The 144179-nt window shown below is 43.3% G+C and overlaps 1 protein-coding gene across 2 annotated transcripts; it reads left to right on the top strand.

Annotated features, from left to right (window-relative positions):
- Positions 1 to 40349: 40349 nt before the first annotated feature.
- On the top strand, positions 40350 to 129880 carry fgfr3 (fibroblast growth factor receptor 3). Of its 2 annotated transcripts, XM_061744474.1 has the most exons (18): positions 40350 to 40716; positions 46628 to 46851; positions 70112 to 70375; positions 73961 to 74026; positions 87807 to 87976; positions 101157 to 101280; positions 102329 to 102519; positions 109650 to 109794; positions 111086 to 111261; positions 115353 to 115498; positions 115601 to 115722; positions 116851 to 116961; positions 117063 to 117253; positions 120156 to 120278; positions 122439 to 122509; positions 125181 to 125318; positions 126439 to 126544; positions 129287 to 129880. In XM_061744474.1, the coding sequence occupies exons 2-18, from the start codon at positions 46704 to 46706 to the stop codon at positions 129449 to 129451; spliced, it is 2457 nt and encodes an 818-aa protein (XP_061600458.1). In that variant the 5' UTR covers positions 40350 to 40716; positions 46628 to 46703; the 3' UTR covers positions 129452 to 129880. The 2 variants fall into 2 exon arrangements, with proteins under 2 accessions (XP_061600458.1, XP_061600457.1); XM_061744473.1 differs by lacking the exons at positions 40350 to 40716; positions 46628 to 46851; positions 70112 to 70375; positions 73961 to 74026 and having other exon boundaries at positions 87810 to 87976; positions 111089 to 111261; positions 115350 to 115498.
- The last annotated feature ends 14299 nt before the right edge of the window (positions 129881 to 144179 follow it).

Genomic DNA, 144179 nt, shown 5'->3' with positions numbered 1-144179 from the left:
AATGGGACTCTTTAATACATGTAATGTTTTGTTTTCCAGGCAGGTCTGGAGCTTTAGGTCCAATAAAGGAGTACTTTTATTTTTAAAATAGATGAACATACATGAGTACCAGTTCTATAGGAACCTTTGCAAGATGTCGATTGTGGTTATGTTTCCAGGGAAATAAAACAGGCAAAATATAGTTTCTTCCATAAGCTGTGAGGTTGCCTCATGTGCTCTCACATGTACAAAACTTTCTTTGTATTTGTTGTGACTCTAGTTCAGACTTAGTAGGTGTTGTGAAGACACCAGCCTGTCCCCAGAGGGACAAAGACAGGTATTCAACAAGAATCTAAAGACGTGCATATCCAGTTCAAGTGCTGACTCTTTTATCCACCTCCACTTCCACAGTTGAATTTATATCTATACGCTGCTGTTTTTGAGGTCGGAGATTTGTGTGTGTGTGTGTGTGTGTGTGTGTGTGTGTGTGTGTGTGTGTGTGTGTGTGTGTGTGTGTGTGTGTGTGTGTGTGTGTGTGTGTGTGTGTGTGTGTGTGTGTGTGTGTGTATACATGCATGTGTGTATACAGGACTGTCTCAGAAAATTAGAATATTGTGATAAAGTCCTTTAATTTCTGTAATGCAAAAATGTCATACATTCTGGATTCATTACAAATCAACTGAAATATTGCAAGCCTTTTATTATTTTAATATTGCTGATTATGGTTTACAGTTTAAGATTAAGATTCCCAGAATATTCTAATTTTTTGAGATAGGATATTTGAGTTTTCTTAAGCTGTAAGCCATGATCAGCAATATTAAAATAATAAAAGGCTTGCAATATTTCTGTTGATTTGTAGTGAATCCAGAATGTATGACATTTTTGCATTACAGAAATTAAAGGACTTTATCACAATATTTTCTGAGATAGTCCTGTATATATAAAATCATCCTGAAATATTGTAAATTTTAAATGTATCAATACAAAGAGTACAACAAAACTACTGCCACATGAGGAATTAAGCATCCTTCCTGTGTTTTTCAGCTCCTCCGGTCCCTTCCCTGATGTCCCTCCCTAACCTGAATCAGGTTGACCAACACAGCAAATTTAATCCGGTGATTATTGATCTGAGCAGCAGGGTTCATCATAGCGAGGAGAGGAACACGTTTCCATTGTCTCTCCCAGCAGGTGTAACCCTCTGCAGTGGTCCTCACTCCTGGTCCTCCAGAGCCGCTGTCCTGCATGTTTCTGATGTTTCCCTGCTCCAGTAAACCCTGATACAGATGACTGTGTCACCAACAGAACTGTGCAGACCTGGAGGAAAGACTGGTGATGACCACTAATTAGAATCAGGTGTGTTGATGCAGGGAAACATCAACAACATGCAGGACAGCGGCTCTCGAGGACCAGGAGTGAGGACCACTGCCCTATGGCCATTTTAGAGGGGTGGTAGTCCAGCGGCTACAGAGGTGGGCTTAGGTCTGGAGGACCCAGGTTCAGGCCCTGGAATGGCAACCAAGATGAACCACCTTGGGCCCCTGAGCAAGGCATTAACCCTAATTGCTCCCTGGTGTGTGTCTCAGATGTAAGTCGCTTTGGATAAAAGCGTCTGCTTAATGACAGTCGTAGTAGTAGTAGTAGTAGTAGTAGTAGTAGTAGTAGTAGTAGTAGTAGTAGTAGTAGTAGTAGTAGTAGTAGTAGTAGTATTATAAAAGATACGATGCAGGTCTTAAATTGTTTCAGAGGGGTAGTACTGTATGTCAGAAAGCAACTTCTGGAGCATTCGCTGTGGTAATGCTGTGGTACATTGGCAATGTAAACACAAGGCGTGTTATTTGTCACCTTGGGCTTGAAGGTGAGTTGATGAGAGGGGGGAGTCTGGAGTCGTTATCCATGAAACAAAATGTCACCTGTGTGTCTGGAGTAGAATGACATATTATCTTCAGCACTCCACTCCCAGCCAGTCACTGCCAGACTGTTCTTGTCTCATGCCTGACTTTCCAGCGTTTTCCCCCGGACTGTTGCTGACCCTGCATGTCCCCAACCTGTTGGCCTGTCTCTGTCCTGGTAATCACCTCAGTCTTCTGTCTCTGTCCTGGTAATCACCTCAGTCTTCTGTCTCTGTCCTGGTAATCACCTCAGTCTTCTGTCCTTGTCCTGGTAAACACCTCAGTCTTCTGTCCTTGTCCTGGTAATCACCTCAGTCTTCTGTCTCCGTCCTGCTAATCACCTCAGTCTTCTGTCCCCGACCACGAGTTCTGCCTGAGCGTCTCTGGTTTCTGTTTGCCTCCCTGAGCTGCCAGGCGATTCCTCTGACTGACCAGTGTTTCAGTTCCTGTGTTCCAGCTTCCAGATCGACTCAGCAATCACACCAGCTGTTTCTGGTATTCACTCTCCTGCCAGTCTGAACCAGGACTCTTTATTGAACACTCCATGCAGTTGTGCTGCATTTGGGTCCCCCACACACCCTTGTCAGTAGTATTCCCCCTCAGAAGTATTACGCTGGATTTACACAGCAGCGTTGAATGGGGTGAGGTCATCCATTGCAGAAATTAACCGTGGGTGGTGTGCGTTGCCTCTGTCAAAAGTTGGGATTTTCAGCTTTTCCCGCCTGCACAGGTGGAGTTTAGCCAATGAATTGGTACATGGAAGCTGGTAAAAAGCGATCGTTGCTGGCCCTGAAATTCCCCTCTCTGCCTGTCTTCCTGAATGCATCCAGGAACGAGAGCTGGCAGAGCCTGTGGGCAGCATAAATCCCATGCCGTGACGACAGCATTGGCTTGAAGCATGGGACACACCCTCCGTCGAATCTAGGGTTACTGCATTCATGGCTGGCCTCCAGTTTTGTTCAGCTGGAGTTGGCCATATGACCACTGGGACCAGCGTCTGCTGCTCTGGTCCATTTTGGGATACAACATGCCCCACAGCCTTGCCACTTGTTTTTCTGGAAGTAGTCCACAATCCAGGTAGATTTATGCATTCTGCAGATTCTGCATTTGTTTGCAGACTGCCTACTACATTTTTGCAAAACCAGTACATTACTATTATCTGATTTTGAAAAAGGCTTTCTCAACTTTGTTGAGATGAGTTTTTGCAAATCTCCACTTTGGCCAGAGTTTTCAGAAATGATCACTTTTGGTGACTTTGAGCTTCGTTTTCGTGTAAACGAACAGCCAGCATGAAAACAACACGGTTTTTGCTCCGTGTAAACGGGGCCTTAGATGTTTCTCTGCTTTAACACACCTGATTCTAATTAATGGTTGTCATCAGCATGTCATCAAGGTCTGCACAAGTCTGATAATGACAGTCATTTGTATCCCGGTGTGCACACGAGGACCGGAATTGAAGACTAAGGCTTTTACTGTACCACTCGCACCATTTGATTGGCGTGTGTATAAAGCACAACACCAGCAGAGGGATTAGCTCTTAGCAACAAAGATGGAGACAGAGAACAAACAGGAGTGAGCCACAAGTGTCATTTGGGATTGATTGGGAGGAAGAAAACACATGTGGTTGTGTCCAGTACTCGAGTTGTAAAAAAAAATCAGGGGGGATGGTGGATTTTATCATATGGGGACAGATAATTTGTGCTGAATACAAATAATATAATATATTACAAATAATAGCACTGACCAAAACACCTGCAGAAATACTGCAGGAATGACATAGCAGCAGTTAAATGCAGCCTTCTGTAAGCTTTAAATATCCACTGGGCTTACATCAAATACATCAAAACACAACAATAAAAAACACTTTTCTGAACTTATCAATATGACTCTGTCCTTCACAGGATAAGTAACATGGATCACTGCAAAAACTCTAAATCTTAACAAGAATATTTGTCTTATTTCTAGTTAAAATGTCTCATTTTAGTAAAAAAAATCTTATTACACTTAAAACAAGACTCATCACTGGAAAAAACAACAATTTTCACCTGTTTCAAGTAGATTTTCACTTAAAATAAGTAGAAAAAAGGGGGATGGCAGTTTTACAGGGGGATGATTTGGACCGTTTTTATTTCAGGGGGGATTCCACACCCCCTCAACTCCAGTACTGGGTGTGTCATAACAACAGTGTAAGTAAGTAAAGTAGCCACTCTAAGTGTATTCATACATGTTTCTTTGCATGCAATCCCAGTGCAAAGCCTTTAAAAACCAGCACTGTTTTTACTATATGTTACTTCATTAATCCTGTTCTGACAATGAAATAGCCACTTTTTTTGCAGACAGGTTACAATAAAAACTTCATCTGATCCTTATTTGAGCTGGATCGTCTCCAAGCAATACTAGTAGCCCTCCACTAAGCACACTTTACTTTCCCACAAGCCAGCCCATAAAGCTGAGAATGTGCTTAATCCCAGCCAGAGTTATGACATATGGTCAGTGGCTTAAGTGATCTGGAGCCATCTTAAGATGTTAGTGGAATGTTATTCCCAAAGGGGAGCGAGGAGGTAAATAAGGGAGACAATGTTCAGCAGATATGGGAAAATATTGACACGGCTGACCCGACCCCTTTACCAGATTAAGGCCAGTAACATCTCACAGGTGTTAACCTAACAACTATTAGTTTGACTTTTAAAAAGGCAGGCAGGTTTGAGCATACATTTGAAGAAAAGTCACAACGTCTGACCATCTCAATTCAAGACATATGTAACTAACAGATGTGTTTACCTTCTATAGTTGGCAAATCATTTTTTTTGTAATCAACTGTTTTTTATTATACCGAAGAATATTAGGGCCATGCAGGAGAAAAAATATTTGAGAGGGGAAGATTTTTTTTTATTGTGCACTTCGAGAAAAAAGTTGAAATGTCGAGAAAAAAGTTGAAATGTCAAAAATAATGTTGAAATACAATTTCGAGAAAAAAGTCGAAATTTGATGAATGAAGTCGAAATTTCGCCTTTTTTCTCAACATTTCAACTTTATTCACGAAATTTTGACTTTTTTCTCAACATTTCGACTTTTTTCTCGAAATTGTACTTCAACATTAATCTCAACATTTTGACTTTTTTCTCGAAGTGCATAATGAAAAAAAAATCTTCCTCCTCTAAAATATTATTTTTATTTTTCTCCTGCCTGGCCCTAATACTCTTCCGTATTATTATTTTGTTGATGCATACAATTAAATACAACATTTATGGACGCAATTGTATAGCACCTTTTAATCACCCGTCCCCCCACCCACCCTGTAGCGATGTTCAGTCAATATTCAGTTCTTTCAGGTTTTCAATGGCATGTGTCCATATTTTTAATGTCCTGGTCCCGCACCAGGAATTCTTGCCACTGAAAGTTCCATATGTAGAATGTCCATAAACAGATCAAACCAGTGACATGTTGGTAGATCGTGTGGTGGTTTCCATCCAAGAGTTATTTTTTTAGCATTTTTTTAGCGGCTGTTACTGTAATCCTGCCAGGTACACAACTATTCTTTCTAATGTAAATTTAACTGAGAGTCATCATTAATCAGGAGAAACCCTGGGAGAACATGGGATTGCCTTTCCAGTGATATTGGATATATACAGGACTGTCTCAGAAAATTAGAATATTGTGATAAAGTCCTTTATTTTCTGTAATGCAAAAATGTCATACATTCTGGATTCATTACAAATCAAGAAATATAAGAAATAAATTAAGTAATATATAAAAATATAATAAGAAAACTCAAATATCCTATCTCAAAAAATTAGAATATTCTGGGAATCTTAATCTTAAACTGTAAGCCATAATCAACAATATTAATATAATAAAAGGCTTGCGATATTTCAGTTGAGATGTAATGAATCCAGAATGTATGACATTTTTGTTTTTTTAATTGCATTACAGAAAATAAAGAACTTTTTTATCACAATATTCTAATTTTCTGAGACAGTCCTGTATACTGACGTTTTGCCAGAATGATGATACAGGCGAACGTTGCCAAAACATGTGAAGGAATGATCCTGTGGTGTTACTTGAACAAAAACTGCAAAGAGGAGAATTGATTTTGTTCATTGCATTTTGTTTTTTTGGTGTTAAATAAGAGTGGGTAAATAAATTGATATTGTCTGCGGCAAGTTTCCTGCTTCATATACAGCAATCCTCTCTCTTTTCCTGACCAGAACTGACTTGAGAATGAAGGATTTCAGAGTCGGGCTAATTATTACCACAACATTCTTGTACAAAGTTAATCCGCCGCTCTTCCACGTGTCTCTCTGCTGACCCCACAGTTCACATGATTACTGGGGTCGTGGGTTGATCAGTAAAAATCAATATTCAGTAACTCCTCTGCTTGTTTAAGTCTTATGAGAGAAGTCTGAAGGGCAGAACTATAAATGGCCTCCAGAAATGGAGGAGCAAATGCTAACGAACCAGAAGGGGATGGAACAGAAAGATCACAAAGAAACAATTTTGCCAAATGTTTTTAGTCTGGACTGTGGTTCAAGACCAAGACCCAGACTTAGTCCAGGTTAAACTTTTAACGGAGTGACTATTTGCACCAGGGTACAAATATCAGCCCCCACCAGCTGAGCTATTCACACCCTGTTGACATACAGCGCATGCGTTGCCCATGCGCATGTGCACCTAAAATTGGAACCATGTCAAACAATAGAGCCAGGCAAACGTCTGCTCTCTTACCTTTGTATGAACAATTTTGCTCTTATGTCATTGTAAGATAGTTTGAAGAGATTAAATGAAGTTTATCAAAAGTGGTGTGGATACCTGTCAATCTCTGTTGAGTTGATGGGTTTGGGGTTTTTTTTATAAATATTTTTTTTACATTTTTTTTTCTAATAATACATGTATCAATGTATACAAATAGTATACATTGATATTGGTAGCAGGGTGTAAATAGCCTACGCATCGGTACTTGCACCCGGGTGTAAATAGCCTAGGGGGCGTGGCGAGGTTGGAAGGTAGATTCATTTAAAGGAGCCGTCTGTAAGAAATGTCCAAAACTGGTACTGCAGTCACTTTCAAAATATTGTTGAGCGGCGTGTACCCTCCCCCTCCTCCCCCCGACCAGAGGTTGCCAGGTAGGCTGCAGAATGCAGCAGGAACGTAGGCTGCCATGGCTGCCATAATTAGAGCCGAGCTGGCAACCCGGATGCAGAAACAATACTGACTTGGTGATTGGGAGATAGGTGGAGGGTGGAGCTTCAGAAACAATACTGACTTGGTGATTGGGAGATAGGTGGAGGGTAGAGCTTCAGAAACAATACTGACTTGGTGATTGGGAGATAGGTGGAGGGTGGAGCTTCAGAAACAATACTGACTTGGTGATTGGGAGATAGGTGGAGGGTGGAGCTTCAGAAACAATACTGACTTGGTGATTGGGAGATAGGTGGAGGGTGGAGCTTCAGAAACAATACTGACTTGGTGATTGGGAGATAGGTGGAGGGTGGAGCTTCAGAAACAATACTGACTTGGTGATTGGGAGATAGGTGGAGGGTGGAGCTTCAGAAACAATACTGACTTGGTGATTGGGAGATAGGTGGCGGGTGGAGCTTCAGAAACAATACTGACTTGGTGATTGGGAGATAGGTGGAGGGTGGAGCTTCAGAAACAATACTGACTTGGTGATTGGGAGATAGGGGGCGGGTGGAGCTTCAGAAACAATACTGACTTGGTGATTGGGAGATAGGTGGAGGGTGGAGCTTCAGAAACAATACTGACTTGGTGATTGGGAGATAGGTGGCGGGTGGAGCTTCAGAAACAATACTGACTTGGTGATTGGGAGATAGGTGGAGGGTGGAGCTTCAGAAACAATACTGACTTGGTGATTGGGAGATAGGTGGAGGGTGGAGCTTCAGAAACAATACTGACTTGGTGATTGGGAGATAGGTGGAGGGTGGAGCTTCAGGCCAAAACAAAAAATGACAACATAAACATCAGTTGAGGGCTGCAACTCCTCTTTTTAAACTGGAATATCCTGGCTTGAGTGCTGTTGTCAGTGACATAAGTATTTGAAATTAACATGATTTTTAAATGTCTGTTGACATATCGGGGTCATTTTATGATTCGTTTTATTATTGCACTTACATACAGCTCCTTTAAAAAAATATATATATATATTTTTTTTTTCAAGATTTTTTATTTCTTTAAGATTTTGGGGAAGAGAGAAGGGGAATGACATGAAGTAATGGTCTGGCTGGCGGTAATCTAACCGGGGACTTGCTGCTTCAAGTCCAACAACTACCCGGTGCTACTGGAAGGAAGATGCATGTGGTAATCTCTCCCTTGCAACCAATTTGAGAGGATCTGTAACATGAACAAGCCCACCCAGTCACTGAAAAGGTGTGGGGATTAAAGCTGACAATTTTGCAGAGCAATTGTTGAGATTTTGATTATTTGTTTAGCTGTTGCTGCTGGGTTTTTTTTCCTCAGGGAGCTGGTTATTTTGGGAAAAAAATATGTTGAAAGTAATGCATACTGTATTGTACAGTAAAAAGGAAAATAAAAGAAATGTGTTGCACACATGAAGAAAGCCCACTCACATCACTGAAAAGATGTGGGGATTAAAGGTGTCATTTTTGTAGAGCAAATGTTCAGATTTTGGCTCCTGTTTGTATTGTTGTTGTTTCAATCTCTGTGAGCTGGTCAGGTTGAAAATCTATTTTTACAGAGATGGACAGTTTTTTTTTCGCACATAAAATTAAATAAATTGCAGTCGCATTTGAATGCAAAAAAAATTCTGTTACGTAAAAAAGGGGGCCTGGCAAAAAAAAGTTTGGGAACCACTGGCCAAAGCCAACTTTTAAACTTTTGGTCCAGCAAAGTCATTCAGATTCTTCTGCTCTTCTTTGAACGTTAAAGCTTCAGCCTGCATTGTTGGATGACACAACAAGACTCTTGGACAGGGATTTCCACGAGTGCTCCTGCGTCCAGGCAGTGATTTCCATCACAGAATGACGTCAGCGCCATCTGACATACCACCCAAAGATCATCTGGATCCAAAACTGATTATTCAGCCTTGTGTTTCACTCCCAGAATTGTCTAGATTTTCCAGAATATTCTCTATTATGGACTGTAGATAATGAGAAATTCAACATCTTTACAAGTTTGGAGGTTCCTCCACCATCTTCAGACCTGGCTTCATCGTAAATCCTGTCACAATCCAATCACAGGTGGCCGGTGCTAATGCAAGGTCTTGATTTAGCTCTCCAGTTACTCAGGCATAGTGTTTTTCTTGTTTTTTTTTCTCTCTTTTTCCGCAAATTACACATAGTTATTTCCAGCTGCTGCCTGTCTGTTAAGACCAATAATGCATCAGGCAGAAATGGCATGTCTTTGTTTGCAAACAGAGCGGATAGGTCGGATCCTGTAACCCACAATGCATTGGGATACACATTTCAAAGCCAGGTGTGAGCCCCCGTGAGTGCCAGATTTTCCTGGGACACCTAATGCCGAATGTAAATGAGGCCACATCATCCCATTGTCCCAATACCAATGAACCTAATTAGTTGCAAAATGCTCCTCCAGGTGTTTCTTTTTAGCACCCTTTATCTTTTCCAGCCTTGTGTCCAACAAGTCTCAGCGTTTTTGAGCCATCAACTTGAGAATGGTTCTAATATTTATCGTGAATGGTAAAATGTCTTACATTTCACACTTTATCTATGTTTTGTTATGACTAAAATACAGGACTGTCTCAGAAAATTAGAATATTGTGATATAGTCCTTTATTTTCTGTAATGCAAAAATGTCATACATTCTGGATTCATTACAAATCAACTGAAATATTGCAAGCCTTTTATTATTTTCATATTGCTGATCATGGCTTACAGTTTAAGAAAACTCAAATATCCTATCTCAAAAAATTAGAATATTCTAGGAATTTTAATCTTAAACTGTAAACCATAATCAGCAATATTAAAATAATAAAAGGCTTGCAATATTTCAGTTGATTTGTAATGAATCCAGAATTTATGACATTTTTGCATTACAGAAAATAAAGAACTTTATCACAATATTCTAATTTTCTGAGACAGTCCTGTATAGCTTTATTAGACTGACAGATCATTGCGTTCTCATTTCTCTAATTTACACCACACACATGTTCGTACTTTGAGTGTCAAATAATAAGCATTTATTTTTCAAATGTTTCACATTTTTATGTTGTCCTTGTACTTGTACCTTGTGCTGAAAAACGGTTTTGAATGAACTTTAGAAAATGTAACACTTTCCTGAGGGTGTGCAAAGTGTTTTGTTGGAATTTGTCATATTTTTATTAAAGACAAATGACAAAGTGGGGACTAAACCTTCTCCAGGTTTTGTCCATGACCTCCCTCTGATCCTCATCATGTATAAGATGCAGATTTCTCTCCACTGTGACTGAAGAGAACCACGTGGGGGATATTTGGGGGTTTGAACTTGAACGAAAACGACGCTGCAGTTTAAAAAGAGACGTCTCTAATTGACAACTTGCTCCTCCTCGGGGTTCCAGACGGCATCTTGCCCAAGCTTCTTCTCCGTTACGCTTGTTGTCTCTGCTTGCTCAGGATTGAAAACTACCCCCCCCCCCCACACACACACACACACACAAGCACACACACACCAACCCCCTCTTAAAAATACTACACACCCCCACATATAAACACACACACATTCATACACTTGGTTTCGCTTGTCTGCACACAGCACGACACACAAGTACTAAAACACCCACATGCACACCAGTGCGCGCAAGTATGTATCACTTCACACTGACCAAAACGCAGGAGAACACACATCAAAACATAAACACACACACACACACACACACACACACACACACACACACACACACACACACACACACACACACACACACACACACACACACACACACACTCCTGCAGGGAGGGAGGAGCTGCACTAAAAGACTTGTAATTTGTGTTTTGCCAACAAAGGCTGTCTAATCCTGCAGTAGGCTTTGTTGCAGCTGCTATTGTGTGTGTGTGTGTGTGTGTGTGTGTGGGGGGGGGGGGGGGGGGGGGGGGGGGGGGGGGGGGGGGGTAACTGAGAGATGGGATGTGTATGTGTGCGTTAAAGAAAGTAGAGAGGGGAAGAAAAAAGAGAAAACTCAAGGAAAGAGTGTGAAGAAAAAAGGTCTCTATGTGTGTGTGTGTGTGTGTGTGTGTGTGTGTGTGTGTGTGTGTGTGTGTGTGTGTGTGTGTGTGTGTGTGTGTGTGTGTGTGTGTCCCAGCTGTGTATGCATGTCTGAGGGTGGGGGGGGTTAGAGTGTGTTTGTCGCCTCCCCCTCCTGCAGTTTGTGCATGACAGAGCTGATTTGGACCCATCTCCTCCTCTTCCCATGGCAGCTCCCCGTGGCCTGGGCCCGGACCCCTGGGCCCGGACCTCTGCTCCAGGCAGCCCGTGGTGCCCGGAGGTCACGGGGGCCAGAGGGGGGGGCGGCAACGCTTGTTGGAGTTGCTCAGCTTAAGATGGAGATGATCTCTGTGATATCTGCACGGAGGCCTCGGCCGAGGCCAAACAAAGTCACCACAGTGTGACAGGTGGAAAGTGAGTGAGCTAATAGCCCTGGAGGAGCCAGGCTTCCCTCTCCATCCACCCCCTCCTAACTATCACTGAGTGTTTACATGGGTTTAAGTTTAATTCCTCTTTAATTCAGAATTAAAATTAAATCCAATTTAAAATGAGTAAAAATTACCATGTAAATACGTAATTCCGAATGAAAATGTCCATTCCGAATTAAACTTATTTTTTTTATATACATATGTTTATTGGACTGGATGTCGTAGGGCTGTCTTGGTTGACACGCCTCTGCGACATTGCATGGAGGAAGGGGACAGTACAGCTGGAGTGGCAAACCGGGGTGGTGGTCCCTCTGTTTAAAAAGGGGGACCGGAGAGTGTGTTCCAACTATAGGGGGATCACACTTCTCAGCCTCCCAGGGAAAGTCTATTCCAGGGTACTGGAGAGGAGATTACGGCCGATAGTTGAACCTCGGATTCAGGAGGAACAATGCGGTTTTCGTCCCGGTCGTGGAACACTGGACCAGCTCTATACCCTCCGCAGGGTGCTCGAGGGTTCATGGGAATTTGCCCAACCAGTCTACATGTGTTTTGTGGATCTGGAGAAGGCATTTGACCGTGTCCCTCGTGCCATTCTGTGGGGGGTGCTCGGTGAGTATGGAGTCCGGCGCCCTCTGTTAAAGGCTCTCCGGTCTCTGTATGATCGAAGCAGGAGTCTGGTTCGCGTTGCCGGCAGTAAGTCAGACTTGTTCCCGGTGCATGTCGGACTCCGGCAGGGCTGCCCTTTGTCACCGGTCCTGTTCATCATTTTTATGGACAGGATTTCTAGGTGCAGCCAGGGGCCGGAGGGGATCCAGTTTGGGAACCTCAGGATTTCATCTCTGCTTTTTGCAGATGATGTTGTCCTGTTGGCTTCATCAGACCGGGACCTTCAGCATGTGCTGGGGCGGTTTGAGGCTGAGTGCAACGCGGCAGGGATGAGAATCAGCACCTCCAAAACCGAGGCCATGGTTCTCCATCGGGAAAGGGTGGCGTGCCTTCTCCGGGAGGATGGAGAAGTCCTGCCTCAGGTGGAGGAGTTCAAGTATCTCGGGGTCCTGTTCACGAGTGAGGGAACGATGGAGCGTGAGATTGACAGACGGATCGGTGCAGCGTCCGCAGTAATGCGGTCGATGTACTGGACCGTCGTGGTGAAGAAGGAGCTGAGTCGAAAGGCACCTACCCTCACCTATGGTCACGAACTTTGGGTAGTGACCGAAAGGACGAGATCGCCGATACAAGCGGCCGAGATGAGTTTCCTCTGCAGGGTGGCTGGACGCTCCCTTAGAGATGAGTTTCCTCTGCAGGGTGGCTGGACGCTCCCTTAGAGATGAGTTTCCTCTGCAGGGTGGCTGGACGCTCCCTTAGAGATAGGGTGAGGAGTTCGGTCACCCGCGGCCACCAGCTTTTCACCTCACAATAGCTATAGAAAGAAATACAAAATAAGAGATTTCAGACCAATATACATCTCAGTCCATATTACATAGTGCAATTCCATGCAAACACAATAGAGATAAAAAAAAATAGTAAAAATAAAAAATAAAAACAGCAAGTGTACAGACATCAGAGCATTATTAACCACAGTATCAAGTCAGATTTTATAAAATTCACCAGGCCTACGCCTAAGACTATAAATCAGCTTCTCTAATGTCAGACAGGACGATAATTCTTTAAGCCAATGACTGATGTGTCAGTCCAATGACTCATGTTTTAAGAGAAGATTTGCAGGGTAGAGGCCTAAGATGCAAATTTTGGGAGAGGAATGGATTTAGAGGTTATTTGGAAAATTATGTTTATAACTTCTTTTTCAAAACGTTTGCATTTTCTCACATTCCCAAATACAATGGAAGAGGGTGCATTTGTGTGTCTGACATTTAACAAGTGTCTGGAACATTTGGATTAAATGTATTCACCTTCACTGGGGTAATATATGTTTGCATGATCCAGTTGTACTGTATTCATTTGAGTCTAGCATTCATCGAAATATTATGGGCCTCAGCACAGATCTGACTGCATTCACCATCGAGCACAAGCACTAAGTCTTCACTCCAGGACTTCCTTTATGAGTCAGATGACTCTTTAGAATTTGATGAGAATATATTGTAAAGTGAAGAGATCTGGCCTTTGCTAGACTGATGTTGGGTTACAAACCGTTCTGACTCTGTTAAGGGGGGGCAGTTAGGTGGCTTTTTTTAATTTAGAGTTAAAGGGGACCTATTATGGTATCTAATCCCCATTTTAAACAGGCCTTGAATGTCTTAAAAACAAGCTTTTGATTGTTTTTGCTAAATAAATTAGAAATTCAGTCTCTGAGCCATGTCTTTAACATCGCATTCTCTAACCTCATTATCTATGCAGGATTCTGAGTGGGCGGGGCTATGATAATGAGGCTCTGTGCTGATTGGCTGCCTGAATGACGTGATACACCGCTACGAAAAAATGGCGGAAGCTCCAGCTGGCGGAGTTACACCGTGTCCTAACTGCATGCGATGTGAGCGAACGTCAGCGACAAAATTAATTCCATTGCTTTATTTTCTATTGGACAGTCCTAACTGTCCTTAATTGTGAGAAATTGTGAATTGTAGCTGCTAAGCGGCTAAGTTTGTTTTTCTTCCGGTAGACGTAACTTCCGGTCCCCCCCCTATCCAATCAGAACCTTCCCAACCCCCAGACCTGTAGAGGAATTGGGGAAAGCCGATCAAACGTGTTTTCCTTGTAAACCTCAATTCAGAATTACTATTTCCATGTAAACTCGAAGGAAAATAGTTTATTTCGGAATTATTTAATTCGGGATAATGAATTCCGAATTAAAAAACATCATGTAACCGTGGCCACTGAAACAAACTTTCTTCCAAGAGGCGAAAATAAAACAAATTCATCATCTGTCCCGTTGTCTCCACATTAGAAAGGCCTGAATCATCGGGTTGGTTTGCTGTTTCTCCTCAGTTTCAGGCATTTTCATGGTGTCTGATCTGTTTGGAAGAATTTGCTGACAGGCCTCTGCGTTCCATCCAGTGGCCTCAGGCAAGTAACTGACGAGCCGTCTGCACATTTAGTTGTTTTCACCAAGCCCTGCAGCTGAGAGTCACTGAGCCGCTTTAACAACCACACCCCTCCAAACAGAGAGCACAGATCAGGATCTGAGAGGAGCACTTGCTGTTACACTACTGGAACAAAGTAACATACAGGTGAAAGCTGTGATTCCAGACCTCACAGACGGGGTAGAGGTGAGCTGTTATCACTGGCAGACAGCCGGCTCCACAAAGGGAGATGGCTAGACGGCAAACAATCAATCAAGACCCTGTTGACTGGCTGATCATTCTCCATTCATGTAAAGGAGTTGAAACTGTATCAAATCAAATCAATCTTTATTTATATAGTGCTTTTCATGCATATATAAAAATGCAACACAAAGTGCTTTACATAAAATGTTAAACAAACATAAAACTTATGAATGCCCCCCCACACACACAAGTTACACACACAGACACACACGCATCTCTATAAATATGGGTGTGATATGGCTGAGCACTGAGGATCCAGGTGAGGAAACGGTATCCTAAAAGTAGGTCTAATAAGCAAGACCTGAACTGAAAAAAATAAACTAAGCGCATGTAAATATAACATATTTAAATCTGTGATATTAAAAATTAAAAATGAAGTTTGTTGCTTTACATGAATACGTCTAGTTTTCAACTGAATCTGCATTTGTTCAAAAAACAAGACATTTTTTCCTTAACGAGCAGTATTTATGTAATCCCACGCAATCTTTTCATTTACACACAAACAACAAGCAATGATCTTGTTGTATTTACTTTTCCTTTAACAATTTTAATCTATTGGGCAGATTGACCAACGTTTAGATGAAACATGCTTTATTTGTTTAAGTAGAACACCACGGTAAAAAATATCTTACTTGATCTACTTTTAAAAATTAAGGCAACTTTTTCACATGAGATTTTTATGTAGATCAAGAAAGACTAGTCTTTGTATAAACTACTTAATTTTTAGTATGCACAAAGTTCATTTGCAAGTAAAGTTACAATTAAGTTGACTGTACTTGCAAAATGTATTATTTACATACCAAAAATTGAATAGTTTAAACAAAGACTAGTCTTTCTTGATCTACATAAAAATCTCATGCAAAAAGTTGACTTATTTTTTAAAGTAGATCAAGCAAAATATTTGTAACAGTGTGCTAAAACAAGCATAAGAACAACTTAAAACTACAAAACCATAAAACCTGGGTTAAAACAACAAGAACAGCTAGTTAAAAACAAGACTAAAAGGAATCAGCTTAAAGCCAAATTAAAAAGGCGCCTGCTTTTAAAAGCATCAAAAGTCTCATGCGGCCCTGAGGTATCATAGGTTTCTCTTGTTTGCTTGTTTTTGGTTGGACCTTTGCACTATTTTTCTGTATATGTGGTATTTGTCCCTTCATCTGTTTGTGATAGGAGAGACATGGATATTATGACTGTTTTCAAAAGTTAGCACTATTTCGTGTGGTCCTAAAGAACTTTTCTGTGACACACTTTGGTCAGAATAGCACATGTGCCACCAGCGTCAGAGGTGCAGCAGAGTCAGGATTATGTGAAGCTGAGTGAAGGTAGAGACAAGGAGGGAAGATCCTTTCACACTGATCCATAGATCCATAGATCTGTGTCAGATCTGAATGGCTCATTGAGTCACTTATTTTCTGACCGATGCTCAGTTTTCTTTACGCACACAAAGAACAAAATGTGTGTTGCAGCAAAAGATCAATGGTTCATGGCCTCTACTTCAATAGAATGGATCAGCACTTGTTTATGACAAAATAGGCAACTGTTTGGAGTCCATGAACTCTCCTCTTAAATTTATTGACAGTAGTTTGCTACATCAGCAGGCTCACTTAAATGGAATAACATTTTTGCATCTTGCCAGAGACTTAAAACGCTTATTTATTTTGAAGTGGCTTGATTTCCCCAAGCAGTAACATTTCTTGCCATTTTGTGGCAAACACATATTCTGCAAATAATTATATAAAGCACTTTATTTCTATATAAATGTCTTTATAAAACCAATAATTAAATAAATGCAATAAATATAACTTATCTTCATAAACAAACACACTTATGAGGGTGTGCAGCATCTGTTTTGCCAAATTAAACATTTATTCTGATAAGTTATGATTGCTTCTTGCAGTTCAATGAGAATATTGTCAACATATAACCACAACTGAAAGAAGCTTTGAATGAAAAACCTTGAAACTAAATGAAAATGCTGATGCTTTTACGACAAAAGCATTAAAAGAAAAATACACTAAACACTTGGAAAACCTCACTTATTTGAGAGTTCACGATAGGGGCAGTAAACTTACACCCTCACTGTCAACATGCATTCAAATCATGTCAGGAATTTGTCTGCAATAATGCAACAGATCAGGACAAGCAGAAGAGCGGCGATGACTGATCCAGCTGTTAAATACCTGGTGTCAGGCTGACAACTCTTCCTACCCGGTAAAAGCTCCTACGGGAGACTCAAAGTTTTGTGCATGCAGAAGTCTCCATGCAGCTTTCATGGAGTCCTTTATTCCATATCCCAGATTTTGATAAAATATTTGAAACTCTAAAAATCTGGTTATGTCCGGAGAAAAGAAAAAGCGATTCATGCTCGAAAACCCTCCAATGTGGCTGAATTAAAACAATGTCATTGTTATCGTCGTCTCTAGTTGATTCTTTGTTTTTGCTTCTGGCTTTTCCGGTCACAGTGAACAATGGCGACGGAGAGAACCGGAACCAAAAATGCGTTACCACCAAGCAAACCAATCACAGCCCTCTCGGTCTGCGTTGAGTCTGCGTCGCCTCGACGCGTAGTTACATTTTTTGGGAGGTGCACGTCAGGCTACGGCGAGACACCCGCGTAGCCGCGTACCCTACGGCGTTGGCTCTGCGTTGATTTAACGCAGAACCTTAATTCAGCCTTAAGCAGGAAAGCCATTTGGCCATTTCATCCAACTCATCTGGGGGGATCCTATTCCCAGGCCAGCCAAAAGACATAGTCCCTCTAGCCTTTCCTAGGTCTTCCCCAGGATCCCTCCCCTACCAGGGTGGCATGCCCGGAAAACCTCACATCCTCCGATTTTCGTGCATGTACGTCAAACTGTATTGTGGGGCTTGAGGCACAAAGTTTTCTAGGGGGCTGTTGAGCTATTTTGCCACGCCCATTAATGCAAACCATTAAATATCAAATTTATAGCCAGGCCTGGCTTGCGTGCAAAATTTGGTGACTTTTGGGACACGTTTAGGGGGGGAAAAAGGCCCTCATTTTGTTGGAAAAATAAGAAAGAAAGAAAGAAAGAAAGAAAGAAAGAAAGAAAGAAAGAAAGAAAGAAAGAAAGAAAGAAAGAAAGAAAGAAAGAAAGAAAGAAAGAAAGAAAGAAAGAAAGAAAGAAAGAAAGAAAGAAAGAAAGAAAGAAAGAAAGAAAGAAAGAAAATTCCTACAGATACAATAGGGCCTTCGCACTGTCAGTGCTCGGGCCCTAAATAATAAACACGTAAATAACAGTTGCTACTTGCATTTTTTTTTAAAAACATACACAGCATTCACAGCGATTGATATTAAAAGAAATACCCCGACTGGACCTCTATATTGGTGTAATATGACAACTAGACCAGAACTGACTCATTGGTCCATCCAGAATTTTTTCATGTAATCTCCAACCTCATTAAATGTACTGGTAGCAAAATGTCTCTGGCCCAAATTCTTAAAGGGTTTGTGGTCACATGATTTATGTCTAAGTGAGAGTGCTGAATGTAATTTATGAATCCCGATCAGCAGAGAGTATCTGTCCTACTACAGGAATGTTTTTGACCCTGTAAGGTTCCTGAAGGCCACTTTTACAGGGCAGTTCCTGGAAATAGAGACACACACAAACAGCATGGCCCCGAAAAATCTACCCAAAAACTCCCGCTAGTGGAAATGCGCCTCATGTGAGCATTAAGATCCCCATTGCAAAACGAGGGAGTCCCCCAGCAGGGGCACTCTCCAGCACCTCACCCAAGGAATCCAAAAAGTGTAGGTATTCTGAACTGCTGCCCTGTCATTTACAATGTACAGACACTGTGATGGGGTAATAATTATACCCACCCCTGCACGGCACCTCTCACCTTGGGCAACTCCAGAGTGGAACGGAGTCTAACCCCTCTGGAGGAGACTGGTTCCAGAGCCTGAGCCATGTGTCCAATTGAGTCCTACTAAATCTAGCTGTCACACTCTGCCTTGTTGTGGTGAGTGAGTTCACTCACCTCCCTGCCACAACATCTCATCTGCTTCATGTCCACAACCTGTTATTTTGAAGCTGCAGTCCTCCCTCTGGGCCATATTGTCTTTGCAGCGTGCACTAGTTTCCATCACTTAGTTTCAGATTAACGTCATGGTTTCGGCCCCGGATTGCCCCGATCACATCTTCTTGTCTCTGTCCCGACCTTCTGCCCATCCACGACAAGTCTTTAGTCTGCTCTCTCTGGGTGTAGTTTGCCCCACTGATGGTCTCCCTGGTTCTGATACTGCTTCTGCCATGATCGTGATTCCAGCTTGCCCCTACATGGAGTTGTCGCCATCATCGAACACTCACAGGAATAGTGTGGCTGGAAAACGGTCATCCCTATTTCTATTCATCGTATGGGGTTTTTTGTGCCTTGCTTTTTCTGGCTCCTCAAGTTACTAGCCCGACTGTTTTGTCTCATGTTGTAGGAACAATCACTTTTTCTTTAATATGAACGACATGACAAGATTTAGCCTTTTAAGGGAACTAAAAATAATCTGAACACTATGTCCATCTTGGTGGGACAGGTGGAAAACAAATGTCTACCTGGACAACAGGATTGATTAAAGGTAGAAGGTAACACTGGCCTTCTTGAGGAAGCTAAAGCCCTTCATTGTTTGTAACATAATATGGGAGCTCTTCAGATTTGTGGTATAGGGTGCAGCCTTTTTTTAGCTTTCTGTTAAGATTCATCATCAGAGTTGATTTAACCCTTGTACTGTCTTCGGGTCAAAATGACCTAATTCTCCTGATCCTTCTTTCTTCCTGCTCTCTCCTTCCTTCCTTCTCCCTTCCTCTTTTCTCCCTTCCTTCCTTCTTTACTCCCTTCCTTCTTTACTCCTTTCCTTCTTTCTTTTCTCCCTTCCTTCCTTCTTTTCTCCCCTCGTACATTCTTTCCTTGTTTTCTCCTTTCCTCCCTTCATTATTTTTCCCTTCCTTCTTTCCTTCCTTCCTTCTTTTCTCCCTTCCTTCCTTCTTTTCTCCCTTCCTTCCTTCTTTCCTTCTTTTCTTCCTTCTTTCTTCTTTCCTTCCTTCCTTCCTTCTTTCCTTCCTTCCTTCCTTCCTTCCTTCTTTTTCCCTTCCTTCCTTCCTTCCTTCCTTCCTTCCTTCCTTCCTTCCTCCCTTCCTCCCTTCTTTCCTTCCTTCCTTCTTTTCTCCCTTCCTTCTTGCTTTCCTCCCTTCCTCCCTTCTTTCCTTCCTTCCTTCTTTTCTCCCTTCCTTCTTGCTTTCCTCCCTTCCTTCCTTCCCCCCTTCCTTCTTTTTCCCTTCCTTCCTTCCTTCCTTCCTTCCTTCCTTCCTTCCTTCCTTCCTTCCTTCCTTCCTTCCTTCCTTCCTTCCTTCCTTCCTTCCTTCCTTCCTTCATTCCTTCCTTCCTTCCTTCTTTCCTCCCTTCTTTCCTTCTTTCCTTCTTTTCTTCTTTCTTCTTTCCTTCCTTCCTTCCTTCTTTCCTTCCTTCCTTCCTTCCTTCCTTCCTTCCTTCTTTTTCCCTTCCTTCCTTCCTTCCTTCCTTCCTTCCTTCCTTCCTTCCTTCTTTCCTCCCTTCTTTCCTTCCTTCCTTCTTTTCTTCCTTCTTTTCTCCCTTCCTTCCTTCTTTCCTCCCTTCTTCCCTTCCTCCTCCCTTGACCCGAAGACAGCACAAGGGTTAAAGAAGATGAACAAGCTGATGGAGGGCTGGGTTTGTGTCTGGGAACTACCTGGAGACTCCAGAGTTGATAGTAAAGAGAAAAGCTGAACAAGCTGTTAAACAAAATAAAAATAACTGAACACCTTCAACAAAACGTCCAACACATAAACACAAACATTGTTCTTTTTTACTTTTTTTTTCTTTGGGTAAAAAACCGATTCATATTTTTAAATTTATTAATAAAGTACCAAACTGGATTTTTTTTCTTCTTTTTTTTAAAAATTGAAATCAGTTCAGTTAAATTTAGTGTTCATGTGATGTGGATAAACTTTTTTTTTCAAAAATTATTTCAAGTAGGTTTAAAAACCTTTTCATTAAATGTGTTTTTCTACTCATATTTTTCCATGTGCAACTTCAAACTATGTATCAAAAGATGCTGGTATCATCATATATAATGCAGTAAAAGGAAAAAACTGAGAAAGGAAAGGAAAAGCTGAGAACTGCAAGATAATGGCCCTCGACCCCTGACCTAGTGGAGAGAAATGTGATTTGTTGTTTGGTACAGGCGTCAGAAAGCAGCAGACTTGCTGCAACACTCCCGTGTGAGTGCACAGTCATGCATATCTGCATTAGAAGCATGTGTTCTCGTGCAGCAGGATTAGCCCTGTTGTTTGTCACCATTGTTCAGCTGCTCCGGCAAGTCAATATGGACTTAAATTGATCTCTTTTTGACTACCATGATAGCCACTATATAGCCTTAAATATATCCCTTTTACTGCAGCTTAATACAGCTGAAAGCTCTAGAAAAACAGGAGCATTGTAGACAGCAATTAAATGATGGACGTAGTCACTCACACCTAACAGTGAAGCCATTAGCCATTAGTGATTTGAAGTACACTAATGGAAAATAGGTACAAAAAGAAATAAAACGGTGGTTTCAATTTACTTCCATTCAAAAAATTAGACAAATGAGTGTTTCCTGAGTCATAAGTGTTTTTCTATTTAATTGACCATCCTTTGTGTACTTGTTAGCCTTTTAGAAAACCTAAAAAGCATTTGAATGAATCAGCTCTCAGGTACTGCCCCCTCTAGGTCCTTCTGTCCAAATATGCTAATTTCTGTCTCTTAAATTACCTAAATGTGGCAGCCAACTGAAAAAGATGTGGAAAGCAGCAAGACACAGTTGATAAAGTTTTCATGAAGACGCAACTGAAATAGTCCCTGAGCTTAAATGGCAATTGAAGAAGCTATTGTCAGCTGTCATGAACACTTTGGACACCATTGAGGAAACAATGGCATGACTTACTTTATGGCACATGAGATAAGAGCTAGTTTGACAGGCAGACTGTAAATCCAGTCAGGCTTTGTCACTCATCGCGCTGCTGTGTTTGCTGCTTTAGTGCAGGCTTTATGAACAGGTCTGACTGGCATTGTGAGTCTCTTGCTGCGCCTCTCCTCCTACGCTGCTGCTCTCGCAATTCTGCAATCCACTGGCCAAACCCTGTGGTTCTGTGCGGAAAAATGAGTTCAGAGTTATGCCTCGCTGCCCTCCCACACAGTCATTAAAACAGCCTCATGCAGCCGACGGAACGAGAGAAAAAAAATATCACCCTCTTGTCAGATGAAGGCAACGTATCCTCTGATGTTTTTCGTGTGAGTAGAACTGCCTGTAGTTGAGAGGGCACCACTCGGCAGCACGGCAAACCAGTAGCACTTTACAGCGAGCATCGTTTCTGTTAACCTTTTCTCGTGTCGCTACACGGACGCTGGCTCAAACACACAGACCTCCAACCGACAGGACCATTGGTTTGGCTCTGTGGTACCACGGCTACACCGGTGCTGGTCGTGCTCACGGACCCACCGGCATACACACCCAAATAAATGCTCAGATCTCTGAAACCCATAAATATACCAGCCTCAAACGCTCAGCTGTAGCAGAAGTTTTTGATGTTGGTAACTGAGGGAGTGGTCACGAAAAAAAAACATATCGTGCTAAAAATAGCCTTTGGATGAAGAACCGGGCAGAAAATAGCTTTTCATCTGGCTCTGCACCATTGCCTTTTTTCTTTCCTACTCACTCTACTGATGGACAAAGGAAAGGAAATCCTGACAACCTGCTTGACGGTCAATTTAAAGCAAGGCATGGCAAGTTTATTTATATAGCACAATTCAACACAAGGTGATTCAAAGTGCTTTACATCGACATTAAAAGCAGCAAGACATAATTGTACAGTAAATAGCAAATAAAATGAAATAAAATTATGAGAAAAGAAGGTAAAATAATAATAATAAAAGCACAGGTTGCTAATTTAAGAGTACGCTTAAATAACGAATAAATGAAATAAAATGATAAAAAACGAAGTGAAATAAGCACAAGCTGTTAAAAATAAGGGCAGTATAGTACAGCAGGTAAGTATGTAATTTAAAGCAGCACAATGTAACTTTTCCACCTTAATATCATATTTCCAGAGTCATTGTGATGGTACATCAACTTCCAACAGGTTTAATGACACCTCTGTCATGGTCTGAGGGGTCTGTATCGCCTTCACTGGCACTATGTAACTTTGAGGAGCATGGTAGAAACCCTGCCACACTAAAAAACTACACATTTTTACGGCTTTGACTGCTTTACGGCATACGTCACTTCCCCCTCCTTCCCGATTTGTAGTCCAGACGAAAGCTGGGCGGGGCGTGGAGCGCAGAGCTCAGCAGAAGCTGGTATCATGGCCGAAACAGCGAAAAAACCAAAGAAAATACAATTTTTATCGGAGGAGGTGAAAAAAAGAAAGCAGGAGAGTAACAAGCTAAATGCCCGGACAAAAAAAAAAAAAAACATGCCCGGACAAGTATTCCGTTATTACGCCTCTTCAGCATAATATAGCGGTCTAAAAAAAAAGAAAAGAAAAGTAAGAGTAATACAAAACATGTACTGTATGTTGTACTATTATACTAAATTATTGAAACACATGGCGAGTCAAACATTTACCAAAGCAGCTGCCAAACACTCCTAAACAAGGTAGTAAGACGTGGGTTGTGCAGAACTGTGGCAGTAAATCCTTATAAAGAGTGCAGCTCCGACCAGGAGCTCCATTCTTTAGAAGGGATTTCATATGGATCCAGACCGTTAATAATCATTATTTTCTCCATATACCGCTCCCTGGCTTCCTTGTTTAAGGTATCCCGGTAAATTCCAGTTCCTTTCCAGCAGTTTAACATATTTCTTTTTTGCGTTCCGTCTGTTCACTTGGTGAAACAGAAAAGTAGTTTTAAAAGTCTGTCCCGTCTTCTCTCAAAACAAATGCAGCGACGGGGACAGGATCTTTCCGGCAGTAACGCACTGGTGCTCATGGGAAATGTAGTGTTCTTTCTGGTAAAGCACTACCGCTTTTGTCCAAAGGAGCCGCCAAACTCAACAAAAGCTGAAAGTTGCATTGTGCTGCTTTAAGAATATGCTTCAGTAAACAGTAATGTTTTTATCCTGATTTAAAGGATCTACAGTTGGAGCAGACCTCAGGTCTACAGGAAGTTTGTTCTACCGGTGAGGAGCAGAATAACTGAACGCTGCCTCACCTTGCTTGGTTCTGGTTCTGGAACCACAACAAACCAGATCCAGATGAAGCTCAGGGGTCTGGGAGCTTCATAGGAACTAACAGATCCAGATGAACCTCAGGGGTCTGGGAGCTTCATAGGAACTAACAGATCCAGATGAACCTCAGGGGTCTGGGAGCTTCATAGGAACTAACAGATCCAGATGAAGCTCAGGGGTCTGGGAGCTTCATAGGAACTAACAGATCCAGCATGTATTTTGGTCCAAGACCATTCAGGTTTTTGTAGACCAGCAGGAAGATTTTAAACTCTATCTTTTGACTCACTGGAAGCCAGTGTAGTGATTTCATGACCGGTGTAATGTGGTCCAGTTTCCTGGTGTTTGTAAGGACTCTGGATCAGCGTTCTGGATCAGCTGCAGCTGCCTGATAGATTTCTTGTTAAGGCCTGTAAAGATGCCATTGCAATAATCCAACCTACTGAAAATGCATGAATAAGTTTTTCCATGTCTTGTTTAGAGAATTTAAAAAGGCTAAAATAGCAAAAACAGTTTATAGTAGGTTTTAACCTTTCCAAACTCGTTGGCCCACCTCTGACACTCTCACGTTTGATAGAAGATGGTAAGCAGGACATTTTTGTGCTTTTTTAAAAATTATTATTGAAAAAGAAAATCATAAATAAATAAGTAATTCTGGTCAAAAATTGTACTAAAAAGTTGTCTTCTATTAGTACGTTTTAGGCTCAGTGTGCCGCTCAAACATCTGCTTCGCTACACCTGAAATAATGAAATATAAAGCCGTGACCTTATTCAGTCACGTCTTGATGATACACTGGAAACTTCTCACAATGAGACTTGCCTAACCGTTTGAGACTAATTGTTTAATAATGTTCCTGTACAGGTTTCTAGTATATTTTGTCAGCAATTTCAACTCTAACAATGTTTTTCCACCAGCGATCCCTCCTCCTGACATTGCATAATGTGAGCACATAAGCTGCTGCTTATTCTCTGGGACTCTGGGGAAATGAAAAACAATTCTAACTCTACTGCTGAAATATCAAATTAGTGAAATATTTTCATTTGATGGGTTCGGTTGGAGCCGTGTCCGAGTTATGCCACCAAACATTGACACTGTGCGGGAGTGATATTTCCATTTGCCGCTGATGCAAATGCCTAGTTTGGAAAGAAAAACACAGAAAAATGTACATACAAACATAACGCAATGATTTGCAAATCGTACAAGCCCATATTTTATTCATAGTAGAACATCGAAAACATAATGAAAAGTCTGAAGTGGTAAAATGTCTTATCTGAAGGAAATAAATTGAGTCGTTTTGAATTTGGTGGCAGCTAATAGACTCAAAAGAGTCCTAAACAAAACAGGCGGATGTTTACCGGGGTTATATGAAGCACTCTTCTTCTTTTAAGGACACTCTGTGAACGCCTGGGAAGTGAGGACCCGAGTTGCCGGAGTTCTGGGAGAGGAATGTTGTCCCATTCTTGTCTGATGGGGTTTGAGCTGCTCAGCAATCTTTGACTTCGTGATGCGCCAAATGTTTTCAGCTGGTGAAAGGTCTGGCCTACAGGAGGCCGCTGGTTGCAGCATGTGTCTTGCTGAAACATGCGAGAAAAAAAAAACATTGCCTTGCTAAAAAACCTGCATTTACTTTTCAGCACTGATGTTTTCCTTCCAGATATGCAAACCTTCACTCTAGGCACTAATGCACCCCCGATTATTGGACCCCGGTCCATTTTAGATGAGCTTTGGCCCAGAGAAGATGGTGGACTTTCAGTATCATTTTTTTTGTCAGCATATTAATGGTTAATACCATGTTGGTAAAAACCTAAGGGATATATATATTTTTTTTTTATAAATGTGAAGGGGTGAAGTGCGACATCCGCTGCAAGTCTGAAACAAGAAAAACACAGGGATACGCACAACGGGCTAGGGATGGGAATCGAGAACCGGTTCTTGTTTAGAAACGGTTCCCAGTGTTTCAATTCCTTGGAATCGTTTGCCTTTTTTGCAAACGATTCCCTTATCAATTCCAGTGGGGGCGAATGACGTCACCACGCACGTTGCGTTGCATTCGCACCCAGCAGGAAAACATGGGGACAAAGCGGCATAAAATTGTTTGCAGGCCGGAGCTTCGGGAGCTGCGTGCTGGCCTGCGCCCCCCACCCCCCCTCTGATCATCCCGCTGCTGCTTCCACCTGCCTGCTGTGTATTTTACCTGTTTTATATTCTAAAGTCACACTTAAAATTGTGACTTGAATTATGGTCCCACGTTAAATCGACGCAGACTGTACGCCGTAGGCTCTGCATTGGTGTAACGCGGAACCATAAATCAGCCTTAACTGGAAGTTACACGTGTCATTTGTTGATGTTTTTTTCCAGGATTCTGATTGGCTAGCATGACTTTATCTTCTCGTTACACTGACGCCTGCAGGTTTGGCTGCCCATAATGCAATAGCCTACAGTGGAAGCCACACTGTACCATAGTCTCTTTTACGGTGGAGGCTACATTGCGTGTGTAACTAGCTGTTTGTTTTTAAAACAGTCCCTGCCTCCCTCCACTGCTCTTTGCATTCCCTGGCATGGCACTGACTTGTAGCCTGTCAAGCTAATCAATTGCAAGATGCTGCTTTACATGTTTCTTTTAGTACCACTTACTTTTCCAGCCTTTGTTGCAGAAGTCCCAGGTTTTTTGTTAGAAACATATTCTTGCCGTCAACTTCAAAACGAGCTAATATTTTTCATGAAACTGTGAAACTGTCAGCACTTGATGTAGTCTCTATGTTCTATTATGAATCAAATCTGGGATTATTAGATTTGCGACGCATTGCATTCGGTTTTCATTTACGTGTTACACAGCTTTCCGTGTTTGGAGCTGGGCTTTCCTGTCGACTCTTACTGATTCAAATTTTATTTTCATACCGTCACTGTTCAACATCATTTTGTCTTTATGGTATCATTTTTCCTTTGTTTATGGTCCTATCTGCAGGGCATCCACGTCTCCGTTGCACTTCTCAGTGTGCGTGTCAGCTGCAGCCGCAGGTGAACACACTACCCAGATGCCTCTGTGTCATCATCAATGTAGCGGCAGTGCAGCGTGATCACAGCAGCACCGAGATAAAAGTCAGAGGCTGTGATAGTATGAGACAGTGGCACTGATCGGGGAGACAGCTGAGTTTGTATAACCCCACTAGAAGGGCTTGTGTACCATTTGGCTCTGTGCCTACTCACCACTGTCTTCTGTGTGTGTTTGGATAGTGAAACGTATAGTCTGCCGACTGCTGTGTATGCTTGACGTCCTCTTATACTAACAGCAGAGACGACAGGAAAGTCATCGTATTCACAACATTCTCAGCCTGGGAAAATCTGGACACACATCCGTAAAAGATGAGGAAAAACTATGAGCAAAAGTCAAATTCTGACAAAGTAAAACTGATCTGGTCTCAGATAGGGATGGGAATGGAGAACCGGTTCTTGTTCAGAACCGGTTCCCAGTGTTTCAATTCCTTGGAATCGTTTGCAAATTTTATAAAAGATTCCCTTTTCGATTCCAGTGGGCATGAATGACGTCATCAGGCACGTTGCATAGCTGTCGCCCAAGTGATACTAATGCTCGAAAGTCTTGTTACATTTCAGTAAAAAAAAGACAGCAGGGCAACTTTCAATACTTGCCAAATGAATATTTCATCAAAGGGAGGAATTTTCTACCAAAATGCGAAAACATTTGGGCACACAGCAGCAATAATCAATGAATGTTGCATTTTCGATCGGCTCCGGACTAACGTCAGTAATTCTCAACCCAGCAGCAGCAACGTTAGCATGTCCTTGGCTAATAATACTGCAGGTAACTAATTAAAGGGGACCTATTATGAAAAACAGGTTTTCTCTTGCTTTAACATATATAAAGAGGTCTCCCCTCAGCCTGCCAACTCAGAGAAGGAGGAAAGCAACCAATTTCTGCAGTGTCTGTACAGCCGCCCGGATGAGCCGTCCAGTGTGATGTGGATCTACAAGACAATAAGATTCTGCTCCCTTTCGTTACGTAACCAAAATGCAATTTGCATCGGTTGTCCTCCGATGTGTGAAACCACGCCCACAACTAACTCCGCCGGCCGGAGCTTCCGACATTTTTTCATAGCGGTGTATCGCGTCATTCAGGCAGCCAATCAGCACAGTGCCTCATTATCATAGCCCCGCCCACTCAGAATCCCGCATAGATAATGAGGTTAGAGAATAGGAAGATAAAGACATGGCTCAGAGGCTGAATTTCTAATTTATTTAGCAAAAACAATCAAAAGCTTGTTTTTAAGACATTCAAGGCCTGTTTAAAATAGGTATTAGATGCCATAATAGGTCCCCTTTAAGTTGCGCTACACACGGAAAAAGCTCTGCAAGGCTGTTCTTCTCGAAGTTATTGCAGGTTTATAACTGTTAACAGATATACAGTGTTTGTGTGTGTGTGTGTATGTGTGTGTGTGTGTGTGTGTGTGTGTGTGTGTGTGTGTGTGTGTGTGTGTGTGTGTGTGTGTGTGTGTGTGTGTGTGTGTGTGTATATTTGTACATTTTTTGTAAATATTATCCATTTTTTTGGTGTTTACTATTTTTTTTTTCTCTTGTACATACTCTTTTTCTACTTTTTTTATTGCTCTTTTTATTATTTAACTATTTATTGGTTATTTCTATTTCAAATTTTTGTATAAAGCGTGTGTGTGTTTTGGCTGCTGCACGACTGAATTTCTCCTCTAGGAGATAAATAAAGTCTTCTATTCTATTCTAAAAAAAACCCTGTATAGACTTAATGATTATTATTATACATTATAGTACAAGATCCACAGCAACGGTACATTACATTAGTGAGAAAAAGAAAAAATACTGGGGTTTAATGAATTAATATTAATGACTGTGAGAGAGAGAGAGAGACAGAGAGAGAGTAATGATGGTAAACTGAATAAATTAACACTGACATTATCAGTGTGTAAAGAAATTAAAAGAACAACAATCAAGTAATAATAATGATAATAAATCAATAAAATCAATTACTGTATGTTCGATACCACCGATTTCCTTTCCAATCCGATATTGAGTAAAATTCAGACTGGCATCGGCGATACCGATTCTATACCGATATATTGTGCAAATACACCAAATGTGTCTGGTAAATCTAAAAAAATTGTGTATTTTAGATGGCTTAAGAATACAAGACACCAGAATCACTTATTTAGCTATTTATTTTAAAGTCAGAAGTATACTGAGGTACAGCCGAGCTGTTACAACAACAGAAGTACCAGAGTGTTTGAAAAAGGAGTTTCCATCTCTAAAAAGGTAAAGTAAGTCAAATGATGAACAAAACTAGGAACTACTATAAAAATGAAAATGAAAAAAAGTAGTCCCTACCAGGAGCGTGTCATTTAGACAAAAACTCAATAGTTTGGTTATTTTCCACCATATTCCTGTTAATGATATACACTAACACAAATGACTGAAGTATCAAAAGTATCGATATTTTTATTTGAGAATTGATTTTAGAGCAAACAGATTTGGTATCGAAAGTATCTATACTTCAGTATTGATCTGCACTTGACGCCAGATTGGATGGTTTTAAGTTCAGTTTGGCAGTGGCAGACATTCATGACAGTCAGTGGAAAATTGGCCGGTGTTCGGGAATCGGCTCATGCTGCTGGCAAGCTGTTGCTGATGTCTGACGGATATTAAACGATCCAAATATCTGGAGCAGCCTGGGAAATACCTACTGTATTTGACACGGTCACTGAGAAAGCCAGGCATCATGGGAGATCACCGAAGGGAATCCTGAAGGGGAAATCTGCATAGCAAAGACCACAAAGAAACTGGCAGCTACTTTTTCATTACAATCTCTGCTATCCACTGTGCTAATGCATCCCCTTTCCTTTACTTTTCCTTTTTGTTTGCATTGCACTTTCCTTCCTCAAACCATTTTCTAATAATTACCTGTTTTGCATGTGGTTAGGCCATGTGTGTTTTGCTGATTAAAATGTGGTTTGAGGGACCAGTTAGTGACTGAATCACCATCAGCATGTAATGTGAATCTGGAAATGACTTTCAGATTTCCAACTAGATTCATGTAATCTGAACAGACCAGCGACTGACTGACTCTGAAAACCGCCATAAGTCTGAAACCTGTCAGGTTGAGACTCAAAGCAGGACTCATATGCAGAGATATAAGATAACAAAAGGCTTTTATTGAACTCACCGGAGACCTCGGACCGAGTGACAAACAAATGGCTATAAACAAAACTAGACCCTATAATCTGACTATAGATAGAACAATAAACACTCCAAGAGGAGGGAATAATAACTAATAAAAAGAAAAAAACAAAACGCTCCGTATGGAGGAAAACCCTGCTTATATAAAATAATTTGGCTACAAACACAAATCCCTCTTAAAGAGGAAAAAAACAAGAACTATGACTCTAAGCTTTACGGAAGAGTATTAGGGCCAGGCAGGAGAAAAAATATTTGAGATGGGAAGATTTTTTTTTATTGTGCACTTCGAGAAAAAAGTTGAAATGTCGAGAAAAAAAAGTTGAAATGTCAAGAATAATGTTGAAATACAATTTCAAGAATAAAGTCAAAATTTTACCTTTTTTCTCAACATTTCGACTTTATTCACAAAATTGTATTTCAACATTATTCTCGACATTTCAACTTTTTTCTCGACATTTCGACTTTTTTCATGAAGTGCACAATAAAAAAAAATCTTCCCCTCTCAAATATTTTTTCTCCTGCATGGCCCTAATACTCTTCCGTAAAGCTTGGATATAAGTTAACAAACAAAAAATCACTCTTTAACGAGGAATAAACAAAGGGCTATGAATCTAAGCTATGGTAGAAAATATACAAACAAAAAATCATGCAGGAAGTGTTGAACAGGGGCCGCATGATGATTCATCAAGAATGAAACGACACTGATGTTGAAACATAACAAGCCTATAAAGTGTCATTCTGATGAGACTTGGCTGTAACCAAACGTTTCATGACCGTGTGAAGTAAGTGAGGTGTTGATTCTGGCTCCAAATGTGTCAACTTATCTCACCGATCAAGGTAGGCCTTAATTGAACTTGCAAAAGGCCTGAAGGACTTTCTCAAGACAAATGGCTCTGGTCCGTTCAAAGGGGGAACCTCTCGGAACAAAATAACAACTGGGTCATTACAAAACCGTCCAGAAAGTTGTTTAACGTCTTGAAATCAGCGAGAAAAACAAATCATTAAACAGTTTATTCCACTTGTGAACAGCTCTAATGGGAACGATAATGTTAAACGTTCAGATCTCACCAGTTTCAAAACAGTATTTACAATCCTTTCCAGCGTTGGCTCCAAACCGGACTCTTTCATCTCAGCACCTGTGACAGTAAAACTGCGTGTGCTCGTCACCCCGTGTCATCGGCTACTTACTTTCAGTTACTTGATTTTGAATCGATTGTGTGGTTCCTCTTTTGTGGCAGTGGAGGTTTCTAATGGGGTTTTCCACTAGTACCTACACAGCTCTACTCATCTCAGCTCGGCTCAACTCAACTCGGCCTGGTTTCTTTTCCATAACAATCCACCTGGATCAGAAGTAGGAGGTTGGAGTGAAGCTGCTGTGACGTATTTGATTGTGTGATCTAAATGAAGAAGACAACAACACTAAAGATGTAGAACCTGGAGGAGATGATAGATGTGCTGCTGGATCTGTGGCTTGTGTTCGATATCAAGTTAAAAAATAAGAGTGAGAGAAGCTTCAAGCGGCAACGCTTTTTTTTTTGTTATTTGTCTCGGTGCTGCTGAAAAGTCAGCTGGAGCCGTGAGCAGCTATGAAGAGACAGAGTTCCTGGTAGATCTGGTCGTTCCTTATCGCCCGTCTAGATCCCTTTTTAATTTTCTCGTCAGCCACCAGGTTTATGAACATCTGCACCTCAGAGTTGGATCACCAAACAGACGTTTGCGCTGTATAATAAAATTGCCGCGAGTCGTTCTCGCGCTGATTCCCGCTTCCTGATTCAAACATCTGACGGCCTCGCCCCCCGATCAATCGTTGCCTGTAGTGTGATGACATCAGATCCAGGGCCGACTCAGCCACTTAGAACCTCGACAGCCTCGGTACAGAAAAAGTATCTGCTTGGCACGGCTCCACCCGCCTCGGCCCCTAGTGGAAAAGCGCAAGACGGGGCCGTGGCGGGTAGAAGCGCGCTGAGTAGGTACTAGTGGAAAAGGGCCGTTAGACCCCTAGTGGAAAAGAACCAAACCGAAGCGAGTGGAGTTGGGCTGAGTAGGTACTAGTGGAAAAGCTCCATAACTTCCCTGCAGGGAATGTACAGTATGTTTGTGAGGCAGCACCAGACACGCTGGCTGTTGTGTACGAGGGTCAGAGAGCAGCATCTACTCGAGTGTGAAGGCTCAGTGCCCCCCCCCCCCATCCTTTTGTACCGCATCTTTGTCTGTCCAGAATGTGCCCTGCTAATAATTAGCCCTGCTGCTTTTGTCCACCTCGGTTCGAGTCAATCGGCAGTCGTCCACACAAACGGCGTCCCGAAAGAAAAAGCAGTCCATGCTCCCAGCCCTCGGGGTTATCAGTGGAAATATGCGCTGCGATAACACCAGTCAAACAGTCTGCTGAGCCAGGATTTATTGGGGGGTTTCAAATGTTTCTGGATGTTTCAATCCGGCATTATCAGACTGAACTCTGAGGCTTCTTCGTTGTTTAATTTTTAACTCCATTTTAAATTAAAAAGGATTCACCTTCCATCTCCTGCTGATCTCTTCCCTCGGGGGCAGGGAGAGGAAGAATGTGTGTGTGTGTGTGTGTGTGTGTGTGTGTGTGTGTGTGTGTGTGTGTGTGTGTGTGTGTGTGTGTGTGTGTGTGTGTGTGTGTGTGTGTGTGTGTGTGTGTGTGTGTGTGTGTGTGTGTGTGTGTGTGTGTGTGTGTGTGTGTGTTGTGAGAGTTCATTAGAAGTTTGGGTGTTGTCGCGGTGTTGGGAGGAGTTTTGTTTTTCCTGAGCAGTTGTGGTGAGCTGAGGAGTGTGGTGTGTGTGTGGTGTGTGTGGTGTATGTGTGTGTATGTGTGTTTGTGTGTATCTGTGTGTGTGTTTGTGTGTCCCAAGGGGTCATTTGGTCAGTTTGCCCATCAGTACTGGAGCTGTCTGAGTGAGCATTCTCACCATCTGTATGACCTCTCCTCCTGACCGACGGGCTTTTGTTCCCGGGCTCTGGTCTCCTCCCACCAACATCTCACCCTCTCTCACCCGGCTCTGCCGTCCAGCCGCTCACTTAACCCGGCCTTCATCATCACGCTGCCCTCCTCTTGCCCTCGTTGGGATCCACAGCTTGCTGCTTCACTGTTGGACTTTCCCAGGACGTTGGGCTCTCATACAACATCTTTTATCAATTACATGATATTTTTGTGTACTATAATAAAAACAGATCAATACTACATTCCCACTGCAGGCAAAAGAAACCCAAATGTGATTTTTGTTTGGATTTTTTCACATCTGATTTGTTTTTGGACGTCTAAACAGCTCAAATGAGTTGGAATCCACTGTTTTCACATCAGCTGTCCGATACATTTTCCAAGGAAACTTCAGTCTGAAGTGTCGGCATCTCATCCGTCTTTGTTGTCATATCTCCCTGATATCAGATTAATGTCACCGTTCTGGGCTGTGGTTTGATCAGGTTTCTGTCCAGATGTTGAAGCCACGGCTCCACACAGGTGTCTGTCCAGATGTTGAGGCCATGGTTCCACACAGGTGTCTGTCCAGATGTTGAGGCCACGGCTCCACACAGGTTTCTGTCCAGATGTTGAAGCGTTGGCTCCACACAGTTCTCTGTCCAGATGTTGAGGCGTTGGCTCCACACAGATGTCTGTCCAGATGTTGAGGCCATGGCTCCACACAGGTCTCTGTCCAGATGTTGAGGCGTTGGCTCCACACAGGTGTCTGTCCAGATGTTGAGGCCACGGCTCCACACAGGTCTCTGTCCAGATGTTGAAGCCATGGCTCCACACAGATGTCTGTCCAGATGTTGAAGTGTTGGCTCCACACAGGTGTCTGTCCAGATGTTGAGGCCATGGCTCCACACAGATTTCTGTCCAGATGTTGAAGTGTTGGGTCCACACAGGTGTCTGTCCAGATGTTGAGGCCACGGCTCCACACAGGTCTCTGTCCAGATGTTGAGGCGTTGGCTCCACACAGATGTCTGTCCAGATGTTGAGGCGTTGGCTCCACACAGGTGTCTGTCCAGATGTTGAGGCCACGGCTCCACACAGGTGTCTGTCCAGATGTTGAGGCCACGGCTCTACACAGGTGTCTGTCCAGATGTTGAAGCCACGGCTCCACACAGATGTCTGTCCAGATGTTGAGGCGTTGGCTCCACACAGGTGTCTGTCCAGATGTTGAGGCCACGGCTCCACACAGGTCTCTGTCCAGATGTTGAAGCATTGGCTCCACACAGGTCTCTGTCCAGATGTTGAAGCCATGGCTCCACACAGGTCTCTGTCCAGATGTTGAGGCCACAGCTCCACACAGGTCTCTGTCCAGATGTTGAGGCCACGGCTCCACACAGGTCTCTGTCCAGATGTTGAGGCGTTGGCTCCATGCAGGTGTCTGTCCAGATGTTGAAGCCACGGCTCCACACAGGTGTCTGTCCAGATGTTGAGGCCATGGCTCCACACAGATTTCTGTCCAGATGTTGAAGTGTTGGCTCCACACAGGTGTCTGTCCAGATGTTGAGGCCACGGCTCCACACAGGTGTCTGTCCAGATGTTGAAGCCACGGCTCCACACAGATGTCTGTCCAGATGTTGAGGCGTTGGCTCCACACAGGTGTCTGTCCAGATGTTGAAGTGTTGGCTCCACACAGGTGTCTGTCCAGATGTTGAGGCCACGGCTCCACACAGGTCTCTGTCCAGATGTTGAAGCATTGGCTCCACACAGGTGTCTGTCCAGATGTTGAAGCATTGGCTCCACACAGGTCTCTGTCCAGATGTTGAGGCCACGGCTCCACACAGGTGTCTGTCCAGATGTTGAGGCCACGGCTCCACACAGGTCTCTGTCCAGATGTTGAGGCCACGGCTCCACACAGGTCTCCGTCCAGATGTTGAGGCGTTGGCTCCATGCAGGTGTCTGTCCAGATGTTGAGGCCACGGCTCCACACAGGTGTCTGTCCAGATGTTGAAGTGTTGGCTCCACACAGGTGTCTGTCCAGATGTTGAAGTGTTGGCTCTACACAGGTGTCTGTCCAGATGTTGAGGCCACGGCTCCACACAGGTGTCTGTCCAGATGTTGAAGTGTTGGCTCCACACAGGTGTCTGTCCAGATGTTGAGGCCACGGCTCCACACAGGTGTCTGTCCAGATGTTGAAGTGTTGGCTCCACACAAGTCTGTCCAGATGTTGAAGTGTTGGCTCCACACAGGTGTCTGTCCAGATGTTGAATCGTTGGTCAGTTTCACCGTGCCAGCTTTTTTACAAAAAAAAAAAAAATATATATATATATATATATATATATATATATATATATATATATATATATATATACCCATCCTTGTAAATGTGTCATCTCAGAAACAGCTACGTCAATTTCGAAGAATTCTGTTGCAATAGTTCAACAACTACTGTGATTTGATAGAACACAGCACATGAACTGTGGAGTTTTAGTGATCTACAATCTTTGTGATTATCTTATGACCTGTTCTCATCCTTTGCTGATGTGCTGACAGAGTCACAAATTACAAGGAAGAGTCCACCTGACCCTCCGGACGACAGCGGCACACTCCGCGAGCCTCGTCACGGCCGTTTAGCAGACGGCCTCACAGCTTTATGGTGTCATAAAGTTGCCTTCTCCAAACACCCTTGATGAGATGACGGTAATCAGCGTGTTGTTTAAAGTGGGGGCTGTCCTGACAGCAGCAATTAGCCCCAAGGCTGCAGTACAGGGCAGATTAAGCGGGTGTTGATGGCCGTTGATGGCCGTTGATGACCACCTGGAACGCTCAGACACTGCTGGAACCAGCTTTCCGCTGAGTGAAAGATCAATTCTGGCTGAGATTACACATTTATCAAAAGCTGACGAGTCAGGGAAAGAGCACTCAAGAAAGAAAGGGAAGACAAATAAGGACCTAAGACATAATTAGATGTGTTTAATTAATTAGACATATATCATTTAATAAATGTATTAAACTTTGAGATCTCATATGTGTAAAAGCATCTTCTCTTCCATCGTCTATCATTTCCTTCACATCCCAGCAGAAGCCAGATCATTTCAGATGTCCCTGCACTGTTAACTGATCGGCTCAGTGTTTCATTCCCTCATGGCATCCAGGAGATAAGACAATGGCATGTGGACGATGTTGTCAGAATGATTGTACAGAGGGAATGCATTGACATCACTTTCCCACTGGACCAGCCCCCTTACTCGTACTGAGGGGTAAAAAATCAGCAAAAACAACCGCAACTAGTGGAGAATACGGGATAACAGCCGATTATGGGCTTAAATTAAAGGCAGTTGGACTTGACAGTGACCCGTACAGTTACCCCAAGAACCAGTGGTCCATGGACATTAATATTTGGTACAGTTACCCCAAGAACCAGTGGTCCATGGACATTAATATTTGGTACAGTTACCAAGAACCAGTGGTCCATGGACATTAATATTTGGTACAGTTACCAAGAACCAGTGGTCCATGGACATTAATATTTGGTACAGTTATCAAAAGCACCAGTGGTCCATGGACATTAATATTTGGCCACAAATCAAGTTTTCTGATATTTATATGTACTTAATTTCTATGCCAGGGAAATACACGAAGCAAAGCTTGGTCCTACTTCAGGGCAGGATTTGTTGTAGAAATTAAAGTGGTGAGGACACTGAACTTTATGATTTGACCGTTTAACGTTAGCTACCCAAAAATCCAACATTACCTGATACAAAATGGGAACCACAAATCCACGTTTCGGTGCCTGGAATCCAGTTGTTTCTGTGAATTGCAGCGATCAATTTGTCTCTCTTAAGCTTTTTTTTCGGCAGTCTGTAAAATGATAACTCCGATTTCTTGCTAAATCTATGAGTACAGTCGATCGCACAACAGCTCTTTTCCGTTTTAGATGTTTTGAAGTGGCTCAAACTGAAAGTTTACGCTGACACTCAGTCTTTTTGACACTCAGTCTTTCTGCCAGTGGGCGAAACCCGCTGTGAAGTCGCATCTGTGACATCATGCGCATTCCCTCTATAGATTATGATTATTGATTTAAACCCACACCATCAAGCATCTCTCAAAAGAGCCCCCACCCGAGCCCTGCGTGGCACCTGAAGCCAAATGAAGCCATTCAGACTGAATTTTAGTCCATGTAGGAGCTCTGGATTCTGAGCCTTTAGATCAGTGGTCCTCACTCCTGGTCCTCTAGAGCTGCTGTCCTGCATGTTTTTGATGTTTCCCTGCATCAACACACCTGATTCTAATTAGTGGTCATCACCAGTCTTTCCTCCAGGTCTGCACATTTCTGTTGGTGACACAGTCATCTGTATCAGGGTTTACTGGAGCAGGGAAACATCTAAGATATGCAGCACAGCGACTCTCGAGGACCTGGAATGAAGACCACTGCTTTATGGGGGGTGAGTGGGAGGCCTGGACCGTCACCTGCACCCCGGCAGTCCCCGGGGGGGGGAGTGGGTGGTGACCGGGGAGCCCGAGGCAGGGCCCCGCAGCGTGGCCCGTGGAGGGAATGTGGGGAGGAGAGCGAGAGCGAGAGCGAGAGCCGCGTCACTGTGGCGACACTCACACCGACACAAAGGTGACGCTTCCGCCTTCACAATAAAAGCCTGGCCGTTTCAGCCTTTCAGTTTACACCGCATTCCATGGAATTTACAATGACGTCACAGACAAGTTGACGACTTTCCACTTTCCACAGGAGGAGAAAAAAAAACACGAGTACACTCGCAGGAAAGTTGAAACTGTTCATCTAAACCTTGAACCTTTCCACAAACTGCTCCTGGCACTGCTAGACATGAATAGATAATAATAATAATAATAATAATAATAATAATAATAATAATAATAATAATAATAATAATAATAATAATAATAATAATAATAATAATTTGAGCTACACTGAATCTGGCACATACACCTTACAAACTCACACAAAGATACATTGACCTTATAAAGAGCACAAAAACATGCAGATGAGAAGTAAACAGTTTGTGTGTCAGGATTTGACATTTCCCCTGTTTTGCCAATTTCTGCTTCTTTGCCAAAAATGCTCCCTAATGGTTTTCTACCTTTTCAGAGCTACAATTGTATTGTGTTTTACCCCCATAAACCACTTCCTTTTCCCCCAAGTGGTCCTTGTCGCTTTGCAGGCCGTTATTGTAAATAAGAATGTTATTAATGACCTGCCTGGTTAAATAAAGACGAATGACTGAATGAATATCAAATAAAGCGCTAGAATTTTTTTTTCTCTCTTTATCGTATAATGTTCACAAAGTGTAATGAAATTCATGTCATGGGTAGTGTATTTTGAAGGATGAAATACTCAACATCCCATATTATCAATTTTACATCCTGCAAGAAATGATGGACGTGCCAATCAAACTTTGAAAATCGACTGTGTGCATGCGCAGAACCACAAAGTAGCATTTCTCTGCAGATAGCAAGGATTGGCAGAACACCCCCAGTTTCAGTTCTGTCTTAGACCTCCTGTTTCCATCTGCCCTGATTGTCTGCCCCTGTGTCTCGTTATCCTCTGTGTTTATCTAGTCTTGTCTTTCCCCTGCTCCTCGCTGATCCGTACTGTTTGCTCCCTCCATGTTTTCCCCGTCAGTTCTACCCAGTTTTCTTGTTTATGTTCCTGTTTGGTTTTTTTGATCCTGCTCAGCAGCGTTTTTGGTTTTGCTGAATAAATCCTGTTTTTTGCGAACTCCTGCCTCCCGCTCTCCTGCGTTTGGGTCCTCAACAAACCACTCCGTGACATCATGTCTGTCTAACTTAATGTGATAAAATGGCAGAACAGTGTTACGAACAGTGCTATTAGCTGAGGATTTACTTAACTGATGCAAATCAATGAAGCCTTGTTGGATTGTGAAGTTGGTGTGGGGGAGATTTCTCCAACTTTCACGGAGGGAATTCCAACCTCGACCTCTGACTAGGAGCTTGAACATTCCAGCTTCCTAATACAAATGGGCCACAGTGACCAAGATCAACCTAACCTGGACTCCCTTAAACTCATTTAACAATAGTTTATGATCTGTTAGCGTACCATAATGGTTTATGAGTTTTACCATCGCTTTCCAGTTTTCAACGCCTGTGAGCAAATAATTAATCTATTCATGCTTCAGCAACTGAATTTAAAAGAAACAAACATAAGTGTTAAAGTAAAGAATTTCTAAAAGCAGTTGTGCTAATCCAGAAAATGTCTATAACTTTCTCTGCTATAAATTATTTCTAAATTATATGACTCTTTTAGTAGCAGTAGTTTATTCTACGTGGTAAAAAAATCTGCTTTCAAATAAAGTTATAAATGCAAAAACACTATAAACTCTATAAATAGACCATTTCAAGCTGACTGATCATTTTTATGAGAATTTGATTTTTAGCATTTTATGCAAATTGACGGTATATAAAGCAAAAAATATAAACAATTTACGCAATTATAACTGATAACTTTAATGTTTTCGTACCTTAAAACATATTTAAAGGCAAAAATGTCAAGAAAATGTCTATAACTTCCTCTGCTATAAATGATTTACTGTCATTTCTAAATGATATGACTCCTACAGTAGCAGTAGTTTATTCTAGGTGGAAAAAAATCCGCTTTCAAATAAAGTTATGAATGCAAAAACACTATAAACACTATAAATAGACCATTTCAAGCTGACTGATCATTTTTATGAGAATTTGGTTTTTAGCATTTTATGAAAATGTAACCCCAAGATGGTATATAAAGCAAAGAAATATAGACAATGTATGCAATTATAACTGATAACTTTAACGTTTTCATACCTTTAAACATATTTAAAGGAAAAAAATGTCAAACAAATGTCTATAACTTCCTCTGCTATAAATGATATGACTCCTACAGTAGCAGTAGTTTATTCTAGGTGGAAAAAAAATCTGCTTTCAAATAAAGTTATGAATGCAAAAACACTATAAACACTATAAATAGACCATTTCAAGCTGAATGATCATTTTTGGAAGCGAAAATGTGTGAGCAGATTTAGTTGCGCTTCCGGGAAGAGGACTGCGCCGCGTCGCTGGGTCCTGCTCCAGACCTTTATTCTGAAAGGCCAGCCCGGAAGCGCTCGGCCCGTGCGTCGGGCGGCTTCACGGCGGCACCTTGCGGCTCCTACTAGACGGGCGGCAGCAGAGCAGGAGCCGCCAGTCCGCGGAGGCTCCTCCGGAACGTACAAGCGCAGCTGGCACAGCAGACACGGAGCTCTGGTCCCCGGAGGTCTGGTACCCGGAGCCCCGTCCCCAAAGCCGCTCCGCGCCGCAGGACACCAGGATGAGCGCCCTGGGGAGACCCGGACCCTTTGGACTTGGTGGAGAGCAGCGCACGGAGAACAGCGGGATTTAGTGAAGTTCACAGCGGATTCAGGATTTCTCACTGATTCCCCAGTCAGTCGCTCTGCGAGCGCTCACACTTCAGGATTCTAGCAGTTTGGTGGATTTGTGTGAAGTTGTCTGGAAAATAAAGGCTGGCTGGTTTTTAATGAAAGCTGGAATCTGAAAGGTCGTTTTCTGTCAAAACAGGATATTTGGGTAAGCATTGTTTTATTATTATTATTATTATTATTATTATTATTATTATTATTATTATTATTATTATTATTATTACTTCTTGTCCACCCAAAAGTATTTCCCACTTGGAGACTTTGGGGTGATTTTACGCGCTGGAGGTGATTTTTACGCGTGATTTTACGCATTAATGGGTCTCGCCGTGGTTGCGTCTGGAACTCGGGACTGCGGGATTTTGCGCCACAGCTGTGCAAAACCCCCGGGGGCGCGCAGGCACCGGTCCGTGCGCGCAGGCACCGGTCTGTGCGCGCAGACACCGGTCCGTGCGTGCAGGCACCGGTCCGTGCGTACCCGGCCGGTGGCGCGCAGGTAAATGCGCGATTCGAGCCGAGCCGTGCATGCATGCGGGCAGGTTCCCATCGCTCCTGGAAATGACCAAATTACACATTCTGCCGGGAAAACAATCCTGTTTTTGTCTTTTTTTTTGCGGTTGAGTGGATCCTTTTTATTTGAAATTAAAAATGAACCCAATTGAAAGGCGATTTCTGAATTAAAAGTATTTGGCCATGCCTGAGTAAAAGATTGTGACACCTTGGTTCCCAGAAATGATTCGCATGAAGGACACAAATGAGGCAAATGAGACTGAAAACGTTTCACCACGCACGTTAACCCCCTTACTACTGTAATTACATTCAGGCCCCCTGGATTTATTTTGATTTTATGGCTGTAGAATTGTCAAATGTGCAAAGAATCAGTTCTCCTGCCCATTTTCCCCCCAAGATAACTTCAACTTTCAATATCTGGCATCTATTCAATATTGCTGTTTGTTCTGACTGTGTAATAACTGTTTAATCCCCCAAAAAAGGAAGAAAAAAAAGATGTGCATTTAAAAATAGTTCAGTTCTTATGTTGAGAAGGGACCTGGTTTTATTGTCTCACTAGTATAATGGTGTTGCGCTGCTGCGTCGGTGACGTCTTCAGGTTCCGAGCTGGAATTGCGCATCAGCCGCCGTGGTTCCCTCCCGGTTCCCTCATGGTTCCTTCAGGGTTCCCTGTGAAGTTTGTCCCGGAGCAGCGTCCTCCCTCTCCGCCTGGAGGAGAGAGGGAGGACTCTGCTCCGGCTGGTTCTCCCTTCACCAGCCGATCACTCTCTGCTCTTCAAACGCGTTTCGATGGGATTCAGATGGGGATTTTTGGCCGCTGCGCTGCAGCTCCGCAGCCCCATCCAGATACAATTACCGGAGTCTAGGCTTCCTATAGGCTGAAATTACATTTTGGACTGTTATTACATTAATCTGTTAAAATCTGTAGGCGTGAAACCATTTTTAAAGATATTTTGACAAATGCTGCAAATTAATTGTATTAACTGGCTGAAAGGATCATCTCTGTTCCACAGACCAGCTCTCTCTTCTCTTTTTCTCCCTATCAGATTCAGATTCAGACTTTTATTGTCATTATACAGGGCGCAACGAAATTAAAGGCAGTACGGTTTGGTGTTTTCCTTCAAAAACAAAGAGCATTTAGTGGTTTCAGCCTCTCTTAATCCAGAGAAAAGGCTTATCTCTGATCATAAACGTTGCTTTACCTGAAACCCAAACCATCAAATCATAATGTTGCTACAGTGGCCTCATAACTCAAAGTGTGTGTGTGTAACTAATCATCCTTCCAGGACCTCATATTACAGATAAAATGTGTCTGAATGAGTTCACATAAATGTTGAACTTGGTGTAATGTTCTCATTCAAATCTGCATTAAATCCACTAAACATCGGGTCAGGTTTGTGGAGTTGTGGCTCCATGTTTTTCCCTATACAATCCTCAGTTGGATTGGGGTGGAGATTCCTGTGCGTTTTTTCCTCCTGATGAGGACTTTTGCACTGTGGACGGATGATAAACCGTGGTTCCCATGTGGGCCTGAGCGGAGCTGCATCCAGCACTGCTGACAGCTTTAAGCACAAAGCTCTCGGCACCATCAGCTGATCAATATCTGCTGTCACCTGAGGGTGAGTGTGAGTGAGAGCTCTGAGGAGAGGGTATCCGTGTGATAACAGCAGGGGGTGGAGGGTAAAAGAAAGAAGGAGCTATGAAAACCACCCTCTCCTCTCCGCCTGCCTGCCTGCCGTTTGCACTCTCCGGAAAAACCTTTAATCTCCTTTTTCCCAAAAATGACAAAGTGAATCCCGGCCCGGCTGCCGATCCTCCAGCGTAATTATTGCAGCTTAGCGACACTGCAGAGGTGTGACTAGCATGTGACTCCCGTGCATTGATCCCCACTCGGGGGCAGAGGGATTGCAGGGATCTGAACTCTTGCTTGAAGCCCCTTCTCAACTTCAGAGCTTTTACAATGTGAAAACAGCTCTGCATGATTAATGCTCATGTATTATTCACTGATCTGCTTGTGTTTGCCTTTAATGCGTTAAGGAAATATGAGCATAAAAACACTTTTTTTGCCTCTGAACTCCTCGCCGAAGCTCAGTTCCTGAGCTTTTTCTGGAGTGGTGGAGGTTGTGCGTTACACCGGGAGTTACATTTCATTCAGCGTGTCCATCTTGGCTGAACTGCTTCAGCTTACATTATCACTCAATATAAAAGAGGATGGAGTTACCGTTCTGCACGGATTGGGTCTGAAATGAGTAACATTCGTTTCTCTTTTTAGTGTCATCAGTCATATTGCTGATATTCTTGGCTCCTCCTGTAATCCCGGGTTCGCCTGGTCTCTCCTGATCATGAAATACAAACCTGTGGTTGTTTTTTCTCCCGCTTCGTTCCCACCAGGTTTAAGAGGCTTGTCTTCACCGCGGGTCTAAATCAGATCGAGACTTTTATGAGAAGCAACTTTGAGGCCTCGTTAGGGTTAGTGTCGTGCCACAATAAAAAGCTGCACTTGCTTTTTTCCACACTTCTCTGTCGCTGCGATCTACCAGTGAAAAGTGAAGGCGAGCGACACCTGAGACCAGGACTGAGAATCCATTCCATTCCGATTCTTAAGATTCAGAATCGATTATCAAGCTTTGATTTGATTTGATTCCGATATTGATTTGGGTTAGTGTTATTAAAACTGTTTTCTTGAGCTGTTGCATGAATTATATGACGTATTAATACTAGTATTATATTGATATTAAACAGCAAGTATTGCAGCTAATGATGCTGTAAGGACCAATCAGCTCCCAGAATGCTGATAGAACTGCTTTCAGAAACATGGTGGGGCAGAATTATCAAACAGATCCAGGACAGCAAATAGGCCAAATTAAATCACTTTTAGTTTTTCCCATTTATGAGAATTTGGTTTTTAGCATTTTATCCAAATGTAACCCCCAGCCGGTATATAAAGCAAAGAAATATAGACAATTTATGCAATTATAACTGATAACTTTAATGTTTTCATACCTTTTAATCATATTTAAAGGCAAAAACATGGCACTAGTTATGCTCGTGTTCAACAAAACATTCCTTTTTTGGATTTGGATAAACAAAAAAATACCAAAAGTTGTAATAATGAGAAAAAAATCAATCTTTAGACATATGAATCATCGATTTAGAATGGGAAAATGGATCTTTCCAACACAGGCCCACCTGAGAGCGAAGGCTTGTGGCGTCCGGCCCAGCCGGCAGCAGGATGCTGCAGATCCCTGCAGATCCCTGCGGTACGCACAGAGCAGATCCCTGCCGTACGCACACAGACGTGCAGAGGCTGCAGTGTGCCGGGCTATGAAAGGTGCTCTGTTGAGATTAGGAACAGCTCGTGTCTCTGTCTCGTTAGGTCGCCTTAGCGGCTGTTTTCTGCGCTGAAAACTGATAAGGTGCAAATAAAGCCTCCCAGTTTGTGCTGAGCAAGGAGCGGGTCGTCCCGGGAAAGAAAAACAGCACTGTGAGGACGAAACACAACACAACCTTTCTGTGGACAGTGTGAGAGTGTGTGCATGTGAGTGTGTGCGTGTGCGCTAAACACTTCCTGCTTTTCTGAAACGGGAATCTGTGAGTGCAAGGCAAGTTTATTTATATAGCACAATTCAACACAAGGTAATTCAAAGTGCTTTACATCAACATTAAAAGTGGCAAGACACAATTAAACAGTAAAAAACAAATAAAATGAAATAAAATGGTAAGAAAAGAAGTAAAATAATAAAAAGCACAAGTTGTTAAAAAGTAAGGGCAGTAGATCCAGCAGGTACATCTCATTCTTACAATGGCAAGAATTACGTTTCTATACGGTCAAAATGTACAAAGACCGGGTCAAATACAGAATTACAAAAGTAATCTGTAACAAATCGTACGGTGAATTAAACCAATTTGACAATTCTATGCCACAATGCCTGTTTCCAGGTCTTATTTCACAAATCTGACGAGAATTACGTTTCTATACGGTCAAAACATACAAAGACCGGGTCAAATACAGTATTACAAAAGTAATCTGTAACAATTTGTGTAGTGAATCAAACCATTTTGACGATTCTACGTCACATTCAGGGCTTATCCAAGTATTTAATTTAAGAGTATGCTTAAATTACAAAATGAAAATCAAATGATAAGTGTATTTTACTCCCTGTGGACTCCTCCCAGTGGAGGCGGCTGGTGTTTAGGTCCGCTGGTGTGTTTTTTGTGTGTTTTTTGGGCACCTTGCTCCCAGCGTTCTCTGCGAAGCTCGATAAATGCATTCCAGCATGTCCCTGCCATCATCCCTCTCCAAAAGTGACGTGCCTCTTCCTCCTTCCTGCGATCCGCTGGACGCGTTGGCGAGCTCGTACTCCTCCTCCTCGTACTGGACCTCGGCATTTCCCGTCCCCGTGGAAGACTAGTGCGTTTGTGTCAGTCAGTTGCGAAACCATGCAGAAGAATTTCTCAAGCAGAAACAAGTCCTGTGGAAAGAATGACAGGTTGTTAAGCTCAGAAATAGCTCTCTCCTTAATGGCCGTTTGTCCCACACGTGTTTGTGCGGGGGCTGAGCCGCTACAGGAGCCTCTACCAGAGCCTCTACCAGAGCCTTTACCGGAGCCTCTACCAGAGCCAACGCTCCGGCCAGCTCAACCCTCAGGTGCTCCCAGACAGTTGGGGAGGAAAAGTACATGTTGAGATTTAATCCCTGAATCTGGTGGTGTGTCAGGGCTGGGGATCCATTCAAATGTCAAGAATCGATTCCATTCCAATTCTTAAGATTCAGAATCGATTATCACGTTTGGATTGGTTATTGATTTGGGTTAGTGTTATTGAACATGTTTTTTGAGCTGTTGCATGAATTATATGACTGTAGTTCTGGAACATATTAATACTAGTTTTATACTGAGATTAAACAGCAAGTATTGCAGCTAATGATGCTGTAAGGACCAATCAGCTCCCAGAATGCTGATAGAACTGCTTTCAGAAACATCGTGGGTCAGAATTATCAAACAGATCCAGGGAGGAAACAGAGACGGATGAAATCAGTTTTATTTTTTCCCACATTCCATTTACATTTTTTCCATTTTCGGTCTTTTTAGGTTTTTAATTTTTGAGAATTTGCTTTTTAGCATTTTATGCAAATGTAACTCCAAGAAATGATATAAAGTAATGAAATATAGACAATTTATGCAATTATAACTGAAAACGTGAATGTTTTCATACCTTTAAACATATTTAAAGGCAAAAATATGGCACCAGTTATTCTCGTGTCCAACAAAATATTCTTTTTTGGATTTTGGATTTCAAAAAAATAACAAAAGTTGTAATGTAATGATCTTTAGACATACGAATCGATTGTTAGAAATGAATATGAGAATCGATTTAGAATCGGAAAATCGATTTTTTTCAACACGTGCCTAGTGTGTGCACAACCCAAGCACTTTGTTTTATGATTGACTTCAGCTCAGCATTGATTTTCTTTTCATCTCTGTTACATAGAGACACGTGTCTTTGTTTTCCAACCCTAATTAACCCCCCCCCCCACATGTCTTGCGTCTCAGGCCAGCGTCCAGGAGTTGGTGGACGGTTTCTCGGGCGTCTGCGGCCGCCGTTCTGCGGGCAGCATGCAGGTGGAGGATGCTGTCTGAGGTGGAGTCGGGCCTCCCTGCTCTGCGTCGGACCTCTCCGTCCAGAGGAATGACGGCTCTGTGGCGCTCGCTCTGGCTGTCTCTCCTCCTGCCGCTCTGCGTCGCTGCAGCCCGGCTGCCCACCGCTCAGCCCACAGGTAGGACGCAACACTCGCCGCCATGTTTGGACCGCTGGATATCTTTGGAGCTTTTTTAAACTCTGGGTCCAGCAGCAAGTATCAACTGTCAGCTGTTATCTGGATCACACCGGAGCTGTTAAACTAGCTAACAGTTTATTAGGGCTGGGACGATACGGGTAACTCACCATTCAATACTGTGGCGATATGTGGCCAACGCTAATGATAATATCACGATACACGATATCTACGATATTCAATATATTGTAAGACATTTCATCAACGATATATGTGACTGAAAAAGAAAAATACCCATAAAAAGGAAAACGTCTGTAATTATGCATTTATTCAATGCCAAAACTTCATAAAATGTACAAAGAAAGTGCATTTGTATATTAGCCTCACTGCCTGCTAGTCTTGTAAATGTAAACTCTGTACAGCTGGACAAATTAAAGTGCATGAACAATAGTGTGGAGACAACCGCTTAAATCCATTATGTGTGTTGTAATAAAATATCGATATTTGCCGTCAGTTTATCGATTATTTATTGCGACAGAGAGCGTAACAATATATTGCAATATTGATTTTTTTCCCCACCACTACAGTTTATGTTGGACCGTAGAATAGAAATGGGCTACATGAAATTATAAAATATACCCATAAATTCTTGTAGTCCAGGAGCTTTTTTCAAAATGGTGACGTGACCGCAGTGACTGGCTTCTGTTCACTGTCAAAAAAAGCTCAAAATAAGCCTAATATTTCTAAATCTAGTCAAAATTGTTTTATTTTAAGCGAAAAGAAAACCTTTGCCAATGGGGTAAGAAAAACTTCTGGACTAGAATCCTTAAAACTAGCAAAATTGAAACGAGGTGTTAGAAGTGAGTTTTTGGAGAGCCGTAGTGGTGCATGTTGGGATGTCGTAAATGAGTCCAGTGAGGCTGGTTGGTTGCAGACTGGCCTTTTTCCCAGCAGTAGCAAATCCTCCTGGTATTTCTAGCAAACTGCGTCCCGCATTCTACGTTTGGGAGGAATCTTTATGAAGGTTACTCGTAGTGCTGGGTGTGGCTTTAAAAGAATGGCCCCCCGGTGTCGTCTGCAGGGTTGTGGAACCCGTCTGTGCTAAATGCCCATGCTAAAACCTCCCTGAATTTGCTTTAGATACTAGTTTTACACAAAAAGACTTTTTCAACTAAATTTAGGTTCCTCGTTAAAGCTAATCTGCAATTTCTCCCATTATTTCCCAAGTATTGCAGTTGTTCCCGTGGAATGTTTCCATCCATGCGTGTTGCAACCCTGGCGCTATGCTACCGCGGCTAAAACATTAGTGGCGCATGTCTGCATTCTTTTCCTTCCACCGTTGTTGCAAAACTTTGAGAGAGGCAGCGCACGCGTGCAGAAACTTGAGTTTCCAGACACGTGAGACGAGTCGCTGCTGGAGGTGAAGCGATGAGGTTATTAACCGAGGAATCAATTGTGGTGATACTAAACACTCAGTGGCTCCAGCTGTTTTCAGTAATTGTGAAATGAGCATCTTCTGGTTTGGGCCGGCTGTGCGGCGGAGCGGCAGCTGGCTCCACATCCACGATGAACCATGTTCACTTCATCCTTTGTTTTTCATTCGTATGACATTTGCTTAGAACTCCTCTCTGTGTTCATCCCTTTCAATAAAAAGCTTCAAACGTTTAATGTTTATGTAAATGTGGTCTTTTAGTACATTTTTTTTTTTTTTTCTACAAGGAAGATTTAATTGGACTCTCATTGCTTCGCTGAGCTCGGCACGATTTCTCCCCTTTGTTGTGGGGGTGAAGACCCCCCCCCCCCCATCAGTCCAAAGTAAACATCAACTGTTTGCTTTAATCTCTCCATATTGCGCAAAAAAGAGAAAAAAAAAGACTGCAGAGTAATGTTTTTCTGAGGCGTTGTTCTTTTTTCTTTCCCCCCTTTTTCTTCTCTTCATGTGAGTTATTTTAAGCGGGTCTTTGTAGGCGCTGCAGAAGCCTCGTGCCTGGTGGGGAGGGCCCACATGTCCTCTACGAGCGGAGAGTCCTCTCACTCTGTTCCAGAAGCTTGTACGTGTTCATGTGTGGATATATTGGGGCTCCCTTTCAAATAAGCTGGATGCAGATGCAGGGATGTGGATATCCATCCCAGGGTCACCGGCCTGATTAACAACAACCCGCTGGGCGAGGAGCTCGCTCAAGTACCAGCTCAGGGATTCATCAGTCTGGCGGTTTCACATCATTTTGCCCCAAATGACGGAGAGACAAACCTGAGTAGGGCTGGGGATCCATTCAAATGTCAAGAATCGATTCGATTCCGATTCTTAAGATTCAGAATCGATTATCACGATTTGATTTGATTCCGATATTGATTTGGGTTAGTGTTATTAAAACTGTTTTTTGAGCTGTTGCATGAATTATATGACGTTATGCAACATATTGATACTAGCATTATATTGAGATTCAACAGTAAGTATTGCAGCTAATGATGCTGTAAGGACCAATCAGCTCCCAGAATGCTGATAGAACTGCTTTCAGAAACATCGAGGGTCAGAATTACCAAACAGATTCAGGACAGATGGCAGAAAGACTGAGTGGCAGACAGACTGCCGAAAAATAAGCTTACGAGAGACAAATGGATTGCTGCAATTCGCAGAAACAACTGGATTCCAGGCACTGAAATGTGGATTTGCGGTTCCCATTTTGTATCAGGTAATGTTGGATTTCTGGGTAGCTAACGTTAAACAATTAAATCATAAAGTTCGGTGTCCTCATCACTTTAATTTCTACAACAAATCCTGTCTTGAAGTCGGACCAAGCGTCAAGACTTTTGTAAGCCGTCAAGCTTTGCTTCGTGTATTTACCCGGCATAGAAATTAAGTACATATAAATATCAGGAAACTGGATTGGTGGCCAAATATTAATGTCCATGGACCACTGGTTCTTGGTAACTGTACCAAATATTAATGTCCATGGACCACTGGTTCTTGGTAACTGTACCAAATATTAATGTCCATGGACCACTGGTTTTTGGGGTAATTGTACGGGTCACTGTCAAGTCCAACTGCCTTTAATTTAAGCTGATAATCGGCTGGTATCCCATCTTCTCCACTAGTTGCAGCTGTTTTTGGCACTCAGTGTGAGTAAGAGGACATGGTCCAGTGGGGAAGTGACATCAATGCAGACCCTCTATTGGATGTGGACGGTTGTGACCTGGATCATGTTTCCTGCTGAGACGGAGTGTTTAGCTTTTAGCTCACTACAGTTTGTGTGTGTTTTTCTCTCTAAAAGACACAACTGCATAAGCCAAAGTAGCAGTTTATGTAACATTCGTTTAAAAGGCTGCAGTTTGCAGTTTTGTGAGATTATCTAGGAACTGATTTCACCCTCAGAGCACACCAAGGGTCACAAACACGGGGCTTAAAAAGCTCTTCTATGTACATTTTAGTTAAGAGGTCATAAACATGCAGTTTTGTCATGGAAATGTAAACACTGAAAAATCAAAAGATGATGACAAAACTCAATAAAATAACCCAAATACAGTCTGTCTTTAACGGTTGTGATCGCTGAAGTCTACGTGGATGATGTTCATCATCCAGGTCTCGGACAGGAAGAATCAGATGATATGAAGAGGGACAGCGCTGTGGTTTACTCGTGTAGAGGTCTCTGGGCCTGCTGGGCATCTCCGGCCTGCGTGCCGTCTGGCCTCCAGCAGAGTTCCCCACGTCCACAGATGGATGAGCAGTGGGGGTAAAGTGACTGTCGTTTACTGGCAGATGGCACGATTTCCCCTCAGCCGCCACAGGACCGCGCTGCAAAGTTGTCACTCTGGTCTGTGTTGTCTGTCTGGGACACAAAGTGTGTGTTACTGTGTACTTACCGTGTACTCGTGAGCCAGTTTGGGAGAGAAGAATGTGTAAACCTGCGTTTGGGTCAGTGTTGGGGCTGAAATGTCCTTGAAGGTTTACACGGGCCAGGAAATGATCATTCAAACTGATCGTTTGCACATTGGACTCACTGTGTTTATTAATTACCAACGGTGCATTTGCTTTGGTTGAGCTGTTCCATTATGCATGTGTAGCCTGACCAGTGACCCCTGTGGGCTACCTGCGTGCAGTTTGGGCTCTGGAAGAGGAGAGCCAGCCACTGCTGGTGTCAGAGCTGTTCTGTCAGCTTCCACTGATGGAGGAGTTTCCATCTAAAACTTGTGTCGTTTGAGTGTTTAATTACTAAAATACAACACTAACGTCATTTCACAGGGAGAAAAGCCCCCAAAAGATCAATACTGCCCTTTTGAAAGAATATTTTGATAAGCTTGAAAGATATGATATGTGTGTGTGTCTGAAGGGGTCCAGGTAGTACTAATTACAGATATGATGCAGACGTGTCTTCCATGCTCCCGGGTTAGCCTGAAGGGTTAGGACTGTGGAAGTGTTAGATTTGAGTGAATGTTGGCGTCCAGAGGACGAATGGAAGTCGGTGTTATGTCCTTTTGACTCGTGGACACACAATCAAAGACCTCCCTCCTAATTCAAGGACTGTAAATGTCAGCATTACTGTTCACTGGCACGGACACACGTGCCGTCTCTCCCCTCCCTCTCATTGTTTCTCTCTCCTTATCTGTTATTCTCTTCAAATTTCACTTTTTCTCTCTTTCTCCAACACATATGCACATACTTGCCTTTTGAAAACCTCTCTTGTGCACTCGGAGTCTTTGATCACAGTCTTGTCTTGAAGGTATTGCGTGTGTGTGTGTGTGTGTGTGTGTGTGTGTGTGTGTGTGTGTGTGTGTGTGTGTGTGTGTGTGTGTGTGTGTGTGTGTGTGTGTGTGTGTGTGTGTGTGTGTGTGTGTGTGTGTGAGAACAGCATATAGCAGCACATAATGTGTTCAGCCAGCAGTTTTGCTGCAACTCTTCGGTGAAAGTGCATGTGTTCTTCATCTCACCCCTGGAGAAATATTTTAGTAGTTGCATTGGCATCAACTTATTTTGACATGCCTTTTGAAGTTTCACATTGAAATAAGGTTGAAAGAAACCGTTACCTTTAAAAAAAAAACAACCCCTCTTTCAGAAAACCTCCCGTTTCTTCCTGGCCTGGTGGCTTTCCTGGAGGGCCTTCTCCTGTGGTCATGTCTCGCATTAACATGCAGGACACCATCAGTTCCTGAGGTGGAATTCATTAGAAGACACTTGAAGAACAGCAACCTTCTCGTAGTGGTTCTAACGCTTGGATGAATGGGAGAGGCGTGGCGAACCCTGGACAGGTTGTCAGTCCATCACGGAGAGATGAACCAAACCTTCATGCGTGCTTTTCAGCTGGAGGTGGCCAGAGTTCCCACGCAGAGTCTGAGGAGGACAGAACTGAAGACCTTAATGTACCGAAATGGGGAAACGAGTGCTTACCAGGAGCAATAACGTCTTCACCATTACTTCCAGGCCATGAGAGGGATTTATCAGGGTTTGCCTGAGGACTTCTGGTCTGACGATTACCCTCAGCCCACTCCTATGAGGTGGTGTCTAGGGCTGGGTATTGTTAAGAAACTCACGATTCGATTTGATTTACATTTTTTAGGTTTTGATTCGATTTGATTTCGATTCGATATTGATTTAAATGCTTCGATATCGATTCAGTAAGACGTAGAAAATACACAAATACCTGTTGGCAATTTTTCATTATTTTTATTTTCAAGCCTATAACACGTGGCATGTTACTTCACATAGAAATGAACTTAGCAGCACCATTTGTACAAAAGTTAAATAAAAAAAAACACATGACAGTCCTGTGTCAACATGATGGCGTATCGTGGTTCAAGTGTGTGTACCATCTTCTCAAAACCTTGATTTTCCACAACCCTGTACGGTCGAAGGTCCTTACAAATGAAGACGGCCACGGACTCCGTTATCTTCTGTGCGCGGACAGATCTTGGCGCTAGTTTGCAGACAAAGGCTTTGTGGAGTTGCATCTGTTTTGGGTCCACAGTTTTAGCCGTAGGTTGTTGCATCCACATGGTGTCGGCTTAAGTGTTTCCCCAGGTTTGTTGTGTTGCTGTTGTATTTTAGTTCTGCCTGGCACAACTTACACACCACCCTACTTTTGTCCATCGGATCTGAAAGATTTTCCGCTTGCCATCGTTGCCATTTTATTGTTGTTTGGTCGCGTGCAGCCACCGTCCACAAAGCCCGAATAATAAGAAAATGTTGCGCACAGCGCCCCCACTGGCCAGGAGGTGAATCGATTCAGAGGCTTTGCTTAATAGATATTGAATTAGGGCGGGGAAAATTGCGATGCATGGATTTTTCGATATTTTTACCCACCCCTAGTGGTGTCAAGGTGTCAGGGTTTAATGTGGATTGAAGTAAGGCAAACCCAACATTTCTTTTGGCTATAATGCAGTTTAGAAAACACAGCAATGGACGAGATGAACTGGTCGTCTTCGGTACTGGATCCCAAATCTGAGAGGTTGAGCCAATCACATTTGGGGCTTCTCATTGGCCCCAAACGTGATTGGTGTGAACATCCTTCTAGCCAGTCAAGTCTTAGTCTAAGTTGGGTGTGGATCAGAGGCTGGAGTTGGTCATACTTGATACCTAATCCTGTCATGTGTGAAAAGGAGGTTTAAGACACTGGACCCTGTCTGAGCCACCCAATGTGCTCGTTGGGGGTGGGGGGGGTATGAAAACACACAACGTCCTTTGTAGTGTTGTAGTAGGGTTAAAAAACAACAACAACTTTTTCTGGTTTGACTTCTTTAATCACACATTACGAAGCTCCTGACTATTGGCTAAAAGTAAAATCATGTAAAGGACAGGATATTCTTGCAGGAATCTGGCCTTAAAAAAGACATACTGTATTTATGTTACCATGCGGATGTTTCTTTTCTCATAGAGAAAATCTGTCTTGGACAATAAAAAGGGCATTCATATAGTGCTTTTTTGACTGTTTATCCCATCGTGTATGAAAGCCAGAGAAGAATCTTTGAATCATTTTAGCATTCATGTCAGGGGTCTGCTTTTATGTGCACCTCGGCGAGCCTTCACTCCCAAAAATTAGCAGACATTTGCAGATCAGCAGGTCACTGTCAGCCTGCGGCCTTCATGTGGACCTTGTCTACAGGCTTCAACTATGCATGTATCTGTACAGCTCATTAATGCCCTTTGAAATCCTCCCTGTGTGCCATTCGATGAATTATGGATGAAAAGATAGACCTGTCTGTGTGCTCGGCTCACGTCTAACCCCTGCCACCTTTTATGGCAGTGAGGTTTTTTTTTTTTTATCCCGTATGTGTCTTTCTTTTCATTTTCTACTTCTTTTCAGTGCAAATACCCGTAGACAACTGGGCAAACACATTTAATATTAAATCCTCTTCTCAATTTTTCCCCCTCTTTTGAATATTTCCAGATCTTTCACACCTCTGATAGCTGCATGTATGACCGGTTTCAGCCTAATGATGGCTTGGAGGCATGTCCACACACTTGTCTGTGTCGTACACACCTGTTCTTGTCCTCTGCTTTACCTCTGGCAGTGGTTCAGGGCCGTTCTAAGCCTGTTGGCTGACGGCACCGGTGACATGGGGGCGGTTTAATTACAAAGGCCCCCTTCAGGAAATCATTACGATACTTAACAGATAGTGCCTACATGGAGAGGATCAAAAAGTCTTGTTATATCGAGAAGGCTGCTTTAGGAGAAGGTCCCCTTTAAGAGGGGGTTTTCAAACCGAGTCCATAGTTAAATCTGACAACATTATTTTATGCTGTCCATTGACTAATATAAATAATGATTACTTTGTAAAGATTAAAAAGAACCCAAGAGCTAATCGTGTGAAAAAGAAATCTCCTTTACGGTATTTCTAAGGCTTCCTGGATCATTAAAATTGGTTGAAAAGATACTCTCGGGCTTTGCTGCTCTAAAAAAAATGATAATGATTATTTTGGTCAATACTGAAATCAAGATGATTTAAACATTAATTCAGTTCAGTTAAATTCGGTTCAACATTACAACATTAGTCCCTGAGGGGAAAGCCTATTAAATGGTTAACCATTGACTTTTGAAGCATATTGCATTTATTTATTGCATTTATTGAGTGTAACATAGAATAGTTCAAATTTCCACTGTAAACTTAAATTGTACACTAAATAAAATTCAAGACAAAATAGAAATGATTCAGGCCGACGTAGCAAATGCTGGTTGTTCCGCTTAAATAATCCCCTCAACGTTTTTGGTCACCAGCATGATGTCAGTAACTGTTATTTCTCGCTTACGTTGCTTGTGTGATCGTCGGGGGAAAAAATGTCATTCATGGTTCAAATTCAATCAATTGCACAGCCCACACAAGATATTTTAAATATTTTCATTATTTATTTTACAAATAGTAAGCTAAAATTCAAAAACAGTGTTTAAAAAAAAAACCAACTAGAAACACCTTTACTGCTGATATGGGAATACAGAGGAAGTAATTAGACCTCACAATATTACTATTATATTCATCCATTTTTTTTATTCAAATTCCCCCCCTTACTCTGTTTTTACTTACTGACCTTTTTAATGTGTGTGTGTGTGTGTGTGTGTGTGTGTGTGTGTGTGTGTGTGTGTGTGTGTGTGTGTGTGTGTGTGTGTGTGTGTGTGTGTGTGTGTGTGTGTGCGTCCTTGTCTATGTTACCTGACGAAGACGTCTCGTGTATTACGAGTGTTTTGGGACGTACAGTCTTGTGGGGACCAAAGCCCAGTAACGGGGCAGGATGTAATTTATGGCATCCTGTGTAGGGTTAGCGCTGGTGTGAATTAGAGTAAGATAAAGGTTCATATATAATTAAATATTTTATATAATGGTTAAGTTCTTGGTTAAACTGTACACAATGAAGTAAATGTTGTAGTAAGGATGAAGGATGGAGGCAGATACTGTGTTGCTGCGAGGGATGTGTGCTTCCCTTTGTGCCTTTTAAGTGTGAGTCTATTTCACTTTCTTCTTTCTCCTGTCTTCCATATCTTTCTACCTCTATTCTTTGTTTCCCCCCTCTGTTTTTGTCTTTTCACACGCCTGTCGATGGCCCCTTCATCTTTCTCTTCTTCCATCTACAATATAAGTAATGGCATGTCAAAGCCAGTTATGAAGCTTTCTCTTTTTTCTCTCCTTCCTTCATTCCTTCTCTCCTTTTCTTTCTTTCTTTTTACTGATCCATCATCAATCTTTGCTCTCCGATGCTTTTGCCCAGATACGTGCTTCTGTTTTAAAGCCGCCCCCCTCACCCAGGGCAGCTGACACATCTAATATTAAAACCAAACCCACAAGCTCACCCCCTCGTCTCCACGTCTGATATTTGGCCAGGAGACCTATCATAAAAAAACCCTTGTACCTTCGGCGGTTTGTAATGTTAGCCTCTGTCTCCCTGGAAAGATGAGAGTGGGAGACGTGGTGGTGTGCAGCCGGTTGCCTCTCCTCACAGCTCTACTGTCAATGCACTGTTTTGGTTTCTTAAACTAACCCACATTTTAAGCTCCTTTTAACTCCTGAAATGCTAAATTTGAGCTGGCTGTATTTGGTAGCGTTTTTCCTCACATGTGACAGTTTTCTCTCCTTCACTGCAGCATATATCAGAGAACAGGAGATTATTTTAACGCTGCACAAGCCTGACCTTTTTTTTTTTTTTACATTTCGTTCGCACAAACTTTGTTTTCAGCTAGGAGTCCTCTACTTCAACATGAACCTCCTTCAGACTCCTTAAGGGGTCAAGATGTCAGCAGTGACCCTTATCCTGGAGGAGCTGCTTCAACAATGCTGACACAACTGTTTGAGTGTTTGAAGTGGCCTCTGACATAAACCATGAAGTCTGGCTTTCACAACAGAGAAGGGCACTAATGCCACTGATAGGGATACAGTTGTACCTTGTCAATACAAAGCAAATCAGTTATTTATGAATTATTATTATTATAAATGAAATGTAGGACTTTTTTATGCTGTTTAATGTTAATTCCAGTCACTTTGGTTGAAGGCCTACCATATAAAGTTCAGGATGAGTTAGTTTAGATGTTTGTGGACACCTGTCCCTCGTGTTGTTTTCGCTTCTGAACAAAGGCTCATCTTCCCATTTGATGGTCAGTTTGCACAGTGAGTGGAGGCCAAACCTGGAGGGAACCAGGAGGGAGGGTTTGCCGGATTAAAGGCCTATCCCTCTCCTCTGCAGCTCTCATAACCAAACATACTTCACTGCTTCAGTTTTGAGTTTTTACCACGTTGAGTTCAAGATCCATAGGGGACCAAAAATATTGACCCTTGCCTTGTAACGCATTCCTGTTTTTATTTTTGTAGTTGGATATGTTTCATTGAAATAGTAGCATGGGCAGAAGCTTAAAAGAAGTGGGACGGTTGTCCAACAGCAGGACAACAGTATGGCAAGCAGGCTAGGGAGTCTCTGCCAGTGCTGCAGGTGATCAGAAGCACATGGCAGCTGAGGCCAACAGGACGTTTCTAGTAGAGGTTACAAGCTGGCGGAGAAGCAGACCCATGCAGCCCTACTGCATTAATGAACAGCATCGTAAACGGAGCAGTAATTGCCTTTTCATCCTGTTGATACAAGCCCAAGGACAGACAGCCATGTGCTCTGGGAAAGACATTTTCTAAAGTCTTGCGCAAAGTTCAGAATTGACTTCATGTTACTCTAAGCAACTTAAACTTACCCACTGAGATTTGCTGTGTTAGTGCCCACTGCCAACGCTGCCATATCTCAACCACAAGGATGTGATGCCGTTCAAAATGCTTGTGTAAGTTAATACTTGTGTAAAACTGAAGCAAAAAGCCGTGAATTTTAAAACTGATATAGTAATATTGACAAGAGCTTTCTTTAGCTCATTTAATGTAGTCATTTGTTGTTTTTTTTTTTAGCTTTTTAAGTCAGGTCTAAGCTTTATTATAGATATTTTATTTATTACATTTTTTGGTAGCAGGTTGTATGAAGTATTTATGAATAATTAATGCCTCATCTCAGATAACACACCAACAATATGGATAATCAGATCCTTCATGGCAGGCAAGCTACCTGGTTTTCAAAAGGGAATTTTTCACCATCACAAACAACTGTCTCAAAGATTTCAGTGCTTAATTATGCTTTTTAACATGCCATTTGTTTTGAATCCCTTTTGGCCAGGTTTTATTAACCTAAGAATATTTTTGTTGCAGTGGACTCTGGACTAAGTCACAACACATTGTCTATGACATCCAGACTTATGCTGTTGTCAACATTTTTCCGGGCCTGGTAATGTAATGTAAAGTGGCGGGAAAAAAACCAACGTAAAACAGATTGGCAAAAAAGCCATTCTTGACAGATTAATTAGATTCAGAGGAGCTTTAAACTCAACTCAAATAGATTTGTGCAACAATAGTTGAAACCGAGTGCTGAACACAAAACATAAACCATCTTTTAACAACTATAACTATGAAACACGCTAAAACTTCTATCAAATTGTACTTCTGACATGTAGCTGGCTTAGTCAGTGGATCCCAGCGGGTTCGTCACTGTAACGGAGACATGTAGGACCAAGCCGGATGTTGGCCCCGTTACAAATCCAGCCCCCTAGGTTTTACCCTGGACACCTGCTAATTGAAACCTGCCTTTTGGCAAGTGGGTTTACAGCTTTGCGGTGGTAGAGGCTGGACAAAGAATAATTCAGGCTTCACACGGTTTGTTTATATGTGTGTGTGTCCTCAGGAAAAGTGTGCCGTTTATATTGACGACACGCCCTAACACAAAGTCATCTCGCACATACACATCACAGTCCTGTCAGAAGAGGCATTACCTTTGGTGGGTGTGGGTGTGGAGGGGATGTCGATGGGGGGTTCACACCCCACACTCTGAAAGGTCAGGACAGGGATCTAGTCGAGGTCAGTAGAGGTCAAAGTTTAATGTTTCAATCAGGCATCTCCTTATTCTGTGTCAGTGTCTTTGGATGGTTTCCATCAGCTGTTTCTTGTCTCTGGGGTTCAGGATGGGACCCCGCCAAAAATCACTTCAAACTTGAAAATCAGCTCTGTTTAAAATCCTGGATGGTCCCAGTAAAAGTGCACATCATAACGTTATTATAAATAGGTCCAGCAAACATTTGGAGATATGTGTGCATGAACTTCTCATTTGTCCCTCCAATTTATCTGACATTACCATTTATGACGGTGTCGGCCAATAATGCCAATAAGTATCGTTTTTTCCACTTAGATCAAAAATCATAAGTCATTTTGTGATTTTGCAGTATGCTGCAGATTTTAATCAGTATTAGGGTTAAATGACCAGTGGTTTCTAAGAGAACAGTGACTGAACAGGTCACCTATATTGGAAGCGCCAACATTTAAATTCAGAGTTTGAAAAGCTGCCTTGTAATCAGATTGGTTCCTCTGTGCTTTTTAGGGAAGTGTGATTATGTCGTATAGTAACCCCACACTCAGCTCGCAGACATCTTGGCTTTTGTGGACCAAGCTTCGTACGCTTGTCTTCTGAATTGAAACTAGGCCAGTTCGTCTTCAGAATGACAATTACCATGGACCAAACCCAGGCCCCATTCTGAGGCTGGAGGCATTGGGAGGAGTTCAGGGGTGATGATGAGGGTGTGAAAGGAGCAAAGACGATTGGTCGCTGCCAAGATGCTCTGGACGTACAGTAGCTTCCGATGCTCGTTAGCGCAGCCGAGCACAGGGCCAGGCGCTGGTGGGAAGGGGAGTTGGAGGAGATGGAAGAGGAAGGGAGGGTGAGGGAGGGGGATGCTGGCACAGGCAGGGGCGGGATGTTTAGAGGCAAAGTCTATCTTTAACTTGATTGAGTGCTCCTTTGATAAAGCTCAGCTCAGTGGAGAAAAAGAGGCAACAAGCTGGGCAAAAGGAAACCCTCCCTCACCTCCTCTATTCTCTTCTTTCCTCACATCATTGATCTACACCGAGCCATCCCTCATTTCTCCCCGTCTCCCCCTGGCAGGTTTCTGCCCAACAGTGTGAGGTTGTGGGTCTGGCCCAGATTAAGGGCATTGTCCAAAGGTATTTACATCCGGCCAAACCATATTAAACAGAGATTAGGGGTTTTCACTGCACGTTTTCAGGGAAAAAAGAAAGGAGTGAAAAGAAGAGGGTTCCTTTCCAGAATGAACTGGATTTACATTTGGCATCGCTGTGAAATGGAGGAAGAGAAATGTGCACTCTATTTCGGGGGGGGGGGGGTTGCCGGTTGTTGTAGGTGTGTGTGTGTTGGTGGGGGGAGGGGGGGCTCTATGGATCCTGTCTGAAGGTCATGTGATGCTGGCGTGTCTGCTGGGGTGCTGAGTTTGCCAAAAGGTTGGCAGCTGGTCCAGAATATTAACATAGGAAATAAAAGTAAAATATCGACTGGAGGGACGCAGCAAGCTGTTGGAGGACATCGTCAGAGGCAGGCGAGTGTCTGTGCTTCTAGCTGCTCTGGGAGCTTTATTTTGTTTTTTTTTGAGGGAGAGAAAAGTTTTATAACAAACTATTATATTGATGCATTTCCATTTTCATGAACCTCTACAAATGCAAATCTATGGAGCCCCTCTGGTGACATTTGAAAAAAATTAAATAATGTGTGGCCACGCATTAATAACTCGTGGCCATGAGTTAATATCTCCTGGCCACGCATTGATTATCTCGTGGCCACGAGTTATTAATGCATGGCCACGAGTTATTAACTAATGACCACGAGTTATCAATGTGTGACCACGAGATATTAACTCATGGCCACGAGTTATTAATGCATGGCCAGGTGTTATTAATGCGTGGCCACAAGTTATTAATGCATGGCCACGAGTTATTAACTCATGGCCATGAGTTATTAAAGCGTGGCCGCAAGTTATTAATGCGTGGCCACGAGTTATTAACTCATGGTCGCGAGTTATTAACTAATGACCACGAGTTATTAATGCGTGGCCACGAGATATTAACTCATGGCCACTAGTTATGAATGCGTGGCCACGAGTTATTAATGCATGGCCACGAGTTATTAACTCATGGCCATGAGTTATTAATGCATGGCCACGAGTTATTAACTCATGGCCATGAGTTATTAATGCGTGGCCACGAGTTATTAACTCATGGCCATGAGTTATTAATGCGTGGCCACAAGTTATTAACTCAAGGTCACGAGTTATTAACTAATGACCACGAGTTATTAATGCGTGGCCACGAGTTATTAATGCGTGGCCACGAGTTATTAACTCATGGCTATGAGTTATTAATGCGTAGCCACGAGTTATTAATGCGTGGCCATGCATTATTTTATTTTTTTCAAAATAATGCGTGGCCACGAGTTAATATCTCGTGGCCACGCATTGATTATTTCGTGGCCACGAGTTATTAATCCGTGGCCACGCATTATTTTATTTTTTTCAAATGTCACCAAAGGGGGCTCCGTATGCTTCGTACATGAAAATATCGTAGAAACCCCTGCTCAGATGTTGACTTCATTTTTTTTTTTTTAATTAAATCAAAACAGCATTGCCATCAGTACAAAAGGAGAATTTCAGACAATTAAGAAAAACATACAGATCACAGATAAGTGCAGCTCTATGAGCATACTGCACACATCTAAATGCTCCCACTGAAGCTGATTCTGCACACATGCTCCCCAACGGGCCATGAGTGATCACCGGATAACTGGCTTTGCTCACAGAGAAGGAGTCCGCTCCGTTACAACAGTAGGAGCAAACAACTAATTACATGCAACAGGCCGTTTGTATCTGAATGGTTTCGGGAGCGACGGCCTGCTCCGCACATGTTGAAAATCACCGTCTTGTTGTTTTATTGACTGAAAGTAGTAAGGAAGAGGGGAAAAGCGAGTTTGATAAAGATGAATGTTTCCCATGGCCATCTGGAATCCATCACTCTCAAAGCAGCTTAAACACAGATATGGTTTAAAAAGGCATGTGCTGCTGCTTTTCTACCAGACTCAATAAAAGTACCTGTTGAGAACGGAGTCCTGTAATGTTTTACTGTTTGTCGATGCCGCTGTCTGCCTGTTTGAACATGTGTGGATACGACTTCATGCAAAACAGCTTGGCTGAACCAGAAGTTGTCACTGAAACAGCTCCATAAATCAGCTCGCAGAACAAGCTGGACTGAAAAGTTGCTTAATTGACAGTTTAAACAGATCAAGGTTGAGTTTATTAGCTGCAATGTCTCCTCCAGAGCAACGTTTTCCTCAGTATAGTTTGCGGATAGGTATCTGCTTCATTTCTAATACAAAAAGCTTTTATTTTTAATGAAATATACATGTTTCTGTGCTTGACAGCATATATTTTGGCATCTGAAGTGAAAAACAAAAAATTCCCAACATGACGTTTTAGTTTCACAGATCCACTTCAGAGTTCCATTATTAAACCTCCCTGTCTTTATCTCCACCTAGCTTCTAATTCGATTCATTCATTGTATCTCGGGTTGGCACAAAGCTGTAAAACTGATTTCAAAAGAAGAACACCAGCTGCGGTGAACAGAGGTGGATGCCGTGCTTGACAACGGTGCTTTTTGGTGCTGTATCTACCATCTTTAGGGAAGAACTGTTGGAAAATTGTGCAACGGAGCACTTTGGCTGCGTGGTGAAAGATGACTGGCTTGGTTTAAAACACATCGATCTCAGTCAAACAATAGAAAAGTCCATTAACATGACGTAGTGTAACTATTGACGCCCAACTGTGTTGTAAAGCAGTAAAACCCCTAACACCCAACGTTGTTGTCAGTGGGCTTAAAGTGGGTGTAGTGTGGTAAATGTCATCAGTGTTCACTGATACAAGTGCAGGCCTGGAGACGGGACCTCAGTCCAGTCCTCACTCCCTCCTGGTCCTCCAGGCACCTTCAGTGCGTCCGTGTGTTAGAGACGTAGCAGGGTTAGCTGGGAAAGGCTGCCCATATAAAGAGGGCTTTTTATCCCTGGGGCCACAGCCTGCCCGCTGGCCCCTGGAGAAGTTTGTAGAGGATAAATAAACCTCTTCAGACACACCGAAAAAGATGGAGTTTTTAAAGCGGCACTCTTAACAGGCAACGCCGCACAGCGTCCTAAGACAGACGTTATATTATTCTGAAGGGCTATTTGTTATGATATTGAGCTGAAAGGGTGAGAGGGCCTCGGAGGGCAGGGGCCTCTTGATTTATGGGGTGATTGTCCAGCCTGCACTGCACACACACACACACAATCACTCACACACACACACACACAACCACACTTGCATACATATCTGTATCCACACTGACACACACGTTCAAAAAGTTCATATCACACATTGCTTCCAGCTGGCCCCCGGTTCCGGCAAGAGTGCTAGAGCCCACATACACAAGGACACACATACACACATACACAAGGACACACACACACACACACACACACACACACACACACACACACACACACACACACACACACACACACACACACACACACACACACACACACACACACACAGGCAAGGCAGCTGATAGCTCACACATGCTGCGCCGGACGAGAAAGCAGCGGGAATGTCTAGATGTTGATAATAGACGAGATGCCAACAGAAAGCCGGAGCGGGGCTTTTGTGTGTATCTGCTCCGTCCGACTCGGCCCTCTGATTTACTCCCGCCACCCCGTCAGCAGTCTCAGAGCCTTCAGCACCATTTCTGTTCACGTATCTGGCGCGTTTGTTAAACTTGACAAATCGCCGTTGGGCTCACATTGCTGGATCTTGTTTGGAGATCAAAGTCGTAGACGAACCGACCCAGTTCCAATCTCTGTCTTCACGTTTTTAAGCATTCGCACGCATTAAAAACGTAGGGTGTCGGAGGGAAACCCTCCTTCACTAATTTCTACAAGTTCCCACCTGGGAGCTGCTCAGCGCAGACACATTTCTGCACAGCTGGGCGCACAGCTGTTCGGGTTTTTTTTTCCTCTATAGGGCCTGAAAGTGGCCAGTTGCTGAACAGGAATTCCTCTCCGTGTATTTCTCTTTGACTCAATTACACAAGCACATTTTTATTGTTGCTCCGAGACTTTTGTCTTTTCCTCATGCTCAGACCTCTGACCTCATTTTTCTGGATTCTCACTTAAACCCGGACCGCAGCAGGGCATCCTGGCGTTGTGCGGCAACGAAATTTGATTAAGAAAAACTTCGTATCTGCATTTCAAAGTGCAGCATTTGGAGCAGGAGCAGATATTTACTCACTGATGAGGAAAAGGTTGCTCTTTTGTGTCTTTTTATTCTTTGTCTTTCTAGACGCTGCTTTTTGCTCAACATCCAAGCGCATTGAACACCAATGTACCTCATATATTGTCCCTAGGTCAAAGCAAAGGATCCAACAAATGCTTTGCCATGCCTCGCTAATAACAAACACTAATTAAAAATGTTCCAGTCACAAAAGGTTTTGCGGGCTTATAAATGGCTACAGATGATAATTCTTTGCAGTTTGGGTCAAGCAGCCCCCTAGCAAGGAAGTGTGTGTTTGAATCCGTGGTGCTGCTCGTTCAGAGCTGCCCGTGGAGGTTGTGGTTGGGACGCTGATGTCCGTAAAGCCCGTGTGAGCTACGAGCCTCTGGAGGACATTATATCTGCCCCATAAAGCGCAGCTCCCCATGTTTAAGACCTGAAGATATTCTGCAGTTCATTTTCCCTCCGTTTCTTTCACAGTCACAGACAAAAGGTGGAGAGAAAATCACGCTGGGCTTGAATTTATGCACTGCGTGCTTAGTGCCTGGGTGTTGTAAATTTTGTGGCAGCCAGCAGCCGACTGCATGGCCATGTGAAGCTGTCCAGTTTATTTCATACAGAAGAACAAACCTGTATGTGAATGTATTTAGTTACATTTACAATCAAGATACCTGGGGGTTTGATGGATGGGATGATGTGAGGGAGGACTGTATGGAGTTCCTCTTTATTAAATCCTGCTCATTCTCTATCCATAGATACTTGCTCTTCTACCTGTCAATGTTACTGTTATTATTTTTAACCCTTGTACTGTCTTCGGGTCAAAATGACCTAATTCTCCTTCTTTCCTCCTGCTCTCCTTCCTTCTTCCCTTCCTTCTTTTCTTCCTTCCTTCCTTCCTTCCTTCCTTCCTTCCTTCCTTCCTTCCTTCCTTCCTTCCTTCTTTCCTCCTGCTCTCTCCTTCCTTCTTCCCTTCCTCTTTTCTCCCTTCCTTCCTTCTTTCCTTGTTTTCTCCCATCCTTCCTTCTTTTGTTCCTTCTTTCCTTCCTTCCTCCCTCACTCCTTGCTTCCTCCTTCCTTCCTTCCTTCCTTCCTTCCTTCCTTCCTTCTTTCCTCCTGCTCTCTTCTTCCTTCGTTCCTCCCATCCTTCTTTTCTCCCTTCTTTCCTTCCTTCCTTCCTTCCTTCCTTCCTTCCTTCCTTCCTTCCTTCCTTCCTTCCTTCCTTCCTTCCTTCCTTCCTTCCTTCCTTCCTTCCTTCTTTTCTTTCTTCTTTCCTCCCATCCTTCTTTTCTCCCTTCTTTCCTTCCTTCCTTCCTTCCTTCCTTCTTTTCTTTCTTCTTTCCTTCCTTCCTTCCTTCCTTCTTTTCTTTCTTCTTTCCTTCCTTCCTTCCTTCCTTCCCTTCCTCCTTCCTTGACCAGAAGACAGCACAAGGGTTAATATTGCAATTATGTGGATCTTTATTTACCTTGCTTTTGGCAGATTCATTTCTGATCTGCTCTATATTCACTTACTATGTTTGATACATTGTCTTTATACATGAGCTATACTGTATATACCTCCATCTTAACTTGAGAATACAGTATGTGTGTGTATGTATGTGTATGAGTGAGGAGGCTGAAGTTTAGATGTGTGTTTAGTTGCCTGTTTTTACTTTTGTTTATTCATTTACTTAGTTATTTGTGTAGGTTATACTCATATTACATGGCCTGTCATTCATTTGTGAAGTCATATGTCAGGATATGTTCAGGATATGACACTACAGATGTCACATCCTCTGGACTAGCAAGGAGAGGGACCATGTGACGTGTTATTAGCATGCCGTTCAAAAGCTTTGATCTCTGATGGTGATGGGATGCACTAACATCCATGGGATGGGCAGCTTGGACACTTAGAAAAGGAACATCAATGCTGAGAAGTGTTGGAAAAGTCTGTACGAATTTTAGAGCAACATATGCATCTTTTGTTCAAGGAAGGTGTTTCACCATGCATGCATTAAAAATGCACAGCTAGTTGTATTGGATGGCTTGCCAATAGTGCACAGCTAAAAATATTTGGCATGTCGTAAAAAGAAATACCAGTTGAGTAGCTGGAATCCATCTCAGACGCAACACAGTGGTCAGTATTGCTGCCTTCCAAACTGTTAAATGCATGTTGCTGAATCTTTCTCTTTCCTTAAAAATGGTACATTTCCTCATTTTCAACATTTGCTATATTTTCTTTGCTTGGTTGTGAAAAAAATAAAGGTTTGCAAATCATTGCATTGTTTGTAGTTTCAGGTTTTATGTCAAGACAAAGGAGCTTGGATGTATTACTTACAGCCAAATTATTTATTATATTTATTTATTTAACATGATACCATTTTGGTTTTGTAGCTTTATTTCAAAATACAAGAATACAACCTCACATTAAACTGCCTCATTAATAATGCAAGGCTACTATTATGTATTCCTCGTGCACATTTTGTTGTCTGGGCCACTCTTGATTTCAACCTTGACTCTCAGCTCCAGTTTCTTAATCTCAGATAGAGCTTGTCTTTCAGAGGGCTGTGTTTCCTTCACATTCACTGCTCGGTAACACTGTAGCGCTTTATGCAGTCAATAGTGGGTGTATTTGCCGCCATAAATCACCCTCTTAACACACCTCATTCACTGCTTCCCAGGGGTGGGTGTCCGTACGTTTGTGTGTGCAAACAAATGGCTGTTGCGTAATTTATTGCCTAAGCCGTTCATTCAAAGACTTCCAGGATGGCTGCACTCTCGCACATGCCAAAGAATGGATGCATTAGTGGGCTCATAAGTGGGATTGTGTACATCCGCACATTCACCTGAATGGCAGCGTGAGCCCCTCTGTCTTGTCACTCCCTGGCAGGGTTATTGTGTATCTGAGGTCTGAATGAGTAGAAAAACCAATGATTAATGGACAAGAAGAGGAACAAGAGTCTTCTTGTGTTATTTTATCCAAATGTGTGTCTCCCCGTCCTCAGCGGAGGTCAGCATCCTTAGTGAACTTGGTAAACATGTTGGTTTTTCCCTGGCTCGGACCGAGCTGGCACTCAGAGCAGCCGGAGTCAATGAACTTGTGTTTGAAGGCTGGGGAGGAGGGCGGTGCGTTTCCACTCAGCCCAGCTCTGCCTTCTGCAAAAAGCTGCACTTTTGTGACTTCCAGAAGTATACCAGCCGATAGTTCACCAGAAAGATTATTGGTCACTAGGGATTAGGGCTGTGCGATTAATCGATTTTAAATCTAAATCGGATTTATTAATCACAATCGATGTTAAAAAAAGGAAAATCGATTTTCCTTTTTTGCAGCTGGCTGCATTAGACAGAGCTCGTCTAATCGTCTTTGTTTGGTGAAGAAAATTGTAAATGTTGTCACTTTACTAAACTCAAGGAGGATTTACAGTATCTTTCAATTGCACTTCATTCCCAATAGGGAAATTTGTTTGCTATTTTTCTTTAAAAATAAAGATAAAATATTTGAAACAATGTATTCCATTGTCTTTTGTAGTTTTGACAAAAAAATCGAAATCGAAATCGAAAATCGGGTTTTCAGAGAACAAAATCGGGATTTTATTTTTGTCCAAAATCGACCAGCCCTACTAGGGATGGGCGATATGGACTAAAACATTTATCACGATAATTTCTGGCATTTATCCTGATAACGATAAAAATGACGATAAAAAAAATACCAATTCAACTCCACCTTTGTAACTATAAATCTATCACCACATTCAGTCTTTGGAGCCCCCGAAACACTGCTCTAAAAGATACTAAATGCTACTAAACTACACCAATTAAATTGAATTGATAAAAACCAATTAAATTAGTTACACCTGTACTGCAAAACTGTAATGACTCAAATGAAACAAGTTTGAAATGTAAGAACAGATTCAACATTTATTCAACTGTATGGCTTAAACAGTGGGATAACAGTGCAAACAGCAAAAGTACCATCGTCCTTCAAGTTTTCTTAGCTTATAGAATCACAAAGTAGAAAAAAATACAACCTGATAAATAAAGAAACAGGACAAATAAATAAAAGCCATCCTTTGCACTCACTAGCCCCTTTCACACAGAGATTCCGCAATATTGGTGTAAAGAAGTCCTGCCAATACGCCGCCTTTGTTGGTTCACACAGAACCATACAACGCCGGCATAACGCCGCTCCCGTCTGTAAATTCACACAGCATGCCGGCGTTCCGCAATCAGAGGCGTGACGACAGCGTCAGCGTCTAGTGGCATGCCGGCATGCCGGCTGTGTCATTCACACAGACCCCGTTTCGTCTCTGTGACTACCTCCGCTGCCGGCTTATTGGTGGGGCCACTTGGCCCCCCCATTCCGCCTCCGTGACTTTCACACAGAACAGCGAGGCGGCTTAAAGTCGCAACGTTCCCGCCTCGAACTGGCTGTGTGAAAGGGGCTACTGTTTTTTTTGCAGACTATGCATATAATAGATGATGTTTGCTCCTCGTCCTCGTTTTTAAATCCAAACCAGTTCCAGATAACGGAGCTGGAGCCTCGTTTAACAACGAGCTCCTCGCTCTCAGATCCGCCTTCCGCCATGTTTGTTAAGGCTGATTTATGGTTCTGCGTTAAATCGCTGCGTACCTTACACCGTAGGCTCTGCGTCGATTTAACGCAGAACCATAATTCAGGCTTCACACAAAAACGTCATCAACGGGAATTTATTGTTTTTACCGCCAGGTGACAAATTCTTACCGTGGTGAATTTTTTTGACGGTATATCGTGAACGGTAAAATATCACCCATTCCTATTGGTCGTGCTCATATGACGAGAAAACAGTAACTGGGTTGCCTCGTGATTAAACTGTTGAAAAAGGAATCAAGGACTTTTGCAATGTTTAAAACCTTTACTTATTAGATTTCCACCGTACTATAGCTTCTGGGAAAGAGAGTTTATTGGGATCTTAATCTCCTACTTTGTTGCTAGATATTGCTGGCGTCTGTGAGGCGTTCACATCCCTTCTTCTGTCTAAAGCAGTAATATAACAGAAGAGTACAGTCACATTTCACATTTATACATCATGAACGTTGACCAGGATTTCATAAAACGACTTCTAATAAGTCAGGGTTTCTTAAACTTTTCCTTCCACCACCAGATAGCTGAAAACTCTGCTGGGTTGACGGGTTATTGGATGGATTATTATGCTTTGGAGAGAGGAACGACATTGTAGATTTATTTCATTAGTTTGGACTCAATTCACTGCAGTATTAAGTGGCCGTGGCTTGTCTTCCAACTTCAGTCCAGTCGGGTTCACTCCCAGTCCCGTCATGTGTCGCCGTCCTTCGGCCGAACATTGAACTACAGTAATAGATGTGGTCAAAGCTTCTGTAGAGTGAGAGCAGTTTCTCAAAATTATGGCATTTACAATTTCGGGCTTCACAGCCAACTTAGACACATTTTTGTCAAGGCCTTAAATGTATTTGGATATAGTGACACAATTGTAAATGCGGCCATAGTTTTTAATGTTTCAACAAAGAGACCCTTTGCAGTCAACGCCTGCCTGAAGACTGGAGCCTCTGGACATCTCCAGAGTTTCCTCCGCCAGGCCTTCACTGAACTCCGTTGGGCTCACACCAAGAGAAGAATGATTAAATCTCTCTCTGCTTTTACAGTATGTTTAAAGGTCGTTATCCATCTGCACTGTGAAGCACCGTCCTAACAGCTTTACAGCATTTGGCTGAATGTGAGCGGAGAGTATAGTCCCACACACCTCGGGGGGTAATCTGACTACTTCTGTCAGCAGTAACATCATGGGTAAACACCGGTGAGCCGAGCCCATTGGCAGCCACACCAGCCCATACCATAACACTCCTGAATTTGCGCCTCCAGCGTGTTTGACACATGGTGTGACGGGCTTTGGATCGCTGACCGTTCACTTCTTTGGCCAGAATTTTCTCTTCCAATCGTTCTGATTCAGGTTCATCTCAGTTTCATCGGAGTTGTCCAACGTTGAAACATTAGTGTGACCTGACACATTTTTGGGCTAAGAATGAGGACAGGAATTTGGATTGAGTGTGCTATATGGGACCCAGTACTATCCCCAGGTATTACAACCATGTCCTGGCTTTGGGATATATTTATAACAACCTCTTTGCCTCTTTTCTGTTGGCAGAGTCCGTGTCCAGCGAGACAGCCTTCCTGGAGGACTTTGTCCTGGGCATGGGGGACACCCTGGACCTGTCCTGTGACCCAGAGGACCCCTCGGAGCCCGTGGTCTGGTTCAGAGACGGGGCTGGACTCGTACCCGGCGAACGGACGCGGCTGAGCCAGAGGATGCTACGGATCATCAACGTGTCGTACGAGGACTCTGCGGTCTACTCGTGCCGGCTAGCCCGGAGCAACGCGCTGGTCAGCAACTACACCATCAGGGTGACAGGTGAGCACTCGGGGGGGAGACTTTCCACTCTGTAACTTGGTCTAAATCCCAGTTATGGCCTGGCGAAGCGAAGGTGAATTCAGTGAGACATTAAAGCCGTTAAACACGATTGTTTTGGATACTCGGGTTACCAGCAGAGCTCCAGCAGAAACAGGCACTCTGGCCGCGCCACGCAGAGCTCTTTGAAACCCGACCTGTCTTGGTTTTTCTGCCCGTCTGAAAGACAAACTGAGACTCAGAGTAAACATACTCCGATGGTTACGGTAGTGATGTCTCAACGTGACAGCTTCTCATAACAGCTCGTAGAAAAACACCCAAGACTTTGCTCAGCAGAGAGGGGCTTTATTATTTTCTCCTCTTGCTCTCTTTCAGCTACACTTTCGCTCCCTGCCAAGCTAATCACACGCACACACACACACACACACACACACACACACACACACACACACACACACACACACACACACACACACACACAGTGGCAAAGCCTTTTGCCAGCTTACACCCAGCCAAGTTTCACACAGATCGCCCCTCCTGATGTGCAGTCAAAGGTGAAATTAATCATCGTGTGATGGGATGAGAAGCACTTTGTGCGAGTGTGTGATGCAAGCGTCGGTCTTCTACGTCTGCTCCGAGGGATCGGCGGCGGGGGTGGGGGGGAGGGTCAGGACGAAGTGAACAGGAGCTCAGGAGTCAGGCGGCATTTCCCCGTGAACCTCACAGACACCAGCTGAGTCTATTATTGACAACTAATTAGAAAGCAATTAGCTCGCAACATTCCGGCACTGAAGACAGATGGGAAAGCAATAAATGCACGAGTTGCTCCCCCGGTTTACACACACACACATAGGCCTGTGTTGAAAAAATTTCCCAATTCTAAATCGATTCTCATATTAATTCCTAAAAATCGATTCATATGTCTAAAGATCGATTTTTTTTTTCTTCTGGGGGGTGGGGGGGGGGGGGGGGGGATTATTTTCTTTTATTTATTTATGTTTTTTTTTTCATCATTACATTACAACTTTTGGTAATTTTTTTGTTTATCCCCAAAAAAGGAATGTTTTGTTGGAAACGAGAATAACTGGTGCCATGTTTTTGCCTTTACATATGTTTAAAGGTATGAAAACATTAAAGTGTTCAGTTATAATTGCATAAATTGTCTATATTTCATTACTTTATATACTGTCTTGGGGTTACATTTGCATAAAATGCTAACAACCAAATTCTCAAAAATTAAAAACCAAAATAGACCGAAAATGGAACAAATAAAAATGGAATGTGGGAAAAAATAAAACCGATTTCATCCGTCTCTGTTTCCTCCCTGGATCTGTTTGGTAATTCTGACCCACATGATGTTTCTGAAAGCAGTTCTATCAGCATTCTGGGAGCTGATTGGTCCTTACAGCATCATTAGCTGCAATACTTGCTGTTGAAACTCAATATAATACTAGTATTAATATGTTGCATAACTACAGTCATATAATTCATGCAACAACTCAAAAAACAGTTTTACTAACACTAACCCAAATCAATATCGTAATCGAATCAAATCTTGATAATCGATTCTGAACCTTAAGAATCGGAATCGAATCGATTCTTGACATTTGAATCGATCCCCAGCCCTACACACACACACACAAACGTAGGCACGTTGGGCTGCAAGCTTGAGTAAAAAAAGGCCTTTACAGCACTGATGAGAGGCGGCCAGCTTCTTCTCTCGGACACTCGCATCCACTGCAGGATGCACACGAGAACCCTCTCCCCATCACTGAATATTTAACCTCTTTTAAATAGATAAATGTAATTTGCTGCCAGCTCTGCTCGGGATGTCTCAGCGTTTAAAACCACTCAGGACACAAATTCACTTCAAACGATTGCGAAACAAATCATCGTAGTAGCGCTCGGTGCCTGTTTGAATATCTTGACAATTTCTTGAGCGGCAACAATATCCTGTTCAGTCCCACAGTACTGGCAGTTCTTCTTCTCCTTCTCCCGTAAAGGCTAAGCCTCCAGCCCACCTAAAACACACTCGGACTATTGTTGCTCCTTCAATATTTGATCAAGGTGTCAGATGCAGATTAAGGTGTGAAAAGCAGTTTCACATTTAGCTGTTTGGACGGTGTCCAGGCAGCAGAAATCACACCGTGCATGCAGGGAACGCATGTCGGAGACGAGAGGGGAATAAAGACATAGAAAAGATTGGTAGTCCGATTTTTCCCAAAGTTTCCCTAATTACTTAGGTTTATTTTTGCAAGCTTTTGCATGTTTTTTTTGTTGTCTTTTACAATAATGTTCAGCAAATTTGTGAAATTAGAGGATTGTATATCTGCTGAGCTGCACCAGCGTCAGAGCGGTGGACTGAGGTGTCAAATAATGGTGAAAAACGTGCGCGTCAGGGGTTCCAGGAGCCGGCGGAGCTCGGCGGGGCCGCGCCGGTAACAGCTGGCTCTCATTACCAGACCTGTGGAACTGAACCAGACAACTCCAAGGTCACACGGAAAGCAGTTACAACACCGCCGAAGAAGTGTGATACAGTCTAAACAGGAATCACAACCTGAATCTGTTGCTGCACAGCAATTACACCGACACGCCGACCTGTTCGCGCGGGTCAGCGCCAGCCGCCGTGTTCCTGGCGGCTGGAAAATGTTTGGGTTGTGATATCTGGGAGCCGCATCTGCAGCCGCGCAGAGCTCTTTAGGTGAACAGAACATTTAATCTGCATTCGTGCGTTGGCGTTTCTTCGTGTCTAAGCGCACTTAGACACGAGCACACTCCATTTAGTCCTAAATGGCTTTTTTTCATCCTCATTCCTCCCTCTTTACTTCCCTCTTGCCTTGGGTAACGTAGCTCAGAGTGGAACACTGCAAAAACTCAAAATATTACCAGGAATATTTGTCTTATTTCTAGTTAAAATGTCTAATCTTTAGTCAAAAAAATCTCATTACACTTAAAACAAGAGTAATTACCAGAAAAATAACTTGTTATTTGACCATTTTCACCTGTTTCAAGTAAATTTTCACTTGAAATAAGTAGAAAAAATCTGCCAGTGGAACAAGATTTATCTTCTCATCTACTTTCTACTTATTTTAAGTGAAAATCTACTTGAAACAGGTGACAATTGTCAAATAACAAGTTATTTTTCTGGTATTTCTGGTAACACTTGTTTTAAGTGTAATGAGATTTGTTTGACTAAAAATTAGACATTTTAACTACAAATACGAAAAAATATTCTTGTTAAGATTTTGAGTTTTTGGAGTGAACTGATAAAACAGACATTTTATTTCAAGAAAGTATTGATTTACAAGAATAAAATTATCCTAATGTTATAATCAAGTCATAGTTGTACATCAAAAAAGGGTCTAATTTATGAGAATTATAACCTTTAATTCTCGTAAACTTGTGATGCTTAAACACATTAAATTGTACATCATCGTAGGTTTCAAAAATAAAAATAAGAACTATGCAAAAAAACAAAATGATGACTTTATTTTAGATGTTACCTGAACAAAGTTCCTCACATTACTACATTTTCTTCAATGTAAATATTAGATTCCGTTCTGAACTCCCTGTGTTTGCCTGTTTTAGATTCTCTGTCATCTGGTGATGACGAAGACTACGACGACTACCCAGAAGATGCAGGTAATGACAATGGTGAATTCTTTTAATAACTCTTTTTTTCTTTTGACATGATTTTATTTGCTACTGAAATATTTCTGTTTTCAAAAAAAAAAAAAAAAAGGGGGGCTGCAGGGTGGGAGATATAAAAGCTGAGCATGAATTTGTGAAAGCAAGAAGAGAATGAGTTCAGATGAAGGTGACCGGAGACGGTAAACCAGAGCAAAGATCACGCCTGGACTGTAATCGCTGAACACCTATGTGGCTAGAACAGTCTCATAATTCACAAATGCACACGCCGATCCACAAATGCACAGGACAAGAATCACAAATGCACGTCGTTAACCCTCTGCAACCAATCAGATGTCTTCCTTTGTTTCAGCCAATCATAAGAGCGCACCCACGTGGGGGACGATTAACTCATAAACCAATCAGATTAAAGGGGCGGATACACCTGCTGTTTGAGCCTGCACTGCGTCTTCGCTTAGAAAAGCGATTAAATATTTGGTAGTAGTTTAATAAACCAGCTGGTGGAATAAAGATAAATAAACAAGACAGCAACACGGGATGGAGAGGAGATCACTGCTCTGCTTTTCTTGTGATCTCGGTAAAGGAAACAGCGTGATTGTTCAACCAGAGCAGTGAGTGGAGAAGTGGAGTTACTTTTAAGTGTGACATTAGAATATAAAACAAGTAAAATACAAGAAAATATTGATGGTGGCCAAACAAATTGGTCGCACTCATGATGCTGGTGACGTTTCTGTCTCATAATGTGACGTTCTGAAGCCTAAGTGTCCGTTTCCCTCTGTTTACAAGCAAACGTGAAGATGGAGTTTTTGCAAATCTCCACTTTGGCCGGAGTCTTCAGGAATGATCGTGACTTTGAGCTTCGTTTTCGTGTAAACGAACGGCCAAAACGCATGAAAACACCACCGTTTTTGCTACATGTAAACAGGGCCTAAGGTCTAAGCATCGTCTTGTAACTTTGGCGCTGAATCTGCATTTGATTACACACTCCACTCTTGGCTGAGAGGTCTCACCAATGCTCTGCAACAAGAAAAATGTGACCTGCACATGTTTTATCAGCTCACACCGTTGTTCCTATCACTTAAAGGGAGAGTGTTAATGTGTGCTGGTTTACTGCGTCCTGAGGGGAGGCTGAGGTTGATTATGGTGCACGAGTCGCCTCGTTAACCCTTAATGAGCAGCACCTGCCGCTTTCTCTGGACCAATCTGGGAAGTGTTGTTCTTATATTTAAGTTTCTGCAAAAAAAACAGGAACTTTTACATTCATAAAGTACGGAAGAGCATTAGGGCCAGACAGGAGAAAAATTAAAATATCTTGGAGGAGGAAGATTTTTTTTCATTATGCACTTCGAGAAAAAAGTTGAAATGTCGAGAAAAAAGTTGAAATGTCGAGATTAATGTTGAAGCACAATTTCGAGAAAAAAGTCGAAATGTCGAGAAAAAAGTCAAAATGTTGAGAAAAAAGTTGAAATTTTGATTGAAAAGTAGAAATGTCGAGAATAATGAAAAAAATGTGAAATTTCAACTTTATTCACAAAATTTTGACTTTTTTCTCAAAATTGTATTTCAACATTAATCTCGACATTTCGACTTTTTTCTCAACATTTCAATGAAGATTTTTTTTTCATTATGCACTTTGAGAAAAAAGTCGAAATGTCGAGATTAATGTTGAAATACAATTTTGAGAAAAAAGTCGAAATGTTGAGAATAAAGGCGAAATTTCGACTTTTTTCTCGAAATTGTATTTCAACATGAATCTCGACATTTCGACTTTTTTCTCGACATTTCAACTTTATTCACGAAATTTTGACTTTTTTCTCGACATTTCGACTTTTTTCTCGAAGTGCATAATGAAAAAAAAAATCTTCCTGCTCTGAAATATTATTTTTATTTATTCCCCTCTCAAATATTTTTTCTCCTGCATGGCCCTAATACTCTTCCGTAATAAAGAGTGTAAATAGTAAACAATAATTAATTAATTCATGCAGGTGACAGGATTTATAGAGTCCGTCCATCTCCTGCTCTTACAGCCGCCTGCCGTCTCGCCGAGCTCCCGCTAAACCTTTTTCTCTGAGCACTTAACTTGACGAGCTCCGTTGCAGGGATCAAACGCCGGTGCTTTTGCAGCAGGTAACACCCACCTAAGTGCTCTTCTGTGATGTGAGCTGATTTGGCATTCAGACGTGCACGGGGTTCAGGTGCAGGTGAACAAAGAACAAAGAGCGGCGGCTTCTGCTGCTGCTGCTTCCACAGACTGTAGCGCTGCGTTCTGTCAGCCATCACGGCTGCAGGGAGACGGAGAGCGTCTCCACCCCGCCGCGCCGCGCCGCGCCGCCGCTATCGCGCCGTATTAAAAGAGACAGCAGAAGGCAAGGAAGAGGGCTGATATAAAATCAGAAGAATAGGATAAGTTAGGTTTTAGAAATGCTATCAAAGATCAGAACCGGTGGGATGGAAATGAATGGAGGAAGACGTCAGGAAGCGAAAACTTCAAGTCATACAAGCGGGAGAGTTGGGAGATAACTGGATTGGGTGTGTGCCGACTCTGCATGCTTGGAAAGTTCTGAATATATAAAACAGAAATATTCAATTAGACACATCTGCGGCTCGACATAAAGACACGACTGTAAAAACTGCTCCGAGCATTCCGGTCGTATCTAAGACGCCGTGACATAACGAAGGGACTCCCAGTCCACCTTAACCGCTGAAAAAACTGCTAAAGAATCGGTGCCAGAGACAAAATATGGAACTGTTTTGATGACGGAGCAACCGGCAGGCAGCCATATGAAATCAAAACGTCTTTGTAAATGCTGCAAAGCTCCAACTCATGTCGTCAGACTTGACTCAGAGTAAAATATGAAGACAGCGACTTCACTGCTGCTGCCTGTTCCCCCCTCCGTCATCATTAATGCATCGCCCAGCCGCCTGTCCACCAATCACTGCTGTTACATCGCAATACAGGGATGCAAATGGAGCTGACTGCAACAACATGCATCAAAAATCTTGCCTTGCTGAAAGGTACTCAGTGTTCGCTGAGTGTTTGGTGGTTTTGGATGAGTTTGGGCCCGTTTCTTGTCACGGCGGATCTCTGACACCCCCACAGGCACAGGCAGCATAAAGGGAAGAGTTTAAGCACCTAATGAACTCTAATGACAACAGAAATGTTGTTTTCTCAGTTTTGCTGCCATCAACCCTTCAACTCCTCATCCTTCTCCCTTCGGATGTCATTTAAATGTGGTCTTCCTCATATTCCCTTTTGCTTTTGTAGCTGATGCTTTTAAGATGGAGACATTGTACATAAAAGCAGCGTAGGAACTCCATCTTATTCACATTGACTGTGTTTCCATGCATCAATAACCCTTTTAAAACCCAAATATTGGCAATAACCCGAATTTGCACGGCCATGTAAACACCAATAACCCCTTTGAATAACCCCAATTTTTAAAAACCCGAATATGAGCCCTGGGTTACTCATTTTAAAACCTGTATATTCAGTCATGTAAACGCCTAACTGAATATCCCCATCAAACGGAACATGAATTTGTTTTCTGCGCATGTTCTGTTCACAAGGAATCTTGGTCTTTTGAGTCAAGGAAGTTCTTATAAACACGGAGAAACACAAGACCAGGAGGAGACTAATCACTTCATAAATGTAATGAAGGATATGAACATTTCTGCATTTGTAGACGGTAGAAAGTACCGGCATAGCCAGATTTACAAGAAGGTGAGAGAAAAGTTGCACGAAGCAGCATTTGTTTTGAATTTGGATCCAGGAAGAAGAAGCAGAAATGACGGGAATTGCGTCATGACGTTCTCCGTGCGTCGCTGGTTTGATCCAGATATCCTGAATGATTTATTACCATGTAAACGGAATATTCCGAATGTTTCAGTAACCGGAATATTAGCAATAACCAGAATTTTGACTGCATGTAAACGTAGTCAGTGCTGTTTTTGAACCGCATCCCACTGTGTAAAATCTGAATGTACAGTTTAACTTGACAATGAAAGCTTGAAGTGACTGCAGCAGATTTCTGCAGCAGCTTGCTGCACAACTCCTGAATGCCAGGAAATAAACTCTGAGTGCCGGACTTAATCTCTGGATGTAAGTCCACCCCCTGACTTATGGGGCTCCGGTTTCCTGGCCAAAAAAGAGAAGGATTAGCTCAGAAATATGAAACTCCTATCAGTCCTTAATGTGGGCTAAGCCAGCGCTAATTAGCCGAGTGTAGCGGGAAGGAGCCGCGTGACGAGCCGGGTGATGAGCCACACGGCCAGACGGAGCTGGTGGGACATCAGCCACTTCCACACAAGACTGATGCTCCTTGAGATGTGGGGAGCTGCTGGAAGAGCCGAGCTGGTAATGAGGAGAGGGAGCAGAAGACACTTTCTGACTGACGGAGAGACGTCAAAAGGCAGAAGAAGACGGGACCTGAGGATGTGAGGAACTGAGTCACCGTAGAAGCGACGAGGAGACGGAAACAGACGAGCTGCCGCAGACAGACAGACACATGCCTGATCTCCAGCATCCTGGGAAGACACGCATTTCTGCCTCCAGGAATCAACCCTCGCTCACTGCGTAGTGGCTGCACACCCTACACACAGTGTGTTTACATGGGAAGTTTAATTCCTCTTTATTTCAGAATTAAAATGAAATCCGATTTAAAATGACTAGAAATTACCATGTAAACACCTAATTCCGAATGAAAATGGCCATTCCGAATTAAACTTAATTCCGAAGTAAGTGGCTGCTTTATTCCGATTTTAAATCCGAATAGAATAATTCCGTGATCATGTATGCACTCATTCCGCTTTAAATTAATTTTGGCAGGCAGGTGGAAGCAGCAACGGGATGACCGGGGATGGGGGGGGGGGGGACCGCAGGCCAGCACGCAGCTCCCGAGGCTCCGGCCTGCAAACATGCACAAAAGAGAAAAAAGGGGGCCAGCACAAGAAACTACAGGAGCAATGGACAAAAACGATAGCTATGAGATATTTATAATAAATAAAAATGGAAATGGAGAAGAGAGGAAGGGAAGAGGAGAGGAGAAGAAGGGTGAGAGGCACCGCCCAGTGGATCATGTCGGTGCCCCCCTGCAGCATAAGCCTATAGCAGCATATCTACCATGAAGCTATGTTTGAGACTAACTATTATAGTTTTGTTCTATAGCTGCGACTATGACTACTGACTCTAACACACTAGAGTTTACACTACCTAGAGATTTACCAACACCAGCTAGAGGTTTACTAAACACTAACTATAAACTTTACTAAACAGAAAGGTTTTAAGTTTAGTTTTAAAGGTGGAGGTGGTGTCAGCCTCCTTAACCCAGATTGGAAGTTGGTTCCATAGTAATGGTGCCTGATAGCAGAACACCCGCCCTCCAAATCTACATTTGGATACTCTAGGAACTACGAGTAAACCTGCACCCTGGGAGCGGAGAGCTCTGCCAGGAACATAAGGCACTGTCAGGTCTTGCAAATAATGCGGAGCTAAGCCGTTTTGGGCTTTATACGCAAGTAATACAATTTTAAATTGGATTCTGAATTTTACAGGTAGCCAATGGAGCGACGCTAACACTGGAGAGACGTGATCTCTCCTGCTGATTGTTCTAGCAATAAACCTTTCGAGGTTATAACGTGATAAATAGTATATTGTTCTAACAATACATTATCACGTTATAACGTGATAAGTTTGTATATTTGGGAGTTATATCTCCCAGTTATATCTCAATTCAATTCAATTCAAATCAATTTTATTTGTATAGCATCTAATACAACAGATGTTGTCTCTAGACGTTTTTCCAGAGACCCAGAACATGACTCCCATTTATATCTCCCAGTTATATCTCCCGCTCTCTCACTTTTAATGAGACGCAACATTTATAACTCAGATCTTTCCAAAAAGTCGAGTTGACTAAAATAATTTCAGACCATCATCATCAGGGTGTGCAAATAAGTTATTGATGTGACGGCTTTGCAGTGCGAGCTGGTGTGAAATGAAGTGTGTGTGTGTGTGTGTGCATTTGCGTCCATGTGTGTGTGTGTGCTGGGCAGAGGAATGTGAACAGAGCCTGATCTGTGCTGCTGAGCTCCGGAGCTCCGGAGCTCCGCGGCTCCGTGTTTACCCTGGCAGGAGAGCAGAGAGCGCAGCGCGGCGGCGCGCTACGATGCTCCACAGCCGCCATTCCTCCAGCTCTGTTTGCCTTTGGTCCCCGCAGGCCCTCCGGATCACTGTGCCTTCAAAGAAGCTCAGTGTAATCTGTAATGAAATCTGCTTGTGTGCTCGCAGGCGTCACTGAGGTCAAATTATACAATTACACAATTAGAGCCCCCCTCGCCCCTCTCCTCGCCCCTCTCCTCCGCCTCAGATCGGTGTCTCAGCGCTCGGGGCTCGCGCCCCGGCCAATCAGCGATGCTCCGGGTCCTGCTCCGGGTCCTGCTCCAGCCAAGAGCTGTTGCACTCACGTCCTGCACCTTGCACCACAACGCAGGAGAACAAACATGGAGCCAGGGCTGCAGCGGCCGTATAGGAGTACATGGTACCCTGTAAAAGTAGCACATCATCCGGCTACAACCAATATTTATAATAGTCATTTCTGTTTTTGGTCAAAATAAAAACACCATCCCTCAGAGAGAACATACCATGCCACTACACTTGTTGCTTTAAAGACAGAAAGTATTTAGAAAATCTTCGTCTGGATCTGGATCTGGATCAGCATCAGCATCAGCGTGTCTCGCAGCAACTGCACACATTAGCCAGATACTGTATGTAATTCTTGAGAAAGTATAGAAAAAGGCAAGGCAAGTTTATTTGTACAGCATAATTCAACACAAGGTAATTAAAGGTGCTTTACATCAACATTAAAAGCGGCAAGACACAATTAAACAGTAAATAACAAATAAAATTAAAGCTGCAAGCAGCGATGAACGGGCCCTCGCACTCACGGCCACCGCCCCCCATAAGCATATCAGAAATGACACCACCCATGACTTCCTATATCAAACCATTCAAAAGTTATAGCAGAAAAAAGGGACAACCAATCAGAAGAAGGGGCGGGGCTAATTCAGGCCAATGAAGGTCAAGGAGTCCATACAGAGTCTGATGACACCACCCACGACTCTCTATGTCAAACCATTCAAAAGTTATAGCAGAAAATCGGACAACCTATCAGAAGAAGGGCCGGGGCTAATTCAGGCCAATGAAGCTCAAGGACTCAATACAGAGTCAGATGACACCACCCACTACTCTCTATGTCAAAACATTCAAAAGTTATAGCGGGAAATAGGGACAACCAATCAGAAGATGGGGCGGGGCTAATTTTCACCAATTATGGTAAAGGACTCAACACCGAGTCCCATGACACCACCCACGACTCTTTATGTCAAACCATTCAAAAGTTATGGCAGAGAAAAGTATTCTAGGGGGCGCTGTTGAGCCGTTAGGCCACGCCCATTAATGCAAACCATGAAATATCAAATGTATCGCCAGGCCTGGCTTGCATGCAAAATTTGGTGACTATCAAATATGGACCAATCAGATGAAGGGGGGGGCGCGCCTTTTGGCGTCTAGCGTTGCCACGGTAACACTTTTGAAAGAGAAAAGTAATGCGCGTAGTCGCAGGATGGAGACGCACATTTTGATGTATAACACATCTGGGTTCACAATACGGTTCGGGCTGAATTAATTCTCGAAGGAATGGCATATATTGCTCCAAAATTACTTGATTAATTAAGAATGTTCAAAATGGCCGACTTCCTGTTCGGTTTCGGCCATGGCGCCAAGAGACTTTTCTTTAAGTATCGACATGATAAAGATGTGTACCGATTTTCGTTCATGTACGTCAAAGCGTATTGTGGGGCTTGAGGCGCAAAGTTTTTTCTGTCGGAACCAATCAGATGAAGGGTGGGCTGGCTTTTTGGCATCTAGAGTCGCCACGGTAACGCTTTTGAAAGAGAAAAGTAATGCGTGGTGTCAGAGGATGGAGACGCACATTTTGATGTATAACACACCTGGGTGCACGTTACGGTTCGGGCCGTATTAACTGCCGAAGGAATGGCATAAATTTCGCCAAAATGACACAGCAAATTCAAAATGTCCGACATCCTGTTCGGTTTCGGGCATGACCCCAAGAGACTTTTCTTTAAGTTGTCCCATGATACAGGTGTGTACCGATTTTCGTGCATGTACGTCAAACCGTATCGTGGGGCTTGAGGCACAAAGTTTTCAAGGGGGCGCTGTTGAGCCATTTTGCCACGCCCATTAATGCAAAACATTAAATATCAAATTTTTCGCCAGGCCTGACTTGCATGCAAAATTTGGTGACTTTTTGGGCACGTTTAGGGGGGCAAAAAGGCCTTCCTTTCGTCAGAAAAATAATAACGCGAAGAATTCCTACAGATACAATATGGCCTTCGCACTGAAGGTGCTCGGGCCCTAATGATAAGAAAAGAGGTAAAATAATAAAAAGCACAAGTTGTTAAACAGTAAGGACAGTAGAATACAGCAGGTACATCTCATTCTTACAATGGCAAGAATTACGTTTCTATACGGTCAAAACGTACAAAGACCGGGTCAAATACAGTATTATAAAAGTATTACAAAAGTAATCTGTAACAATTCGTTCGGTGAATTAAACCAATTTGACAATTCTATGCCACAATGCCTGTTTCCAGGTCTTAGTTCACACAGAAAACCTTCTAAATCGCTCAAGAAAATTTTTAAAAATCCTTGTAAAACATTGTTCCTTTTCTCTCCACTAAACAAGCAATTAAGTCCAATATTTAAAATGTTTAGATCTTCAAACTCCTATCAAATACAAACTTCAGCTGCTGGTGTTAAACATACGTAACAAGCTAGAAAACAAGTGTTTCTATTTTGTCTGAATGAATCCTTTAGTTCAGATCATTCAGATGTAACAGAGGTTGTGGGAGCCTGAGACCCGTCTATGTACGGTGATTCCTTCAGCTGCACGACGGTATCTGTTTTCTCAACAGTGCTGTGTATTTTTAGGCTCCCGGAGAGATTTCCCTCCCCGTCCCCCCCCTGAAGCCGACAGGTGGACGCGACGCTGTAGCTGCAGAGCTGTTATCATAAAGCACTTTCCACTGCGGCGATTGCATTTCCACGCAGGGCAGGACCGTGGGGAGATCCCGCCCCCGCCGGGGTTGAGGGGTATCCATTCTCTCCCCCCCAGACCCCCACCCCCCTCCGCTGAGGAAATACCATCCAGCCAATTAGACACGGGAGGAGATCTCTTTGTGCTGTGCGTCGGGGAAACCTCGCACCAGGCGGCCAGCTCCGCTTGACACATGCTCAAATCAGAAATATCAAACTGAAATAAGCCTGAAAATACCTGTATCCGCTTCCAGTCGCTTAAGGTGTCACAGTTAAGAAAAGTCTATGGGAGCTTTCAGACCTGTGGCCCGTTTGTTTTGTTCCGATTCAGGGGCTAAATCGATACAGTTGTTTAGTTTTTGGCGTTTGTGTTCACAAGGCAACCGTCTGTAGCGGTTCAAAGCTGTTAACAAATGCCATGCGCCAACCAACTGTTCTCTCATTGGTCAGAAATGAACACAGAAGGAGTTTCCTCTTCCGTACTCCGCTGTGTGGATTCTGTTCTCACTGCAAACGAACCGCTCCAGGTCTGGAATGGAAGCGAGCCGAGACCACCTCTCCTAGGAGATCTCGGCTCGCTTGTTTTGCCCCGTATCCGGGCGCGATTGCTGTGTTCAACTATAGAGGGAATGCGCATGACGTCACAGATGCGACTTCACAGCGGTTTACGCCCACTGAGTGTCAGAAAGACTGAGTGGCAGAAAGACTGAGTGGCAGCGTAAACTTTCAGTTTGAGCAACTGGAAAACATCTAAAATGGGAAAGAGCTGTCGTGGGATCGACTGTACTCATAGATTTAGCAAGAAATCGGAGTTATCGTTTTATAGACTGCCGAAAAATAAGCTTAAGAGAGACAAATGGATCGCTGCAATTCACAGAAACAACTGGATTCCAGGCACCGAAACGTGGATTTGCGGTTCCCATTTTGTATCAGGTAATGTTGGATTTTTGGGTAGCTAACGTTAAACGGTCAAATCATAAAGTTCAGTGTCCTCATCACTTTAATTTCACCAACAAATCCTGCCTTGAAGTCGGACCAAGCGTCAAGACTTTTGTAAGCCTTCAAGCTTTGCGTCATGTATTTCCCCGGCGTAGAAATTAAGTACATATAAATATCAGGAAACTGGATTCGTGGCCAAATATTAATGTCCATGGACCACTGGTTCTTGGTAACTGTACCAAATATTAATGTCCATGGACCACTGGTTCTTGGTAACTGTACCAAATATTAATGTCCATGGAACACTGGTTCTTGGTAACTGTACCAAATATTAATGTCCATGGACCACTGGTTCTTGGTAACTGTACCAAATATTAATGTCCATGGACCACTGGTTCTTGGTAACTGTACCAAATATTAATGTCCATGGACCACTGGTTCTTGGTAACTGTACCAAATATTAATGTCCATGGACCACTGGTTCTTGGTAACTGTACCAAATATTAATGTCCATGGACCACTGGTTCTTGGTAACTGTACCAAATATTAATGTCCATGGACCACTGGTTCTTGGGGTAACTGTACCAAATATTAATGTCCATGAACCACTGGTTCTTGGTAACTGTACCAAATATTAATGTCCATGGACCACTGGTTCTTGGGGTAACTGTACCAAATATTAATGTCCATGGACCACTGGTTCTTGGGGTAACTGTACCAAATATTAATGTCCATGAACCACTGGTTCTTGGTAACTGTACCAAATATTAATGTCCATGGACCACTGGTTCTTGGGGTAACTGTACCAAATATTAATGTCCATGAACCACTGGTTCTTGGTAACTGTACCAAATATTAATGTCCATGGACCACTGGTTCTTGGGGTAACTGTACGGGTCACTGTCAAGTCCAACTGCCTTTAATTTAAGCCAATAATCAGCTGTTATATTGTCTTCTCCACTAGTTGCAGCCATTTTTGTCACTCAGTGAGAGTAAGGGGGCTGGTCCAGTGGGGAAGTGACGTCAATGCAGACACTCTATACCAAACGAATCGATCTTTAGGGGGAAACGCTCCCTGTTTTGGAACAACTGCTCCAAACGGGACAGGTGTGAAAGCTCCCTAAGGAAGGAGACATCAGAGCTCCTCCGAGTGTTTGATGCTCTCGGGAAGAGGCCGGTGCTCGGCATCTAAACCAGCCCGGTGTGTTGCAGGGACGAGCCGCGGAGACTCCCCCACCTCGTATTGAATCTAAGCCAGAGTCTATTCTTAGTTAAAGAGTTAAAGACGCCTTTGTGGCCGATCAGCAGCAGCAGCAGCAGGAAGGTGCTTTCAGGCCCAGATGAGCTCAGGAGCAGCAGGACCACACATCGGGAGGGAGGGAGAGACTGTTTAAAACCTCTGTGTGTGTTTCCATTTGAGCGGGTGTGTGTGTGTGTGCGTGTGTGTGGCTGATTACGATGCCAAGAAGACAATGTGTGCAGACTCCTCGGAGCGTTGTCCCACGCTGCACGAGTGCGGCGAGTCGCTCCAAATACGTGGAGACAGAGGGAGGCGAGCGGTGAAACCTAGCAGATATTTCACTGTTTTAAGGTGGAGGAGGTTGGTGTGTGTCGCGTGTGTGCGGTTCCACGTGGGGAGTGTTTGTCTTAGCGAGATGGGGAGTCTGACTCAAGCGCCCGGCGGTGTGCTCCACACAGTTTACTGTCTGTTTAATGGAGTTTAGTAACATTCTGTTTGCTTTCTAACAAAATATGTCTGCGTCTTTCATCACCGAATATCTCCCTCCGTCTGGTTGCAATTACCCGGCGGGGCCGGAGCCAAGGCTCGGAGGCGGCAGCCAGAGAAGTGTGTGTCAGAAATGTATCAGAACACTGCGGGCTTTATGATAAACAGACTCGCACATGTTGGAGATCCAGCCCCGGCACTAAATCCAGCCGTGAGTGACAGCTCACCTGACGCGTCCCGGGGAGATCAAACCTCCTCGTGTTGGGGGAATCGCTTTCTGACTGTCGTCTGATCGCACACACACAAACACACACACACACAAACGCGCACAGGCCCTGCTATTCACATGGTAATGAGCTCCTCACTATCCCCCGCAATTGGAAAGTAAAAGAGACATCTGATGACCGGTCAGCCGCCTCCCCTGCTCTTTTCTTCCTGAGAAACACACACACAGACTTCTAAAGAGGGTGTGTGAGAGTGTGTGAGAGTGTGTGAGAGTGTGCGAGCCATGCATCAGCGCTCTCACTCTCCACACCCACACAGCGTGAACAATACGCCCGTCTGACCGGCTACCCTCTCTTTGTCCAGCATCTCCTCAATACAGCTCAATAACTCGCCCTGACAGCTCTCCAAACTCCCAGGACGGAACAATTCAGACAAACCCATCATTGTAACGCTTCAGACACCAATTTTACCTTTTTTTTTCTTAATCTGTCAAACTGTGTTTGACACCGTTTTGGTGTCCTGAATGGGATGGGATCTTTAATGGACACCAACTCGGGCTTCGTGTAAGGCGGAACGTTGACGCTAGCGGCCGCGTTGCCCCGCCCTGATCCCATTCTGACGAGGCAACGCAACGCGTCGGGTTTTCATGGGAACGAGGCGGTTCCCCCGCCGCGGCCCGCAGGTCCGTCACACACCTATCAGCATGTGTTGTTGGTGTGGACGACGGGAGACAACACGGTGTCTGTGAGAGCGCGCTGAAGGCGGACACTTGGTCATACGAGGAGGGAAGACAGTTGGGGTTTTCTTGGTCGGCTTGGTCGGCTGAGTTTACAATTTTTTGGCCACCGTCAATATTTTCTTGTATTTTACCTGTTTTATATTCTAAAGTCACACTTAAAAGTAACTCCACTTCTCTGTCACTCCAAACGAAAGACTCTGGTTCATCTTGGAAGTAACTGGAAGTTACTCGTGTCATTTGTTGATGTTTTTTTCCAGGATTCTGATTGGCTAGCATGATTTTATCTTCTCGTTACACTGCCCCCTGCAGGTTTGGCTGCTCATAGCACCTTAACAGCTATTTATGCAGGTTCCTGTAAATGAAGAGATTTTGAAAACAATCTTGTGTAAATGATGGAATTTTTCAAAACGTAGAGGGGGAAATATCCATTTTATGTAAATACCTGGCTATGTGTAAACATGGCCTTAATCCTTATCTTAAAGCAAAAAAAACATACATGAAACATTCCAATATACAGTAAAACATCATCTAGGCCATGAAAATCAGATCAAAAATACACCTTACCCTGTCCAGTATGTATATGTATCTGTATAAGTGTGTGTCTGGTATCCTATACATATGATATTCCAAGTTGTTTCTTAATTTGCTTTTTGAATATTGATTTGTGTTAATTTAGTCATATAATGGTAAAGAATTCCATGATTTCATTGATCTATATTCTACTGTATGCTTCAGAAAATGAGTGTTTGGCTTAGGAAGTGAAAACCGGCCCTTTGTTGCCGTTGCAATTTTGCGATAAGATAACAGGGATATTTTGGACATTTTCCCGAAATCTCCCTGTTATCTTATCGTGCATCAGAAAAGTGGAAGTGTGTGACAGAGCTGCTCATGTGAACGTAACGCAGGATTAACAAACAGGCCTGCAGTACGAGGTGTGAAGGCCAGACCTGAAACTCTCCATTTCCATCATTTTTGCTTTATGAAATCAATTTCTGCTGCAAAAGTGACACCTTTTTGTTTTCTTTGTCTTTCTCCTGACCCACAGTGGCCCCGCATTGGACCAGGCCCGACCGGATGGACAAGACGCTGTTGGCCGTCCCCGCAGCCAACACCGTCAAGTTCCGCTGCGCCGCGTCCGGAAACCCGACGCCGTCCATCCACTGGCTGAAGAATGGCAAGGACTTCAAAGGCGAGCAGAGGATGGGGGGCATCAAGGTGAGAGGAAGGACGCTACGTTAACGCCAAAAGGTCAGAGGGACAGGGCTGTGATTTAGAAGTGCAGACCCGGCTCTGCCCAGCTGGAGCTGGGGGCGATGCCCTTCAGCGAGGCATTTTAATCCCCCGGTTGGCCCGGGGCGTGTACCCGGCCCTCCCAAGACCAAGAGGCTGCTGAAAGGTACAGGGACCGGGCCAATCTTCTCACCATTAATAAAGGTCAGGGACATGCCGCTGGGCCGTGCCCACCTACCAAAATAAGTTCAGGGGTCGAGCTGGAGTCAGAGCCGTCAGAGCCGCGGATACGCAGGAACAACCAGCTGTTGTGCTCAGTTGTGTCATCGGGGTTGCTCTTAACACTCGGCTCTGGGGCGGAGCGGCTTAAAGCTGCTTAAAGAGACAGGGCTGCTCCCCCCGAGCCCCCACACGCTCGCTGGGAACGCTGGGAACGCTGGGATGTCTAACAAACCTCAACTTATGGCGCTTTTCCACTAGTACCTACTCAGCCCGACTCCACTCGCCTTGTCCTTGTTTCTTTTCAATACCCAGATGAGAAGTAGGAGGTTGGAGAAGCTGCTGTGACGTATTTGATTGTGTATATAAACGAAGAAGACAACAACACTAAAGATGTAGAACCTGGAGGAGATGATAGATGTGCTGCTGGGTCTGTGGCTTGTGTTTGATATCAAGTTAAAAATGAGAGTGAGAGAAGCTTCAAGTGGCAATGCTTTTTATTTTAAGTTTAGTTTGTCTCTGTGCTGCTGAAAAGTCAGCTGGAGCCGTGAGCAGCTATGAAGAGACAGAACTCCTGGTAGATCTGGTCGTTCCTTATCTCCGTCTAGATCCCTTTTTAATTCTCTCCTCAGCACCAGGTTTATGAACATCTGCACCTCAGAGTTGGATCATGAAACAGACTTTTGCTGCCATTGCCTGTTGAATAAAATGAACAAGAATCCGTCAGAGTCTCTTTCTCTGATTTCCTCCTCCTGACTCAGACGTCTGACTCCAACCCCCCGACCAATCGGTGGCCTGTAGTGTGATGATGTCAGATACAGCCGACTCAGCAGCTTAGAACCTCGGCAGAATAGATACAGAAAAGTATCTACTCGGCACGTTAGACCCCTAGTGGGAAAGAACCAAACCGAGGCGAGTGGAGTCGGGCTGAGTAGTTACTAGTGGAAATTAGTGGCGCGTACATGCTAAACTTGTGTCTCTGAGACACAAGAGTCTGAGTCTCTGTCAGTTCCGTGTCCGAGCTTACCCACGATGGGGATGGATGGGGGGAAACACCGGCCATATCTCCAGATGAGTTTGTCAAAAGGCAATTAAGTGTAGTCCCCTCAGAGAAGGAGAAGTGGCTGTGGAATGATGTTTTCAAGGGTAAACAGAGCAAACATGTGACGGGGCTTCTCTTCTCTCCGCTGGAACTCGGGCCTATAAAGAGTTAAATGTAAGGAGATCCTGCAGCTATTAACAGTTTACAGAGATCTCCCACATCTGCTCCCAGCAGACCAACAGCAGTTGTCTCCCTCCCTCTGTCCACACACACACACACACACACACACACACACACACACACACACACACACACACACACACACACACACACACACACACACCTGTCACCAGCTCTCAGGAACCCTAACTTGAAGTGGAGTGTCTCCCCGACAGCAGCTTTTAGCAGCAGCACACATGAGCGTGTGCTGGTGATAAGGTGTATCAGCGCTGCTGACGGCCGATCAGAGCACTGACGTGTTTACTCCACCTGTTAACTCATCTCCACAAAACCAGGAACACAAGGTTTACATGAAAACACTTTGTCGGTCCAAGCATCTGCAGCTCCTTCTGCTCACACAACCAGCGGATTATACTGTATATAATATACAGGACTGTCTCAGAAAATTAGAATATTGTGGTAAAAAGTTCTTTATTTTGACGGTAGAAAGTACCGGGATAGCAAGATTTACAAGAAGGTGAGCGAAAAGTTGCGCAAAGCAGCATTTGTTTTGAATTTGGATACAGGAAGAAGAAGCGGAAATTACGTGAATTGTGTCATGATGTTCTCTGTGCGTCGCTGGTTTGATCCAGATATCCTGAATGATTAATTACCATGTAAACGGAATATTCCAAATGTCTCAGTAACCGGAATATTAGCAATAACCCGAATTTTGACTGCATGTAAACGTAGTCAATGAAAAATGGAAAGGTCATGTGGCTCAGCGATGCCCTCCCCCCCAGCGCTTACCCTACACAGGACCCCAGAAATGCTATCCTGCCCCGTTACTGGGCTTTGGTCCCCACAAGGACTGTACGTCCCAAAACGCTCGTAATACACAAGACGTCTTCGTCAGGTAACATAGACAAGGACACACCCCCCCCACACACACACACACACACTGGGGAGTGTGAGTTCTGAAAACCAGACACAATCCAGATAATGTGGTGCACATAATTGGTTTGGATCATTCCTGGTGATGAAGATGTCCTCCCTTACCCCCCCACCCCAGCGTGGTCACCGCCGGCCTTGGGGAGGTGAAGGGAGAGGTCGCCCTCCCCAGAGCCGGCTGGTGGTGACGGGAGAGTCTGGGGGGGTCAGGGGTGACGGCCCCACCTCATCTGAATATCAAAACCATCATTCAGCACGCTACAGAGTACCACTTCCGTTCATTCATCGTGTCGCTCTTTCAGCAACGTGGAATATGACGGGTGAATAATGGATTCACAGCCAGTTTAGTCATGAATGCAGAAGATGGTCACTTTATTACTGGGGGGTGGGGGGTTGTGGGGACCCCCCCAAGGAGCCTTTTTGTCCCATTCTTGTTAGTTTCTGCATAATTCTTCTTTGCTGCTGATTCTGCTGCGTTTACTCACCATCACCTCCATCTCTTTGTTTTAAACTTGTTGGAGGAATAAAAAAGAAATGGTTACATTCAATTCAATTTTATTTATATAGCGTCTATTACAACAGAAGTTGTCTCTAGGCGCTTTACAGAAACCCAGAACCCAGTACATCGATCTCTTGTTTTATTATCATGCAATAAACAATGAAAAAGAACCATAAACCCAACACTTTTGCACTTGGACCTGTTGACCCCAGAAGTTACGCGTCACAACGTGCAATGACTTCATCTGCAGCTGATTCTGCAGAAGATTCAGCTTCCCATAATGTCTCAAAAGTCTCAAAAGAGTAATAATCTCACGGATAATCACCTTTATTGGTATAGTGCAGTAAAAACAGATGAGAAGATTAGAGCAGAGACTCTGCAGCGGAGCGGGAGACTGAGCCGTGTCTGTGATCAGAGGATTCCGTCTTGTCATCCTGTCTCGGCCCTCGTGGCCTGGCCCTGCATCCACCACTGATGAGTTCATCTGGGAGGGTCGGGAGGCTGGGCCGACCCCCGGGAGACCCCCGGGAGACCCCCGGGGGTCTCTGGGAGCTGACAGCCTGACAATGGCCATCTAAAGACTCTATTCCCCCGGCGGGTCCTGGGGGTGAAGACGTCTTCCTCCCTCATCCAGGGTGGAATGACAAGCCGCTCTTTGATTTGACAGCCGTAGTTGATTCTGTCTGAATGAGTGGTGACCCCGGGGGATTTCTAACCTCTGGTCAGGTGACGGGACCGTCCTTCAAAGGTTGTCTCTGTCCAGGCGGGACGCGTATGAGGGACTGAAAGTGAATTGCTAAGTGATTCCTGCACTTCTCTTTTCTTTGTTGAGCCCCGTCTCTGGTCAGACGTCCTGGCAGCCGTTGGTTGGTTGTTCACTCAGCAGCTTCGTCCGTTAGCCCACCGACTAAAACCTGCCCTGTCTTCACACCGGAGGTTGAGTTGAGTTGAGTTGAGTTGAGTTGAGTTATACTTTAATGTCCACTAGGGAAATTTGTTTTAGGCATCAAATACATGCATAGCGTATAAAATACAATCAACACATACAGACAGCAACAGATATCAGACTCAATACCACGGTAAAATTAGTAAGAAACCAAGCAGCAGTGAACGACATTGCACATACCCTAGGCAAAAATCGAATCTATCCCGGAACCTCATTTTATTTCATTATTGGTACAGTATGAAAAAAAGCAAGAACAAAGAATAAAAACAAGCTCTTTCCTCATTTCCTCATTAGGAGCATGGTAGTAAAGATATAAAAACAAGGACTGACTACTACAGATCAGTCAGCAGCTTCAGTTTCATCCCTTGCTTTGAGTATTTTTTGGAGATATGAAAAGTTTTTTAAGGCGATCCAAATCTCTCGCTTCTAAAGGTGCTTTCGGACCTGTGGCTCGTTTGTTTTGTTCCAATTCAGGGGCTAAATCGATACAGTTGTTTTGTTGTCGTTTATGGCGTTTGTGTTCACAAGGCAACCGTCTGTAGCGGTTCAAAGCTGTTAACAAATGCCATGAACCAACTGTTCTCTCATTGGTCAGAAATGAACGTGGAAGGAGTTTCCTGTTCCGTACCCCGGGAAAAACAACAACTATGGAGCATCGTAAGCGAGTGTGGCTAGTTTGTTTCTGTGGTTAATCGGTTGCTGTGTGGATTATGTTGTCACTGAAAACGAACCACTCCAGGTCTGGAATGGAATCGGGCCGAGACTATGGAGCTAGAACAGTCTCATAATTCGCAAATGCACACACCGTTTCACAAATGCACAGGACAAGTTTCACAAATGCACACACCGATTTGCAAATGCACACACCGATTTGCAAATGCACACACCGATTTGCAAATGCACACACCGTTTCGTTTGGGCATTTGTGAAACTTGTCCTGTGCATTTGTGAAACGGTGTGTGCATTTGCGAATTATGAGACTGTTCTAGCTCCATACGAGACCACCTCTCCTAGGAGATCTCGGGTCGCTTGTTTTGTCCCGCATCCGAGCGCGATTGCTGTGTTCACATAAACCAAACCAACCGATCTTTAGTAGGAAACGCTCCCTGTTTCAGAACAACTGCTCCAAACAGGACAGGTGTGAAAGCACCCTAAGATAGTCGGATCTAATTTGTGATGCAGCAAAAAGCACTGACCTCTAAAAATAGAAGAAGAAGGAGGCGGATGCTCGTCACTAGTTTTTAAATAAAGTTTTACATGACAATCCATCAGGCAAACAGTTCATCCTTCAACATTTTAACTGAAAATTCATTCCTGCGCACGTTTCACGGGCAGCTTTTCAGATATTCAGTTCAACCTTTACGAGTAATTTGCAAATCCGTTGAAACACTCCACAAAGAACTGAACGGGGGCTTTATTTCAACTAGAGAACCGGTGAGGAGGGTGTGTGGCTGATTTAAGTGGAAACTTAAATTCCAGCAGAGCTGCGTGCCGGAGCGCCGTGCACCCTGCAGACAACGGCGGTGTGGCCCGGGGGTCGGGGGGGGGGGCCCTGTATTGAGCCATCAGCTGGAGGGGGCGTCTTCGTTTCCCCCCCCCAGGCCAACGCAGGCCTGGGCCAGGTCGCTCAGCTCCTTCAGCTCCTCGCTGACTTCTTCATCCCCGCTTTGACACCTTTCCAGTAGGGCTCTTAAACCGGCTCCCCGCTGTTACTTTTAAAACTTTAAGTACTTCAGATCCGTGTTTTTCCCGTCCAGACTTTACCACGGCCTGGATTGTGAGTCTCTGTTGGCCATGTAGGAAGTTCTGCACTCGCACAATACTTTCTTTTGCCTTCGTCTTTCTCTCTTCTTTTCCCTTTTCCATAAGGCAAAGCAAGTTTATTTGTGTAGCAGCATCAATACAAGGTAATTCACAGTGCTTTACATCAACATTTACCATTGTGCTGTCATCAGGTCTAGGAAGGAGGGAGGGAGGAAGGGAGGAAAGAAGGAAGGAATGAAGGAAGGAAGGAAGGAAGGAAGGAAGGAAGGAAGGAAGGAAGGAAGGAAGGAAGGAAGGAAGGAAGGAAGGAAGGAAGGAAGGAAGGAAGGAAGGAAGGAAGGAAGGAAGGAAGGGAGAAAAGAGGAAGGGAGAAGGAAGGAAGGAAGGAAGGAAGGAAGGAAGGAAGGAAGGAAGGAAGGAAGGAAGGAAGGAAGGGAGAAAAGAGGAAGGGAGAAGGAAGGAAGGAAGGAAGGAAGAAAGGAAGGAAGGAAGGAAGGAAGGAAGGAAGGAAGGAAGGAAGGAAGGAAGGAAGGAAGGAAGGAAGGAAGGAAGGGTGAAAAGAAGGAAGGAAGGAAGGAAGGAAGAAAGGAAGGAAGGAAGGAAGGAAGGAAGGAAGGAAGGAAGGAAGGAAGGAAGGGAGGGTGAAAAGAAGGAAGGAAGAAAGGAAGGAAGGAAGGAAGGAAGGAAGGAAGGAAGGAAGGAAGGAAGGAAGGAAGGAAGGAAGGAAGGAAGGAAGGAAGGGTGAAAAGATGTATGGAAGGAAGGGAGGAAGGATGGAAGGAAGGAAGGAAGGAAGGAAGGAAGGAAGGAAGGAAGGAAGGAAGGAAGGAAGGAAGGAAGGAAGGAAGGGAGGAAGGGTGAAAAGAAGGATGAAAGGAAAGAAGGAAGGAAGGAAGGAAGGAAGGATGAAAAGAAGGAAGGAAGGAAGGAAGGAAGGAAGGAAGGAAGGAAGGAAGGGTGAAAAGAAGGAAGGAAGGAAGGAAGGAAGGAAGGAAGGAAGGAAGGAAGGAAGGAAGGAAGGAAGGAAGGAAGGAAGGAAGGAAGGAGAGAGCAGGAGGAAGGAAGGAAGGAAGGAAGGAAAGAAGGGAGAAAACAAGGAAAGAAGGAAGGAAGGGAGAAAAGAAGGAAGGAAGGAAGGAAGGAAGGAAGGAAGGAAGGAAGGAAGGAAGGAAGGAAGGAAGGAAGGAAGGAAGGAAGGAAGGAAGGAGAGAGCAGGAGGAAGGAAGGAAGGAAGGAAGGAAGGAAGGAAGGAAGGAAGGAAAGAAGGGAGAAAACAAGGAAAGAAGGAAGGAAGGGAGAAAAGAGGGAGGGAAGGAGAATTAGGTCATTTTGACCCAAAGACAGCACAAGGGTTAAAAGCGGCAAAGACACAATTAAACAGTAAATAACAAATAAAATGAAATAAAATGATAAGAAAAGAGGTAAAATAATAAAAAGCACAAGTTGTTAAAAAGTTAGGGCAGTAGATCCAGCAGGTACATCTCATTACAATGGCAAGAATTACGTTTCTATACGGTCAAAACGTACAAAGACCAGGTCAAATACAGGATTACAAAAGTAATCTGTAACAATTCATACGGTGAATTAAACCAATGTGACAATTCTACATCATAATGCCTGTTTCCAGGTCTTATTGCACACAACACACATAAGTCACTGCTAATTGCGTTTCTTCCCCGTCATTTTGGCCAAATGCACCACAGTTATCAGAAGACGGATCATCCCATTATACCATCTTATTTCCCTGTTTTTCCAGCTTTGAACGTCTTGCTCGGGCAGTTTTCCGGGGGTTTCACCTGCACTGAGGTGATGTCAGGTACCCCAGCGAGCCCTCGGGGGGCTGCATCCTCCCGTTTCCTTAGACAGTAGCGCCGGCCCGGGCCGCTCTCGGACACGCTCGTAAATAACCCGTAACTGGCCCCGGCGGTTCTGACGGGGCAGGTTTGCGAGGTGAAGACGGAGGGTTTGGACCATAAAGGGAGCTGTGCTTCCTGTGTTTTCTCACACAAAAAAAGGGAAAGTGGCTCAAGTGTTTTGCTCTGCAGGTTGTCTCACGAGACAAAGAGCAGGAGCCTCGAACAGAGAGATGATTTCATCCCCAGTGTGCCGTTCAGGACCAGAGCTTCATGTTTGTGCCCTCCTGCAGGTCCTGCAGCTCCGCTGAAACCCTGTACGATCCAGCATAAGCTGCTTAATAGTTTAATTCTGCCTGGAATCTGGCGTGATTGAAATAGATGGGATTATCACGTTTTAGGGCTAATGCCGAAGGTTCAACGGGAGTTAGCCGGTGTAACATGTTAATAATAAGAGCCGAGGGGCGTGCGTGTCAAAAATAATTAAGTGTCAAGAGAAAGGGCGGCCGATTGTTAAAGCGCAGCAGCACTGAAAGGGAAGAACAGTTGCATTTCAAGTCAGATATCTGTAAAATAAACCCCCCGCTATCAACCCGCGGAAAGAAAAAAAACTCAATCAGAAATATTTGAAGAGAACTTTTACTCTCCGGAGTGCCAGAAAGCTTAACTCCTAATTACAGCCTCCCGTCTGGCGATGGTCTTGGCCTGTACCGAGCATCGGCCCCGGCTCATAATTTACCACCTTTTAGCTTCCCTCCTCGCGCCGCGGCTCCTGCACCGCCTCTGCGCGGCGACCGCAGCACAAGGCGTCACTCATCCGCTCATGAGAGCAGCCATTGACTCCAGTTTGACTCCTGCGCCGTGCGAGGGGCAGACGGGGTGGAGCCAGCCACCCGTCTGCCAACGGCGAGCAGGCGGCCTGGTCTATGTTACCACGCAACTGCAAAAAGCACACTCAGGCATAATATTTACACTGTTGCTTTATTTTCCAAATGCGCCTCCAAAAAGAGGGAGAGCCGAGTCGTGTAGTGAAGGAGAGGAGGGGAGCGGAGCTCTCTCTGCAAAAACCTGCGTATGTGCTTTTACTGATTATCCGGCCCGACACATGTGGGGTGGGATGTTTGTGAAAACACCGCGATGGCTCGGTGTGGGGGACGTTTTCCTACGCAGGTGAGGTGAGATGTTCCACCCTGGGACTTGCACTGCAAAAACTCTAAATCTTAACAAGAATATTTGTCTTATTTCTAGTTAAAATATCTAATTTTTAGTCAAAACAAAATCTCATTACACTTAAAACAAGACTCAACACTGGAAAAAACAACAATTTTCACCTGTTTCAAGTAGATTTTCACTTAAAAGTGTGTTTTCCAGCAGCATTAATGTGTTTTATATTCGTGATGCACAAGTGGTCTGGGGGTCACACTGCAAAAACTCAAAATCTTAACAAGAATATTTGTCTTATTTCTAGTTAAAATGTCTCATTTTTAGTCAAAAAATCCCATTACACTTAAAACAAGAGTCATTACCAGAAAAATAACTTGTTATTTGACAATTTTCACCTGTTTCAAGTAGATTTACACTTGAAATAAGTAGAAAAATCTGCCAGTGGAACAAGATTTATCTTCTTATTTCAAGCAGATTGGCAGATTTTTCCACTTATTTCAAGTGAAAATTTAAAAAATATCATTACACTTAAAACAAGAATCAAGACAAAAATAAGACAACCATTTTCACCTGTTTCAAGTAGATTTTCACTTAAAATAAGTAGAAAAATCTGCCAGTGGAACAAGATTTTTTTGCTTGTAATGAGAAGATAAATCTTGTCCCACTGGCAGATTTTTCTACTTATTTCAAGTGAAAATTTACTTGAAACAGGTGAAAATTGTCAAATAACAAGTTATTTTTCTGGTAATGACTCTTGTTTTAAGTATAATGAGATTTTTTTGACTAAAAATGAGACATTTTAACTAGAAATAAGACAAATATTCCTGGTAAGATTTTGAGTTTTAACTAGAAATAAGAGAAATAAGAGTTTTTGCAGTGACTTGTTGACGTCACTCTTACACTTACACTTAAAACAAGAGTCATTACCAGACAATTTTCACCTGTTTCAAGTAGATTTTCACTTGAAATAAGTAGAAAAATCTGCCAGTGGGACAAGATTTATCTTCTCATTACAAGCAAAAAAATCTTGTTCCACTGGCAGATTTTTCTACTTATTTTAAGTGAAAATCTACTTGAAACAGGTGAAAATTGTTGTTTTTTCCAGTGATGAGTCTTGTTTTAAGTGTAATGAGATTTTTTTGACTAAAATGAGACATTTTAACTAGAAATAAGATAAATAAGAGTTTTTGCAGTGACTTGTTGACATCACTCTGCGGAGGTCGGGCCTGGCCGTCCAGGCGTAGCGGGTTCCCTGTCCTCGCCTCGCCGTGCCGGGCCTCGCGTCCCCGCAGCGGCTCCTGAACCTGAACCTGTCCGTATCTGTCTGCCGCTGCCAGCCAGCCAGCCACACCTGCTTCCAATTACTACGCAGAATTCCCCCCCCCACTCTCCCGGGAGGGACGGCTCCTGACGGGTACAGTGGAACCAATTTCAGACGTGCAAAAGAATTCTGTCTGCCCCGGGCGCAGGCTGAGACAGAGAAATGTCCTCCGGGGGCGTGACTGACAGCTCCCTTAGGAAAATAATCACATGGTAAAATGCCATTTATATCAGTTTTGCTGAGTGTAGCTGATAAGTGGCCTGTCGTCGCCGCTGATGCATTTGTTCAGCAGAAGCTTGTAGATCCAGACACCTGATCAGAGTCCTGGCTGATACTCGCTGTTGTCACACGGAACAGCCTTCCATTGAGAGGGTGACACCATGTCGAACCGTACGGTTTTACCAGTCGTATCTGCCCCGCTTCAAGACGTAGGCCATTAATCGTTTTACATAACTGTTCTAAGGAGGGTTTTCTGGTTGTTTCATGCTGCTGCCTCCCAGCCGGTCTGCTCGCTGCTGTTTTGTGCCACGGGACGTTTAAAGAAGGACCATGTCTGCCTGCAGACGGAGGACTCGGCCCTCATGTGAACGACAGCACAAGACGTGTGACAAAGTGTCATTATTTATTTCTTGTTTTCTATTCAATTCAATTTAATTCAATTTTATTTGTATAGCGTCTAATACAACAAAAGTTGTCTCTAGACGCTTTCCAGAGACCCAGAACATAAACCCCCGAGCAGTTATTACATAAACAATGGCAGGTAAAAACTCCCATAGTGGGAGAAAAACCTTAAGCCAAACAGTGGCAAGAAAAACTCCCCTTTAGGAGGGAAGAAACCTTGAGCAGGACCAGGCTCATAAGGGGGGACCCTCCTGCCGAAGGCCAGACTGGGGGTCAGGGACGGCAACAGCACGGGATGACCAGGGGTGGGGACCGCAGGCCAGCATGCAGCTCCTGAAGCTCCGGCCCGATCAGCAAGCCCAAGGTTAGGTGCAGGGTCGGGGAAAGGTTGAGAAGGGGCAGGGCCAGGGAGAGGAGTCTTGAGGGACGAACCTTTTCCCCCGCCCAAAAGGGGCCGTTACCCTGCCCCTCTCACTCCCACACTGCAGGATCCGATGTTTTGCATTCATTTTCTAAAGGACAAACTACATTACTACCATGTTACATTACTTATGGCGCTTTTATACTAGTACCTACTCAGCCCGTCTCGACTCACCTTGTCCTCGTTTGTTTTTAGGATGGAGGAGGTTGGAGTGAAGCTGCTGTGACGTATTTGATTGTGTGATCTAAAGGAAGAAGACAACACTAAAGATGTAGAACCTGGAGGAGATGATAGATGTGCTGCTGGGTCTGTGGCTTGTGTTCCATATCAAGTTAAAAAATGAGAGTGAGAGAAGTTTCAAGCGGCAACGCTTTTTTTGTCTCGGCGCTGCTGAAAAGTCAGCTGGAGCCGTGAGCAGCTATGAAGTGACAGAGCTCCTGGTAGATCTGGCCGTTCCTTATCTCCGTCTAGATCCCTTTTTAATTCTCTCCTCAGCACCAGGTTTATGAACATCTGACCTTCAGAGTTGGATCATGAAACAGACTTTTGCTGCCATTGCCTGTTGAATAAAATGAACAAGAATCCGTCAGAGTCTCTTTCTCTGATTTCCTCCTCCTGACTCAGACGTCTGACTCCAACCCCCCGACCAATCGGTGGTCTGTAGTGTGATGATGTCAGATACAGCCGACTCAGCAGCTTAGAACCTCGGCAGAGTAGATACAGAAAAGTATCTACTCGGCACGTTAGACCCCTAGTGGAAAATAACCAAACCAAGTGGAGTCGGGCTGAGTAGTTGCTAGTGGAAAAGCGCCAAAAGTGTCATTATTTATTTCTTGTTTTCTAAAAGACAAACTACTTTACTACCATGCTACATTACTTAGTGGACATTTGTTTTCTATTTCAAAACGGGTGTAGATCATGATTTGAGGGGCATTTGCAACATTCTGATCCCTGATATTTCCCTTTTCTGCATTTGAATTCAACGTGATTTGATAGCAGCTTGTTAATATGCAGTCGCTACGTGTACGTTTGCTGGTGTGCTGGATTGTCCTGTTGTATGACCCCGTTTTTGACAAAGCTTTTGGCTTCGAGGGCAAGAAACAACCCCAGATCATCACAGCTCCGCCACCGTGCTTGACTGTTGGTAGGAAGCTTTTCAGCTGCAGGTATGCGGGGCTGCAGGACTGCAAGACTGCAGCGATGCAGGCATGCATGCATCCTGCCAACAGTGCATGGGGGCTAAACTTCTCCACCAAGGTCTGTCTGAAAGACATCGTCTGCATTGAATGCAGTTCTGCAAACCGAAGCCACGCCGCCACGTTGTTAAAAACAAGAGGCCTTTCCTCCTGCTATCTGTTCCAAAGACGTGCTGCTTATGCAGTCTGGCTTTAATTGTGCTGTGATGAATGTTTATATTTACCATGCTAACCCAAGCCTGGAGAATGTGTAGCTTTTTTTCCCTGGGTGTTGCACAGTCTGGGGTTTTCTCAGCATTGCAACATTCTCCGTTGGCAGCCGTCCTAAATAACTGTCCAAAATACTTGTGAATAATCTTTTGAAAGTGTAAAATGATTGTTTACAAATGGCCTTTTTTTTTTTTTTTTACCCCTCCCAAATTGAGGGGCAGCAATTTCCATGGTCTTGGCTGATGTTTTTCCCTCATGGCGTTATGTTAACACGGTCCACTCCAGCAAACTCCCAAACGTGGTGCTTTTACAGAGTCAGTGATCCGGCGTAATACGGCATAGGTTTTTGTTTATTTGAGAGTTTAGTTCCTAATCCGACCCCTCCCTCTCAAAGTAAGAACCGGATGTTTTTGTGTTTTGCTCTTCTATCCTTAAACACAAAAGGGGTGTTCTTTTCCAAATGGCTCTAGTTACACGGGATTTGTACCCAATTTAGCCTAGTTTGTGATTCTATTCTTTTATTTATTCTCCACGTTTTTTGTTGGGGTTTTTTTATGTTCCATTTAGAGCAGATTGTATAAAATCCTCTGAGACATGCTTGTAATTTTGAGCTACGTACTGTAAACAAGCCTGAAATTATAAATGGGAATAAACAAAATGAGCACTTGTGTGCTGCCTTTCTATCTTTTTCTTGAAAATACGATACCGCAGGCCTCAGGGCCTGCTGGAATGGGCTCCTAATTTCAGTGTGTTTAAAGAGATGTTTCTTTCTCTTGTTTTTCCCCCTGCGTGGCTGCAGCTGCGGCACCAGCAGTGGAGTCTGGTGATGGAGAGCGCCGTGCCGTCGGACCGGGGGAACTACACCTGCGTGGTGCAGAACAAGTACGGCACCATCAGCCACACCTACCGGCTGGACGTTCTGGGTAATTTATTTTACATTTATTTGCATCCACCATTAGATACAGCAAATATGCAGTAGCTATTCTTCCTGGGGTCCTAAAATTACATTTTCAAACTATTTTTTCATCTTAAGACAGATATTACAGACAAATACACTTCCATAACATTCATACTAACAATCCTTTCATACAGCAGCTCTATTATTTACTTCTTGGTTGAAGAAAAATAAACCAATTCTTAAATAAAAATACAAGAAAAAAAAAGTGGAGAGACAAAACAAAACTCTCTTTACCTTTTGGGATCTCAGATAACTCAACTCAATTCACCAGAGAAGCATTTAACATAATTGTCTTCAAGGTATCTTTCTGCTCTGCCTGAACCCGCAAAATAATAATTCACACACAGAAGTAGTTTAAAAACTACAGAAGAGTATTAGAGCCAGGCAGGAGAAAAATAAAAATAATATTTTAGAGGAGGAAGATTTTTTTTTTCATTATGCACTTCGAGAAAAAAGTAAAAATGTCGAGATTAATGTTGAAGTACAATTTCGAGAAAAAAGTCGAAATGTTGAGAAAAAAGTCAAAATTTCTTGAATAAATTTGAATTTCTTGAAAAAAAGGCGAAATTTCGACTTTATTTTTCGTTTTTTTCTTCTTTTTTTCCTTTTTTTCTCTTTTTTTCTTCCTTTTTCCTTTCCTTTTTAATCTTAACATTTCAACTTTTTTCTCAACATTTCGACTTTTTCTCGACATTTCGAATTTTTTGGGGGGATTGTACTTCAACATTAATCTCGAAATTTTGACTTTTTTCTCGATATTTCGACTTTTTCTGAACATTTCGACTTTTTTCTCGAAATTTCAACTTTTTTCTCGACATTTCAACTTTTTTCTCGACATTTCAACTTTTTTCTCGAAGTGCACAATAAAAAAAATCTTCCCCTCTCAAATATTTTTTCTCCTGCATGGCCCTGATACTCTTCTGAAAAAAAACCCTCAATAGTTACTCATGGAAAAGAACAGGTATCCTGCAGCGCCTTTATTCCGCTGACGATGCCGTGTTTTCTTCTTGCAGAGCGTGCTCCTCACAGGCCGATCCTGCAGGCCGGCCTGCCGGCCAATCAGACGGTGGTCGTCGGCAATGACGTGGAGTTCCACTGTAAAGTTTACAGCGACGCCCAGCCGCACATCCAGTGGCTCAAACACATCGAGGTGAACGGCAGCCGCTACGGCCCCGACGGCGCTCCCTACGTCAACATCCTGAGGGTGAGTGTGTCCTCCTGGACAACGAGCTTCCTGGCTAACGAGCCTCCTGGCCAACGGGCCCGGCCCTCGCTGCCTGGCATCATTCTACACTGCAAAAACTCACAATCTTAACAAGAATATTTGTCTTATTTCTAGTTAAAATGTCTCATTTTTAGTCAAAAACTATCTCATTACACTTAAAACAAGACTCATCACTGGAAAAAACAACAATTTTCACCTGTTTCAAGTAGATTTTCACTTAAAATAAGTAGACAAATCTGCCAGTGGGACAAGATTTTTTTGCTTGTAATGAGGAGATACTGTAAATCTTGTCCCACTGGCAAATTTTTCTACTTATTTCAAGTGAAAATGTATTTGAAACAGGTGAAAATTGTCAAATCACAAGTTATTTTTCTGGTAATGACTCTTGTTTTAAGTGTAATGAGATTTTTTGACTAAAAATTAGACATTTTAACTAGAAATAAGACAAATATTCCTGGTAAGATTTTGAGTTTTGGCAGTGCAGTCAGAATTAATCTCTCCTGAATGTTTTGTTTAATGAGGCTTCACAGAAGGTGGGTCGGTGGGGCCCACGGGCTCGTTTCACTACCGGCCCTAATTGAAAAGATCATTCCTGGAACATTAGAGCTTCATTAACAGATCCTGGCGGTTCTGGGAATGTCCACGCATTAACCCGGTGAATCAAAGTGGAGGTTTCCCCTCTCGCTCTGACGTAGCCCCCTCTGAAATAAAGGTTAGGAAGGTATCACGGAGGCCTTCCAGGCAGTTTTGGTGTCAAACTAGGAGGGCTTTGCCCCCCCCACCCACCCAATTTTTTTTGCCTGTAGGGAGAGAAGGAATAAAACAAACATCTGGTTTGGACTAAGTTAACTGCTGTGGTGGCGGCAGAGCAGGGAGGGAGACAGGCTCTGTTAACCGCCACTGCCGTCAGATGTGCTGCGTCGCGTGGTTTAGGGAGGAGGAGGAGGAGGAGAGAGAGAGAGAAAGGAAAGAAGGAAGAGGCACCCAAAAAAGCCATGGAAAAAATGAGTGGAGGAGTACAAGGAAGGGCAGAGTCAGCAGAGAAAAAGAGAAAGTGTGACAGAATGGTGGGCTAAGATGGACGGTGAGCGGCTGGATGGGGATGGGGCGTTGGAGAAGCCAGAAAATGGACAAAGATGAGAGAAGAGAGGGAGGTGGGCGACGGGAGAATAAAAGAAATAATAAATAAAAAAAGAGGTCCTCATTTTTCCATTTTTATTCAGCTAGGATCCAACCTAATATTGCCGAGTCAGAAAGTCTCTCTTAGGCCAGAGGTCGTCCCTCCTCACGCGTCGCCGTTCAGACACCAACCCTCCTCCAAACATCCACCAAACCTCCTCCAAACATCCACCAAACCTCCTCCAAACATCCACCAAACCTCCTCCAAACATCCACCAAACCTCCTCCAAACATCCACCAAACATCCACCAAACCTCCTCCGGGTCTCGTACCCCCATTGTTTTCGCGGCGGGCCTTAAAAACCGGGGATCACACAGTCAGCATCTCCAACATAACCGACCCCAGGACCCCGAGGACCCCCCGGTGCCAACGTGGGGGTTTGGCCCCGGGCTGAGATAGAAGCTGCGCTGGCGTTGGCACAGAGCTGCACATTCTTGGTGAGGCTGTAAGAGCGGAGCAGGAAAACTGCTCTTTTTTTTATGTAACACTGCTTGATAAGAACGTCTGATTAAAAGGAATCAGACTTGAGGGTTGTGTGACAGCTCGCTACAAACCACCCAGAAACACGGTTAAACCTGGTTAACCCTTGTACTGTCTTCGGGTCAAAATGACCTAATTCTCCTGTTCCTTCTTTCCTCCTGCTCTCTCCTTCCTTCTCCCTTCCTCTTTTCTTCCTTCCTTCCTTCCTTCTTTCCTTCCTTCCTTCCTTCCTTCCTTCCTTCCTTCCTTCCTTCCTTCCTTCCTTCCTTCCTTCCTTCCTTCCTTCCTTCTTTTTTTCCTTCCTTCTTTCCTCCTGCTCTCTCCTTCCTTCTCCCTTCCTCTTTTCTTCCTTCCTTCCTTCCTTCCTTCCTTCCTTCCTTCCTTCCTTCCTTCCTTCCTTCCTTCCTTCCTTCCTTCCTTCTTTTTTTCCTTCCTTCTTTCCTCCTGCTCTCTCCTTCCTTCTCCCTTCCTCTTTTCTTCCTTCCTTCCTTCCTTCCTTCCTTCTTTCCTTCCTTCCTTCCTTCCTTCCTTCTTTTTTTCCTTCCTTCTTTCCTCCTGCTCTCTCCTTCCTTCTTTCCTTCCTTCCTTCCTTCCTTCTTTCCTTGTTTTCTCCCTTCCTTCCTTCCTTCCTTCCCTCTTTTCTCCCTTCATTTCCTTCCTTCCTTCCTTCCTTCCTCCCTTCCTTCCTTCTTCTTTCCCTTCCTTCCTTCTTCCCTTCCTCTTTTCTCCCTTCCTTCCTTGTTTTCTCCCTTCCTTCCTTCCTTCCTTCCTTCCTTCCTTCTTTTTCCCTTCCTTCCTTCCTTCCTTCCTTCCTTCCTTCCTTCCTTCCTTCCTTCTTTTTCCCTTCCTTCTTTCCTTGTTTTCTCCCTCCTTTCCTTCCTTCCTTCCTTCCTTCCTTCCTTCTTTTTCCCTTCCTTCCTTCCTTCCTTCCTTCCTTCCTTCCTTCCTTCCTTCCTTCCTTCCTTCCTTCCTTCCTTCCTTCCTTCCTTCCTTCCTTCCTTCCTTCCTTCCTTCCTTCCTTCCTTCCTTCCTTCCTTCCTTCCTTGACCTGAAGACAGCACAAGGGTTAAACACAGAAAGAACGAGGCGCTGGACGGGGACAGTCGATGCATCTGCACTCTCACTTCAAACAAACGTATGAATCAGCTGTGAACTTGAACTGTGTTCACTACTTCAACACGACGACATTGACATTCACTAAACCTGATGACGGCGTCGGTGTTTACGGAGAAACGGCTCGACACCGGCGAGATGTGAGCGCAGATTGAGCGACGCCGCGTGTCTGAGGAGGTGGTGGCGTTGATTAAAGACGGATGAAACCCAGGGATGGATGTGTGCGGAGACAGAGCCAGGAGGAGGGGGAGAGGACCAGAAAAACAGGTCAACAGAAAGAGAGGTGGGGGGGGGGAAGGGGGGGCAGTCTGTCAGCCCAGACTGTGGCTCCAGGCTCTATTTTCAACTACCACATAATTGAAACAGTATTTACTGAGATTTGTGTGCCTTTCTCTCTGGGCTCACCACAGTTCATTCAGACATGATATGCTCTCTCATGTGTGGCATACTGTAGGAGTTAAATACAGCTCAGGGTGGGAGGAGGGGATCACCCACGTTTCTCTGGTGAGAACTGGCTCAATCGCTCTTTTGATGCCTGGAAAAAGAGTTAACGATGAGCAAGCGGCCTGCGTGAGGAGGGAGAGGGAGGCGGCCGCAGCCGAGCCCTCTCTTCATTAAACTACTATAAAACATGATATGTGTTCTGCTTTTATACGCTGCGCCCGTTTAATAATTCAGGAGCTGGTCTTCTTCAACACAATCCTGTACTTTTATAATGTGTGTTTGTTTGACTGCTGAAACACACAAAGTACACACTGTGTACGACTGTGTTTAGGTTCACTTCTACGGAAGAGTATTAGGGCCAGGCAGGAGAAAAATCTAAATAATGTTTTAGAGGAGGAAGATTTGTTTTTCATTATGCTCTTCGAGAAAAATGTCAAAATGTCGAGATAAATGTTGAAGTACAAATTTGAGAAAAAAGTCGAAATGTCAAGAAAAAAGTTAAAATGTCGAGAAAAAAGTTGAAATGTCGAGAAAAAAGTCGAAATGACGAGAAAAAAGTTGAAGAAAAAGAGAAAAAAAGGAAAAAAAAGAAGGAAAAAGGGAAAAAAAGAGAAAACAGGAAAAAAAGAGGAAAATATATGAATTAATATTTTAGTTTTTTTTGTTGTTTTTTTCATTAAGCACTTTGAGAAAAAAGTCGAAATGTCGAGAAAAAAGTCGAAATGTCGAGGAAAAAGTCAAAATTTTGTGAATAAAGTCAACCTTCTGAAACTATAACAAACAGCGCATGTGACTGTCTTTACAAAATGCCTCGTAGGCCTATAGACACTCCAAGGATGTAAGTTAGTTAGTTAGTTAGTTAGTTAGTTAGTTAGTTAGTTAGTTAGTTAGTTAGTTAGTTAGTTCGTTAGTTAGTTAGTTCGTTAGTTAGTTAGTTAGTTAGTATTCATGAAATTTCGACTTTGTTCTTGAAATTGTATTTCAACATTAATCTCGACATTTCCACTTTTTTCTTGAAGTGCACAATAAAAAAAAATCTTCCTCTCAAATATTTTTTCTCCTGCATGGCCCTAATACTCTTCCGTACACATTCAGATTATATTTTTATTGAGGATTTTTTTTTTCTTCAAATTTGGGATAATATTATGCACAATTAGTGCCATTTCTACAAAATATGAACGTCTCCTGTGATTTGACACGTGTAGCTTCCATGGCGTTGGACGAGCTTGTCTAGATGTGAGACATTCAGTGTATCGTCATGGTTACCGCTTCAGCTTTGAGATGCCAAGAAGAGCTATGTGCTGTACGTCTTATTCTGTATTTCCTTCAGTGATTTGAAAAGGTTCCCGTGGCTCTAACAGGAACTGTCCATGTTCAAAGTGTATTTCTGATTGCTGGTTTTTGATCTTACAGGTTTGCTTAGCTTAGCACGAAGATCAGAAGTAGGTAAAACAGTCTTTGTTAGTCTCTGTTCTCTGCAGAGACTAACAAAGACGAGTTACGGTGTGTTCTGTTCTCGGTGTGTTGTGACAGGACCGGCCTGGGCCTCACCGTGCCTCTCACTTTTCCCTTCACAGAGTGATATCAGTAGACACACTGTGACCCACAGTAAGTTGAACCTGTCCAACGTGACAGAGAAAGATGCCGGGAAGTACTCGTGTCGCGCCTCCAACTTTGTAGGCAAGTCGGAAAAAGCTTTCTGGCTCTTGATAGGCAAACCAGGTACAGTAACTACCGAGCGCCGCGGAGCAACCTGCTGCCTCCTCCTCTGTGGTGTTCCTCTGGGTGTGGGTCTGCTTGACTGCTAATAGGACGACACACACACACACACACACTCACACGTTCCTCTGAACTAAAGTTATCACACTTTATTAGCTCGTAGCTATCATTCATCTGAACCCCCAGACCTGCTTTAGATCAATAAGCAACCCAACACATGCATTGGTAATTACTTCCACGTCCTCAGATGTTCCAGCCTCGTGCAGCCTCCCTGCACAAAAACACATATATATTTAAAATCAAACCATAACCCCTGCTGACCAAACCACCCACAAGCACGCTAATTGAAATCGATTTTCCCTGGGAGTGTGTTTTCCAGCAGCATTAATGTGTTTTCATATGCGTGATGCACAGCTGGTCTGGGGGTCGGTGCTCATCAGCTCAGGCCGGCGCTGCGGACGCCACGCACCATTACACACATGCAGATACACTGCAGAAACTCAACATCTTACCAGGAATATTTGTCTCATTTCTAGTTAAAATGTCTCATTTTTAGTCAAAAAAATCTCATTACACTTAAAACAAGACTCATCACTGGAAAAATAACTTGTTATTTGACAATTTTCACCCGTTTCAAGTAAATTTTCACTTAAAATAAGTAGAAAAATCTGCCAGTGGGACAACATTTTTTTGCTTGTAATGAGAAGATAAATCTTGTTCCACTGGCAGATTTTTCTACTTATTTCAAGTGAAAATTCACTTTAAACAGATGAAAATTGTCAAATAATAAGTTATTTTTCTGGTAAGTATAATGAGAATTTTTGACTAAAAATGAGAAATTTTAACAAAAAAATCTCTACACTTAAAACAAGAGTCATTACCAGAAAAATAACTATTTTCACCTTTTTCAAGTAAATTTTCACTTGAAATAAGTAGGAAAATCTGCCAGTGGAACAAGATTTGTCTTCTTATTACAAGCAAAAAAAATTTTGTTCCACTGGCAGTTTTTTCTACTTATTTTAAGTGAAAATCTACTTGAAACAGGTGAAAATTGTTGTTTTTTTCCAGTGATGAGTCTTTTTATAAGTGTAATGAGATTTTTTTTTACCAAAATGAGACATTTTAACTAGAAATAAGACAAATATTCTTGTTAAGATTTTGAGTTTTTGCAGATACAGTGGCGGCTTCATAAGAAGCTGCTGGAAGCAACACGGAACCCACGCTTTGGCTGTCATTAAACAGCAGAGGCAGAAGGGCTCAACATCTTTGTGGGTTATCAGAAAAAGAAATGGTTTCCAGTCAGATTTGCAGACAGAAACACTTTATCCTCCCCGTGATCTCCGCAGGAACGACTTTACGGTGAACTCTTACTCTGGTTCAACTTGACATCACAGGTTCTGTGGCAGGTGAGAGATAACGCTCTCCTGGATAAAGGACGGCGTTATCACAAATTGTAACGTAGATTAGTCTGTGAGTGTGTCACAAACACGTCTCACACTGCAAAAACTCCAAATCTTACCAGGAATATTTGTCTTATTTCTAGTTTAAATGTCTCCTTTTTAGTTAAAACATCTCATTACACTTAAAACAAGAGTCATTACCAGACAATTTGACAATTTCCACCTGTTTCAAGTAAATTTTCACTTGAAATAAGTAGAAAAATCTGCCAGTGGGACAAGTTAATCTTCTCATTGCAAGCAAAAAAATCTTGTTCCACTGGCAGATTTTTCTACTTAAGTGAAAATCAACTTGAAACAGGTGAAAATTGTTGTTTTTTCCAGTGATGAGTCTTGCTTTAAGTGTGATGAGATTTTTTTTTACTAAAATTTAGACATTTTAACTAGAAATAAGACAAATATTCTTAAGATTTTGAGTTTTTGCAGTGCAAAGTCTAGGAAATTGCCCAGCACGTTTGGAGAGAGACGCTTTAAGATCTGGGTAACGGATGAAATGAACCGTGCCTGTGGTCTTGGGTTGAACCAACGAGCTTCTTTTCCCCAGATAAAGGTGTAGTTTTGTTGAGCTGCTGGTGTTTTTGGTGGTGCTGGTGGTGCTGGTGGTGGAGCTGACCCTTCACACCCTCGTTTCTGTCCTGTCTGCTTTTCTGGGCTCACCACGTCTCCTCCCTCTCTCTCATCTCCTCCTCCATCTTGTCCTTCTCTGATCCCCCACAGACGGCCGGTATTAACACTACAGATAAGGAGCTAGAGGTTCTCTTCTTGACCAATGTGACTTTTGAGGATGCGGGCGAGTACACTTGTCTGGCAGGGAACTCTATCGGCATTGCTTACCATTCTGCTTGGCTGACGGTTCTTCCAGGTATATTCCTCTTCACTCTCCGGGTTATCATCTCTTTCACCTACATCACTCTACAATCACTACAATCTTATACATTTAATCAAAACATCATTCTCATTGGACTTTTATTTATGCACTTTAATGTTTCAATCAGTAGCATGATATGTAACATTTATCTAACAGCCTAATTATAATGCATCATTGTAGCGTTAAAATCACTGAGCACGTGATTCAGAGCGGATCATCTCCTTAAGTTTCTCACAGATCCTTGGGAGACATTTCTGTGTTCATGAAGCCGTTAATTACACTGCAAAAACTCCAAATCTTAACAAGAATATTTGTCTTATTTATAGTTAAAATGTCTCATTTTTAGTCAAACAAATCTCATTACACTTAAAACAAGAGTCATTACCAGAAAAATAACTTATTTGACAATTTTCACCTGTTTCAAGTAGATTTTCACTGAAAATAAGTAGAAAAATCTGCCAGTGGAACAAGATTTATTTGTTTGTAATGAGAAGATAAATCTTGTTCCACTGGCAGATTTTTCTACTTATTTCAAGTGAAAATCTACTTGAAACAGGTGAAAATAGTTATTTTTCTGTTAATGATTCTTGTTTTAAGTGTAATGAGATTTTTTGACTAAAAATGAGACATTTTAACTATAAATGAGACAAATATTCTTGGTAAGATTTTGAGTTTTTGAAAAAACTAGCTAAAATGTCTCATTTTTAGTCAAAAAAAATCTCATCACACTTAAAACAAGGCTCATCACTGGAAAAAACAACAATTTCACCTGTTTCAAGTAGATTTTCACTTAAAATAAGTAGAAAAATCTGAAAAGATTTTTTTTCTTGTAATGTGAAGATAAATATTTTTCTACTTATTTCAAGTGAAAATCTAATTGAAACAGGTGAAAATTGTCAAATAACAAAGTTATTATTCTGGTAATGACTCTTGTTTTAAGTGTAATGACTTTGTGTAATGACTTTGACTAAAAATGAGACATTTTAACTAGAAATAAGACAAATATTCTTGGTAAGATTTAGAGTTTTTGCAGTGCATCTCCTGTGGAGGAGAGAGTCGCAGGTGTAATCACCTGCTTGAGGAGGAAACAAGCTTGTTCTTGTGTCTTCATCTCAAAGTTACTAAAGTTACAAAAGTTTCTGACCTTTTTGTTGTGAGGAAATGATTCCAGAGATGATTCGTTCCTGAAAACATTCATTTGGGTGAATGGTTGTCATGTTTAAGAAGTGCTGATTCTGGTCCAGATGTTAGTTTCATGGTTTGTTGGTGTGATTCCCCCCCATAGCAGTGACCCCGGAGAAGGAGGACTACTACGCCGACATCCTCATCTACGTGACGGGCTGCGTGCTCTTCATCCTGGGGGTGGTCATCGTCATCCTGTGCCGCATGAGGATGACCACGCAGAAGACGCTGCCCACGCCGCCCGTGCAGAAGCTGTCCAAGTTCCCCCTCAAGAGACAGGTAACAGAAAGTAGATACAAGATTTGTACAACCTTCCTCCTCCTCCCCTCTGTCCTGGACCTTTGAGCGTACGCCGGTCGCCTAGCAGATACCGGAGCTTAGGTTTGGCTTCGGCGGGCCAAATGAGAAAGCTTTGCCCGGTCTGGTGCCGTGTTATCCCCGTCATCCCGGTCCTGCTGTTCCAGCGTGATGCTGGAGGCAGAACACCGGTGACGTGTGTCTGCAGATTCAGCGCAGGGACACTTCTGCCCACCGGTGTTTAACCCACACTCTCCCCTCCACTGTTGGGAGAGCGGCGTGAAGTGTATAAATTAAAGTACGCATCTCGTATGGAGCTGAAAAGAGACGCACTTTGTCCCGTATTACTGTGAGAGTCAAAAAATAGTCATAAAATGCCAATGGAATAGGCATTGAGCTGTTGAATTCAAGTTAATTTTTTCTGTTTTACTACAACTGTAGCTCTGTCATGGCCTTTGAGGCTCAAATATGTTTACAAGTTTTCTACAGACTTTCTGTTTGCACTTTTGTTATTGCACTAAAAATGTGCACTATTACAGAATGGATGTTCTGCTTTCTTTCTATTGTTTTATTAGAATTTATACAAGGGACAGGTTTCTGTTTAAGAAAGATACTTATTTTATTCAGTTAATTGTGTTATTTTGTATTAAAGTGAATTGCTGGTTAATAATTTGTTTTCCATGTGTTCATGGCATTCAAAAATATGCATCTAATTCAATTCAGGTTCGAGTCAAATAGTTAAAAAATCGTTTCACTCACAAAAAAAGGGGGTAAAAAAATTCACCACGCCAGGAAAGGTGAAGGCAACCGGGTTGCGTGTCCCTTATTTATTTTTCAGGGAGTTGGCCACCCTAAGCGCTCGTCACGTCATTGTCAGTGAAGAGAAAGTTCAGGACCAAAAGTTCCAATGCAGAACAGGCTAGCGATGGCTAAGCATGTGCAACTGAGCGGATCTGCCTGCAAGGAAACAGTGAAACAGCTCCTGAGGATAGAAGCAATAGTTGTACGTTTTAGAAACTTTGTGAAACTTCTAAATGTAACTAAACTAACTCCAAAGTTCATGAAGTAATTCAGGATGTTTAATTGCGTGGGAACAATGGGCCGTTGGCACTGTCGCTAGCCTGGCCCAGGTTTAGCGTTTAACCTGGTGTTAAACAGGTTTGTGACGTTGTTCAACTGTTGTTAGCCTCATTTTTTTCATTATGCACTCCGAGAAAAAAGTCGAAATGTCAAGAAAAAAGTTGAAATGTCGAAAAAAAAGTTGAAATGTCAAGAAAAAAGTTGAAATGTCGAGATTAATGTTGAAGTACAATCTCGAGACAAAAGTCGAAATGTTAAGAAAAAAGTCGAAATGTCGAGATTAAAAAGGAAAGGAAAAAGGAAGAAAAAAAAGGAAAAAAGAGAAAAAAAAAGAAAAAAGAAAAAAAAAGAATAAAAAGAGAAAAAAACAAAAAGAGTTTTGTTTCTTAGGTAAAGATGTAAAATGCAAAATGGCTCTAATTTGTGCCCCAGTAACAAATCCATGTAATAGGTGTCAGAGGAGTTTAGTGTGATGTGCTGAGCTGGATGTTGCAGTCGTGTCCTGTGCTGCTGTGCTGGAGGTGGTGAGAGTCCAGCGTGTTTGTTTCTGTGTCGTGGATGCGAGGGTTTGGTTAACGTCTGCAGTTCGGAGGGTTTCTGATGATCCGTCCAGCCCGGCGCTGCTGGACAAACCACGGCGGACTTGTTTGCTGCAAACTCCAACTTTCCAGCTGCATGATTGAAGGCTTGTTATTCTCCTCAAAACCCACAAGCCGCATTCTCAGATATGCAAACATTTACTTGAAAATCATTATTTCATTCCTTGAAAAGAAAAAGTAGGTTTTAGCAGTAAGCATTATAAAATCATACATTTATTCCTGTTACACGAGACATGTTGTTAGATTGAAGACTTCTGCTCTAATTGTGACCTAAAAGAGGGTTTGCTTCTGTACCCTCATATAAACAGTCTTATGAGGTAGGACAAGGAAAAAAGAAAAGAAAAGTTCTTATTGCATTTTTCTGTAATCTTTGCTTCATATTTATAATCTCCCAGTTCTCTCCTTTCTTTTTCATAACTCTGGCTAAATCTCCAGTAAACCTCCTGGCATGTTCCGTCAGATATTACTTTTCATGCCTCAGAATTTTCTTTTTTTTTAGCTTCACAGCATTTTTCTCATTTTCCTGCCGTCAAGAAGTCTGGTAAGGGGACTGGCTTGTTGCAGGACGCGCTCACAAACCCGACCGCGGCATCAGCAGCATCAGCTGCATCAGCTGCCCCCAGCGGTCAGAGAGGGCTGATTGGAGGATAGAGACGTCCTCTCACCTCCCATCTCCTCTCTCCTCCGCTCAGCTCCGGTGTTCTGACCATTTCTGCTACCACTCGATTTTCAAAGTTGGATTGCCACGCTAAATGGATAATATGGAATGTTGAGTATTTGATCCTTCAAAATACACGACCCATGACATGAATCGCATTACACTTAGTGAACATTATACGATAAAGAGGGGAAAAAAAACAATTATATCGCTTTATTTGATATTCATTCAGTCATTCGTCTTTATTTAGCCAGGCAGGTCATTAAGAACATTCTTATTTACAATAACGGCCTGGCAAGCAACAAGGAAGTGGTTTAGGGAGTAAAACACAGTAAAATTGTAGCTCTACAAAGGTAGAAAACCATTAGGTAGCATTTTTTGGCAAAGCAGCAAAAAATGGCAGAACACCGGCACCTCGTGCTCCCTCCCGTGCAGTCGCAGCCACGCCGGGAAAGTCGGTGTTAAAGTCAGGCGGTTGTTCTGGGAGAGCGAGCTGAGAGCGCCACGACCAAAGCTGCGTCTGAAATCCCATCCTTCCATCCTAATGAGTAGCAAAAACAGTATGTGAGATTTTTTTGTGTGTCCGACACATGTGACGTACACAATAGTATGAACTATCCATACTTATTCCAGAGAAATGTATTAGTATGGATTGATGGACACTAGCTAAGCAGAAACTTCCCACAATGCAATGCAGCGGTGTTTGGTTGCTAAGTGCTGCAGATACTTATATGTCATACGGTAAGTATAATATTAAGTATAATAATAATATTAATATTATAATATTGGTATATAATTTTTTTTATAGTTAAATAACTGCCTTTATTACAGATCTTGTGAACATGTGGGTCAGCTTATGGTTATGATTTGTTCAAAAGAGAAAAGAAGACAAACAAGAAGACTAGGTGTGACCAAATAATCTCCTAAGTAGCTGAGTGTTCGACACTTTTTCATTAAAATGTCCTTTTTTTCTTTTTCTCTTTGTCTGTTGAAATTACTTCAACACACCTCTTTTTTCACTTGTTTAACACTCGTGCTTTGAAATGAATTAAAAGTTTTTGCATTCTTATGTTTGATGCAATCATTCCTTGCCTAAAGGTAAAAGCATTCAAGTTTTGCTTTCAACTTTGAAGCGTTTCAAAATCTTACCATCTACTCTATAACCCTTTTATTTTTCCCCTCAGAGAATATATCAACATAAATAGATGCAACAAGAATCAATATTTGTATATAATAATATTATATAATGTCATCTTGTTTGGGCCAGGATAAAGGGGAAAGAGCAGAGCGGTGCTGCTACTGCTGCTGTGACAGGAGTTGTTACCATGGTAACAACTCCCCCTCCCAACGGCAGGAAGTGACGTGTGGCTCTGAGTAGTACGTCCCAATTAATGCATACTACTGATATTTACTCAAAAGTGTGCCGAGCTTAAGTATACTTTTTGAGTATCTACTGTTTAGTATGGCATTTGGGACGCACCGCGTGACTCAGATGTTTGGGCGTCTGCTCTCTGGTCCTGCAGGGACAGAAAAAGATCCATCTTCTTTGTGTTGTCTGAATGTGGACATGGTTTACTCACAAATCACCACGTTGAAGCACTGACAAAGAAACTGAGTTGGAAGTTAGTTTGGTGTGTGTGTCAGGCCTTCTCCTCTCCTCTGTCTCCTCGTCTAAGCTCCTGAGCTCATTTCCTTCAGAGACTATAACAGATCCTCTTTTTTTTGGACCCAAGCAGGTGTCCTTGGATTCCAACTCGTCCATGAACTCCAACACCCCCCTGGTGCGGATCGCCCGCCTGTCCTCCAGCGACGGGCCCATGCTGGCCAACGTGTCGGAGCTGGAGCTGCCCTCCGACCCCAAGTGGGAGTTTCCCCGGACGCGGTGAGAGCCAGCGCCGCGTGGCAGGTTTCAGAGCTCACGGACGGTTTCACCGGTTCCTGAAGCCAGAATCTAACCCGTGAACGTGCTGTGTTGTGGTTCCAGGCTGACCCTGGGGAAACCTCTGGGGGAGGGATGCTTCGGACAGGTGGTCATGGCTGAGGCCGTCGGCATCGACAAGGAGAAGCCCAACAAGCCGCTCACCGTCGCAGCCAAGATGCTGAAAGGTGGGAAACAATTCAATTCAATTCAATCAAATTTGATTTATATAGCGTCTATTACAACAGACGTTGTCTCTAGGATCTTTCCAGAAACCCAGAACATGACCCCCGAGCAGTTATTACTAGGGCTTTCAAACGATTCATTTTTTTAATCGCGATTAATCACATGTTGTCCATAGTTAACTCGCCATTAATCGCACATTTATTCATCCGTTTTTTGCTGTTCTAAATTACCTTTAGGTATTTTTTAAATGTTTTTAATACTGTTAACAACATAAGGGCAAATATGCTGCTTTATGCCAATGTTTATTCAACTTTCCACAAAAAACACACTTTTGACCTGAATGTAACATTCTTTCATAAATACAAACACAATGTAGTCCCAACTTTACACTTGTAAATACTAACTTAAGATTCCTTGTTTTTTTAAGCAGCTCAAAGTAAAACAATGAACCATATGCGTCACAAACATTGTACAAGAAGTGCATTGGTCAGTTACATTTTCCATCTGATTATGTCTAACCTCATATGGAGGAAAATAAAAGGCTCAAAAAATATCCCCTTCCTAAGTGGGATCAAAATGCCTTTTTTGCAAGCTGCTTTCCAGCGTTGTCTGCTTTTGCACCGTGATGCCCCATGTTTTCCTGCACACACCTTCGTCCTGCTCGCTGCAAAAACTCAAAATCTTACCAAGAATATTTATCTTATTTCTAGTTAAAATGTCTTATTTTTAGTCAAAAAATCTCATTACACTTAAAAGTAATTACCAGAAATTATTTGACAATTTTCACCTTTTTGAAGAAAATTTTCACTTAAAATCAGTAGAAAAATCTGCCAGTGGAACAAGATTTATCTTCTTATTACAAGCAAAAAAAATCTTGTTCCACTGGCAGATTTTTCCACTTATTTTAATTGAAAATCTACTTGAAACAGGTGAAAATGGCCAAATAAGTTATTTTTCTGGTAATGACACTTGTTTTAAGTGTAATGAGATTTGTTTGACTAAAAATGAGACATTTTAACTAGAAATAAGACAAATATTCTTGTTAAGATTTTGAGTTTTTGCAGTCCTCTTTTTGTCTTTAATAAAGCTCTCCATTGTTCCGCCCGGCTGACTGTGCTCTCTCACCGCAGATGACGCAACAGATAAGGATCTGTCTGACCTGGTGTCCGAGATGGAGATGATGAAGATGATAGGCAAACACAAAAACATCATCAACCTGCTGGGAGCGTGCACACAAGACGGTGAGTCCCCGGCCGAGGAGGGAGGAGCCGGTTGGTCAGGAGTCCCCGTTGGGTGAGGAGTCCCCGTCTCACGGCGGTGCTGTCCTCCCTGTGTCCTGCAGGGCCCCTGTACGTGCTGGTGGAGTTCGCCTCTAAAGGGAACCTGCGGGAGTACCTGCGGGCGCGGCGGCCCCCGGGCATGGACTACTCGTTCGACACCTGCAAGATCCCCGACGAGCAGCTCACGTTCAAGGACCTGGTGTCCTGCGCCTACCAGGTGGCCCGGGGCATGGAGTACCTCGCCTCACAAAAGGTCAGCCACAGCAGTTGCGCTTTGTCCTGAGTTGCGAAAAGTAATGTGCGTCGTTGCAGGATGTAGACGCATATTTTGATGTATAACGTTACGGTTCGGGCCGTATTAGGAAAGCCATAAATTGCGCCAAAATTACACGATTAATTCAAAATGTTCAAAATGGCCGACTTCCTGTTAGGTTTCGGCCATGGCACCAAGAGACTTTTCTTTAAGTTGCGACAGGATACAGGTGTGTACAGATTGTCGTTAATGTACGTCAAACCGTATTATGGGGCTTGAGGCACGAAGTTTTTTCTGTATGGACCAATCAGATGACGCCAGATTTTGGCGTCTATCGTCGCCACGGTAACGCTTTTGACTGGGAAAAGTAATGCGCGTCGTTGCAGGATGGAGACGCACATTTTGATGTCTGGGTGCACGTTACGGTTCAGGCCGTATTAACTGCTGAAGGAATGGCATAAATTGCGTCAAAATTACACGATTAATTCAAAATTGCCGATTTCCTGTTGGGTTTCGGCCATGGCTTTTCTTTAAGCATGATACAGGTGTGTAGCGATTTTCGTGCATGTACGTCAAACCGTATTGTGGGGCTTGAGGCACAAAGTTTTCTAGGGGGCGCTGTTGAGCCGTTAGGCCACGCCCATTAATGCAAACCATTAAATATCACATTTTTCACCAGGCCTGACTTGTGTTCAAAATTTGGTGACTTTTGGGGCACGTTTAGGGGGAAAAAAGGCCCTCCTTTCGTCGGAAGAAGAAAAATAAGGAAAAGGAAAATTCCTACAGATACATTAGGGCCTTCACACTGTCAGTGCTCGGGCCCTAATTAACGATGACAAGAATGTAAACAAATAGACCATAACGTCAATAACATTCTCTGCAACAAGAAACATTCTCAGCATTGAAAAAGGCGATGCTATCAAGCTAGCCACAACGTCACTCTCGTCTTCCGCCATTTAACTCCGTCTCTCAACCGTCTCTCACCTGCAGAGATTTGATGTTGGACTTCATGAAGGCCAACGATCTTTAGTTTTATTCCCGCCCACTTGAAATCAAACCGTGATTGGTGGATTTTCCCGTCAATTTTCCACACCAAAACACATAGCTGGGCCTTCCCCGGGATTGGTGAAGTCCTGACCAATGAATGAGCAGCTAACCGGGCCTTAATAGAGACAGACCATTCTGATTGGATAACAGGTTTTCAGGACATGAACTTGACAGTAAACTCAATTTTAGAACATAGATGAGAGAAAATCTGTTAAATATATTGTATTAAAATAAATTAGATATAAATAAAAAAAAGATATAAATAAAAAAAAAATATATATTTTTTTTTTATTGAATACTTTATTATTATTACATTTATTATTATTTATTATTTTCTTTAGGCCTTCTCTGAAGGCGTAGAAGGTCCTGAAGGTTCCCCTCTGGAAGAATGTATGAAGACAAAGCGACGGTTCCTTCTCCCTTTACACACTTTAGATGTTTAGACGAGGATTTAGATCCGTCTTTCACTGCAGTTTCAGTCGGTTTAAGTGAATTGATTTGTCTGTGTGCGGACGGCAGCGCTGCGCCGCTCCTCCTGAGTGATGGCTGTTTTCTTTGGGCGGCTGGGACTGGAAGTAGAAGTGGGAATGAGCTCAGGCCCCGTAGGCTTTAATTTAGACCTCAGTCAGTCGGAACGGTTGACGCGATTAAGAGCCTGGAAAAACATTAATTGACGGTTTAGATTATATGGAAGGTTTGTGCACGTGCTCGTGCGTGAAATGTTGATTAACGGGTTTTTAGAAGCCAAACCTTTAAAGTTGTGGTAGCTGGTTCCCCAGAACCCCCGACGGACTGCACTGAGCCTGACTCTCCTCTGACTTTATCTTGGCCATCGTCACCCCAGACACCTCTAGCTCATTAAGTGCACGCGTCAGACTCCGCTCTCCCGCTAATCTGTCGTCCACGTTAGGGGCGGCCAGGAAAACGCCAGGAAAACGCCTGGCCGCCGCTTTACACGCACGTTTGCTGCAGACGGTGAAGCCAACGCTGTCCTGCATGCAGTACTCTAGTTGTAAAGTAAAATCAGGGGGGATGGTGGATTTTATCATGTGGGGACAGATAATTTGTGCTGATTAAAAATAATATAACATATTACAAATAATAGCAGTGACCAAAACACCTGCAGAAATACTGCAGGAATGACATAGCAGCAGTTAAATGCAGCCTTCTGTAAGCTTTAAATATCCACTGGGCTTACATCAAATACATCAAAACACAACAATAAAAAACACTTTTCTGAACTTATCAATATGATTCTGTCCTTCACAGGATAAGTAAAATGGATCACTGCAAAAACTCAAAATCTTAACAAGAATATTTGTCTTATTTCTAGTTAAAATGTCTCATTTTTAGTAAAAAAAATCTCATTACACTTAAAACAAGACTCATCACTGGAAAAAACAACAATTTTCACCTGTTTCAAGTAGATTTTCACTTGAAATAAGTAGAAAAATCTGCCAGTGGAACAAGATTTTTTTGCTTGTAATGAGGAGATAAATCTTGCCCCAGATTTTTCTACTTATTTCAATTGAAAAATTTACTTGAAACAGGTGAAAAGTGTCAAATAAGTTATTTCCCATGTGTTATTTTTCTGGTGTTATTTTTCTGGTGATGACTCTAAATGTTGAAATAGCAGTAAAACCACATTCATTGATGAAATGACATAAGGGATGGAAAGGGGGGATGGCAGTTTTACAGGTGATTTGGACCGTTTTTATTTCAGGGGGGGATGCCATCCCCCCTCATCCCCCCTCATCCCCCCTCAACTCCAGTACTGGCTGCGTGAGTGTCTGAAGGAATGTGTTTGCGAGTGTAACGCGCGTGCTGAACTTGTGTTTTCAATCCTCCTCTGCAGTGCATCCACAGAGACCTGGCGGCCAGGAACGTCCTCGTAACGGACGACAACGTGATGAAGATCGCTGACTTCGGGCTGGCCAGAGATGTGCACAACATAGACTACTACAAGAAGACCACCAATGTGAGTCCCATCCCGTCAGGACATGGAGACACCTCATCTAGCAGCGTCACATGTTGTTTTATCTTCCAAAAGAGGAGCTGTGCTTGACAATATCATTTATGTAGCATATTTCAAGCTCAGGGGCAATTCAAAGTAGGAATGAAATCCATAAGAACAGCACAAGGCAAGGCAAGTTTATTTGTATAGCACAATTCAACACAAGGTAATTCAAAGTGCTTTACATCAACATTAAAAGTGGCAAGACACAATTAAACAGTAAAGAACGAATACAATGAAATAAAATGATAAGAAAAGAGGTAAAATGATAAAAAGCATGAGTTGTTAAAAAAGTAAGGGCAGTAGATCCAGCAGGTACATCTCATTCTTACAATGGCAAGAATTACGTTTCTATACGTTCAAAATGTACAAAGACCAGGTCAAACACTGCAAAAACTCAAAATCTTAACAAGACTTTTTTTGCTTGTAATAAGAAGTTAAATCTTGTTCCACTGGCAGATTTTTCTACTTATTTCAAGTGAAAATTTACTTGAAACAGATGAAAATTGTCAAATAACAAGTTATTTTTCTGGTAATGACTCTCGTTTTAAGTGTAATGAGATTTTTTGACTAAAAATGAGACATTTTAACTAGAAATAAGACAAATATTCCTGGTAAGATTTTGAGTTTTTGCAGTGAATACAGTATTACAAAAGTAATCTGTGCCGATTCGTGCAGTGAATCAAACCAATTTGACAATTCTACATCACAATGCCTGCATTCAGGGCTTATATATATATATATATATATATATATATATATATATATATATATATATATATATATATATATATATATATATAACTTTGCGTGGTGCTTTATCACTTTTACCCCCTCAGACCCCCACACCCCCTACAGAGCACGGAGCTTAAGTTGCCATCCAGGATCAGTCCTCTCTCTGTCCTTTCTTTCTTCAGCTACTATTTGTGTCTCGTCTTTATTCAGCTGAAGAAAGTTGGATTGCATCCAGCTGTTGTCTCGCTCTGAGCTGGTAGTGAGTCCCATCAAGCGTAGTTGTGATGATAGCGATGAGGTCCAGCTCATTCAGCAATGCAAACCTTCACTGTGCAGCTCCAATCCCAGGTTGATGGTTGATTCTGGGATCCAGAGCATCAAAGGCTTTAAATCAGCCAGCAGCAGAAGTGATGCTTAACCTGAGCTGACGTGCCGATGAGCATCGTTCAGGAACCTGCTCGCTTCTGTATCGCTTCTGTCTCGGTGCTGCGGTGCTGCCTGAAGCCAGACTCTGTCTGAAGCTGCTCTGCTGAATCAGAAACAGACTGAATCAGAAACTAATATCCCTCATAGAGGGACGATTCGGCTGTAAATATAGAAGGTCTGTAGAGTGGCAGAAATGGCTGCAACTAGTGGAGAAGACGGGATAACAGCCGATTATCAGCTTAAATTAAAGGCAGTTGGACTTGACAGTGACCCGTACAGTTACCCCAAGAACCAGTGGTCCATGGACATTAATATTTGGTACAGTTACCCCAAGAACCAGTGGTCCATGGACATTAATATTTGGTACAGTTACCAAGAACCAGTGGTCCATGGACATTAATATTTGGTACAGTTACCCCAAGAACCAGTGGTCCATGGACATTAATATTTGGTACAGTTACCAAGAACCAGTGGTCCATGGACATTAATATTTGGTACAGTTACCAAGAACCAGTGGTCCATGGACATTGATATTTGGTACAGTTACCAAGAACCAGTGGTCCATGGACATTAATATTTGGCCACGAATCCAGTTTCCTGATATTTATATGTACTTAATTTCTACGCCGGGGAAATACAGGAAGCAAAGCTTGAAGGCTTACAAAATTCTTGACGCTTGGTCCGACTTCAAGGCAGGATTTGTTGTAGAAATTAAAGTGATGAGGACACTGAACTTTATGATTTGACCGTTTAACGTTAGCTACCCAAAAATCCAACATTACCTGATACAAAATGGGAACCACAAATCCATGTTTCTGTGCCTGGACTTCAGGGACATCATCAGGCAGGAGGTGTCTGCGTGTTGTATGTTTTGTTGTATGTTTTGTTGTATGTTTTACTGTTCACGGTGTACAGAACGGTTGTGCTGACGGCCGCGCTTCTGCTCTCCCTCTGTTGTTCCAGGGTCGTCTTCCCGTGAAATGGATGGCCCCGGAGGCGCTGTTCGACCGGGTCTACACGCACCAGAGCGATGTGTGAGTTTGCACAAACGGCCGGCCGCTGTCGCATGCCGGCGGCCCGCTCATGTGGAGCTGCTGTAGCCGCGCAGGAATGCAGCTGTGACTGAGCGCGTTAGCGTCAACGCAGGACTGCTGCGTGTGAACCAGGGATCCCAGCGTTCCCTCGCCGGCCTCTCTCTCGCTCCACCGTCCTGAGACAGACAGACGCATCTTAATGTTGTTTTATCAGCGTAAATCCATCAGCCCGGAGCAGGCGCTGAGGGGGCGGGGCAATAACCAGACATTTACCACCGGACTCCCTGGTGCTGCGGCTGAAGGACGAGCCAGGTCCAGTCACCAATGGCACTTTTCCACTAGAACCTACTCGGCTCTACTCATCTCAACTCGGCCTGGTTTCTTTTCCATAACAATTCAGCACCTGGAGCAGAAGTAGGAGGTTGAGTGAAGCTGCTGTGACGTATTTGATTGTGTATCTAAATGAAGAAGACAACAACACTAAAGATGTAGAACCTGGAGGAGATGATAGATGTGCTGCTGGATCTGTGGCTTGTCTGTAGCGCTGCTGAAAAGTCAGCTGGAGTCGTGAGCAGCTATGAAGAGACAGAGCTCCTGGTAGATCTGGTCGTTCCTTATCGCCTCTAGATCCCTTTTTAATTCTCTCCTCAGCACCAGGTTTATGAACATCTGCACCTCAGAGTTGGATCATGAAACAGACTTTTGCTGCCATTGCTGGTTGAATAAAATGAAATGACGTCTGACTCCAACCCCCCGACCAATCGGTGGCCTGTAGTGTGATGATGTCAGATACAGCCGACCAAGCTGCTTAGAACTTAGAAGAATAGTTACATAAAAAGTATCTACTCAGCACGTTAGACCCCTGGTGGAGAAGCGCCACAAGTCCTTCAGTGACTGCAAACCCCTGAAACCGCCTCTTCCCCTCCAGCTCCAGCCAGACGCTGCGGCCCGTCAGCGGGACCGGCCTTGTGAACGGGCCGAGGGCTGAGGTTCCGAGGGCAGCATCACCGCTCTGTTGTTTCAGCAGGTCTGGATTAGCGTCCTCCTCCTCCCGTTATACAGTAGTCACTCTGAGTTCCCGAGGGGGGGGGGAGCTCACTCTAAACCCACCGTTGCTTTTCACGCAATATGACGGGGAAAGAGTTGGATGGATTCATCACAGATCCACAACAGAGGCATTAATAACAAACGCTGGCTGCAGAGTCAGGAGGCGTCAGAACTGAAATCACATTTCACGCCGTCAGATTTATGCTCGGCGCTCCTCCTCAAATATTTACAACTGCAGACACAAAGCTGGCAGCGGCGGCGTTGGAGAGCTGCTTTATAGTTCTGCTTTGTTTTTCCTAGATACACTGTGTCCCGTAGCGCCGACGCAGACCTTTTTATTCCTGCGTTAGCTCCCCCCGCCAGCGCCGTGGAGCTGGGGTTTCCCTTGAGCAGCTTCAGGGGCGCCGGGCTGCTCCATCCCAGAGAGCCAGGGACGGTGGAGGTGGAGGTTTGGGCCCAGGCCCGGGGTCTGATGGATCCTCCACCTGAGGAACGTGCCGCTGACACCGTCACAGGAACCGTGTGGACAGGACCAAACGCTTGGCCTGGGCGGCAGGGCTTCTATCACTGATGTGGCAATGTGCTTTTCCACTAGTACCTACTCATCCTCACTCCACTCAGTTTGGTTCTTTTCCACTAGGGGTCTAACGTGCCGAGTAGATACTTCTCTGTAACTATTCTCCTGAGGTTCTAAGTGGCTGAGTCGGCTGTATCTGACATCATCACACTACAGGCCACCGATTGGTCGGGGGGTTGGAGTCAGACGTCTGAGTCAGGAGGAGGAAATCAGAGAAAGAGACTCTGACGGATTCTTGTTCATTTTATTCAACCAGCAAAAGTCTGTTTGATGATCCAACTCTGAGGGTCAGATGTTCATAAACCTGGTGCTGAGGAGAGAATTAAAAAGGATCTAGACGGAGATAAGGAACAACCAGATCTACCAGGATCTCTGTCTCTTCATAGCTGCTCACGGCTCCAGCTGACTTTTCAGCAGCACAGAGACGAACTAACAAAAAAAAAAAAAAGCGTAGCTGCTTGAAGTTTCTCTCACTTTCATTTTTTAACTTGATATCAAACACGAGCCACAGACCCAGCAGCACATTTATCATCTCCTCCAGGTTCTACATCTTTAGTGTTGTTGTCTTCTTCATTTAGATACACAATCAAATACATCACAGCAGCTTCTCCAACCTCCTACTTCTGATCTGGGTATTGAAAAGAAACGAGGGAAAGGCGAGTGGAGTCGGGCTGAGTAGGTACTAGTGGAAAAGCTCCATTAGAAACTTTAATGATCCATAATACTGTGACTTTTAAAATGAAGCATTGCTTTCTTTTCTGGGAAGCTGCTACATGGGGTCAAACCAGAGGCTGATACTTTAGATCATCCTCTGCCTTCCAAAGGGACTGACACCCGTCTGTCCCCTCTAGCTTCAGCGTGGGCATTGAAGAGAGGATCTCTTTCACTAATATTGACCCCCTGTCTCAGACAATAAGCATTTCATTTATAAACTGAGAGCAGTGAACGTGATTTGAGATCAATAATCCCCCCCAGAGAGATGGATTGATACCAGGGGAAGGAAAAGCCCCCAGTGCTGTGTCAGTAATGGTCTGTTTTGTGCACCAGGTGGTCGTACGGGGTGCTGCTGTGGGAGATCTTCACCCTGGGGGGCTCCCCGTACCCGGGGATCCCCGTGGAGGAGCTGTTCAAGCTGCTGAAGGAGGGACACCGCATGGACAAGCCGGCCAACTGCACACATGAACTGTACGCATCTCTACGTCTGCTTGATTGGATCAAACATTGTTACAGATAACTGAAAACCATGGATGTGATCAGATCTGCACTCAGCGGCCCCTTGGTCAGGTACAGGTGGTTACCTGGTCAGGTACAGGTGGTTACCTGGTACAGGTACAGGTGTTACCTGGTCAGGTACAGGTGTTACCTGGTCAGGTACAGGTGGTTACCTGGTCAGGTACAGGTGTTACCTGGTCAGGTACAGGTGGTTACCTGGTACAGGTACAGGTGTTACCTGGCCAAGGGGCGGTTTAGAGTTTATCCCCATTAGCTACAGCCAAACTGCAGCTACATACACACTACATTACAACAAAACATTAAAAGCAAACCTAAAGAGGTAGAATAGAATAGAATAGAATAGAATAGAATAGAATAGAATAGAATAGAATAGAATAGAATAGAATAGAATAGAATAGAAAGCCTTTATTATCATTATACTGGTACAATGAGATCAGGCAGCAGCTCCATAAAAGTGCACACGTGTAAAGACTATGTAAACAACAAAATAAGAAACAGGAAACGTAAATATATATACACTATGAACATGAATGAATGAGAGAATAATGCACATGAACGGATGAAAGAATATTGCACAGTATGAGGTATTATGCTTAAGTTGGTAGCATATAAAAAAAGTAGCATATAAAAAAAGAAAGGAAAAACAGAAAATAAATAATAAATAAAAAGTCATTCTGTTTAACATTTAGATATAAATAAAAACAATACATATTCATACATTTTATAACGTCAACCAATTCAAACAATGTATAGTTATCATAGTTTGCACCAATAACCATTTTTAATAAATATTAATTTATTTATATTATATATCTATATAGATATCAATATTCTTTCACTCATTCATATATATATATATATATATATATATATATATATATATATATATATATATATATATATATATATATATATATAATATATGTACACATACCCATACACTATCTACATTATTTATTTATGTAATAATGATTAAATAAGTTTAATCTGTATCTATTCCAGAGCTGTTTGTTTCCTAGCATTAAAGCGGTGAGTGTCCCCGGTCCCCTGATGAATGTTTGTGTGGTTCCAGGTACATGATCATGAGGGAGTGCTGGCACGCCGTGCCGTCCCAGCGGCCCACGTTCAGGCAGCTGGTGGAGGATCACGACCGGGTCCTGTCCATGACCTCCACAGATGTGAGTCTCCCTGCACTGGTTGTTCACAGACTCCTGACAGAAGCTCTTCCTGGGCCCTGCGTGTCCTAGCACTGCATAGAGGGGGGATGGGGGGGTAGCCGGGGCAGGTGACCGGGCCCGGAGCCTGGAGCCTCCCGTCATTCATCCCCGGGGATGAATCTCTGCTAACAACAAGGATTAGGGCCAACAGAATATGCGTCTAGCTTGGGCAATTTGGCATTTTTCTTCCTCCCTTTTTTCTTTTTCTTTGCATTTTATCGCTCCACTTTGGTGTTAATAACTCCTGCTCATGTTTAGGCTGTAGGATTACTGCTCTGTTGACAAGTGATCCATGATGACGTATGACGTTGATAGACGGCTGTTGATGACGAATTATTTTACTCAAAATACATTTGAAGATTCACTTGCAATTTTAGTTTTAATGTTAAATGTGAGTGTGAAAATTTCAGCTTCTTCACTTCCTGTGTCAATAACGTTGGTTGCTTAGCAACAAGCTGAGAACGACCAATGAGCTTTAGCAGCAGCTCAAGAACAGGACCTTTGATGAATCGTTCATTACAGTCTCAGATATAATCCATGGTGGCATGTCGGTTTATAACAATCTTTTTACCCAGAAGAAAAAAGAGCGACAACAACGACCCATAACTATGTTCTTCTCTGGAAAAAACACCCCTGCACCGCGGCTTTAGGATAAAAAGACTCTACAGAGCGAGTCAGGATCAGCAGCATCAGAAGAGCAGTGAAATACACACCAGTCACTATTTATCCTACTGTATTACTGTATATTTTTCATAATCATTTTTCATTTTCTCCTCTTTAAATCCAGTTACTCGGGTCGTGGCGGGGCTGATCTCCACAATTTGAAGCCTTGTATAATAATTGTAAAAAAAAAAAAAAGGTTGCTACTTCGCGGATTTCCCTTATCACGGGTTCTTTTTGGAACGTAAAAACCAGGGATTACTGTAATGGACAAATCTTGGCGCCCTTAAGGAAACTAAAGCATGGGTATATTTTGGTTATGCAACGATATCTTACGATGTGAACTCCCAACTTCACAGCCGTGTTGTACTGAGGCCACGGCGTGCAGGAATGATGCAGACAGCTGTTTGAGACGAAGGCAGGTTGGGTTGCAGGGGGTTTAGAGGGTTTACAGTCTGTTGTGGTGGAGCTGGGGCTGTAAAAGCAGCAGTGAGATACGGGTGGAAGCGTACAGATGTACAGACGTACGGACCCACGCACCGCCCCCCCGTCCGGGGGAGGGGAGGCCCGTTGGCAGGCAGGCCTGCAGCCGGCCACCCAGCACTGCAGCACGATGGATGGGACGCCTTCACAAGCTACATGAATCAGTGCTTTTACACAAAAATGTCATTAATGGCTCATAAATTACAAAAAAGAATCATTTTATTCCTCCTGAACACATTAGTTTTCTTATGACATTTTTATGATCTGCGTAGTAGATATGTGTAAAGATCATTTTAGACTAATGGCAGGCTGAGTGCCAGTCTCCCTGGACGACGGGAAAAGCTCTCAGCTTTTTCTTTTTTTGTACCTTTCAAGAGATTCTGTGCAGCATCTTTAAAGTGAATCCCCAGCAGCTAATTAGAAATGAGGCCTCGCTGAGGGAGGACTCGGGGTCAGAGTGGACACCTTGTGTTTGGACGTCACTTTTCTGTACAGTAATCCCTGGTTTTAGCAGGGGTTTCGTTCCAAAAAGAACCTGTGATAAGTGAAATCCGCAAAGTAGCAACCTTTTTTTTTTTTTTTTTACAATTATTATACAAGGCTTCAAATTGTGGAGATCAGCCCCACCACGACACGATTAACTGGATTTGAACGAGAGAAAATGAAAAATGATTATGAAAAAAAATACACTAAGTACATTAGGACAAATAGTGACTGGTGTGTATTTCCCTGTTCTTCTGATGCTGCTGCATCCCGACTCTGTAGCGTCTTTTTCTTCTAAAGCTGCGGTGCAGGTGTGTTTTTTCCAGAGAAGAACATAGTTATGGGTCGTTGTTGTTTCTTATTTTTCTTCTGGGCAAAAAAGAGTCTTCTAAACCGACATGCCACCATGGATTATATCTGAGACTGTAATGAACGATTCATCAAAGTTCCCGTTCTTGCGCTGCTGCTGAAGCTCATTGGCCGTTCTCAGCTTGTTGCTAAGCAACCATCGTTATTGGCTGCGTTTACATGGGAAGTTTAATTCCTCTTTAATTCCGAATTAAAATTGAATCCGATTTAAAATGATAAAAAATGACCATGTAAACACCTAATTCTAAACCTCTTTTGAAGATGGTTTCTTGTTTTATATCGTTTTGTGTTTGCATCGTTTCTCTATTTGCAGCGTGTTTGATGATTCTGCATTTGTCTTTGTTTTTTGCAGCACGTTTATTCATTTGCACCACGTTCCTCTTTTTGTACCTCGTTTTGAGTTTGTGAATTTGAATCGTTTCTGTACTTGAAGCCGTTTTCCTTAACTGAGGCCGTTGCAGTGCGTTTGGCCCTTGTCAGCCACCGTAGTTGTGTGTATGCACGGCTCTCACTGGGTTAAAAAGGTCAGCAAGATAGGGAGGCGCAGTTCTGTTTACTATTTTATTTGCAATGACCATTTTGGTCTGCACCACCCTCTGTTTAACATTTAAGAAATTCACTAATTTAAAAGTTGCATGGAAGAAGGAGCGTGTCTGCCGGTAGCGTGTGAACTAACAGAGCTGTAACCCGTGTGCTCTCTCTCCTCAGGAGTACCTGGACCTGTCGGTTCCCTTCGAGCAGTACTCCCCCACCTGCCAGGACTCCAACAGCACCTGCTCCTCGGGGGACGACTCCGTGTTCGCCCACGACCCGCTGCCCGACGAGCCCTGTCTTCCCAAGCAGCCGCCCAGCAACGGCGTGATCAGGACATAAACCCCGCGCCGGGGCTGCTGGACGGACGTTAGCCTCCTCTCAGAGACCCGGAGACACAAACTCAGCATGCAATACTTCCACAGCTCTCCAGCTCTCCTACACTCAAACAGCTTCTTCCTTTTCCTCGTCTCCCAAAGTCAACGTTGAAGGATCTTTTTCTTTTTTTTTTTGTGGTTGTTGACCCATGTTTGTTTTTTTCTTCTTTTCAAAATGAAAGTATATTTTTGTACTCGGGCCAGTCTTTTCTTACGGACAGCGTGTTGGGGAGAAACCATTCCGTGCCTAAGGGGTTTTCTACTTCCTGAACCTGAACTCAGAAGGATGTGAGAGGAGGAAACGGTGGCGGGGGAGCGGCGTTGTCCTCTCGTCTGCAGAGCCCTGAGATCACGGCCGCGGTCGTGATCCAGAACAGAAATCGGTGAAATCAGAGGAACGTTGTCTCCAGAGCGCCATGCAAGCACCGGTGGGGTTTCAGCCGCACAAGGAGATTCTCATTCTCACGTCAGGGGCAGTTTCAGGGCCATTTACTTGTAAGAGCAGCGATGTTTGGAGGACTCTTTTATATATCTTCAAAGTCTTTTATTGTAAATATAAATGCAGATATGTATCATATTGCTGTCCACCGTCATGGACTCAAAAGACAAAAACATAACATTTTCAAGCTATTTGAGGATGGAAGACACTGTCATGACTGTGTAAAACATTTAATCATTTAAAGTGATACAGAAAAAGGTTTATTTGAATAATTAACATGTATATTTGTAAAGCTATTTATAGACTGACATGTGGTTCTTAAGTTTAAAAGGTCTAGTTTAGGATTTTAGTACTGTACACAAAGATTTTTATTTCAACTTTTTTGTAACTTATTTTACAACAGAACTGCGATGATACTGGCAGACTCTCGGAGGTGTGGATCCATCTTTTTATCGGTTCCTTTACAGTTTGAAAAAGCTAAGAATGTATGACAAACACAAAGACGAGCGTGTTTTTTCTTGATATTTTGTTTTGGTGTGTGATCCAGCAGCCAGGGAAGGATGTGTAGGCTGAAGGAAAGCTGGACGCTTCCTCCCAGTTCTGCTTCTGCTTTGGAAAGTTAACGCTCGCTGTATCAAAGCGGCGATTAACTCTTGCTGGGCAAGAAATAAATACGGTACCCGTGCCTCAAAACACCGGAGCGACACCTTTTCTATCTGCAACATCGGCTTCAGCAGTGGATTATACGAAGCCTTCAGAGAACCTTCTCAAGAAAACCAAACCAGATAGTGTTTCATTATTCAGGCTGGGATAAATGACGGAGTTCAGGAGCGCTCGGGTACTTTTAGGTGTATTTTTTTCAACTGTACGTTATTTTTTCCGAGCAGAAGCGGTAGAGGAACTGACTGAACTGAATAGTCACCGGATCAGGACTCCAGTTCCCAGACACGTGAAAACACCAGCGATCAAGCGCTACTTTTCCTACCAGGACTATTTTGGCGCTTTTCCACTAGTACTTACTCAGCCCGACTCAACTCGGTTTTGTGCTTCTCCACTAGGGGTCTAACGTGCCGAGTAGATACTTTTCTGTAACTATTCTGCTGAGGTTCTAAGCTGCTGAGTCGGCTGTATCTGACATCATCACACTACAGACCACTGATTGGTCGGGGGGTTGGAGTCAGACGTCTGAGTCAGGATGTGACACACTGCAAAAACTCAAAATCTTAACAAGAATATTTGTCTTATTTCTAGTTAAAATTTAATTTTTTCAATGTCAATGTCAAATGTCAATTTTCACCTATTTCAAGTAGATTTTCACTTAAAATAAGTAGAAAAATCTGCCAGTGGAACAAGATTTTTTTTGCTTGTAATGAGAAGATAAATCTTGTACCACTGGCAGATTTTTCTACTTATTTCAAGTGAAAATTTACTTGAAAAAGGTGAAAATTGTCAAATAAGTTATTTTTCTGGTAATGACTCTTGTTTTAAGTGTATTGAGATTTTTTGACTAAAAATGAGACATTTTAACTAAATAGAAATAAGACAAATATTCCTGGTAAGACTTTGAGTTTTTGCAGTGCATCATTTCAAGAGCGACTCGCGGCTTCTTATTAATTTTTTTTGAAGAACGATGGCAGCACAGAAATCTGTTCGGTGGTCAAATTCCGAGGTGGAAACCTTCTTAAACCTGGTGGCTGAGGAAAATACCCAGAGAGAGCTAGACGGGGCCATGTGGAATGAAAAAATATCCCAGGAGCTTCTCAGGCCCGTTTCCACGTAGCAAAAATGGTGGTGTTTTCATGCGTTTTGGCTCAAAGTCACCAAAAACGATCGGTTCTGAAAACTCCGGCCAAAGTGGAGAGTTGCAAAAACCCCGTCTTCAGGTTTGCTTGTAAACAGAGGAAAACAGACATTTAGGCTTCAGAACGTCACATTATGCGACAGAAAAGGTCACCGCAGCTTCGCTCCAACCTCCTACTTCTGATCTGGGTATTGAAAAGAAACGAGGACAAGTTGAGTCGAGTTGAGACGAGTAGGTACTAGTGGAAAAGTGCCATTTGAGTTACATTTAAAACACCCAATGATTCAGTTAATCTCGCGTTACTTTTTTTAGTTTTTTAATTTTTCTCTGTTAAAGGTTCCTCTGAAGGCTTCGGCCCCCTCGCTCCTAAAGGCCACGGGGTCGATGCCCATCAGCAGCGTTCGCTGTCCAAATTAGCCTGCGACACTGAGCACTCGTGCACGTTTATGGAGGAAAGCACCTGCTTGAAGGGGGAAGTGTGAAACGTGAGCGTTGCTAAAAACAAAACAGAAATAATCTGCCCGTGCTCTTGAGACGGCATCACCGCTCTGTAGTATTAATACTGAAATGAAGGCGCGCTGTGTGACCTCCCGATCATTCAGCACAGAAATTCAAATATATATAAATATATATATATACGGTATATCTATATTGGGAAGTTTTTACTAGATCCTCCTTTACATTATTTGAACCAAATGCTGCACTGCTGAATGTAGGCGGGCGGAGGTGACGGGTGCAGGAACCAGTATCGGATTGCCAAATGGATATAACAATTTATGAAATATGCCCCCCCCCAACACACAAACAAATTATAAATTATAAATGATATATTCGTTTCCTTTTTCTTTTTGAAAGAGTCACAAGAGGGAGGTGAGGGTTGTGTGACGATGAAGGTTCAGAAACACGATGCTGCTAAACGGAAACGGTCGGAGCTAAAACGGCCTCATTCCAGTGTCTGAGCTGAATTTATGCAGAGAAATGTTTTCACCTAAAAGTCTGTGTTGGGACAAATGTTTGGATAGCTTCAAATAATTTAAAAAAAAATTGGTACTGAAATCTGTTCAGTTATTGGCCTTTTCCCCGTTTGTACCCACAAAAAAAAGGCCTTTGTAGAGTAAAAACTGCCACACAAGGATCTGTCCTCAGCACGGTTACGGCCCAAGTACATGAAGTGCCTCGACTCATTTAGCCAACAAAGAGGGGAATGATTGATTTTGAAAGTGTTTTGAATGTATAATTGCAAAAAAAAGAAAAAAAATTTAATTGCGGTTCATTTGAGAAGCAGGCATGGGACTTTAGTCTGTGTTTTTAATATTATTAAGCGAACAAAATGGTCAAAAAAGAAAAAAGCACTTGTGTAAAGGATGGATGGATCTAATGAAACGATGGAGTTTTCTTTTATTTATTCTTCCATGCTGGGTAAAAGCTTTCCCTATGGTGAGAGTATTTTTATTCATAGCTTTCTGCTCTTCAGTGTTTTTTGTTTAGTTTTTTTTTCTTTCATTCAAGAGCCAGAAGGAGATAATTGTGTGGTGGATTAGCGGTTTTCATCCATGCTGATGTGCGTCGTTAGGCTTCACATCTGGCTTGCTTCCTCTGCGTTTGCTTTGATTTCATCTGAGCGTCCTCCCTGGTCTTTTGTCTGCATCGTGTCCGGCGTCATCTCTCTTTTTGGTTGACACTGATTGTTTTTCTGTTGGATCACTTTTGTAACAGATGTGTTGTTTTTAACATGTGTCTCGCTTTTAGCAGCAAATGTAAAGAGCCGTAAAGAGCACTATACTCTTCCTGCAATGTTTCTTTATTCCTGCTGTTTTAGCGCAGCGACATTAGGTACTTCTGATTCCTTCTTGTGATTTTATGATATTGTTTCTTCTAAATTAAAGTGTAGAGATAAATATTGGGAAAGTCGTGAACTCTTGCTCAGCAAACGTGTTAAAAACAACATATTGAAGAGTGTTTTCTTTGCTTTTGGATGACTAAACCCTGCAGGGAGGGACAATTACTGTATGTACAGTCAGACCTTAAACCTCCTGGTGTCCACGCTGAATAACTTATTTATTCTCCGCTCCGCCACCAGATAATCAGGATTGCAGATGAGACTGGGAGTAGAGGAGTAACTAATGCTCCTTTTCTCTCAGACATATCAAAACTAGAGATTTTAGTTCACACTGTTACTTTGTTTTTTGCCTTATAGGTTGGAATAGTCTCCAAACAGCTCTCTATTCTCTGTTTTTCATCCCTTTTTCATCTCATCACATGGTTCTAACCCGATTATAAGTTAGTTAATTTAAAGTTTAAAATCAGATTTAACGTTTATGTACATGAGTAGAAATGTAGCTATTTATGTGAGCTATTTCGTTAGAATCTAAGAGAGAACAAATTTGTTCCCCTTCATCACGTTTCATTTTGCATTCCAGATTCCTTTGTTTTTTTTGTTTTTTTTCCCCCCTGCCCGCGTAATTTATTATTCCTCCATCTGCATTCATATTTCTAACATAGAGAGGTGGAACTAACCATTTGGCTTCCTGTTATTGTTTTTTTTTTTCTTAATTCATAGCTTGTTTGTTGCAATGTACATGTTATGATCATGATATAACATTCCACCACAACAACCCTCTGGGCAAACGTCTCCCACAGGGCGGGAGAAAGAAACCCTGCTGTTTCACAACATCTCTCAGTCTCTCTCCTTCTCTTTGTGCCTGACAAACTATGCTGTCAAAAAGGTTTTCAATAAACATGTTATAATAGCATCCACTGTCATCGGCGTGTCTGTCACTGTGTGTTCGCGAGACAAATGTTTTCCATCGCAAAAACAAGTGGAAGAAAAGCCAGACGGATGATGTGATCTGTGGTGTAAATGTAACAGAATCTGAATCAGCTGCAGAACTCAGACAGACTGGAGGTAACAGTGAATGGAAAGCAGCGTCGTGCTGTGCGCTGGCGCTCCTGCTGCGTGGACGAGCTCTGGAATACCCAGAAACCCAGTTTGACTGCAACACATCTTTGGCGCTATAATATAAGGGAAAAACATGGTTAAAATTAATTTTCACACATTTAACAGTTATATATTTAAAATATATTTACACAAATGTGTGTATCATGTCCTTAAACTACTATGTACACTCTTATTTTAGTATTAACAGCCTCCATTTCTGTGAATAATAATAACAATATTAGCTAAGAACTACATTTCCCTAGAGTCATGCTATACAGCTTTATGCTAATCAGCGCCATATTTGTGGTCACATTGGTTTGGTTAACGTGTAAAAACGTTTTAAAAAACCTATATCAATTGAATATATCTATTATGTAGTGCACAAACAACAGTGAGAGACCTGTTGTTTGTGCCTACGGGCCGAACAGCAGTGGGGAGTACCCGGCCTTCTTGGGGTCCCTGGGAGGAGTACTTGATAGTGCTCCAACTGGGGACTCCATAGTTCTACTGGGGGACTTCAACGCTCACGTGGGCAATGACAGTGATACTTGGAGAGGCGTGATTGGGAGGAACGGCCTCCCGGATCTGAACCCGAGCGGTGTTTTGTTGTTGGACTTCTGTGCTAGTCACAGTTTGTCCATAACGAACACCATGTTCAGGCATAAGGGTGTCCATCAGTGCACGTGGCACCAGGACACCCTAGGCCGGAGGTCAATGATCAACTTTGTTGTAGTTTCATCTGACCTTCGTCTGCATGTCTTGGACACTCGGGTGAAGAGAGGGGCTGAGCTGTCAACTGATCACCACCTGGTGGTGAGTTGGATTCTGGCGGAGGAGGAGGCTGGACAGACCGGGCAGACCCAAACGGATTGTGAGGGTCTGTTGGGAACGTCTGGCCGAGCCCTCTGTCAGGGACATCTTCAACTCCCACCTCCGAGGGAGCTTCTCTCGGATCCCGGGGGAGGCGGGGGACATCGAGTCCGAGTGGACCATGTTCTCTGCCTCCATTGTCGACGCGGCGGCTCGAAGTTGTGGACGCAAGGTCTCCGGTGCCTGTCGTGGCGGCAATCCTAGAACCCGGTGGTGGACACTGGAAGTACAGGATGCCGTCAGACTGAAGGAGTCCTACCGGGCTATGTTGGCTGGTGGGACTCCTGACGCAGTAGATAGGTACCGGCAGGCCAAGCAAGCCGCGGCTCGGGCAGTCCTGGAGGCAAAAACCCGGGTCTGGGAGGAGTTCGGGGAGGCCATGGAGGAAGACTTTCGGTCGGCCTCGAGGAAATTCTGGAGCACCGTTCGGTGCCTCAGAAGGGGGAAGCAGTACTCTGCCGGCACCGTTTATGGTGCGGGTGGGGAGCTGTTGACCTCGACTGGGGACATCGTCGGACGGTGGAAGGAATACTTTGAGGATCTCCTTAACCCGACTGACATGCCTTCCACTGAGGAAGCAGAGGGTTGGGGCTCGGAGGCGTGCTCATCCATCACCCAAGCCGAGGTCACTGAGGTGGTTCGTAAGCTCCTCAGTGGCCCCGGGGGTGGATGAGATTCGCCCTGAGTACCTCAAGTCTCTGGATGTCGTAGGGCTGTCTTGGTTGACACGCCTCTGCAACATTGCATGGAGGAAGGGGACAGTACCGCTGGAGTGGCAAACCGGGGTGGTTGTTCCCGGTACATGTTGGACTCCGGCAGGGCTGCCCTTTGTCACCGGTCCTGTTCATAATTTTTATGGACAGGATTTCTAGGCATAGCCAGGGGCCGGAGGGGATCCGGTTTGGGAACCTCAGGATTCCAGCTCTGCTTTTTGCAGATGATGTTGTCCTGTTGGCTTCATCGGAACGGGACCTTCAGCATGTGCTGGGGCGGTTTGCGGCCAAGTGCGACGCGGCAGGGATGAGAATCAGCACCTCCAAAACCGAGGCCATGGTTCTCCATCAGGAAAGGGTGGCGTGCCTTCTCCGGGTGGGTGGAGAAGTCCTGCCTCAGGTGGAGGAGTTCAAGTATCTCGGGATCTTGTTCATGAGTGAGGGAACGATGGAGCGGGAGATTGACAGACAGATCGGTGCAGCGTCTACAGTTATGCGGTCGATGTACCGGACCGTCGTGGTGAAGAAGGAGCTGAGTCAAAAGGCGAAGCTCTTGATTTACCGGTCAATCTACGCACCTACCCTCACCTATGGTCATGAACTTTGGGTAGTGACCGAAAGGACAAGATCACGGATACAAGCAAAAATCATCAAAACACCATTAAAACACTGTTAAAACAGCATTAAAAACATGATTTTACAAACTGACGGTAACAAACAGTAACTTGCGCTTCAAAAACGTATAATTTAGCCACTATAACCAAGAATAATATATACATAATAATAATGTCATATTCCATGTATATATCACGACAACGGATCCCATTGACTTTGCATGGTACAATATCCGTGGTGCCCACACGGAATTATACCACTTTCCGTGTTGGTACCACGGAAAATAGTGGTGAGAGGTCGTGGGCATTTCACGGATTTTTGTGAGATCAGGTTGTATTAGTCAGATATTATACACACACCTTTCTAAAATCATCTTTTTCAGTTTGTTTTTAAAACTACTTCTGCTTTCCAGTAATAAGAGCTGGGGTGGAAGCCTGTTCCTCTCTGCAACAGCTCTGTACAGAGCTGTTCTTCTACGTGTTAGTTCTCTGCAGCAGTCACAGCAACTCTGGACTCCCGTCCCCAAAATGCCCGTCTTAAATATCCCACTGAGCTACAGGGGACATGGTGGCAGAGGCCACTCAGAGACTCAAGAACGATGGAAGAGAAAACAAAAGAGCCACCAAAAAAGAAACTAGCAGGAATATTGGGAGAATCCAGCTGTTGCCTGATTTGGTTTTGTCTAAGTTTAAGCTGTGGCACAGATGGCCTCACATTTAGCTGTAGACTGCGTTGGTATGCAGAGGAGTGTTTTGTCAACATGCTCTGATCGTGTTGCTGCAGAACCAGCCCAGATCATAATTCCTGTGCCACGGTTCTCCACAGGATTCATGAAGTGTTTATATTGTTGCCAAACATGGTGCTGTGCATCACGGCCAAACATCTCTTTGGGTTTCATCTGTCCAGAGAGCATGGTTTCATAAGCCTTGTGGTTTGTTCAGATTCCTTGTACAAACCTAACCCGTGCTGCCATGTTGGTTATGGAGAAAAGAGGCTTTATCCTTGCTATCCTTCCAAAGAAGCAGTTCTTGTTCAGTCTTTTTCTTTAGATACAATTATGAACTTCTACATTTAACATGAAGGCTGTGATGTTTCAGGTGAAGATCTTTTTTTTTGGGGGGGGGGGGGGGGGGGGGGGGTTTATTAAACTTCTCTGAGCCTTCCGCAGTTCGATTGCAAAAGGACATCCATTCCTGAAGAGTTTGGCTATAATGTTGAATATTTTTCACCTGTGAATGCTGTGTGAATGAAGGATTAGTAGTAATAAAAGATAAGTAATTCCCAGAGTTCACTTTACTGGGGGAAAACATGTTTAAAATGGGGTTTACAAACAAAAATATTTACACAGTGCATGCAAAATGTAACGGGCACCTATTGCTGCTGTATGGGACTGTACACCAGTCACAACTTTCTGGCACAACGTCACAGACATTCTCTCCGAGCTTCTGGATTACAACATCCCACCGTCATCCTAACTCTGTCTTCTGGGAGATCTCTCTACAATAACACTGGATAACAACTTATATTGTCCAAATCATCGCCATGAAAACAATTCTCATGAATTGGAAAAATGCATTATCACCTTCTGGAAAAACGTATTAATCGATTTCATATGAATGGAAAAATCTCTCTCAATTAAAAACCAAACTTCCAATTTTGACCAAATCTGGAATACATTTCAACATCCTTGAATTTATGATACAAAAAATAAGAAAAAAGTTAATAATAAACCTGTACAATAAACTTCCCCCGACTTCGAGGTCGGGGGTGGTGCTGGGGCAGGTACAGGGTGCCCGCCATCATCTCGGTGCCCCGGTACCCAGGGCTTCCCTGGGACCGGCCCTGGGTACCAGGCCCTGGGTACCCGGTGGAGGGGCTCGCTATATTGACGTGCCCACTAACTCTGACCTACTTCCTTCCTCCACCCCCCACCTCATGCAAATACATCCATATAAATACTTGTTGGGCCATCCTGAGACGTCACAACCTGCACTACTTATAATGAACATAAAGATATAAAAGGAGGGCAACACGGTGGCTTAGTGGTTAGCACTGTTGCCTCACAGCAAGAAGATTCCCGGTTCGACTCCCTGGGCCTGCAGGGTCTGTTCTCCCCGTGCTTGCATGAGTTCCCTCCGGTTACTCCGTTTTCCTTCCACAGTCCAAAAACATGCTAGTAGGTTAATTGGTGATTCTAAATTGCCCGTAGGTGTGAGTGTGAGTGTGTCTGGTTGTTTGTCTGTATTTGTGGCCCTGTGATGGACTGGCGACCTGTCCAGGGTGTAACCCCCGCCTCTCACCTGAAAAGTAGCTGGGACAGACTCCAGCAGACCCCCGTGACCCTGCAAAAGGATATAGCGTGTATAGATAATGGATGGTTGGATATAAAAGGAGAAAAAAAAAATTAAATTAAAGCTGCAAGCAGCGATGAACCGGGCTCTCGCACCCTTGTGCACATTCAGGCTTCAGTGGAAGCTTGTATGACTTGCATGTAGATTTTTCAGACCTGGACATTTAGTGGATGACACCAGCCACGACTCTCTATATCAAACCATTCAAAAGTTATGGCATAAAGTAGGAACTGTCAGATATCGACCAATCAGAAGAAGGAGGCTCCGATTTTCGTGCATGTACGTCAAACCGTATTGTGGGGCTTGAAGCAAGTTTTCTAGGGGGCGCTGTTAACCCATTAATGCAAACCATTAAATATCAAATTTATCACCAGGCCTGGCTTGTGTGCAAAATTTGGTGACTTTTGGTGAAACTATCAAATATGGACCAATCAGATGAAGGGGGGGCGCGCTTTTTGGCCTCTATCGTCGCCACGGTAATGCTTTTGACTGAGAAAAGTAATGCGCATCGTCGCAGGATGGAGGATGGAGACGCACATTTTGATGTATAACACACCTGGGTGCACGTTACGGTTCGGGACGTATTAACTGCCGAAGGAACGGCATAAATTGCACCCAATGACACGATTAATTCAAAATGGCCGACTTACTGTTCGGCTTCGGCCATGGCACCAAGAGACTTTTCTTTAAGTTGCGATGATACAGGTGTGTACCGATTTTCGTGCATGTACGTCAAACCGTATTATGGGGCTTGAGGCACAAAGTTCTCAAGGGGGCGCTGTTGAGCCATTAGGCCACGCCCATTAATGCAAACCATTAAATATCACATTTTTCGCCAGGCCTGGCTTGGTGCAAAACTTGGTGACTTTTGGGGCACGTTTAGGGGGGCAAAAAGCCCTCATTTTGTCGGAAAAATAAAAACGAGAAAAATTCCTACAGATACAATAGGGCCTTTGCACTGTAAGAGCTCGGGCCCTAATAAAAGGTCAACTGGGATGGAGGGGGGGTAGCATTTGGACTTCCTGCTGGCAGGACCCGGGTGGTGGGTCTGTGTGCATGGGCCAGCCCCGGGGGGCCTCCTGTGGGTAAGGGTGTGGTGACGAGTCGCTGGCTAGGCCTGCCTTGATGTGCTGGCGGGTTCTGTGTGCTCAAATTAAAAAGCATATATATATGTGGCTTTTTTGTTTTACCAAACTTGGTATTAACAATTGAACCATTAAATATGCAGACAAGGAGGGAGTTGCTTTTCTATGCTTTTCTACGCTGATGTCGTTCCTCCTTGGACATGTACTGCATTAGTGCACACCTAAAGGCTCCAGACCAGCAACTATCCAGAACTCTGCTTTTGTGGAGCTGCTGGTGACCACTAATCAAGTGTAGTGGGTTATAAACACTTGGCTGCTAACCGGGTCATACCCGGTACAGGCCTGAGATCAGGCAGGGCATCAAGGGGGTTCATTCCAACTTACACCAGAAAGGTGTACTGCTGCTGTATTGGGTTTGATTAAATGAAATAAATAATGACAAAGTACAGTATATTATGTCATGTTTAGTTTCTTCGTGGGCGGTTGCATTTAACACATTTTAAGACTTCAACCCTCATAAAACCAAAACTTAGTCGAAGTACGATTTTCTATTACAACAAGTAGGTTATTACTCGTGTATTTTTGATCTCTGAAGTTTAGGAACAGCTAACTAGCTTCTACATCCATATCCAGCCTGAGCTTGGTTATTGTCAGGTTTGGCTGTATTCTTGTCATGACTCTGAAACGCTCTCACTAATTTGAGCCTTCGGTGCTTATTTTTAATGATTAGCTCGTATTATGAGCCACATGCATACACATAATGCGTGTTAGTGTTGTTTTTTTTAATGTTTATATTAACACTGACTGCAATGAGTAAATTACGGAGGAAAAAAGGTATAACTCGATGGTACAGTTTGCCTACAGGATGCAGGAATGGAAATTCAATCTGAATAACGACAGTGTTCTCCTTTAAATGTGAGGAGGAAATGCAAGAGATTTCTCTCCCCATTTCCTGTTGATTTTGTCACACAGTGAACAAATTAGCTTCTCATAGCATCTTAACTGCTCTTTAATCATGGAAAGTCTTTGCCCGTCCGTCTTTGTTTGCTGAGTACGGTTCCACGCCCTCCCTTGCTGCCTTGCTGGCTGCAGCTCAGTGAATGGGTAGCGGGAGGGGAAGCAATGGGCAAGCAGGCGGTGGAGGGTGGCTTTTATTTTTATTATTTTCCAAGATCCACTGAGGCTCCTTGGCCAGGGGAAGGAGGGCAAAGCTGGACAGTGACAGAGCCGAGGGCTGGGGGGGGGGTTGGGGGTCTAAGTAAACAGGCTTTTGGCCCTCAGCCCTCCTCAAGTGAGTTCTGAGGGGAACATCCTGCCCCTCGTTGGAACTTCCTCGGCCAGCTGAAGTGCTCCATTCATGGAGGTCTTGTGAAGGGGGCTTGTTTTCGCTGCTAAATGGATGTTTCTGTTTCAGAGGTGTTTGTGGTGCTGGCCGCTTTCCACCAACTCACCCCCCGACCTCCCCTTCTCTCCCCTCTCCTCTCGCCTTACACCACTCCGTCAACTGCTCCTATTGGTTCTAATAAGCTTCGCTCTGACCTTTTAATAGAATGTGATCAGAAAAGCAGGGGCTGGAGATGAGGAGTTGTGGTAGAAACGTACATACGATGGATCCTGAGGTCGGGAGGGAATTTTTTTTTTCTGTTGGTCAACCTACATGAAAGGGCAACACAGAGAGCAGATGCGTTTGTTTAGTGATTTTTTTTTTAAAATTCCGTCCAGGAGGAAGATTTTCTGTAAGATTCTCATGGCTCCACACAAGCTGCTGGAGAGCCCCTTAACCATGCTGAAAAGCTCAGCCATTTTTATCGCTGTCTGGCTTCATGTGCTGCCAGAAAGCACTTTAATTGTTTCCCATTCAGTCAAAGCCACAAAGCTCCATAGGTTCCAGTATACACAAACTGGAGCCCTTTTTTTGCAGACAACTGAAAATAATTGCACATTTCAGGCTGGCTTTGAAAATGCAGACTTGTGTGCGTTGCACAGTTTGAAGTTATTTTGGTGAGTCAACAGTCAGAGGAAAATAAATTATGGCTGCTGTCCGTGTCTGTTGCATAGCCAGCGTGCTAATGAGGCAGTAATGTGGTTGTTTCTGTTAATGCAGTCTTTCTGTGTGTAGATCTTTGTGGCTTTTTCAAAGCGATAGAAATCTATGGGGTCTGTGCATGAGATTGAAAGTGTGTGTGTGTGTGTGTGCGTGTGCATTGTTTTAGTGTAGAGATACCAAGTGCCTGAAACTGGACCTTGGTATGTTGTCACTGTAAGTGTGCCAAATCAGCGATTAACTGCACTCCCTCTGAGACAGGCGTGTAGCCGAGTGACATTCAGGAACAGGTGTGTGTAAAACAATCTGGTTTCCAGCACTTCTTAGAGAACGGCAGTCCCAATGAGCTGCAGGAATAGACCTGATGAGAGTTTGGGACCAGCAGAGTTGTTTGTTTCTTAGCTTGTGGAGGCCCTCTCAAGGCTCAGTCACATTGCATCACGGGGTTTTAAAGTTTTCTCTGTTTTGTTTGGGTTTTTTGATAATACAAAAGATAAGTGCAACTTGTAGAACCTTAAAATGCATCGTGAGGAAGAAAAGCAATGCAGATGAGCGCGTAAAATCGCAATAAGAGCGGACAATAATGGAGCCGAGGTCGCAAAAAAAGGTTGACTGCATAGTTTCTGCAGTCCTATAAGATTCTAATCTTGAAATTGCTTAATCTTGAGTAAGACATCAAAAATGATATGTACAGACTGTATGGTGATGCCCCCCGTGTGTTCTATGACTTGATGTGGCGGCATGAAGGAAATGCGTCATCAGCACGCACTGCAGCAAACATGCAAAACGTACCAAAAAACAAACCAATCTGTAATAGCTTTTATGTTTCCCAAAAGTCTTGCAAAGGGAGCCCGTGGTATACCGTAATGTGACCCGGGCTGCAGACACAAACATGGTGTGCCACAACTTGCAATTTGAATCCAACCCCAGTTCTCGAGGGCTGCTCGCCAGCATGTTCTAGTTGGTTTCCCTTTTCAACACACCTGATTCAGATTAAAAGAGTATCATCAGTCTGTTAATGACACATTCGTTTGGATCAGGTGTGTAATGAAGGGAAACACCTAAAACATGCAGGAAAGCATCCTCGGAGACGGTCATGTCCTGATGTAAAGATGTAAAGTGTATAGTGGTGTCCATGGCGGTGCACTTTTGCATTGGGCCAAAGGTGTGGTCATGGACACTTTTGTCATATCTCCAAAACTAATGACGTTTTGAGGCTGACATTTGAGAAACAAAATTCTCCTTAAATATTCACCCGTTGATTCAAGTTTGAAGTAAATCTGGCCACCTCGTCCACTTCCAGTACCCGGGCACTGGATCAAAGTTATGGGAAGTTATGTGTGCTTCATAACTCCAGGACTACTGTTTCCCAAGTTAGAAACTCTTGGATTTGGGTGAACCCTGAGTCGCAGGTCGAGTTGGCCCTGCAATCATTGCCAAAAACAATGGGGGGGACAATGTACATTAATGAACATTTAAAAAAATGTAAATGCACCCAATTGTACCCAAAAGGCTAATTTCCATTGGCAGCCCCCCTGTCAGAAGGAGCACAAGGCGTAGTAGTAAAGGCAAAAAAATGACAGTAAAAACAAAGACATTGTGATATTGTGTTTAGGTGGTCGAAGCCAGGAGAGTTTTTTTTAATTGTTTGTGCTTTAGTTTTAGTTATGGAAAACACTTTGTGTAGCACAAGTTGTATGAAAAGTGCTGCACAAATATAGTTTGATTGATGGACTGATGTTTTCATAAAGCAATATCTGTGTGGGCAGTGTGACGGGGAGTCTCTTCTGAGTTCTTTAGTGAATCTAATCAACCTTGAGTTTATTACAAACTTGTC

This window comes from Cololabis saira, chromosome 16 (genome assembly GCF_033807715.1).
Source record: "Cololabis saira isolate AMF1-May2022 chromosome 16, fColSai1.1, whole genome shotgun sequence".
Lineage (NCBI taxonomy): Eukaryota > Metazoa > Chordata > Actinopteri > Beloniformes > Belonidae > Cololabis > Cololabis saira.
Note: the sequence above shows the minus strand (reverse complement) of the source record. Positions and strands in the feature narration are given on the sequence as shown.

Coding starts and splice junctions, on each gene's coding strand:
- fgfr3 (XM_061744474.1), top strand. CDS start 46,704: ATGCTGTCTGAGGTGGAGTCGGGCCTCCCTGCTCTGCGTCGGACCTCT. Junction 111,262..115,352: donor AGTTCCCCCTCAAGAGACAG/GTAACAGAAAGT, acceptor GGACCCAAGCAG/GTGTCCTTGGATTCCAACTC. Junction 116,962..117,062: donor GGGAGCGTGCACACAAGACG/GTGAGTCCCCGG, acceptor TGTGTCCTGCAG/GGCCCCTGTACGTGCTGGTG.